This window comes from Phyllobates terribilis, unplaced genomic scaffold (genome assembly GCF_046119375.1).
Source record: "Phyllobates terribilis strain yellow unplaced genomic scaffold, ASM4611937v1 Scaffold_4__5_contigs__length_816908805, whole genome shotgun sequence".
In the NCBI taxonomy this organism is placed as follows: Eukaryota; Metazoa; Chordata; class Amphibia; order Anura; family Dendrobatidae; genus Phyllobates; species Phyllobates terribilis.
Genome location: NW_027362764.1, coordinates 620,397,501 through 620,541,679, shown reverse-complemented (window position 1 = coordinate 620,541,679; position 144,179 = coordinate 620,397,501). Strand labels below are relative to the sequence as shown.

Below are 144,179 nucleotides of genomic sequence, written 5' to 3'. Positions count from 1 at the left end.
AGTAAGACTAAGCTGAATCCCTACGATGTAGCGGGCTGCCTGTTCCTAGTGAACAGACCCGCCTTCGTCCTCGGCTAGTCTGAACGAAGACCTATAGAATTAAGGGAGGGGTCCCTAAAAGAACTAAGGACTGGGACAAAAATGGGACACCTCCTAAACAGAAGTCGTTGCAGAGCACAAAAGACAAACTGACAAAAAGTACTAGAGGTCCCAGAGGACCAAGCGAACTAGACAGAGATAGGCACCGAAGTACCTGGCTAGAGAAACAATCAAAGAACACTGAAGTCCAGCAAAGCCAGAAGGGCGGAGCTGGAATATATAGGCAGATGGTCACGTGACTGCAAAACACAAGATAGAAAAAACTAACAGGAGGGTTCTAACAATAATACTATAACATACTATGCCACAGTGTCAGCAAGTGGGGATCCACATACAGCGAGCCTGAGCCCCACTACGGGTGGGGGAGCACTGTTTTGTAAACTATAGCAGCAACATGAGCAGGATGTTGCAATTGTCCTAATTAGTCAATAAATTAATTTATTGCAATTATTTCAGGATTTATGAATGAAGAACAGGTTTAACTTATTGTTACATTCTTCATATTGGATAAATTGAGGAAGAAAATGTTAACTTCAGATGTCAAAATGTAGCTGAACAGGATATTACAACAGATACCAACCATAGTAACATGTTTCATCAAAAGAGGAACCTTTACAAAACTAAGAAAACACTGGATTTTACAATAATTTTACTTCATAGAATAAATGAAAACTGTTGTGTCAAACATTCCATCTGCACAATCAGCTGATGCTCATGGCTCCTCACATAGAGGAGGGGTCTTAGGCCACGGCCCCACTATCAGTATTAGGTCAGTATTTTTTCTCAGGAGTGGGAGCCAAAACCAGGAGTGGGTGATAAATGCAGAATTGGTGACTTGTTTCTATTATACCTTTTCTCTGATTGTTTCTCACCTGGTTTTGGCTCCCACTCCTGAGAAAAAATACTGACCGAATACTGACCAAATACTGATAGTGGGGCCGTGACCTAAGGACAAAAGATGCTCTGTTGTGGATAAAGCAGACTCTCTTCTAATACAGACAACCCCTTTATGATTTCAAAACTTTTTAAAAAATTTGAGGGTAATTACAATCTTTCCGATTGATTTCTTGCTGTAGTGATGGTGCTACCAAGCTACAGAAGTCCATAAAAAGGGGGATGTTTCACCATAGATTGATAGAGGTTCCATTACAGATACACTTCTCAACATTGAAATTTCATCACCAAGAAGAACAAGCCATAAGGTTACGCAAATCAAGGAAATATCATGCAGATGGGGAATAAAAGCCAGATTGAAAGAAATGTTTTTTTAACCATATGAAGCCTCAAAAATTTGATCGTCTTGTGTTTGTTGGCCTACCAGTTATTGAAACTTATTGCAAGCTGAAAGGGACTGAATCCTTGAACTGAGAGACCTTGGTTTATCACTTGATTTATTAGATCGCAAAGCACATCAGTCGACATGTGAGCACTGTTCATCATCGCATGTCCCATTAGTTCAGTGTTTCTCAACTCCACTCCTCAGGATTCCCCAACAGATCATGTTTTCAGGATTTACTTAGTGTTGAACAGGTGAGAGAACCTGTGGTATTTTTTGGTGCCTTGATAATAATTCCATCACCTGTGCAATACAAAGAGGATCCTGAAAACCTGATCTGTTGGTGGGTCCTGAGGACTGGAGTTGAGAAACGCTGTATTAGTGTAATGCACACGCCCGGGCTGAGCGGCGTGTGCGTGTGATTCCACTGGACCGTGCCGGAGAGTGAATGCCTGGAGGGGCGTAACTAGGTATTCACCCGATCCGACCAGGGTCGCACGACGGCATACGACGCCAGTGCACCAAGGAGGAACCGAGCAGAGGGACCAGGTGCTACTCCAGGACAGACCCCGGACACGGCTGTTGACCCACACAGGGGAATACAGGAACAGACTGGTTAGGCTGGCAGACAGACTGGTGGGTATAGGCAGGCACGACTGGTATGCAGGCAGGCGGGTATGCAGACAGGGGGGTACAGGCAAGCACGGCTAGAGTGCAGTCAGGGAGGCACTAGCAGGTAGGAACACAGGCGGGATAGGACCCAGTACACACTGGGACTCAGGAACAGAACCACAGATGTGGCGGACAAACACAGCAGAGTAAGGCCGCCCAGAGTGGTGAGCGAGAGCAGGGCAAGACGAGACCGCCTAGAGTGGTGAGCGAGAGTAGAGCAGGACGAGGCCGCCTGGAGCGGTGAGCGAGATTAGAGCAGGACGAGGCCGCCTGGAGCGGTGAGCAAGAGTAGAGCAGGATGAGGCCGCCTGGAGAGGTGAGCAAGAGTAGAGCAGGACGAGGCCGCCTGGAGCGGTGAGCAAGAGTAGAGCAGGACGAGGCCGCCTGGAGCGGTGAGCAAGAGTAGAGCAGGACGAGGCCGCCTGGAGCGGTGAGCAAGAGTAGAGCAGGACGAGGCCGCCTGAAGCGGTGAGCAAGAGTAAAGCAGGACGAGGCCGCCTGGAGCGATGAGCAAGAGTAGAGCAGGACGATGCCGCCTGGAGCGGTGAGCAAGAGTAGTCAGAGCAGAGGGAGACTGCCGGAGCAGTGAGCAAAGGGTCAGAGCGGAGCAAGACTGCCGGAGCAGTGAGCAAAGGGTCAGAGCGGAGCAAGACTGCCGGAGCAGTGAGCAAAGGGTCAGAGCGGAGCAAGACTGCCGGAGCAGTGAGCAAAGGGTCAGAGTGGAGCAAGACTGCCAGAGCAGTGAGCAAAGGGTCAGAGCGGAGCAAGACTGCCGGAGCAGTGAGCAAAGGGTCAAAGCAGAGCAAGACTGCCAGAGCAGTGAGCAAAGGCACAGCAGGCTAGAACCGCCGGAGTGGTGAGCAAGGCAGAGCAGGCTAGAACCGCCGGAGCGGTGAGCAAGGCAGAGCAGGCTAGAACCGCCGTAGCGGTGAGCAAGGCAGAGCAGGCTAGAACCGCCGGAGCGGTGAGCAAGGCAGAGCAGGCTAGTACCGCCGGAGCGGTGAGCAAGGCAGAGCAGGCTAGAACCACCGGAGCGGTGAGCAAGGCAGAGCAGGCTAGAACCGCCGGAGCGGTGAGCAAGGCAGAGCAGGGGGGACAGGGCTCTGTTCACACGGAACAGACAGGAAGGGAATGGCAGAACCAGATACCCACAGGGTACTTGCAGTGAAGTAGCGAGTGGACCACAAACTCACAAACGGAAGTACAGTGACAACGAGCAGGAGTTAGGTACGAGTTCAGACTCTGCAGAAAAAGGAAAGGTATGGACATAGAGAAACACAGGAACCAGGCTAGAAGATTACACAGACAAGAACAGACACAGTAGCAAGATACAGGAGCGGGTCTAGGTATGCAGCCCCTAGAAGGCGGGAGGAACAGGCCAGGAGCGTGTTCAGACAGGACAGACAAGATACGGGAGCGGGTCTAGGTATGCGGCCCCTAGAAGGCGGAACGAACAGGCAGGAGCGTGTTCAGACAGGACAGACAAGATACGGGAGCGGGTCTAGGTATGCGGCCCCTAGAAGGCAGAACGAACAGGCAAGGAGCGTGTTCAGACAGGACTGGAAATACAGCCTAGAAGAAAGGCAAGCAAGCAAACACAGAAAGGGACCTGGCACATTCAGAGTGAAAGAGCACACTGAATGAAACACAATGCTCAGGCAGGGATTCATTGGAGCAGCTGGTTTAAATACCAGGTGACAGACAGCAATAGGCTGAGGACTCACAAGGGGTGTGCCCGCAGCAGGTACAAGAAACAGGAAGTGATCGGGCGCCGCCCTTAAGCAGCAGACACAGAGGCAAGCAGACAGCATGGAGGGAAGCCAGGCTAGCAGACTGGACTGGAGATCAAGTGCGCACTCTTGCACAGTGGGAGATGGACCACTATGCAAGGACGCCGCCAGGTATGTTACAGTACCCCCCCTTACGCCCCCTCTTCTTCAGGCCTGCCAGAATGTTCCGCAGGGAATTGGAGGGCCAATCCTTCACTTCAAGGAGATCACTTCCACTGTCCACAGGAAAAACTGGTCTCATCTGAGTAGCTAGGATGCTACCTCCTATCCAGCCATCCTCAGCAACAGACGAAATGGGTGGAGTACCAGGAACAGCACACAAGGAAGTCTCTCTCCACTTATTATCAGGTAGCACCCCAGAGGGTTCAGGAGACAACTGGAAGTCCTCCGCCGGATTGGAGGGGTGCAGAGACTCGGGGGTAACCTCTGCTTTGGGGTACATCTTGTCAAGCTCACAGGATGAAATGGGCGAGGTATCAGGTACAAGGTGTAGAAAAGTCTCTGTCTCTTTGTTAATAGGTGGTACCCCAGAGGATTCAGGAAACAACTGGGGGTCCTCCGCCGGGTCGGAAGAGTGCAGAGACTCGGGGGTAACCTCTGCTTTGGAGTACACTAGGTCAGACTTGCTGGAAGAAGCGGGCGAGGTATCAGGTACCGAGTATAGGAGAGTCTCTGTCCATTCGCTATCAGGTAGCACCCCGAAGGGTTCAGGAGACAACTGGAGGTCCTCCGCCTGGTCAGAGGGGTGTAGAGACTCGGGGATAACCTCTGCTTCGGAGTACACTAGGTCAGCCTCACTGGAAGAAGCGTCCGAGGTATCAGGTACCGAGTATAGGAGAGTCTCTGTCCATTTGCTATCAGGTAGCACCCCGAAGGGTTCAGGAGACAACTGGAGGTCCTCCGCCTGGTCGGAGGGGTGTAGAGACTCGGGGTTAACTACCGCTTTGAGGTACCCATTGTCAGGCTCACAGGACGGAGCGGACGAAGTATCGGGTACCGGGTGTAGGGAAGTCTCTCTCCATTTGTCATCAGGTGGTATCCCGGAGGATTCTAGCTGGGCAGAAGTCTTTTCGGGCAGGAGAACTGGTGAGCTACCCACACATATTACCCTTGGGGCTGCTCCGGGATACAGGGAAATGAAGCTTCAGCAGGGACTTCAAGGTTGGGATCAGGAGGTCTTTGGAAGGACAGACCCAGGCGTGGCGGCTTGCCTCTACGCCTAGCACGTCTGGACTGCCTCTTGAGGTCGTGAGAAGTATTCCGGAGAGCGTAGTCATCCCGTGTGGATTCTGGGTGGGCAGTAGTCTCTTCGGGCAGGAGGACTAGTGCGCTACCCACACACATTACCTGTCGGGGCTGCTCTGGGATATTGGGAAGTGAAGCTTCAGCAGGGGCTTCAGGGTTAGGGTCCTCGAAGACCATACGAAAGGCCACCAGGAAGGCCTGCAGGTCAAGGACGACAGGATCCCAAGCTTCCCATAGGGGGGTGACCCATTTCAAGGCATCACCCGCTAGGTAGTCAATCATAAAGGCCACTTTAGCCCAATCGGAAGGAAAATAGAGAAGGTAGGCCTTGAAGGGTAGCATGCATTGCTCCACAAATGCACGACTTTGTTTTGGATCCCCAAAATACCGTGGCGGATCCGCAGGAACAAGTGCAGAAAGATCCATCTGGACAGGTGCGTAATTCGCCTGGAACTCAGCTAAAGGAAAAAAAAAAATATATATACTTTTTTAATTTATTTTTAATGCACGTATTCGCTGGAAAAACGTCTCAGAGAGCGAAGGCCGTGGGGCTCAACGGGAACCATGGCCTGAGCATGCTGTAATGCACACGCCCGGGCTGAGCGGCGTGTGCGTGTGATTCCACTGGACCGTGCCGGAGAGTGAATGCCTGGAGGGGCGTAACTAGGTATTCACCCGATCCGACCAGGGTCGCACGACGGCATACGACGCCAGTGCACCAAGGAGGAACCGAGCAGAGGGACCAGGTGCTACTCCAGGACAGACCCCGGACACGGCTGTTGACCCACACAGGGGAATACAGGAACAGACTGGTTAGGCTGGCAGACAGACTGGTGGGTATAGGCAGGCACGACTGGTATGCAGGCAGGCGGGTATGCAGGCAGGGGGGTACAGGCAAGCACGGCTAGAGTGCAGTCAGGGAGGCACTAGCAGGTAGGAACACAGGTGGGATAGGACCCAGTACACACTGGGACTCAGGAACAGAACCACAGATGTGGCGGACAAACACAGCAGAGTAAGGCCGCCCAGAGTGGTGAGCGAGAGCAGGGCAAGACGAGACCGCCTAGAGTGGTGAGCGAGAGTAGAGCAGGACGAGGCCGCCTGGAGCGGTGAGCAACAGTAGAGCAGGACGAGGCCGCCTGGAGCGGTGAGCAAGAGTAGAGCAGGACGAGGCCGCCTGGAGCGGTGAGCAAGAGTAGAGCAGGACGAGGCCGCCTGGAGCGGTGAGCAAGAGTAGAGCAGGACGAGGCCGCCTCGAGCGGTGAGCAAGAGTAGAGCAGGACGAGGCTGCCTGGAGCGGTGAGCAAGAGTAGAGCAGGACGAGGCCGCCTGGAGCGGTGAGCAAGAGTAGAGCAGGACGAGGCCGCCTGGAGCGGTGAGCAAGAGTAGTCAGAGCAGAGCGAGACTGCCGGAGCAGTGAGCAAAGGGTCAGAGCGGAGCAAGACTGCCGGAGCAGTGAGCAAAGGGTCAGAGCGGAGCAAGACTGCCGGAGCAGTGAGCAAAGGGTCAGAGCGGAGCAAGACTGCCGGAGCAGTGAGCAAAGGGTCAGAGCGGAGCAAGACTGCCGGAGCAGTGAGCAAAGGGTCAGAGTGGAGCAAGACTGCCGGAGCAGTGAGCGAAGGGTCAGAGCGGAGCAAGACTGCTGGAGCAGTGAGCAAAGGGTCAGAGCGGAGCAAGACTGCCGGAGCAGTGAGCAAAGGCAGAGCAGGCTAGAACCGCCGGAGCGGTGAGCAAGGCAGAGCAGCCTAGAACCGCCGGAGCGGTGAGCAAGGCAGAGCAGGCTAGAACCGCCGGAGCGGTGAGCAAGGCAGAGCAGGCTAGAACCGCCGGAGCGGTGAGCAAGGCAGAGCAGGCTATAACCGCTGGAGCGGTGAGCAAGGCAGAGCAGGCTATAACCGCCGGAGCGGTGAGCAAGGCAGAGCAGGCTAGATCCTCCGGAGCGGTGAGCAAGGCAGAGCAGGCTAGAACTGCCGGAGCGGTGAGCAAGGCAGAGCAGGCTAGAACTGCCGGAGCGGTGAGCAAGGCAGAGCAGGGTAGAACCGCCGGAGCGGTGAGCAAGGCAGAGCAGGCTAGAACCGCCAGAGCGGTGAGCAAGGCAGAGCAGGCTAGAACCGCCGGAGCGGTGAGCAAGGCAGAGCAGGGGGACAGGGCTCTGTTCACACGGAACAGACAGGAAGGGAATGGCAGAACCAGATACCCACAGGGTACTTGCAGTGAAGTAGAGAGTGGACCACAAACTCACAAACGGAAGTACAGTGACAATGAGCAGGAGTTAGGTACGAGTTCAGACTCTGCAGAAAAAGGAAAGGTACGGACATAGAGAAACACAGGAACCAGGCTAGAAGAGTATACAGACAAGAACAGACACAGTAGCAAGATACAGGAGCGGGTCTAGGTATGCAGCCCCTAGAAGGCGGGAGGAACAGGCCAGGAGCGTGTTCAGACAGGACAGACAAGATACGGGAGCAGGTCTAGGTATGCGGCCCCTAGAAGGCGGAACGAACAGGCAGGAGCGTGTTCAGACAGGACAGACAAGATACGGGAGCGGGTCTAGGTATGCGGCCCCTAGAAGGCGGAACGAACAGGCAAGGAGTGTGTTCACACAGGACTGGAAATACAGCCTACAAGAAAGGCAAGCAAGCAAACACAGAAAGGGACCTGGCACATTCAGAGTGAAAGAGCACACTGAATGAAACACAATGCTCAGGCAGGGATTCATTGGAGCAGCTGGGTTAAATACCAGGTGACAGACAGCAATAGGCTGAGGACGCACAAGGGGTGTGCCCGCAGCAGGTACAAGAAACAGGAAGTGATCGGGCGCCGCCCTTAAGCAGCAGACACAGAGGCAAGCAGACAGCATGGAGGGAAGCCAGGCTAGCAGACTGGACTGGAGATCAAGTGCGCGCTCTTGCACAGTGGGAGATGGACCACTATGCAAGGACGCCGCCAGGTATGTTACAATTAGTTAGAAGAACAACAACGAACTGATATGACAACAAGAGATGCAAAGTGGCAAAGCTCTGCATGGATGGATTGTCACAGTAGGAGAATGGCTATAGTGATTATGTGAAAATGGATGTCACTTATCACATTTAAGACATCAAACTATGTTTACACAAACCATCAAAAGGCTTTTATACAACATTGGGCAAGGAGCCAGGCATTCAACTACAAGTGCTCCATTGACCTCACTCCACCACTCTCAAAGGCTATCATGGTGCACATCAAGATCACACTGGAGGCTGGGATAGAGGTCTATGCACTTCAGCGATGAGTCCAGATTTTGTCTTTTAAGTAATGATAGACAATGATTGGTTTGGAAACCACATGGACATTGCCATGAAAAGGCCTTTGCGAGGGAAAGTCACACCAGTCAAATTCCTGGGATTACGATGTGAGCTGGAATAGTGTACAGTAGCCAGACCCCTCCAGTATGTGTATTTTCCCATCACCCATGCCAGCATAGAGCGTAGTCTCCGCTCTACAAATGGACAGAAAGACTAAGGCAAATAGGAAGGCAACACCCACTTCCACTTTCAGTGATTTCTTGTCCTTGGGCTAGAGGAACTTGCAGCATGTGGTTTGAGAAGCCATAAAGATGAAAGAATTTAGTTAGTCTGGTAAAACCAGCACCATCTCAGTCTATACTCCTAGTTGCAGTTGTATGATAGACATAGCTGTATAAAGTCTGGTAAAACAATTACAGCCTCAGTCTTTACTCCTAGTTGGAGTTATACATGGTAAAACAAATGCAGTCTCAGTCTTTACTCCTAGTCGGAGTTGTAAGATGGTAAAACAAATGTGTCTTTTTAGTCTGTACTTCTAGTTGGAGTTGTAAGATTATAAAACAAGTCCAGTCTCTGTCTTTACTCCTAGTTGGAGTTGTATGATTGACATATCTGTATAGAGCCTGATGAGACTAGTACATTCTCAATCTATACTCCTAGTTGGAGTGGTAAGATGGACAGTGCTGTGCTAATTCTGTGAAACCAGGACAGTCCTAGTTGGAGTGGTAAGAGAAATAATCAGTATGGCTTTAGTCTATACTCCTATTCAGGCCTGTGAAGTTGGTAAGCCAAACTTCCGACTCCAACTCCTCAATTCCCTGACTCCCGACTCCACAGCCCTGCCTCACTACTGAGCGTGTACATAAAGTACAGCACAGATTCATCTCACTGCCTCACTACTGAGCGTGTACATAAAGTGCAGCACAGATTCATCTCACTGCCTCACTACTGAGCATGTACATAAAGTGCAGCACAGATTCATCTCACTACTGAGCATGTACATAAAGTGCAGCACAGATTCATCTCACTGCCTCACTACTGAGCGTGTACATAAAGTGCAGCACAGATTCATCTCACTGCCTCACTACTGAGCGTGTACATAAAGTGCAGCACAGATTCATCTCACTGCCTCACTACTGAGCGTGTACATAAAGTGCAGCACAGATTCATCTCACTGCCTCACTACTGAGCGTGTACATAAAGTGCAGCACAGATTCATCTCACTGCCTCACTACTGAGCGTGTACATAAAGTGCAGCACAGATTCATCTCACTACTGAGCGTATACATAAAGTGCAGCACAGATTCATCTCACTACTGAGCATGTACATAAAGTGCAGCACAGATTCATCTCACTGCCTCACTACTGAGCGTGTACATAAAGTGCAGCACAGATTCATCTCCACTAAAATCCAAGATCCTTAGATCAGGAACAGAACAGACATTTATAGGACATTTCATAACTTTCCCAAATTCTTATGAAAATTTTTTACAGCACATCCTGCATTGTACTACTGTAGCCAAATGTATTATACATTTTAGGAGTCAGAGTCGGTCCATTTTATACGGACTCCATCAAAATGGACAGTGACTCTGACTCCACAGCCCCGCTCCTAGTGGGAGTTGAAAGCTGGACAAATCTGTCTAAATTCTTGTGAAACAATATTTATAAACCAGAGCTGGCCTAATCTCTTACGTTTCTCTAAGGTTCTTGCGTATGGTGAACTTGCTTTCCCTTCTGTGTAATTGGGGAAAAGAGGAAATCATTTTTTTTTCTCCACATATTTGGTGAGGTCTTACAAAAGGTGTGTATGTATTTTGTATGATTCTGACCTGAAAATAGAGGAAGAGGAACTCTTGTTTGCTATCCATTGCTAGGTGGATTGAGATTTTTTTCCCCTAGTTTATAATAGTAGACTGGGATCTGCTGGTGGGATTGAACATTTCTTCTACCAGAGATTTGACTCTTGATTAGAAAGCATGACTGCTTTGAGTAAACTGTAGGGATGCTTCTTAGTCCTTGGTTTCCCTGAAACAACATGGGGTGGACTTGAGCCATTTCATGAACATTTGCAGGGCACATTTACAAACAATGAGACAGAGATAATCCACAGAACTCCAATATTTAATTCCAATTCTTTATTATTTGACAAATAGCAGGTGCATGGGAGGAGTAATATTCCAAGATGATTTACGGCTGTTTCACGTGTACACAAGCTTTCTCAAGGTCTACGCACATTACATGTACAAACAATATCAGATATTATAGAGTAACACATAGCTCAATGATTCAAACAAAGGTAGTGAGGGCCCTGCTCGCAAGAGCTTACCATCTATGAGGAATAGGAGGTGACACAAAAAGTAAATAGTGCTTGTATTGTATGGGAAGCAAAAGTATTCATGTATCTGCAGGAGCCGAGCACCAGCTAGTATCTTTATATGTTCAAATTAGAGATCAGCGAATCTTTTGAAATTCAAATTTGCCAGCTTCACCAAATTTTCCCCAAGAATTTGATTTGCTCACCGGAAATCTCAGTACTGCAAAGCCTTTAATTGCTTGGAAAAGATGTTTCTAATGCCTCGCCCCCTGGGCCGTGGGGCACTCGGAACCGGGCTTCAGGGCAATGCTGGGAGTAGTAGTGGCAACCCGATCCCGTGGCTCAGGGTGGTCAGACCAGTGGCAGTCTATTTGTAAGGTTTTAAATGATTAATGTCAGACTACGCCATCCGTGGATTGCGGTCAGGATGAACCGCCGCTGCAAGGCAAACCGCTGAGGCTGGTGTTGTGGGTGCAGCAGAGTGTAGTACAACTCCCCACGGGAGGAGTATAGCCTCAGGACAGTGTAGAGTGATGATGGTGGTTGTGGTGCGGGGCGTCCCAGTACTAGTAGTGCTGACGCAGTGAGAAAGCACAGAGACAAGGTGTTGCAGTTCAGGTTCTTTACTCACAGTTCTCATCCAGGTCACTTGTGCACAGATAGGACCGCCCGATCCGTGCTGCGTCCACCAGGCAGGGGGCTCGATCAACCCCCAGGCAATTCCGGAGTGTGGCACAGGACTCCCTTCTATCCTTTCGTCAGCCGTGCCCCACCAGTGACACTACTTCTGTCCAGCTACCTCGGGTCTTCTCCTGGGAGGACTGGGTGTCCACATCCCTGACCCTATGTGGTGTGCCTTCCTAGTAGGTGTAGTGAGGGGTCACACCAGTAAATGGTCACGACCGCCGGTTCTTGGTTAAGGATTAGTCGCCTCCACCAACTTGGGATCCGGTACCCTGTTCTGCCAACCCGTCACCCGCAATCTCCTGGGTCCTTAGGGTTCCTTCTGCCTTCGTGTCTCTGGGCCCTTCTACACTTTGGGTACTTCTCTTTCTTTGCTGTTCCTTTCTGTTTCTGTTCCTTCCTTCTGGCTTCGGCCTTCACCCTAGGCCTGCCTCGTGGAGCTGGGCCCAGACTGAGCCACAGAACTCAATCCAGAACTAAGATGGTGCCCACCTCTTATACCTCCCTCTCTGTGTATGAGCCCAGGTGACTTGCAACCAATGGGCTCCTACATATGCTCAGAAACCGTCCCCTCCTGCTCCTACATCACTGGGTTTTCCTCCCCCCTCCCCACTCCAGCCAGGGACAGATGCTGTCGTGCCTGCTTTACTGTACTAATGGGAGCACCATTAAGCTGTGCCCCGGAAATGGTGTGTGTGTGATGCATGCAGCTAACTGAGTCCCTGTCCACACACCATCCTTACCCGGGAGTGGAATATCACACCTCTGGGTGAGGTGCAATACCTCTGTAGCGACCGAACCCTCGGGGCGCTACACTAACACTCTGAGGTTTTCCAGGAGTATATTGAACCCTTTGAGCTCTGTAATGCAAACACAGCAGGATTAATGTGCAAGTGACTGCAGTGGCTCCGACTGAGGGAAAGCAAATGGTAACTATTGGTAACAAACAGCCAATTTAACAACACACTCTAATAGCAGTCTTCTTTGACCGTTTAAATGATAAAAAAAATAGACCAAAAATGGTATGTTTATACATGGAGTGGTGCAGAAATTATTCCTGTTTGGGGAATATAAAGAGCTTTTTTCTTAACTAAATGAAAAAAATATTCTTTTCACACGACCATCCAAAAATTATCTCTTTATTTATGGAGAAGTTAGTGGTGTGCTGTTTTACAATAAAAAAGCAATGGCTTCTCAACCAGGAGTAAACAAAACATTCATTTTTTGGGTTCTGCTACAGGTTTTCTATTCTCAAAATGACTAAATCACAACGGCTTTTTATGAACCCTCCATTAATGATCCCTTTATTTAGATAACAGGAACAGGTTGTTTTCAAAGTGAAGAAGCAATGGTTTGTCAACAAATCATGCAAAATGTAGCCCTATTTGGGAGCGGATCCCTGTTTGTGCACCCTTCTCAGCAGCAGTACAATACAGCTATAAAACACAGTGGGCACCCAGGAGATGTGTGGCTGGTGTGGCCGAAGTTGAACAGTAGAAAAAATGATGGATCGGCCAAAAGATGTTTGGCAGTGTAGTGCCTGCAATGACAGCCCTGATAGCAGTACAGTATAGCACCATAAAACACAGTGTGCAGCCAAGAGATGTGTAGCAGGTGTGGCTGTGCAGTGACAGAAGTCACACTAAAGATGAAACATGAAAGATAGGACGGAGTAGGCAATGAGACATGGACAGGCAAGCAGATGGTAAGGCTGAAGTCATCATTGGCATGTAGGTAAATGAAAGTTGGCACTGTGTTACGGATCCGGGTGGTGGAACCTCTGTACTGCGGTGCAAGGAGGGACCAGAGGGGCGTGACTAGGTATCAACTCGAACTGACCAAGGTCACACGGCTGCTCAATCGACTCCGTGAACCAGGGAAGGACCGAGCAGAGGGACCAGGTGCTACTCTGAGCCTGTCCTTGTATGAGAGCAGGTGACTCCCACGGGTAACTGTCAGGAGCCTCCGGGTAGGCACGGCAGGTAACAAACAGGAGCCTCCAGGTAGGCAGACTGATAGGCTCGGCAGGTAACTGGTAGGAGCCTCCAGGTAGGCTGACAGATAGGCACGGCAGGTAACTGGTACGTTCTCCGGGTAGGCAGGCAAGACAGGCCCATAGACAGACTGGCGGGTTTGGATCGTAGGCAGTCCGTCAGGCTGGAGAGTACACTTGGCTGGCGGAGGCAGGTAGTCAGGCTGGCGGACTGGACTGGTAGTCAGGTGGGCGGACAGGACAGGTAGTAAGGCTGGCGGACTGGACTGGTAGTCGGGCTTGCGGACTGGACTGGAAGTCAGGCTGGCGAACTGGACTGGTAGTAAGGCTGGCGGACTGGTAGTCAGGCTGGCGGACTGGACTGGTAGTCAGGTGGGCGGACAGGACAGGTAGTAAGGCTGGCGGACTGGACTGGTAGTCAGGCTTGCGGACTGGACTGGAAGTCAGGCTGGCGAACTGGACTGGTAGTAAGGCTGGCGGACTGGTAGTCAGGCTGGCGGATTGGACTGGTAGTCAGGCTGGCGGACTGGACTGGTAGTTAGGCAGGCGAACTGGACTGGTAGTCAGGCTGGCGGACTGGTAGTCAGGCTGGCAGACTGGACTGGTAGTCAGGCTGGCGGACTGGACTGGTAGTCAGGCTGGCGGACTGGTAGACTAGCAGCGGGACCTGAGGGCTGAAGCAGAGTTTAGGACACAAAGCTACAACCTTGCACGGGCACCTCCATTTTGGAGGAGGTGCCTTTTATATGAGAGGTCCTCCGGCTATTGGCCGGGGACTCCTTAGGACGGCGCGCGCGGCCCCTTTAAGAGGGAGGGAGAGCGCGCGCGCCCTAAGCACAGTGCCCGGGAAGCTGCGTGCGCCGGCAGCAGCAGGAGAGCCGGAAGACGCCGGGCCGGGAGCGCGTCTGTAAGAGGGACGGCGTCTCTGCCTGTCAGGGGGCAGAGACGCCGATACTACAGTACTCCCCCCCTTTACGCCCCCTCTTTTTTAGGCCGGAAAGAAATTTTTTAGGGAGAAGCGAGGCGTGGATGTTCTTCCTGGGTTCCCAAGTTCTCTCCTCTGGGCCAAACCCCTTCCAATCCACCAGAAAAAAGGTTTTTCCTCTTACCTTCTTGGTGGCCAGAATGTTCTCTACCTCATAGGCGTCCTCAGCGGAGACAGGAGCTGGGGAGGTACCTGGATTGTCTGAAAAAGAATTAAGCACAACTGGTTTGAGGAGAGATACGTGGAAGAAGTTGGGAATCCGTAAGGTGGCCGGGAGTTTTAACTTGTAGGCTACCGGGTTGATTTGCTTGAGGACTTCAAATGGACCGATGAACCGTGGACCCAACTTATAGGAGGGTATTTTGAGGTGAACATGTTTGGAGGAAAGCCAAACCTTGTCTCCAGGACGGAATTGAGGCGGATCCAGACGTCTCTTATCAGCATGTTTCTTCATCCGCTTGGAGGATTGAAGAAGTGCGGACCTAGTGTCTTCCCAAATGGTGGAAAATTCGCTGATCAGAGACTCCGCAGCAGGGTTGTCCACTGAAGTGGAGATGGGAAACGGAATCCGGGGATGTTGACCGTAGACCACAAAGAACGGGGACTTGAAAGAAGATTCGCTCTCATGGTTGTTATAGGAGAACTCGGCCCATGGTAGGAGCTCCTCCCAATCGGTATGGTGAGTGTTGACGAAGTGCCGGAGGAAGCTGGTAAGGATCTGGTTGATATGTTCCACTTGGCCATTGGACTGCGGATGGTAAGCTGAGGAGAAATCCAGGTTGACATCCAGCAGCTTACACGTAGCTCTCCAGAAACGCGAAGTAAACTGGACCCCGCGATCAGACACAATGTGGAGGGGTAGGCCGTGGAGATGAAAGATGTGACAGATGAATTCCTTAGCCAGCACAGATGCAGACGGGAGACCACGCAGAGGGATGAAGTGGGCCATTTTGGAAAAGCGGTCAGCGACCACCCAAATGACCATACAACCGGCAGAAACAGGGAGATCAGTAATAAAGTCCATAGCAATGTGTTGCCACGGGGCAGCAGGTACGGGAAGAGGCAGGAGGTGGCTGGCTGGAAGATGTCTGGGAACCTTGTTGCAGGCACAGGACGAACAGGCCATGACGAAGTCTACCACATCCTTGCGCAGGGTAGGCCACCAGTAATGCCGGGTAATGAGCAGGAAGGTCTTCTGGCCGGCATGGCCGGCTAGTTTAGATGAATGACCCCAGTGAAGAACCTTCTTACGATCCGGAACCGCTACAAACGTCTTACAGGGTGGGAGACGAGACAGGTCCAAGGGGGCCACATTCATCACTTTGGAGGGATCGATGATATGCACAGGCTCCTCCTCTTGATCAGAAGACAGGAAGGATCGGGACAAGGCGTCGGCTTTAACGTTCTTGTCCGCCGGGCGGTAATGTATATTGAAGTTGAAGCGGGCGAAGAACAAAGACCACCGAGCCTGACACGGATTGAGTCTTTGGCCATTCTGTAGATATGCCAGGTTTTTGTGGTCAGTTTAGATGAACACCGGGTGCAGAGCCCCCTCAAGCAGGTAACGCCACTCCTCCAGCGCCAATTTGATGGCTAGCAATTCTCGGTCTCCTATGGAGTAGTTGCGCTCGGACAAGGAGAAGAGCTTGGAGAAGAAGCCGCAGGTTACCATTCTCCCGGACTGAGCTTTCTGGGTTAGCACCGCTCCGGCTCCGGAAGAGAAAGCATCAAACTCCAGAAAGAACTGTCTGTTGCTATCTGGACAGTGCAGCACTGGGGCAGAAGAGAAGGCTTGTTTTAAGGAGAGGAAGGCCTCCTCCGCTTCGGACGGCCTTTCCTTAGGATTTGCTCCCTTTCGGGTGAGCGCAGAGATGGGAGCAGTCCGGGAAGAGAAATGTGGGATGAAGAGATGGTAATAGTTGGCGAAGCCCAGGAATCGCTGAATCACCTTCAACCACTCCGGACGGGGCCACTTTAAGACGGCAGAGACCTTCTCAGGATCCATCCGGAGAGCAGTCTTAGAGATAATATAGCCCAGGAACGGAAGAGAGGTCTGCTCAAAGAGGCATTTCTCAAATTTTGCATATAGCTGATTCTGCCTGAGCCTAAGCAGGACCTGACGAACATCCCTCCGATGTGTGGGAAGATCCGGAGAGAAGACCAAGATGTCGTCCAGGTACACCACCATGCAAGAATATAAGAGGTCACAGAGGATGTCGTTAACTAATTCTTGGAAGACGGCTGGAGCATTACAGAAACCGAAGGGCATCACACGGTATTCATAGTGGCCGTCCCGGGTATTGAATGCCGTCTTCCACTCGTCTCCTTGGCGGATCCAGACCAAGTTATACGCCCCACGAAGATCGAGCTTGGTGAAGATCTTTGCGCCTTTAAGGTGGTCGAACAGCTCAGAGATGAGCGGCAGGGGGTATTTGTTTTTGATAATAATCTGGTTGAGTCCTCTATAATCGATAAATGGACGTAGTGAACCATCTTTATTTTTTACGAAGAAGAATCCGGCTCCAGCCGAGGAGGTAGATTTCCGGATGAGTCCCCTAGCCAGATTTTCTTCGATGTACTCCGACATGGCCCGGGTTTCAGCCAACGATAACGGGTAAATACGCCCACGGGGTGGAGTGGCACCGGGTATCAGGTCGATAGGGCAATCGTATGGCCTATGAGGTGGCAGTGTCTCTGCTTCCTTCTTGTCGAAGACATCTGCATAGGACCAGTAAGGTGCCGGTAGACCAGGTAAACTAGCCGGAGTAGACGGAGGTCGAACCGGGCGAACCGGGATCAGGCAGGTCTCATGGCAATCCTGCCCCCAACGGAGCACCTCACCGGATTGCCAATTCAGAACGGGTTCATGTCTCTGTAGCCAGGGTAGACCTAGCAAAAGGGAGTGAGAGAATCTGGAAAGCACATGGAAGGAAATCCTCTCTGAGTGCAGCATTCCCACCTGCAGGGTTACGGGCTCTGTGACAAGCAAGATGGTCACCGGAAGGAGTCTTCCATCCATGGAAGTGACTGCCAATGGTTCAGCCAGAGGTTTGGTAGGAATCTGATACTTCTCTACAAGGGACTGGGAAATGAGATTCCCAGCGGCTCCGGAATCCAGATGTGCGGTTTCATGGAAGCGGTTCTCTCCACAGGAGATAGAGACGGATAAAGTCAAGAACGGAGAGGATTTACTCTTGCCTAGGACGACCTCTCCGAGCGGTCTTAGACACTGGAGTTTCCAAGCTTCACCGGGCAGGAACGGATCAGGTGCTCCTTACTACCACAGTAGAAACAGCTCCCCTCGGCTCGGCGTGTTTCTTGGCGAGACTTGAACATCTTGGTCTGGTCGATCTGCATAGGTTCGGGCGAGTGTGCCCGGGGAGTTGCTGGCTGGGAAGCAGGTTTCTGGAAAACAGGAGCAAGACGAGGAAATCTTCTCTCCTGGGTTGTCTCCTTAGCACGTTCAAGGAGACGGATGTCAATCCGGGTAGCTAGTGACACCAGGTCATCCAGGGTGGTAGGAATGTCCCGGCCAGCTAACTCATCCTTAATCCGACCGGAAAGACCCTCCCAGAAGGTGGACACCAGGGCCTTGTTGCCCCAGGCAAGCTCGGAAGCGAGGGTATCGAACTGTATGGCATACTGGCCCACGGTGAGACTCTCTTGGCGGAGACGGAGCAATGAGGAGGCAGTAGAAATCCTTCGTACGGGCTCATGGAAGACCCTCCGGAAAGTAGTGAGGAAAGCCGGAAGATCGGACACCAGGGAATCCCCTCTCTCCCATAGAGGGTTTAGCCATGCCAATGCTTCCCCGGTGAGGTGAGACATGATGAACGCCACCTTGGCCTGGTCGGAGGGAAACTGATGTGCCAGAAGTTCAAAGTGCAGCATGCACTGGTTCAGAAAACCCCGACATAAGACGGGGTCACCTCCAAAATGAGGAGGCGCAGAAAGCCAGGGTCCTATGCTGGATGCCGTGGTATTGGTAGGCCGCGGCGCCGCTGGAGCGGTGTGTCGCTCGGCTCGAGGCGGGAACAGGTGGGACAGACAGCGAGTCCAGGCGAGAGTTGACAGACCGCAGGTAGGTCAGGATGGTTTCTTGTTGGGATCTCTGACGAGAAACCTTCTGGTATAGGTTAGCAAGTGAAGGAGCCTGGGGGCCACCGGGTTCCATGGCCCGTGCGAACTGTTACAGATCCGGGTGGTGGAACCTCTGTGCTGCGGTGCAAGGAGGGACCAGAGGGGCGTGACTAGGTATCAACTCGGACTGACCAAGGTCGCACGGCGGCTCAATCGACTCCGTGAACCAGGGAAGGACCGAGCAGAGGGACCAGGTGCTACTCTGGGCCTGTCCTTGTATGAGAGCAGGTGACTCCCACGGGTAACTGTCAGGAGCCTCCGGTTAGGCACGGCAGGTAACAAACAGGAGCCTCCAGGTAGGCAGACTGATAGGCTCGGCAGGTAACTGGTAGGAGCCTCCAGGTAGGCTGACAGATAGGCACGGCAGGTAACTGGTACGTTCTCCGGGTAGGCAGGCAAGACAGGCCCATAGACAGACTGGCGGGGTTGGATCGTAGGCAGTCCGTCGGGCTGGAGAGTACACTTGGCTGGTGGAGGCAGGTAGTCAGGCTGGCGGACTGGACTGGTAGTCAGGCGGGCGGACAGGACTGGTAGTCAGGCTGGCGGACTGGACTGGTAGTCAGGCTTGCGGACTGGACTGTAAGTCAGGCTGGCGAACTGGACGGGTAATCAGGCTGACGGACTAGACTGGTAGTCAGGCTGGCGGACTGGTAGTCCGGCTGGCGGACTGGACTGGTAGTCAGGCTGGTGGACTGGACTGGTAGTCAGGCTAGCAGCGGGACCTGAGGGCTGAAGCAGAGTTTAGGACACAAAGCTACAACCTTGCACGGGCACCTCCATTTTGGAGGAGGTGCCTTTTATATGAGAGGTCCTCCGGCCATTGGCCTGGGACTCCTTAGGATGGCGCGCGCAGCCCCTTTAAGAGGGAGGGAGCGCGTGCGCGCCCTAAGCACAGTGCCCGGGAAGCTGTGCGCGCTGGCAGCAGCAGCAGGAGAGCCGGAAGACGCCGGGCCGGGAGCGCGGCGGTAAGAGGGACGGCGTCTCTGCCTTTCAGGGGGCAGAGACGCCGATACTACACACTGATCCATGATTCATTTTGACAAATGTAAGGTTTTCCACGCTAGTAGAGGCTAAGCTGGTACAACTAAACCTGACTATTGGGGTGGTGTGACTGTTTGTTGACATGCATCAGGTTGGTGCTGCAGCAGATATGACATCTGGTCCATCATGTCAGCTGCTGCTGCCTTGGTTATAGGTTTTAGCTGTAGTTCTACAACCCCTGGCAAAAATTATGGAATCACCGGGCTCGGAGGATATTCATTCAGTTGTTTAATGTTGTTGGAAAAAAAGCAGATCACAGACATGGCACAAAACTAAAGTCATTTCAAATGGCAACTTTAGGGCTTTAAGAAACAGTAAAAGAAATCAAGATTAAAAATGTGGTACTCAGTAAGGGTAATTTTTTTCAGACCAAGCAGAGGGAAAAAATTATGGAATCACTCAATTCTGAGGAAAAAATTATGGAATCATGAAAAATAAACACACAAAAGAACACTGCAATACATCAATAGTATTTTGTTGCACAACCTCTGGCTTTAATAACAGCTTGCAGTCTCTGAGGCATGGACTTAATGAGAGACAAACAGTACTCTTCTTCAATCTGGCTCCAACTTTCTCTGATTGCTGTTGCCAGATCAGTTTTTCAGGTTGGAGCCTTGTCATGGACCATTTTCTTCAACTTCCACCAAAGATTTTCAATTGGATTGAGATCCGGACTATTTGCAGGCGATGACATTGACCTTATGTGTCTTCTTTGAAGGAATGTTTTCACAGTTTTTGCTCTATGGCAGGATCATCTTGAAAAATGATGCCATCATCCCCAAACATCCTTTCAATTGATGGGATAAGAAAACTGTCCAAAATATCAATGTAAACTTGGGCATTTATTGAAGATGTAATGACAGCCATCTCCCCAGTGCCTTTACCTGACATGCCGTCCCATATCATCAATGACTGTGGAAATTTGCATGTTCTCTTCATGCAGTCATCTTTATAAATCTCATTGGAACAGCACCAAACAAAAGTTCCAGCAGCATCACCGAATATGACTTTCATCCAGTCATCCACAGTCCACGATTGCTTTTCCTTAGCCCATTGTAATCTTGTTTTTTTCTGTTTAGGTGTTAATGATGGCTTATGTTTAGCTTTTCTGTATGTAAATCCCATTTCCTTTAGGCGATTTCTTACAGTTTGGTCACAGACATTGACTCCAGTTTCCTCCCATTCGTTCCTCATTTGTTCTGTTGTGCATTTCCTGTTTTGGAGACATATTGCTTTAAGTTACCGGTCTTGACGCTTTGATGTCTTCCTTGGTCTACCAGTATGTTTGCCTTTAATAACCTTTCCATGTTGTTTGTATTTGATCCAGATTTTAGACACAGCTGACTGTGAACAACCAATATCTTTTGCAACATTGCGTGATGATTTACCTTCTTTTAAGAGTTTGATAAGCCTCTCCTTTGTTTCAATTGACATCTCTAGTGTTGGAGCCATGATTCATGTCAGTCCACTTGGTGCAACAGCTCTCCAAGGTGTGATCACTCCTTTTTAGATGCAGACTAACGAGCAAATCGAATTTGACGCAGGTGTTAGTTTTGGAAATGAAAATTTACAGGGTGATTCCATAATTTTTTCCTCAGAATTGAGTGATTCCATAATTTTTTCCCTCTTCTTGGTCTGAAAAAAATTACCCTTACTGAGTACCACATTTTTAATCTTGATTTCTTTTAGTGTTTCTTAAAGCCCTAAAGTTATCATTTGAAATGACTTTAGTTTTGTGCCATGTCCGTGATCTGCTTTTTTTCAACAACATTATACAACTGAACGAACATCCTCCGAGCCCAGTGATTCCATATTTTTTGCCAGGGGTTGTAGGACACGCGGGGGGAGTGTTGACTCGGCAGGGAGCGCAGAGGGGTCTCCTGTTCATACATGTAGACATCAGCAACCACTCTGCGAAAGCTTCACCGAGCAGGGAACACAGCTTATCCCAGTAATACGCCAATTTTAACTCCTATTCTGAGCCAGATAAAAGTCTCCAATTTTGCTTTTTTAGAACAAGTCTAAAAGCAGGGCAATCCAATAGTCATCCCTTTGCTTTATGATAACAGCAGGCATGTCATCTCAGAATAATTCCATGCTGGCCAGCATGACCTAGGGCACAGCTGGTTCATTTTCTGCACCATGCTGCCACGTATGTCATTTTCACTCTGTTAACCTCACCCACTGCCTGTGTTATCTCAAAAACCCCTCCAGATCCATCAGCTGCTGCTCCTCCTCCAGATCCTGCTCCATGTAACATGGATGTTGAGCATATTTGTAGGGGCTCAACTCTGAACAGCGTTCTACCAGAGATCTTCACATGACCCCCAAAAATCATTAACAGGTTAGACAAAAACTTGCATTAATGTAATTCCAAGAATTTTTGCCTGTTAATTTACATGAAATACTGTAATATCGTTGTTACTTGTATGTCTCTCCAATTTGACACTTTAAATAGGTGTGGAAAAACAGGACTGCTCAGTTAAATGTCTCAATTTAGTGTGATAATTTGTTTGCAGGTTTTTACTTTAGGCCAAGCTCACACATTGAGTATTTGGTAAGCATTTTCCATCAGTATTTGTAAGTCAAAACCAGGAGTCTTTGTGCATCTTTAACATCTAAAAATCTGTAATTTCTATTCTGCATTCTATTCCGGTACATGTCACACAGTGCACGTGGATGGTACACACGGATGGCAAACAGAAAGCCACACTGATAGTAAAAATGGACCGTCTTATGCGTGTTTTTTTTAAGCGGACACGTGAAGGGGGCCTTAAACTGACTTCCTTGTTTGCAGTGTGTGGAGAATAAAAAAAATACTGTTACTAAGGTGTAGTTGATGCAGTATATCACAAATCAATCAGCCTATCATATGAATCTTTGGATTTATTCAGAGACAGATGATCACTCCCATTTTCAAAGTGCTTCAGTGCTACAGTAGTACAGCACAATCAGATTTAGGCTTTTCTCTATCCCTATATGTAATGAACTATGTGCTCTGACCTATCCCTAAACTGTAAAATTCTAAAATGGTCCTGCTTAACCAGCCCTCACCTTCTACAGCGCTAGACCATGTGATGTGACAGCTGCAAAGCATTATGGGGAAGTCTGCACGGCCATGCCTAGCATCATGAGCCCTGCTCTCTGACTTCTGCAATCTTCAGCATTTTGTGAAATGGCACTGGCCATTTTTTTTTGTGATCCTCGAGAATTGAATCAAAAAATTTTTTACTTCACAGAAACCTTCGAATTTCTAGAAATTGGACTTGAAGTCGATCCTCAATGGATCAGTCCGTTCATCTCTAGTCTAAGTACGAAGTGCTAGTGATTTAATGAAAGAGATGAAAGAAGACGTGTGAGGAGAAATGTAGGCCTGCAGAACTGAGAGAAGTTATATTATTGAGCTGAAGTGGTAGGACTGCCTAGTATGATGTGTTTTTAAATGTTTAAAACAGTAAACACTGTAAATTAAGCAGCTTGTCTCAGGTAGTGCATTCCAGAGAACTGTTGCAGCATGAGAAAAGTTATGGGAGTAGAAGGTTTGTCTTAGATCATTAGCAAAACGAAGAGTATGGGTAGGACAGTAGACACAGGTGAGGGAGGAGATATAGGGCGGTGCAGCACATAATGGGCAATTATGATAAGTTTATATTGTCTCGTGAAGCAGATGGACAAGCGCAATAACTGGCACAAGCCGGATGTATTGGTGTGGCTGCTGGAGAGAACAATGAGCCTGAGACGGATTTGAGAGGGGAGAGTTTAGGGAAAGGAAGATCTATTCAGTAAGAAAAGAACTGATTCTAGAGATGGTTTAGGAGGTGCAGGTGACATGATCATGCAACTGACTGCAGATGTGGAGTGAAGAAAAGATATGAATCAAATATAACTGCAAGACAGTGAGCATACTGCATGGGGGTTGTGGTGGTGCTGTACATAGAAATGGAAATATCAGGTTAGGTAGGTTAGTAGACAGGAAGTTTACTTTCAGATAGAAGAGGACATGACAGTAGACAGCAGATAGTCCTGTTGTTTTGTTGTAGTGGACCAAAGCTGTGTTCTTCAAACATTCACTCTGAGCTGTACTTTCTATATCTTGAGGAACATACCGTAATGCTATTCTCAACAAGGAAATAGAAAATAAGGGAAATTCCAGGTGAAATGATCAAGTGTCTCTCCTGTATTGTTCAGATATTTGTATCCATTCCAAGCATATTTCTTAAAGTGGTGATAGATGTGGCACCGCAGGCAACACGTCATTAGGTGATTTGGAAGCAAAGCTTCATACAAAGAAGACAGATTGACTATACACATAATTACCAGATAAAGACACGACTGGCGCTTTTAATCATTGCAGGTGTATTTGTGCAGGTAGCTTTCTATTACTTGGCCATTACGCACCACTTTCTGTAGAACAGCCAATGTCAACAAGCCAAGAATATTTCAGGTCAGAGTCCATTAGTAATTTATCTGAACTTACTACTGAAATGCCTATTTATCTATTTTATGAATATGTGTATAAAAATGACCGTTATCCTGTAGAATGTAGCAGTCTGCGACAAGGCAGTGTTAAGCGAATTGTTCTCAGTAGTTGTGATGTGGAGGAGGCCAGCAAAGAGCACCCAACTATCACCACACAGGGGGAATTAAAGGGAACCTGTCACCAGAAAAATGCTATTAACCTGCAGATATGGGGTTAATCTGCAGGATAATAGTGTTATTAACCTGCCCGGCGCCTGCACTTAACCGAGCGCAGCTGGGAGAAAATTAACTTTATTCTCCCCGGCTGCATTCTGGTTTCAGTCACCGGCGCAGGTTCAGTCACTGCTCTGAGTATACAGAGCGCTGCTGTAACCGCACCCCCGGTCCTAATGCAGAGCCAGTGTCATCAGGGTCTGAACCAGCGCTGGCACCGACCCGTCACTGAAACCTGAACACTGCTGGGGGAATTAAAGTTAATTTTCTCCCCGCAGCGTTCAGGTAAATGCGGGCCCGGGCAGAATAATTATGCACTTAACCTCCAGATTAACAGCCTTTTTCTGATGTCAGGTTCCCTTTAAGGTCAGTAAGACATACTATGGCCATTAGATAAAATTCGGACAAATTTGCTTATTTTGATGGAACCGATCAACGTTCCACATATATGGGGGTGGCTGGACTCTCTTGGCCTTTGTTCTTAGCGACGATAAGGCGCCGCCAGAGGCTTACTTCCTTCTTCCACAAATCCTCTACTTTATTTCTGTATGTTTCCGATTCAATTTCTTTTCAAAGGTTGAATCCCATACAAATGTAGTAGTAAAATAAATAGCATGTGCCTCTGGATTCTATACGCTTGCCTCTTAACTTTAAGAGCTTGTTCACATGACTGTATTTTCAGTCCGAGTGCTGTCCACAGGGCCGCCATCAGAGCATTACTGCCCTTACTGCTGTATGGGGCCCGATGAGCAGCAGTACAGAGGGGGGGCCCAGACCCAGTCAAGGCACCCCTCTTGTGCTTCTGCTCACCGGGCCCCATGGTGTAACAAAGTGCCGAGCGATGGGGTGCCGCCTTCGGTGGCACACACCTCAGCGCTAAGTGCTTTCCTGGAGCTCCGCAGCCACACAGCTCCCTCATACTTCTCCGGACTTCTGGTCAGGTGACAGCGCGTACACGACAACACAAACCGAGCTGCGCCTGCAGGTGATCGTAAGTGAGGTAAGTATGATCAAACTTTTTTTTTTTTCCTTTTTAAAATGAATTAAATAGGTGAGGGAGGGGGATTGTAAGTGATGGAATGAGGGGAGGGTCTGTAAGTGATGGAGGGGAGGGGGCTGCAAATTATGGAGTGAGGGTGGCTGCAAATTATGGAGTGAGGGGGGACTGCAAATGATGGAGCGAGGGGGGCTGCAAATGATGGAGTGAGGGGGAACGAGGGACTGCAAATGATGGAGTGAGGGGTCTGCAAATGATGGAGAGAGGGGGAGGGGGACTGCAAATGATGTGAGAGGGGGAAGGGGACTGAAAATGAAGTGAGAGGGGTAGGGGGGCTGTAAATAATGAAGTGAGAGGGGGAGGGTGACTTCAAATGATGGAATGAGGGGGGGCAGGGGACTGCAAATGATGAAGTGAGCGGGCGAGGGGGACTGCAAATGATGACGTGAGCGGGTTACTGCAAATTATGAAGTGAGGGAGGGACGGCAAGTGATGAAGTACAGAGTGAGGGAGTTGAGGTTGCAGGAGTGTGACTGAATTGGCGGAAAGAGTATAGGTGCTAACTAATTTATAAATTAGGTGGGGAAAGTGGCTATTTATAGTTAGTGGGGACGCAGTGGTGGATTATAATTTATATTTTTAACGGGGGGGTTGCATAATAACTAATGATATAGGTGCACATCTGTATTCAGCTAAGTAGAAGGGGAAAGAGTAGGGAATATGCTCTAGATAACTGTTATTTTATGCAGAGACGAGTCGTGGCTGGAAGAAGTGATGGCAATCTGTGCTGCATGAAAAAGAAAAGCGAAGATGAAGGACTTCATCTAGAGACGTCACGGGTGAGTCAGTGTGTTATCTGGACACTTAAACTATACACTGTATACTATGTACAGAGCTCCTGTGTATAATGTCACTAGTGATCCCTGTATTACCTGTACATTATATACTATTATCCACAGGAGCTCTGTATATATCACTGGTGTTCACTGTATTACCTGTACAGTATACACTATATACAGAGTTCCTGTGTATATCATCACTGGTGTTCACTGTATTACCTGTACAGTATACACTATATACAGAGTTCCTGTGTATAATGTCACTGGTGATCCCTGCAATACCTGTACACTGACACTAAAAACAGAGATCCTGTGTATAATGTCACTTATGGTAATATTAGTATTGTTTTATTTTATTAATGATCAATATTGTAATATTCGGTCACTATGTAGTGGTAATATATGGTCTGATGATGGTGTGGCGGTATTTGTTCCTTGTATGTGGTATTATTCAGTTACAATTTGGTGGTAATATGTGATCTGGTCATAGTGTGGTAGTAATTCTCCCTTGTATGTGGTATCATATGGTTACTATGTGGTGATAATATGTGGTCCGGCAATGGTGTGACGGTGTTTGTCTCTTGTATGTGGTATTATTCAGTCACGATGTGGTGGTAATATGTGGTCTAGTCATGGTGTGGCAGTATTTGTCCCTGTATGTGGCATTATTTGGTTACTATGTGATGGTAATATGTGGTCTGGTTATGGTGTGGTGGTATTCCTTGTATGTGGTATTATTCTTTCACTATGTGGTGGTAATATGTAGTCCAGCCATGGTGTGACCACATATTACCATGGTGTGATATTATTGGTCTTTTTAAAAAAATGTACGTGACACACTGCCTTAAAGAAAAATAAATAAAAATATACCTAAAAAGAGTATTGGATATTTTAACAAATGTTTAATAGGTTAGAGTAGAGTAGGGCCCGGCCAGAAGAGTCTCCTTGTCGTGGTGGTAGCTTAAATTTTTTTTGGCCAAAACAAAAGCTGCTGGCTATGTACAGGTGCATCTCACAAAATTAGAATATCATCAAAAAGTTAATTTCAGTTCTTCAATACAAAAAGTGAAACTTGTATGTTTTATAGAGTCATTACAGAGTGATCTATTTCAAGTGTTTATTTCTGTTAATGTTGATGACTATGGCTTACAGCCAATGAAAACACAAAAGTCAGTATCTCAGTAAATTAGAATATTTTAAAACAACAGCTTGAAAAATGTTTTTAAAATCTGAAATGTTGGCCTACTGGAATGTCTGTTCAGTAAATGCACTCAATACTTGGTCGGGGCTCCTTTTGCATCAATTACTGCATCAATGCGGCGTGGCATGGAGGCGATCAGCCTGTGGCACTGCTGAGGTGTTATGGAAGCCCAGGTTGCTTTGATAGCAGCCTTCAGCTCATCTGCATTGTTGTGTCTGGTGTCTCATCTTCCTATTGACAATACCCCATAGATTCTCTATGGGGTTGTCAGGCGAGTTTGCTGGCCAATCAAGCACAGTGATCCTGTTGTTTTTAAACCACGTATTGGTACTTTTGGCAGTGTGGACAGGTGCCAAGTCCTGCTGGAGAATGACATTTCCATCTCCAAAAAGCTTGTCAGTAGAGGGAAACATGAAGTGCTCTAAAATTTCCAGGTAGACGGCTGCGCTGAGCTTGGTCTTGATAAAACACAGTGGACCTACACCAGCAGATGACATGGCTCCCCAAACCATCACTGATTGTGGAAACTTCACACTAGACCTCAAGCAGCTTGGATTGTGGCTTCTCCACTCTTCCTCCAGACTCTGGGACCTTGATTTCCAAATGAAAATTGGAACTCTGGGACCTTGTGGAGTGTGTCAATGACTGCCTTCTGGACATCTGTCAAGTCAGCAGTCTTCCCCACAATTGTGAAGCCTACTGAAACAGACTAAAGGACCTTTTTAAACGCTTAGGAAGCCTTTGCAGGTGTTTTTTGTTAATTATTTTAATTTGCTGAGATAATGACTTTTGTGTGTTTATTGGCTGTAAGACATAATCATCAACACTAACAGAAATAAACATGAGTCTATATAATAGGAGTTTCACTTTTTGTATTGAAGAACTGAAATAAATTAACTTTTTGATGATATTCTAATTTAGTGAGATGCACTTGTGTGTGATATGATGTTCGATGGGAACTGTTAGTGTGTGATTGGTGAGGACGGGGTGCAGAAGGGGAGTTTTTCCAATAGTTTGGGGTGGGAATGTGGAAGTTTCGAGGTGTGGAGGCGGAGCCGGGGCGGAGTCTCAAGTGGGCCTGAAAATTTTGCCAATATGGGGCCCTGACATTCCTGGTGGCAGCCCTGGCTGTCCATGAAACAACAGACAGTGTGTGGGAAAAAGTTATTCAATGAGGCAGTGCAGACGAGTGATTTTTTTTTCACTAACCAAATCTGTGTGTGAAAAAAATCAGATGCCATACAAAGACACAATATAGCATCTGATTTTTACAGATACATTGCAGTTCTGTAACATAGGAAACTGTAAATGGTTTTGTAAATGAATCTGTCAGTAGGTTTTTCCTATGTAATCTGTGGACAACGTGATGTAGGGGCTGAGACACAGATTTCAGCAGTTTGTGACTTATTAAACTGTGTGCTGTTGTTTCCAAACAATGAATGTTTCATCACCAGGAGATTATCACTGCCCAGACTAGCTTCTTAGTGCCAAGTGGCCCGACCCCACCCCCTCATCTATTAGCAACTGAGGGTCAATAGACAATGTATATACAGAGCCTGGTGTGGCCGGGATTAGCTTTCTCAGCTCTGCTTCTTGCTACATCTAAAACTCTGATTGTGACACAACTGTTGCACCCAGTAAACTAAATGACATCACTGGAATCAGGGTCTCTTTTCCTACATCATGCTGGTCCCAGATAAGGTAACAAAACCTGGTGACAGATTTCTTTTAAAAGCTGCTGCTGTAAAAAATGGATTGCATAAGGACTGCACACAGATGACAAAGTGAGAAAAAAATTGTCCCTTTTCTGGATGAAACTGTGAACAATTTTTTATATGCTCGTGTGAACCTACCCTAACTGAAAGGAAAGAGGGTGAATTAGGCGCAGTGTGTTGCAGCATTTCTCTTGCTATGCCACACCTAAAAAAAGCCTAAGTAGTTCCTGACTAAAAATCTGCAAAACATCTTTAAAAAATATTTAATTCCATTTTTTTAACCTAAACATTGCTTTCAGCCCCTCCAACAGGATATTATGCCATTTACTAGTGACTTATTTCAGAATATCTTTAACCCCTTTCAAGCCGTAGCCATTCTCTGTTTTAGCACTTTCCTTTATTTGCTCCTCTTCTTTCCGGAGCCATAACTTTTTTATGCAATATGGTCATGTGAGCACTTGTTTGTTGCAGGACGAATTGTACTTTTGAACGACACCATTGGTTTTACCATATTGTGTACTCGAAAACGGGAAAAAAATTCAAAGTGCAGTGAAATTGAAAACAAAAGTGCAATTCCACAATTTTTTTTTACCACTTTCACTATATGGTAAAACTGCCATTATGATTCACTAGGTCATTATGAGTTCATACATACCAGACATGTATAGGTTATTTTTTATTTAAGTGGCGAAAAAAAATCCAAAGTTTGTATAATAAAAAAAAATAAAAAGGGTGCCATATTCTGAGACCCGTAGCATCTCCATTTTTCGGGATCTGGGGCCAGGTGAGTACTTATTCTTTGCGCGCCGAGCTGACATTTTTATTAATACCATTTTGGGGTAGATACGATGTTTTGATCGCCCGTTATTGCAAGGTTGCGGTGACCAAAAAAATGTAATTCTGGTGTTTTGATTCTTTCTTTCATTATGCTGTTTACTGATCGGATTCATTATTTTTATATATTGATAGATCGGGTGATTCTGAACCCGGTGATACCAAATATGTATATTTTTTTCAATTTTATTTTGAATGGGCCAAAAAGGTGGGTGATTGAACTTTTAAAACATTTTTTTTATATTTTTAAAACTTTTTTTTCTATATTTTGTACTTGCTTCAATAGTCTCCACGGGAGACTAGAAGCTGCGATCATCTGATCGCCTGTGTTACACATAGCAGTAACAAAAATGTTCATCTGCTATGAAAGCCGATCACTGGGTTGTCATGCCAACCCATCGGCGGCTCGCGATCATATTAAGGGGAGCGCCGATGGGCGTGGTTAGTGACGCGCTTCCGGCACGGCCATGTTAAATGCCGCTGTCGGAGATTTACAGTGGCACTTAACATGTTAACAGCTGTGGGTGGATCGCGATTCCACCTGCGGCTGTTAGGGGCACATGTCCGCTGATCAGATCAGCTGTCATGTGTCTGAAATGATGCAGGCTAAGCACCGAAGCACGCATCAAAGGGGAAGACACACGATGAGCCATATATATACGGCGCATGTCGTGAAGGGGTTAACATAGATAATACATTCATTGGTGATTTCCTAACAACACACTGTTGAATCACTTTTCCTATCAGACATCTGTATGGAGAACAACCCAGACCATGAAGGGATTCATGAGGCTACCACAGGCCGCCATAAGACTGTGATAGGGCGCTGCTTAAAGGGAATGTATCAAGTATGTTTTTTTATTAATTAAATAATATACTGATAGAGATTCTCTTTTTCTAATATTTCTGATGGCGAATGTTACAACATAAGACTAGCAGGGTTATTATGTGGGTTGTCTTTTTTTTTTTTTTTAAATTCTAGAACCGAACCAAAAAAAAAAACCATAACTCTTGAACGTCAGTGTTGATACAGGGCACTATGATTATAATCATAGTGACCTGCTTTGACATAGATGTTCAAGAGGTGTGGGACTTTGTTGTTTGTTTTTCTTTTATACTACAGTAGAACCAGACAACCTTTAATAATTATTACTAATAGTAAAGGGATATATCGGGGACCTGGTAACAAAAAAAGTGCTTAAGGACTAAGAGACCGGTAGCTGCTAATCACCTGCTTCTTGTGCTTGTCACCATTCATCACCAGCACAAAGCGGTCACTGACCACTCCTGCCTGCGATTCAGCTGCTCCCTGTCAACAGAGCAGCTCTTTTTCTTCTGGGCTGCTCTGTTGACGGGGCGTGACTGTCGAAGTCATGCTGATTGACAACCCACTCCCCCAGTTAGGCAGCGGGGAGCCATCTGTCGATCAGCATGACGTCGGCAATCCCGCCCCGTCAACAGAGCAGAGTGGAAAAAAAGACGCCGCTCTGTCAACGTGATGTCAGCAGAAGCAGGTGAATCCCCGGCAGGAGCGGTCTGTGCCGGTGAAGAAAGCAGCAGGCACAACAAGCAGGTAGTTAGCAATTACCTGCCTGTTAGTGCTTAGGCAAGTTTTTTTTTTATTTTAAAGTGCCGGATACCTCCCTTAAGGCATAGTAATCTAAAGCTGTTATTGGCCAAAATCCTTCATATGATCAAAGAGAATGAAAAACTGATCAGCTGTAAAGTCAGCTTCTGATGAGTTTGCCTTCTACTACGGCATAGCAGATTACTGTGTCAGTACGTAGCTCCATACGAGGAGTCTCAGGTGGACCTGTCTTGGTATTCCTAGAAGAGCATGGTACTGGGCATCAACTCAAATGATAAAAAAAAAACGTAATCACAGCTGTATGGTGGAAATTTTGGCAAAAAGAAAGCAATGGTTAATAAAATACTTAGCAAATGGCTTACTTCTTGTAGCACTGATGTATGTAGGAGTGCACAGACTGGATATGACAACATTCTTGCAAATGTGGCATAAAACAGCAAACATATCAGTATCTTCTTTACACAAGTGCAAAAATGACAGGGCATCAAATCTATATAATAATAGCAAAGGGTATTGTATTAGTAAAACATAACTTTTATTGTTATAAAATATGCGAAAAAACTCGATATATTCCTAAAAATACCTATATCAAATATGAATAGCAAATACAATAATAGGTGTAAAAGACAAAGATGGAAGTTAATCCTATAGTGACAGTGGCCAGTCGTATTACAGGCTGTCCTTACCAACACTGACCCACCCTACCAAAACAGATGTGTAGTTCACACCCAGCGTCATGTGGTCAAATACACCTATAAAAATATAAAAGATCAAAAGCGGACAGTGGTCAGTCCACATAATGCCAGACCTGCCACAAACAGAGATACATTGGGTCACAACCTCAATCATAAAATAATCGTGAAAATTGGGAGTACAAAAACCTGACGATCTCACCCATAGAGACTGCCAAAAATGATGACCAGGAACCTGAGTGACATGACTGGAGATCCCAGGGCCGTGTCATAACAGCTCTATGGGTGAGATCGTCCCAATTTTGTACTCCATTTTTCATGATAGTTGAACAATTGAGGTTGTGACCCAATGTCTCTCTGTTTGGGGCGGGTCTGGCGTTATGTGGACTGCCTTTATTTTGGACTGGACATTGTCAGAATAGGATTAGCTTCCATCTAGGTCTTTTATACCTATTATTGTATTTTATACATTCATACTTGATATAGGTATTTTTGGGAACTTAGAGTTATTTCATATAATAACAATAAAAGTTAGGTTTTAATAATACAGTCCCCATTGCTATTATTATATTTATCTTGGATTAGTATGGTTTATCCCCTTTAGGATACCTGTGAATGAGGAGATTGTGGGATCTCCTGTCCTTTTGTTGTGCTCCTTTTTTTTTTTTTTTTTTTTTACATCAAATCTATAGATCAATAACACACTGATCAGAAATGAACGCTGCAGCAAAAATAGCTAAAATCTGCAACAGTATTAAAATATAACATGAGCAGAAATTACTATACAATAATCATTTTATTATGCAATATAACCATTTATTTCCAAAAATGTTTACTTTTCAACATATCAAAATATTTTTACAAAATGAAAACACCATGGTTGTAAGATAAAGATTACCCATCTTAAGACACAGAGTCATATAAACCTTCTATTAAGAAAAAAAAGCTAAACAATAAAAATATACAAGAAAGCAAGCCAGATGGTACCATTTACTGGAACTGTACCAGAGAAATGCCAGTAGCAAATATGATCAAACTTCTATTAATGCATGTAAAGGAATCTGTCTCTAGGTTTTGAGAGCAGCATGATGTAGAGACCCCAATTTCAGTGATGTATAACTTACTTTACTGGTTTCTGCAGGTTTGATAAAATCAATATTTTCTCTGCTGCAGATCTAGCAGTTCTCTGAATGCTGAGCTCTGTATAACCTGACCACACCACTGATTGGCAGCTTTCTGTGTACACTGTGCATAGGCAGAAAGCTGACAATCAGGGGTGGGGGTAAGATTGGACTACATGGCTGCGGTTTAGTATAGCCTAGTGATAAAATCATTGTTTTATCAACAGGACGGTATCAAAGACTACACCAAGCATCCCAGTGATACATTGCTGGAATTAGGATTTCTGTCTCAACAACATGCTGCTCTCAATGTAAGTGGCAAAAACCTGGTGGCTGACTCCATCTAAAGTCAATCTGTCATAAATCGGTTATGAGCCCATAGTAGTCACAAGCCCAGCAATCACAGGTAGCGTCCTCTAGGCTTATGAATGCAGTTGAATGGATCTTCTATTTGGAATATCATCTAAAATCAGCCCTCATATTAATGATAGGCCATTCTCTGCAATGTAAATGTTGTTGCTTTGTAAGTTACATTCCTTAAAGGGGTTGTATGAGGTTACATAAAACAGGTTTATTTCAAGAAGCCCCACTTCTAGCTATGGGCTGTGTGAAACGTTGCAGCCCTACTCCATTTAAAGGGGTTGTCCGGTCCAAATTGATAAGTCTGCAGTCACTCTGTGTGTCTCTCTGTGTGACTGCAGACTTATGAATCCCCCCAGAGCACGCACTGTGCACGGTGAGGATTCGCAGGGAATGTATGAGTTATACATACTCCAGGTCAGAGCCCGCCCATTGGGCATGGCCTCGCTCCATACATTTGTATAGAGCGAGGCCACACCCTGACTAGTGACACTGTCGTCCAGTGGGCGTGGCCGACTAGAGAGCGTGGAAGCGCCCACTGGACAGCCTCTGCCCGGGAGCATGTATAACTCATACATATCTTCTGGTCTCTGCTTAGAAACCGGCGAATCCATGCAGCGCACAGTGCGTGCCCTGGGGGAGGGGTTGGGATTTGTAAGTCTGCAGTCACACAGTGTGAGTGCAGAGTTATCGATTTGGACTGGGCAACCCCTTTAAGTGAATGGAGACACAACCTACGGTCAAAATTGCCAAAGTTTCTCAAAGGAAGCATCCATGTTTTAGCTCTTTTAGCCAGAAGCCAGCATGTGAGCGAGCCTAGCTGGCCATGCCTCCTATTGACACATGTCCATACAGTGGATGTATATACTGAAGTCTATTCATGAGGCTCGTGCACAGAGCTACAGGAGGGATATGGATACACAGAGTGACAGCCGGAGTCTCTCGCCATATAGAAGTCATAGTTTCTAAAAGGTGAAAGATGAGACTGACTGAAAGCAGATCATATACATCATACTACAAGCTCAACTAATAATTTACTCCCAGAACAGCATCTGCGATAGTTTTGGTGAACGGCTAGTTAATGTCTCAGGATGATAACATTATTTTAAAACAGAATATTAAAAACAATTTTTCTAAACTGCTTTTAAGCAGACCTTAAAAAGACCCTCCTCTTGGTCAGAACTAGGCTTCCCAGACACGTTTGCATTCATAATTTTCGAATTAAATCTCCAAAATAGACAGTCATAGTCTTCAACTTCTTGTTTAGGAAGTTCTGCTCTATTTCAACTTGTCCGCCAGGGCCAGCGAGGGACGCCACCTAGAGCGAGGGTGATATGTTATTAGGACAACCATCCGCACAGATGATAATGATGAAAGCAGTTCAATTAGCAAAACCGTTACCCTATAATAAAAAATAATCAGTGTATCCGCCTTGCATGGTCTGTACTTGGGCCAGGGCTACACCTGATGCCCTCTGGACAAGGTAAATGTTGAAAACATTAAAGCAAATATATATGGAAATAACACAGAATATAGAAAGGCTGAGTGTGTGTTTACCTGGCAGGTGACTGAGCCCTTTATTCTGGAAACACAGGTGTATTATTGTAGACTATACCGTAGAGAAAATACAGAACGTGTGTGAATAGAACATTAGTGAATGGTGAGGCACTATTCATATGATGGCTTTGGTCTGCATCACATTATTGTATATATCCTTGTACCTTAAATATGTATGCCGAATTATGTGGCCTAAATGCCACTATGTTTGGTCCCCAATCATCCATTAACAGGCAAGCTTTTCTGTGTCTGGTAATATGTATTTTCTATATCAGAGATAAAAAAATCAAATTAAAGAAGTGTCCCATAAGCAACAGCAAAGACTGACAAATATTAAAGGGAATGTGTCATCAGGTTTTTGCTATGTAATCTTAAGACCGCATGCTGTTGGGGTTAAAACACAGATTTCAGCGCTGCCTCGCTCATCAAGATCTGAGGTTTTGTTTGCTTGTAATGACTGTTTTAGCACCAGGAGATTATCATTGATGGAACACAGCAGCGTGCATGCTAGTCTGACAAGCCCTCTCCTGTGATAGGCAGCTCACTGTCTATGGACATTGTATATACAGAGCCTGGTGTGGGCGGGGTTAGCTTCCTCAGCTCTGCTTCATTGCTAAACCTAAAAGCACTGATTGTGTGAGAATGGCTGCACCCAGCAAGACAGTGAAACATCACTGGAATCAGAGTCTCTTTGCCTATATCAGGCTGCTCTCTGATAAGGTAAAAAAAAAAAAACTGCCATATTTTGGATCACAATTTACTTTCATTATGCCATTCACATGTCAGATGATAACACTCTTTGAAATTTTATTGTAGATGGCATGAGCCATAGAAGCTAGTGATTGGCTACAGCGATTAAGAGTTCTGTAGACATAACCACTGCAAAATTCAGATGAGCCGCCGCGGAATCAGGTGAGGGTGAGTAACAGCTCCATTTGTTTTTTTAAGGAGTATGAAAACATAGGGACTAATAACATTTGAAACAGGACAACCCATTTAATGCATCAATCAACATTGCAGCATGCGGTTTTAATTTAGAAGAACAAAAAAAATAAAAACAAAGCAAGAAAACATGCATGTTTGATGCAGAGTACAAAGTTGGACATAGTCTAAGGCCTAAACAACGATCCCAATCTTTTCACTCTAAAATGTACTCAAATGATAAAAGTTGTGCGCTTTTGGCACATGTCCACCACCCACAGCGGACAGAGAAAGTTTTCTAGAAATTTTGTTTTACTCACTTGAAGGAGAAGTCAATAGAATATTGTGTCTCATGGAGACACAATAGAAAATAATAGGATCAGTTTTGTAAGAAGATATAAATGGACAGGAAATATATGAAATGGCTAAGACTGTGGAGTCAAGGTCAGCCAGGTAGAGCCAGACGTGGCTGAAATGTACTGAATTCAACTTAAAAATATTAAAAATAAATAAGAACTATAATACATGGTGTTATCCGAGCACGCTTGGGTGCTAACAGAGCGTCTTCGAAAAATATGTTTGAGTCCCCGCTGCTGAATGTCTCGCGGCTGTTAGGCAATCCATGCATGTGGTGCGGCTGTCTAAGCCACGAGACATGCAGCAGAGGGACTCAAACATATTTTTTGAGCACGCCGAAGACACTCTGATAGTACCTGAGCGGTTAACACCTTATCCGAGCACGCTCGCTCATCACTAATTACAAATTCTGAAGACTATTAAATTCATTAGCTTTTTGGATATGCACTTTATTAGAAATTTAGCAAAGTTTAGAAATATGAGCCATTTATGACATCAATGTGGAAAAATAGAGAGGGAAGTTGGGCTTACTGACTTCCACGGCCCTTCGTTGAGATGACTAACAAAAACAATGTTAACAACCAACAAGGTAGTCCTCTTCTATTTCTATATGGCCTTAGGGTGGACTCGTAATGCTTTATAGGAAAATACTAACATTGAGTAATCTGGTCATTTTTTCTTTTTATAATCTGAACGAATCCCCAAATAATAACCAGAAAAGCCTAATTTCTAAATTCACATGGCTCGTAGCATTGTATTAAAATATCATCTAAATCCCCAAATTAATTTGAACTTGAAATGTATTGCTTCACATTAATCACATTTTCTCATTGCCATTCCTTTGAAATTAAATGTTTTTTTCATTCTGCAGCCAACTGCTCTAATACATATTAGGGTTTTCTCATAAGAAAATGTGATTGCATATATCTAGGTGAAGCCATTGCTCTAGTGGGGGTTTGATATAGTGATATGTCCACACGTTAAAAGATGGGAATTTCCCTCTTGATATCATGGATCTGGTAATTTCTAAGTCCTTAGAGGCAGATCTGTTGGCGTGTAATAGTGATTATTCCAAGGAAGACATTATCCAAGATAAATATAGAAGGAGCGATTTGAAATGGACTGTGACTTCTAGAAAAGTCACACGAGTACAAAAAAAGCCATTACACAATGTAACTACACAGTTAAATCATTTGTCCAAAGGCCCATGTACATATACTTGGTTGCCGAACTTCATAATAAATGGGTTATCTGGAATTTTGAGTTTTTTTCGCTATGGAGGCCAAGAACTTACCGGCAGGTAGCTGCTAGTCTCCTGCCTATTCTGGCGTAGAGCGGTCACAGACCGATCATACCGATAATTTTTCTGCTTCTGGTGACATCAAATCATGTGCCTTCTCTCGCGCTCTGTTATCGGGCTGTCATTGCCAATGTCATCCTGACTGACAGCCAGCTCCCCTGCAAGTCTGTTGTCAATCAGCATGACGCCGGCAGTGACGCCCCATTGACAGAGCAGAGCGAAAGACCTACTTTGTTGACAAAGTCAAATGAAGCCAGAGAACCACCGCCTCAGCCAGTACAGGTTGTCGCAGGGCACAACAGGCAGGTACTTAGCCACTACTAGGTTTCTGTTTCTGCTCTGAACTAAAATATTTTATTTGCTTATGTAGTGCCATTAATTCCACAGCGCTTTACACACATTGAGTCCCAATGGGGACAGTGATGACAATCAGTAAATTCATTATTGGTATGTTTGTGAAGTGTGGAAGGAAATCGGATTACCCGGAGGAAACCCACGAAAATATGGGGAGAACATAGAAACTCCTTGCAGATGTTGTCCTTGGTGGCATTGAACCAAAGACCCAAGCGCAAATATGTGCAACATTCCTATGCTGAAAAACTTTTGTACTTTATACACCAGGCACCCTATGCCAAAACCAGTGGCCCATTCCCTCCCATCCTGCATTGTGATGTGGCGCCCATATTGTTTTCCTTATTGTCTAGGGAGTATAAAAAACAAAAACAGCAGAGTTACATTATTCTCAACCTCATTAGCACTAGGTGGCACTCACTCACATTCACAGAATATGTGCGATTTCCTGATCCAAACATCAGAAAACTTGTAGTTTTCATTCTTGTCACTAAGCCTATACTAGTCTCATACTTCAGTTTTGTTTTGTTTTTTTACAAACACTTCAGCAGTCACAGCTCACCTTTTCCCCCTCCCTTCACAATGACCTTTGCACAGATCAAAGTATGTCTAGCTCTCCTGTCAAAATCAATGAGTCAGAGCCAGTTTATTGCGGCCTATGCTCATACAGTGGGAAAAATACATATTTGATACACTGCTGTTTTTGCAAGTTTTCCCACCTACTAAGAATGAAGAATTGAGAGGTCTGTGATTCTTTATCGTAGGTACACTTCACCTGTGAGAGGCAGAATCTAAAAGTAAAAAACAGAAAACCACGTTGTATGATTTTTAAATAATTAACTTGCATTTTATTGCATAAAATAAGTATTTGATCACCTACCAACCAGCAAGAATTCTGGCTCTCACAGACCTAAGTTTATCTTTAAGAAGCCCTCCTACTCTGCACTCATTACCTGTATTAATTGCACCTGTTTGAACTCTGTACTTGATATCTGTCCACACACTCAATCACACTCCAATCACCTCTCCACCATGGCCAAGACCAAAGAGCTGTCTAAGGACATCAGGAACAAAATTGTAGACCTGAAAAAGGCAGGGATGGGCTATAGGACAAATAAGCAAGCAGCTTGGTGAGAAGGCAACTACTGTTGGCACAATTCTTAGAAATGGAAGAAACTCAAGATGCCTGTCAATCTTCCTTGGTCTGGGGCTCCATGCAAAATCTCACCTCGTGGGGTAAGGATCATTCTGAGAAAGGTCAGGAATCAGCCCAGAACTACACAGGAGGACCTGGTCAATGACCTCAAGAGAGATGGGACCAGGGTCTCAAACATTACCGTTAGTAACACACTACGCCGTCATGGATTAAAATCCTGCAGGGCACGAACGGTCCCCCTGCTCAAGCCAACACATGTCCAGACCCGTATGAAGTTCACCAATGACCATCTTGATGTTCCAGAGGAGGCATGGAAGAAGGTCATGTGATCAAATGAGACCAAAATAGAACTTTTTGGTATCAACTCCACTCGCCGTGTTTGGAGGAAGAAGAAGAAGGAGGAGTACAAACCCAACAACACCGTCCAAACCGTGAAGCATGGTGGGGGAAACATCATACTTTGGGGACTGTTTTCTGCAAAGGGGACAGGACGAATGCACTGTATTGAAGGGAGGATGGATGGGGCTATGTATTGCGAGATTTGGCCAATAACCTCCTTCCCTCAGTAAGATGGGTCGTGGCTCCGTAAGAAGCATTTCAAGGTCCTGGAGTGGGCTAGCCAGTCTCCAGACCTGAACCCAATAGAAAATCTTTGGAGGGAGCTGAAACTCAATGTTGCCCAGTGACAGTCCAAAACCTGAAAGATCTGGAGAAGATCTGTATGGAGGAGTGGGCCAAAATCCCTGCTGCAGTGTGTGCAAACTTGGTCAAAAACTACAGGAAACATCTGACCTCTGTAAGTGCAAATAAAGGTTTCTGTACCAAATATTAGATTCTATTTTCTATTGTATCAAATACTTATTCCATGCAACAAAATTCAAATTATGTAAAAATCATACAATGTGATTTTCTGCATTTTTTTTAAGATTTTGTCTCTCACAGTTGAAGTGTACCTACGATAAAAATTACAGACCTCTCCATTCTTTGTAGATGGGAAAACCAGGAAAATCGGCAGTGTATCAAATACTTATTTTCCCCACTATATAGCTAGAAAACAACAGGGAGTATGAGCCCGACATTAACCCCTTTCTGACGTGGGGCGTAATACGTATCTGTGACCTGGGCCTTAATGACCAGGTACGTATTATTACGCCTCACCGATTGCGCCTGCACAGAGGCTGTGCGGGCGCGATTGCCGCCAGGTGTCAGCTGATTCTAACAGCTGACACCCTGTACTATGTGCCAGGAGCGGTCCCGCACCGCTCCCGACACATTAACCTCCGAAATGCTGCGATCGCAGCATTGCGGGAGCAGACAGAGGTAAGAGCGCCCCTCTTACCTTGGATCGGAGACCCCGCGCTGTGTGCGCGGGCTCCCGATCATTGCCATGGTGGCGACATCCGGGTCACCAGGCATTAGGAAGTTAGATAGATTGTGCGCAGTGAGGGGTCCATTTTTTCCTGATACCCTTGCGAAAATAAAAAAATTTGGGTCTAAAATAACATTTTTGCGAAAAAAAGTTAAAATGTTCATTGTTTTCTTCCACATTCCAAAAATTCCTGTGAAGCACCTGAAGGGTTAAATAAGCTTCTTGAATGTGGTTTTGAGCACCTTGAGGGGTGCAGTTTTTAGAATGGTGTCACTTTTGGGTATTTTTTGTCATAAAGGCCCTTCAAATGTGATGTGGTCAGTAAAAAAATGGTTTTGTAAACTTTGTGGGAAAAATGAGAAATCACTGGTCAAGATTTAGCCCTTATAACTTCCTAACTAAAAAAAATGTTGGTTCCAAAATTGTGCTGATATAAAGTAGACATTGTGTTGTTATTACATTGACAATATTATTTATTAACTATTTTGTGTGACATATCTCTCTGATTTAAGGGCATAAAAATTCAAAGGTTGAAATTTCCGATTTTTTCACAAAGTAACGCAAGTCATATCGAAGAAATTTTATCACCATCATGAAATACAATATGTCACGAAAAAAACAATCTCAGCATCAGGGGGATCCGTCGAAGCGTTCCAGAGTGGTTACCTCAAAGTGACAGTGGTCAGATTTGTAAAAATTGGCCTGGTCATTAACGTGCAAAACACCTTCGGGGGTAAAGGGGATAAACCTATTTTTTGTGTTTTTTTTTTTTTATTTTTCAGCCTTCCGCTCAATCTCGATTCATGGCCACTTGATAGATGAACGATTTGTAGGGAGCTTGATCTTATGCATTGCTAGATAGTTCCACCAGGGTCTTCTCTGCCATTATTTTGATAGTATCAAGCCATCGGGTTGCTGGTTTTCTTCTTCGCCCTGTTAGCTCTATTCTTCAAACCATGATGTCATTCTCCAGTGATTTCTTTCTTCGTATGATTTGCCCAAAGTAGGGAAATCGTAAATTGGTGCTCCTTCTTTTGAGTGACATATCTGGGTTGATTAGTTCCAAAATTGATTTGTTTGTTCTTCTTGCCATGCACAGTATTGAAACATTCTTCTCTAGCAGCACATTTCAAAGGCGTCAATTCTTCTGTCTTGTTTCCTTATAGTCAAGGTTTCGCATCCGTATGTTACCACAGAAAAGACCAAACCTAAACTGTCTTCGTTGCCAGTGAAATGTTCATTGATTTGAAGACCTTGTCCAGTGACTTCATTGTTGTTTTGCCCATAGACATTCTATTGACTTCTGGTGTCGTTGCAGCATCTTGAGTGATCATCGATCAGAGTAAGCTGAAGTCCTGTACAACTTCTAGCTTTTCGCCATCCATCTCAAATGTGTGTCGGTCGTACCTGGCAGTAGTCAATATGTTTGTCTTCTTTGTGTTGAGTATCAGTCTCATTTTCGAGCCTTCCATCTTGACACTCCGTAATAAGTCCTTCATTCCATCTACGCTTGTTGCAATCAATTTTATATCATTTGCGTATTTAAAGATTGTTGATGATTCATTTTAATTTTGATTCCTTCTTTATTGGAAAGTTCAGAATTTATGAAAAGTTTCTACATATAAATTGAAGAGAAATGGTGACAGGGTGCAGTCTTGTATGACGCCGCTCTCTCCTTTGAACCATGTCGTATCAAAGTGTTCTGTTTGGACTGTTGCTTCTTGGTAAATGTAAGTTCCTAATGAGGCTGATCAGATGGTTCGGCACTCCCATATCCTTCATGGTATTACAAAATTTCTGGTGATCAACATAGTGGAAGACTTTGCTGTAGTCTATGAAGCAAAAATAGATCTCCTTGTTGTATTCTGAGCAATCATATATCTCTTATTCCTCTGCCTTTTCTTAATCCTGCTTGTTCTTCTGGCAGCTCTGTGTCAAAGTTAGGCTGTAACAGCCTTTGTAAGTTCTTCAGTATTATTTTGCTGGCATGAGGTAGGAGCGCAATAGAATGATAGTTTCCATTGTCATTAGCATCTCCCTTATTTGTAATAGGAATAAACCCCGATCTTGTTCAGTCCTTTGGCCATTTAAGAGTTGACTATATCTGTTGACAAAGGCATGTGAGGACATCAACTCCTGCTTCAGAAGACTTTCTTAGCTCTATTGAAATATTATCACATAAAGGTGCTTCCAGGTGCCTTTAAACCTAGTATTTTTATATAGTGATATAGAAAATTAACAAAAAAAAATTAAAAGCTTTTAAACAAATACCTGATATAAACAATAGGTAATTGTCTGATGATCTTTAGAATCATATATGATGACATAAGCTAGACATTTTTCAAAAGGACATCTGAAACAGCCCCAAAACTGTGTATCGTGCTGCTCTTGGAAACGACTTGTCAATGATTCTTGTCCCTATAGCCATGATTTATTAAATTACTATTTAATATAACAGATGTCAGGAAGCTGAGAAGTTGCATAGTAAGGTTATTTGTTGATTTTTCAAAGAAAAACAGTTCAAAATTTTTGCCAGTCACTTAACAAGGTGGAATTACAAGAACCTAGCAGAGTTCAATGTACTTCTGACTCGTGTACACCCCTTTTTAAGAAGGTAATTACAAGGCATTTTTGTGTCCACACTTGCCACAGACGCCCACACTGGAGTACTTTAGCGTGGTTTTACATAAACAGGTTTTATTGTCCAGATGGCCTCAGTTCTCAGTAATAAGATCTATTTCTCTAAATAAGGAAGTGATTGACACGGTGTTCAAAAATATTCACAACATATCACTTCTCTTTTTCCCCTGCGTAAAAGGCTGAGATCTTTGTTTTGGATGATCTTTCATGCAATAAACCTAAACCCAATGATGCTGTGATCTGCCGCTATAAACCTTAAAGGGGTATTCCCATCTCCAAGATCCTATTCCAATATGTAGTAAGTGTAATAATATTAGCAAATACCTCTAATTAGAAATGTAGTATAGTTCTTCTAATTCGCTATGTCTATTGTCACATGTGCAGGGCATTGCAGTAGCTTAGGTATCCGTGGTTCATAATTTTTTATGTTTAGGGAATCCATGCCTTAACATCATTTTTTTTTCTATACTTAAGTTTTATATGACACCTGTTGCAACAGAAGAAGACCTCGGTGCCGACCTTTTTTCTTATTGTATATGTTATAATTAGTGTTGAGAGAGCACTAAAATGCTCGGGAGCTCGAAGCTCGGGCCGAGCTCGCCGTGATACTCGGGTGCTCAACCCGAACAACGAGCCCAATGTTAGTCTATGGGAGACCCGAGCATTTTTGCGGTGGCACCCCCTGACAGTCTGTAGAAAGCCTAAAAAGTGCCCAAAACGATGGTGACCGTGCTCAAATGACATGGGGAGAGCATGGGGATCGCCCCAGGAAGCATTTCTGACCCCCAGGTCACTGCTGTCAACAACGTGGTCAGAGGTATTAAGCCACTTTTACGGGCTCACAATAAAACGTTCGAAAACGAAACTGAAAGTGCTTTCCTGTGAAATATGTTAAGGAACATCCTTTCCAGGGTAAAGACTTGTGTATAAGGTAAAATAAATAACTAAAAACAAAAATACTCCTCCACACCTTGGGCTATGTTCACAAGTAACATTTTTTATGCGTTTTTTGCACTTTTGTATTGCTTTCAACCGTGACAAATGCATTCACCGGGAAATGTCATTTTAACATTTTACAACCTTATCTGGCCATGTGTCCTTGTGACACATGCATACAGTGCTGAAAAGACATGGGAAAAGCATGGGGAAGGCCCCTGGAAGCATCTCTGAATCCCAGGTTACTGCCTAAAAGTGTGCCCATCAGAAGTGATCCTTACCGCATCAGAAGATGCAGACTTGCAACTATCCCCGTGCAAGTCCTTGTCCCAGGGCAGTGTTCAATTGTACCTCCCCCATTGCTTGCAATGCAAGCGCAAGTATGGAGCCTGCCACCCACCCACCCCCAGGCTGCAATACCATACTGCTTGCTTGCATTTGAAATTGGGCCTTTTAGGCATGTGGAGGCGGAATCTGGCCACCACGTCATGGCTGCGTCGGCAGCCTGGTATCCATACTCAGTCACCAGCCGCCCGGCGAAAGGGTGCCCACACACGGTCCCCAGCCGCCCCTATTTGAAGGACAGCCTAACCACAAACACGTGGACAAGTGAATGTGGCCAGGGATGGTCCATCTGACGGACACCTTCACACTGGGTTAATATTGTGGAAGCCGGGACACAGTTGGACACTGGGATGCAACACGTCCTCCAGACATAGAGGATTGTGGGTCCTGGGTCAATCAGGCTTTAACACAAAGTTCAGAAAGTAGACAGCAGCAGTGGTCGGCCTCCTACACAACGAGTAAATTATTCATGATCATGAGGCCATCCATCTCCTTAGCTTTCTGTTCCTTGGAATGCAAGCGCATGTATGTAGTAGTAGCTAGGCCTGAGGTGGTCTGCGTTTTGGCGCATATCCTACCTCCTCCGAGGATTGCTGGATGTTTTCCTGCTACTATCCCAGTTCTATGACTCCCGTTAAAACAAAGCTTCAGGTGATGAATGATTGATGAGGTGGTGGCAAAGGAGAAAGAGCAGGAGGAGCAGGGAACATTGATATCAATATCAGGCCAGTCAACCACACATCTTGTAGGATGTGTTTCTGTACCAAAAGGAGCGATCGGCTACACAGTTATAGGGCATACTGTGAGTGCAATGCCTACCAAAAATTTCAAGGCACTCCAATGCCCCTTGGAAGTGACATGGAGGTCAGAGGGCCTTAACTAAACCGTTTTTTCCCCATTTATAGCAACTGGGTCTCCTGTACACTGTTGGCCTAAGCAGTGAATGGAAGGCTTTCCAAAAATTATGAGGAACTGCAATGCCCCTTGAAACAGACGTGGATTACAGCGTACTAAAAACCTTCTACCCATTATTGGGGAGTGGGTCTCCCTTAGTGTTCGCCTATGCATTGAAAAGCAAAAGCTGACTAAAATTAGGAGGAAATGCAATGCCCGTTGGAAGTCGTGGAGGTTAGAGGTAACTAAAAACAACATTTCAATGCCCCTTGGAAGAGCTGTGGAGTTCAGAGTGGTTTAACAAGACGGTTTTAATGCCCCTTAGAAGAGACGTGGAGGTCACAGTAGCTTAACAAGACAGTTTTAATGCCCCTTGGAAGAGTGGTGGAGGTCGCAGTGGAATAAAAAGACAATATCAATGCCCCTTGGAAGAGTGGTGGAGGTCACAGTAGCTTAACAAGACGGTTTTAATGCCCCTTGGAAGAGCTGTGGAGTTCAGAGTGGTTTAACAACACGGTTTTAATGCCCCTTGGAAAAGTGGTGGAGGTCACAGTAGCTTAACAAGACTGTTTTCATGCCCCTTACAAGAGCCATGCAGTACAGCATATTAAAAACATTATTCTCATTATTGGGGAGTTGGTCTCCCATAGTCTTTGCCTATGCCTTCCAAGCAAAAGCTGCCAAAAATTAGGACGGACGTAACTTGTAATGCTGGCAACACGGACCACGGTCACCCAGGTGGTATATTGGTGGTGGAGGCGGAGGATAAGAGCAAAATACAGCCGAAATGAGGAAGCGTAAACCCATGTGTGGGTATGAAGCGGTGCATGGGAGTACACCTCCTGAAATAACACAGTGGATTTGACTTTAGGTTACTCTGCTGTCATTTGGTGGTGATGAGAAGTCTGGCCCAATCCAGCCCTTGTTCATTTTGATAAGGGTCAGCTTGTCAGCATGGTCAGTTGACAGACGAGTGCACTTATCAGTTATAATTCCCCCAGAGGCACTAAAAACACGCTCCGATAACACGCTAGCGGCAGGGCAGGCAAGGACCTCCAAGGCGTCCAGATAGAGTTCATTCCAAGTGTCCAGCTAGGATACCCAATAATTAAAAGGCACAGAGAAATCACGTAGGACGCTGGTACGGTCGGCAAGGTACTCCCTCACCATCTTTTGAAACTTTCCACTTCTTGTGAGAGTACCCCGCGCCTCAGGGCCTGTAAGCTGGGCGGGTCTCAGAAAACTGTCCCAGAACGTTGACAGTGTTCCCCTGTCTCTGCTAGATTGGAGTTGCGTCTCTCTCGCCTGTACGCCTTGGTTGGGCAACGAACTGTGACCTCTGCCGCTAGAGTGTTCAGATGGGAATTTTTTTTAACAGTTCTGCAGCAAGGGCCTTCTGGTACTGCCCCATTTTTGTAGACCTCTCCACCTCAGGAATAAGAGAGTGAAAGTTCTCCTTGTAGCGGGGGTCTAAAAGTGTCACCAACCAGTAATGACTGTCACCCAACATTTTGACAACGCGAGTGTCACGGTTAAGGCAGCGTAACATAAAGTCAGCCATGAATGCCAAACTGGTAACGGGCAAAACTTCCGTGTCCTCACCAAGATGACGACTGACCATGCTCTCCTCCTCCTCCCCCCTGTCCTCAAGCCACCCACGCTGAACCGACGATATGACAGTTGTACAGGTACTACCGTCTACAGCGCATGATACCAGATCCTGTTCTTCCTCCTCCTCCTCTCCCTCATTGTTCCCCAATGCACGTTGGGATGAGATGAGGCTGGGCTGTGTATAATCGCCCGCTACAGCTTCTTGATCCATCTCATCATACTCTGGCTGCAATGCCTCCTCTTTAATTCTCTGCAGAGAGCGTTGCAAAAGACAGACAAGTGGGATGCTGACGCTAATGATGGCGTCATCGCCACTCACCATCTTGGTGAACTCCGCAAAGTTTGTCAAGATGGTACATATGTCAGACATCCAGGTCCACTCCTGAGGTCTTATGTGTGGAGTCTGACCTGAATATCGATGGCCTTGTTGCTGCTGGTACTCCACAACTGCTCTCTTCTGCTCACAAATCCTTTACAACATGTGGAGGGTAGAGTTCCAACGTGTGGGGACATCACATACCAGTCGGTGTGCCGGAAGCTGCAAACGCTGCTGCAACACAGCAAGGGCGGCGGAAACTGTAACAGACTTGCGAAAATGAGCTGACAGGCGGCGTACTTTGACGAGCAGATCTGGCAACCACGAGGTTAAGCACATGAGCCAGGCATGGTACGCGTGTGATCTCGCCTCGCCTTAGAGCAGCCACCAGGTTACGGCCATTGTCACACACGACCATGCCTGGATGTAGGTTCAGCGGTCTCAGCCACATATCTGCCTGCTCTTTCACAGCTGTCCACAACTCACAAGCAGTGTGAGGTTTATCGCCTAAGCTTATGAGTTTCAGCACAGCCTGTTGCCGCTTGGCTGAGGCAGTACTGCAGTGCTTCCAGCTTGTAACTGATGTGGTGATATCTGAGATGGAGGCTGAACATGAGGAGGAGGAGGAGGAGGAGGAGGATGATGCGCAGGAGCTGTACACTGTGGGGGCAACTCTGACTGACATAGGGCCCGCATCCTCAGTGTGGGGAGGATGTGTTCCGTCCCAAGGTCCGACTGGGTCCCGGCTTCCACTATGTTTACCCAGTGTGCCGTCAGGGAGATGTACCGTCCCTGGCCACAAGCACTTGTCCACGTGTCCGTTGTCAGGTGGACTCTCCTAGTAACTGCGTTGTTGAGGGCACGGCAGATGTTTTGGGACACGTGCTTGTGTAGTGCGGGGATGGCACACCGGGCAAAATAGTGTCGGCTGGCGACCGAGTACCGAGGGACGGCCACCGCCATAAGGTTGGGGAAGGATTCCGTCTCCACCAGCCTAAAAGGCAGCATTTCCAACGCAAGCAGTCGTGAAATGTGCGAATTTAGGACTGTGGCCTGTGGGGCGTTGGCTGCGAATTTGCGCTTTCGTTCAAAGGTCCGGGATATGGACAATTGAACGCTGCAGTGGGACGTGGATGTTGATGCTGTTTCTTGAGAAGCTGCCATAACAAATGAAGACTGAGAGGAGGGGGCATCTTTGCATGCAGTATGGACAGGGGATTGCCTTGCACGCACAACAGTGGTGACACTGGTCGTGGACCCTGGGGTTCGCCCCACAAAGTCGGGTGCTTTGCTGACATGTGCCTGATCATGCTGGTGGTGGTCAGGCTGGTAGTTTTGTCACCCCTGCTGATGCAGGCATGACAGGTGGTACAAATGGTCTTTTTGGGGTTATCAGCAGAGTCTTTAAAAAAGTTCCAGACTCTGGAAGACCTACCGGTTGTACTGGCAACGTCCCTCGTGTTGGTTTTACGGGGGAACTGTTGCCCGCCTTCTGTGTGCAGCCACCACACCGCTTCTTCTTGCCTGTTGGGGTACTCTGCCTCCCTCCCCCTGTGTGCTGCTGGCCTCGCTCTGTGTGTCCTCCTGCCACGTTGGGTCAGTTACTAGATCATGCACCACCTCCTCCTCTTCCACTTGCGCACCACGATCCTCCTCCTCACTTTGTGGCAATTGTGTCTGGTCATCATCCACCTCTTGTGACAAATTGCCAGCGTCGACTTCCTGTGGCCATGGCTGTTCAAATATTTGGGCATCGCTACATGGGATCTCCTCTTCCACCACTTCAAGCGGAGCAGGCGAGGGGCACAAATATGGAAATGGTCCAGTGAACAGCTCTTCAGCGTGTCCAACTGTGGGATCAGTTGCTGTCTGACGAAACTCGGCATGGTGGGAGGAAGGAGCATCAGGGTGAGGAGGAGTATGCGGTCGAGACTCACGGCTACTAAAACTTGACCGTGTGGAAGACGGAATTCACTGCGGAATATGTTAGCGCTATATAAAAAAAAAATAAATAAATAAAGAAGACAGACCGGAGGTGGTGGTGCCCAGGTAACTGGAAGTATTATCTGCTATCGCAATACTGGTGTTGTAGTGTCCTTGCCTAGTAATTCGGTCAAGAAGTGGGAGCGAGAAGATGTGGCTGTTGGTTGTGGCACATTTTCACCTTGGCCACGGCCCCGTCCTCTACATGCACCATCACCAGAACGTCCAGTTCCACGTCCCTTGCCACGCGCCTTGCCCATTGTAAATGAAGTAAAATAGTTTACACTCGCACTATCAATGGAAAAAGGGTAATAAAAAGGAGATTAGAACCGTGGAAGAGGAAAACCACAGTTCTATTTCTCTGGCCTACACCAGAATCTTTTAAATAGATATATTTGTGTCTGAACAGTCAGGGAGACACTATGTCCCTGGCAGGAAAACGCATGTACAATCCGTATGCGTTTTTTTCTGCCAGGGAGATGCAGAAACGCTAAGGAAAAAATCCTGAGCATTTCTGCATTGTGGGCATATAGCCTTTTACTGTTTTTTTCTTTTTTTACGGAAAAAAGGTCAAAAAGCTAGAAAATACAGAGATTTGAACCGTGGAACTGCAAAACCACAGTTCTAGTTATCTGGCCTACACCAGAATCTTTTAAACAGATACATTGGTGTCTGAACAGTCACACTAAATTTTTTTTTTTTTTGGGAGGGGGGGGGATACCAAAAGGTTAATAAGACACGTATTTGTACAGTCTGACTGAGGGAAAAAAAAAATACAGGATTTAGATGAAAAAAAAAAAAGGATTTTTCCTGGCCCCTGAGACCGGGGGATAAGTCTAGCAATTTGACTAGCAGGAGCACACAGGACTGTAATGCACTGTTTGTTGGTATAACCACTGCGTCTCCTATACAGCCTGCCTGCCTGATATCTGGGATGGATATTAGTCCTGAGAAGGACTGTTTGTTTGATTTGGCAGGCTTTAGAGACCCTACACTACCTATTTCGCACTATATATCTCTCCCTAACTCAGCAGCACTGACCCTACACTGTCTGATCCCGGGAGACAGTGTCCAAGATGGCGGCGCCCGGTTTTAAATACTCGAGGTGACGCTGTGCGGCCAGCCAATCACTGTAATGCCCACAAACAACACGGCTGCGGCATTACAGTGACTGGCTGGCAATCCCTGCATGTTCATTGGCTCTGTAAAGAGCGCCAAACGTGCTGGGCGGAGACCCGAGCTCCCGCCCGAGTAACCCGGAAATGCTCGGTGCTCGCCGAACATCCCGAGTAGCGAGATGCTCGGGCGAGTACCGAGCAGTGTCGAGCATGCTCGCTCAACACTAGTTATGTTTCATCACTTCTATTCTAAATTTTGAGCAGTTATCTGTAATATCTGGTGAAAATATGGACAAGATGCTTTTGTGGTTCTGATATTTCGATGTGTGAAGATTCTGACACTTAGATACAAGAAGTGTAAATGCTAAAAATGTATCTTAGTTTAAAGTTGACTGAACCCTGCTGATTTCAGTGGGACTAGCATATCACGTAATGTGTATGGGGCCTAAATTAAAACCCAGATGCTAATATTCTGCCTGAAGATAATCCGCTGCTTGCCAATTGCCTTGCCCCATGGAAAACACATGAACACTTGCGTGAGCCGAGCAATCATTTATATAGAGGAGACAGGAGAGATAGCTGTCAAGTCAGGGAGTGTTTGGCTAGCCGCTCTCTCATGTGAATGGCAGCTTAATAATCTGCAGTAATAACTCGCTGACTGTTGTGGTTCTGATAGTATAGACGACTAGAACTGAACTAAGCCCATAACGAAGGCTATTATTGTACATTTTTTAGGGAAAATTATGTTTTCAGGTCATTTTTGGAATGGTGGGAGTGCTAAAAAATAAATAAAACAAAACCCTGTTATGGACAGACATTTTTCCACTGATCATCGGCCTGTAATGAAGTGTCTAATGTTAGAGATCTTCTACTTCTAAAAATAGTAGCCATGGCTCCTGCGGAGTGGGAAAGTTCACAATTGAGAAAGGCTTCAATACAAAAATAATATGGTATAGAAAATAGAGAAGTGAATGTGATGGATGAGCATTTCTACTTCCTGCTTTCCGAAGAAATCCAAAAGTGAGCTCAGACTGGTATAAAAAAAGAAAGAAAATACAGACACCATACGGACCAATATATCCCCCCCCCCCCCCCAAATCATTCTCACAGGAGAATGTACAGATTCTGCGCTCCCGTTTAGAGAACAGGCCCCACCACACAAAGATGTGAATGTAGAGGTGTCTGCACTGAGGATCCTCTCTCTATTCACTACCTGATTCACTGTCTGAGAAAAATAAAGTATGTCGCAAAGTGGAAACTGGCATCCAGCTGTGACTTACATTTTCATTGCTGGTCAGGAACTACGTAATGCTTTATTGTGTGCCAGCTTTTTAATCTTTTTTTTGTTGTTGTTTGGCTTCCAAAAGCCAAAAAGGAGATTTTTGTGTACTCACCGAAAAATCTCTTTCTCTTAGCCTCTAATTGGAGGACACAGGACCATGGGTGTTATGCTGCTGTCCACTAGGAGGCGACACTACGCTTAATCTGAAAAAGATTAACTGTGGCTCCTCCTCGGCAGTATACACCCCTGGACGGCCTCAGCCATCTTCAGTTTTGTGCAAAAGCAGTAGGAGGAATGTAATCATGGATAACATAACCATGCCTATAAGAAGGCAACTATGTACGAGCTCAAGAAAAAAAACACCAACATGAGAACACAACGTAACAACGGCCCGAAGCGGGAAACAGGGTGGGAACTGTGTCCCCCAGTTAGAGGCTAAGAGAAAGATTTTACGGTGAGTACACCAAAATCTCCTTTACTCTGTCGCCTCATTGGGGGACACAGGACCATGGGACATCCCAAAGCAGTCCCTGGGTGGGAAGCAATGGACGAATATTGTGTAGACAGGTCCCTATAATTGGGGCACTGCCGCCTGCAGGATACGTCTACCCAGGCTCGCGTCTGCTGAGGATTGGGTATGAACCCTGTAGTGTTTGGTAAACGTGTGTAGGCTAGTCCAGGTGGCTGCCTAACACACTTGTTGCGCCGAGGCCTGGTGCCGAATGGCCCAGGAGGCCCTTACCGCACGTGTCGAATGTGCCGTAATACCTGCTGGAAGAGGAGAATTTTTGAGGCGGTAGGCCTCTTGTATGGTGGATTTGATCCCCCTGGCAAGGGTAGCTTTCGAAGCTGGTACACCCTTGCGGCCGCCTTCCAGAAGAAGGAAAAGAGAATCAGACTTCCGTAAGGGCGCAGTCCTAGACACATAGATACGTAATGCCCTGACAAGGTCAAGCGTATGCAGAGCCTTCTCCACTCTATGAACCGGGACCGGACAGAGGGATGGCAGAGAAATTTCCTCATTGAGGTGGAAGTTGGACACAACCTTCGGAAGGAAGGATGGAACCGTACGGAGAACTACCTTGTCCTGGTAAAAAGCCAGGAAGGGTTGTCAGCAGGAGAGTGCTGTGAGTTCAGACACCCTGCGTAGCGAGGTGATTGGCACTAGAAAAAACACTTTCTGGGATAGAAGGTGGAGGGAGACTTCCCTAAGGGGTTCAAAGGGTGTTTCCTGCAATGCTGTCAGCACCAGGTTGAGATCCCACGTTTCTAGTGGTCGTCTGTAGGGGGGAACCAATCGGGAAAAGCCCTGAACAAATGTCCTTACTTGCGGCTTGTTAGCAATGCGCGTCTGAAAAAGCACAGAGAGCTGACACCTGGCTCTTAAGAGAGCCCAGAGACAGTTTGGCCTCCAGACCCGATTGGAGAAACCCAAGTACCCTGGGGAGGGAATAAGGGAATGGGGTCTGGCCACGAGATTCGCACCAGGTAAAGAAAGCTTTCCAGGTACGGTAATAAATCTTTGCAGAGGTTGGCTTTCGTGCTCTGATCATGGTTGCAATGACGTCAGGCGAGAACCCTGACTGGGTTAAAACCCAGGTCTCAATGGCCATGCTGTCAAATTGAGGGCCCCTGAGTTCTGGTGGTAGTACGGGCCTTGTGACAGAAGATCCGGGCGGTCGGGGAGACGCTAGGGGACGTCTGCTGTGAGCTGCACGATGTCGGCGTACCATGTACGTCTGGGCCAGTCTGGTGCAATTAGGATGGTTGGAACTCCCTCTTGCTTGATCTTCCTCACCACTCTGGATATTAGGGGGAGAGGTGGAAAAATGTACAGGAGCTGGGTCCAGTCCTGAACCAGGGCGTCAGCTCCTAGCAACAGCGGGTCGTGTGTTCTGCCCATGAAGTTGGAGACTTTGGCATTGAAGTGGGATGCCATTAGGTCCACGTCCGGAGTCCCCCAGCGATGGCAGATCTGGCGAAAAACTTCGGGATGGAGAGACCACTCTCCCGAGTCCATTCCTTGCCGGCTGAGGAAGTCTGCTTCCCAGTTGTCCACACCCGGAATGTGGACCGCAGAGAGAACCGAACCTGTGTCTTCCGCCCAGTGGAGAATGTGTGTCACTTCTCGCATCGCCTGGGCACTGCGGGTCCCCCCTTGGTGATTTACATATGCCACAGCCGTGGCATTGTCCGACTGTACTCTGATGTGAGAGGCTGCCAGTAAGTGATGGAAGGCTCTCAAAGCCAGGAGAATGGCACGAATTTCCAAGATGTTGATGGGCATGGTCGCTTCTTCTAGGGACCACTTGCCCTGTGCTCTGTGGTGTAGGTGTACCGCACCCCAACCCGTCAGGCTCGCGTCGGTGGTCAGAACTTTCCATTGACCCATGAGAAAGGATTTCCCCTTTGTTAGTGAGGTTGGCTTGAGCCACCAGTGCAGGGACCTCCTGGTTGACCACGTCAACTGAAACTCCCTGTCGAGAGAAAAAGGGTTCCTGTCCCATGACTTGAGGATGGCTAGTTGGAGAGGCCTGAGGTGAAGCTGGGCAAATGGGACCGCTTCTATTGCCGCCACCATCCTGCTAAGGACTCTCATGGCAAACCGGAGAGAACGAGGGGGTTTGCGAAGTAGGGTGCGGACTCCTAAACGGAGAGGCAGTGCCTTGTCCTTGGGAAGGAGTACTAGACCCTTGAGGGTGTTGAATAACATCCCCAGGAAGGTCAGAGACTGACTCGGCATTGGTGATGACTTTTGTAGGTTGACTAACCAGCCCAGGCGACTCAGAATGTCGATTGTGATTGAGACGCTGAGTTCGCAGTCCTTGAAGGTGGAAGCCTTGATGAGGAGATCGTCCAGATATGGAACGACTATTATGCCTCTGGAGTGCAGGACGTTCATGGTGACTGCCATGACTTTGGTAAACACTCTGGGAGCCGTGGAGAGTCCGAACGGGAGAGCCACGAACTGGTAGTGTTCCTGGTCGATTGCAAACCTGAGAAATCTTTGATGGGCGGGCAATTGGTATATGCAAGTATGCGTCTTGAATGTCTATGGAGGCGAGGAATTCTCCTTTCTCCATGGACGCAATGCGAAAATGACGTACCCGTACATATTCGTTGATAAATGTGAGTAGAACCCTTGGAAGCGCTCGGCCGTGGGGACCGGTACTATGACTCCTGCTTGAAGAAGCGAGGAGACCGCGTGGTGGAAGGCAAGAGCCTTGGCTGGCGGTTTTGGGGGAACAGACAGAAAGAATCTGTTTGGCGGGTTGGAAGTGAACTCTATCTTGTATCCTGAAGACACTAGTTCCCTGACCCACCTGTCTTCTGTAATAGGCAGCCAGACTTGGAGAAAGAGTGAAAGACGGCCGCCTACAGGTGGGGTGTCTTCCGGAGTCCGTGAGTCATGATGAGGAGGAAATGCGAGATTTTCCTCCTTTAAATTTTAACTGGCCTGCCCTTGATTGCCAGGTCTTGTCCGACTTTTGCGTCGACCGCGAGCTGTCCCTGCGTGGAGCGCGGTTGTTATTTTGTGCTGGTCGCGAGACGGACCAGCCGGAAGAGTTCTGAAAGGATCGGAATCGTGCTTGATTGCGCTTTTTGTGTGTTTGGGCTTCAGTTGGGGGAGAGAGGTACTCTTACCCCGGGTGGCGTTGGATATCATTGTGTCCAACTGTTCACTGAAAAGCCGTCCACTGAGGTATGGGAGGTGTGTGAGGGACTTCTTTGAGGCTGCATCTGCTTTCCATTCCCACAGCCAGAGGATACGCCGAATCGTGATGGCGTTTGATGCAATCCCCGCTGCACCCCTTGCAGAATCCAGAGCTGCATGGAGCATGTAATCTGCTACAACTGCTATTTGGCCGCTTGGTCCGACAGTTCAGGGGTAGATGCTTGTAGGCCAGTTTGTAAATTTTGGGCCCAGGCCAAGATAGCCTTGGCAGCCCAAACTGAGGTGAACGCGGGAGCCAGGGAGGCCCCTGCGGCCTTGAAAATTGAACGAGCCATGCGTTCCACCTGCCGGTCTGCTGTGTCCCTGAGGGTTGAGCTATCTGGCAGTGAAAGGAGTGTCTGTGCTGCTAGTCTGGAGACTGGGGGATCCACTTCAGGTGGATCTGTCCACTGTTTGGTGACCTCCTGTGGAAAGGGGTACCGCGCCTCCAGATATTTGCGATTAGTAAACTTTTTCTCAGGTTGTGAGAACTGCTTTTTAAGAATCGCTTTAAACTCTGGGTGGTCAAAGAAGACCTTAGGCAGTTTAAAATGAAATCTCATGTCCTGGTGTCTCCAGGGGTGGATCGGAGATGTCCAGCACCCGATGGATGGATGAGATTAGATCATCAACTAGCACTGTATTGCCAGGGGGGATAGGGATTAGGGACCCTTCGGTTTCCTTGTCTGAGTCGGAATCACAGATGTCTTCCGAATCCTGTGTATCACTAAGGCGTCTCCTGCTGGGAGAACCGGAGCGGAGGCCTTCTCTGGTCAGGGATGGCTGTGGGGATCTACATTGTCTGCCCCTGTCAGGGGACGGTCTACATGAGTTGGGAGTACGGTGTCTCTCACTGGAAGGGGACGACGCAGATGAACGTGACCTGTGGGTCCGCTTGCATCCTGACCTAGACGTAGATGTGCCCGTGCCATCATGTACCCGAGTGGAACTCTCCCTTTGCTGAGTAGTGTTCATAGCCGAGGCATGACTCTGCAGAGCCTGAAGCAATGTGGATGTGAGGTTATCTATAGACTGCGTCATAGATTGCGACATCTGAGTGACCCATTCCGGTGTGGTATTAGGCACCGAAGTTTTGGCAAGGGCTCCATAGGGCTCTGGCACAGCAGTCTGCATGCAGTCCAGGCAATGTGGATACGTGCTGCCACTAGGGAGAGTATTACTGCAGGCTGTACAGAGTGCATAATAGCAGTCCTGCCTGGTTCTCTTGGACCTTGAGCCCGGCATAGTATACAGGGGTGGCTATGCAGAGGGGGCCAGCAATGCAGAGAAGCTTATAGGATTCACAGCCGAGTGGGAGACTCCAGCTGTGATCTTACCCCACCAGTGTGCCTCTTAAGTCCAACGCCAGGGATCCGCAATCCTGTGCCCCGCGGAGACTGGCTGTCGACCGGTAGCTGCAGGGTTAATGTTCCTGCAGCAGATAATGGCCGTCGGAGTGTGGAGAAGAAGGTGGGCGGAGAGCTGAAAAGGGCGGCAATATTGCTGAAAAACGCGCCCTTTCAGTTAGTCTCCGCCCCTTCTATGACACTGTAGTGTCATATTCGTCATCCGGGGTAAATTTACAGCCAATGTCCAAAAGGGCTCCAGGCCGGGGGGATGCCGGATCTGAACCGGACCCCCCCGGTTTTAACGGCAGAGATGGCGGTGGGGGTATTAGCGTAAGGGGGGGCCCTTAAAGGGTCCTCCTGAGGCACCATAGCGCTGGTGCCAGCAGAGAGACAGGGCTGGGAAGGCCTGTATCTCTGTATGCCTTGTCTGCCTGCACTCTCCCCCGGCCCCAACAGGAGTCCGCATCAGGGCTGGGATTCCTGGACTCGGTGCAGAGGGTCAGCTACTGGGAGCTGCGGATGCCTGCACAGGCCCTACCTGAGGCGTCTCAACCTAATACCCCCTAGAGGGGGATTAGGGAGGGTGCTGCTGTCACCATCAGGGGGCTGTTATCCTCGCCTCGACCTCAACCCAGAGACGAAAAAGAATTGGGGAAGGAGGGGGGCCTCGACTTCAAACCAGCACCCGAGGGGTTGGGGAAGGAGCGACATGGTAAGTAGACATCTCGACTTCAACTGTGCACCCCATAAAAGGGGGCAGAGGAAGGAGCCATGCCGGGAGTCTTGCAGAAGACCCACTTATCTTCATCTGTAAATCCGTCGGAAAAAAATCGGAGTAAAAAATCTTTAGGTGTGCCTCCTATGCAACACTAAGCAAAAACTGGAGAAGGCTGACACCATCCAGGGGTGTATACTGCAGAGGAGGAGCCACAGTTAATCTTTTTCAGATTAAGCATAGTGTCGCCTCCTAGTGGACAGCAGCATAACACCCATGGTCCTGTGTCCCCCAATGAGGCGACAGAGTAAGCTTTTTTTACTTTTCTGCGGACTGATTTTTTTTTTGCAGGACAAGTTGTAATTTTTAATTTCATCACTCATTTTAACATACAATATACATGAAAATGGGAAAAAAATTCCAAGTGCAGAGAAATTGTGAATAAATTGCAATTCTGCCATGAGCATTGTTTTTACGTCATTCATTCGGTGGTAAACAATGATTGTGAAGCATGATTTATCAGGTCAGTATGATTATGGAAATACCAAACTTGCATGGATTTTTTATTTATTTAAGAGAAAAAAAAAATTCTGAAGTTTTTAAAAATTAAAAAAAAAAAATGATTTTAGTCTCCTTAAGGGACTTGAAGCAATGATTGTTCGCCTGCTTATTCTACATACTGCAAAACCAGAGTATTACAGTGTATAATGAAAATAATCTCCTGTGAGCTTTACAGGAGTACCAGGATAGCAGCAACAAGGCCCCAGCTGCCATAGTAACCCATCGGTGTCCTGCGATTGCATCACGGGGGTAGGGGGGTGAGATGGTCTCCGGTGCACACGAACACCGGTGCATGTTTAATTCAAGTGCTGCTGTGAGAATTGACAGCAGCATTTACATGGTTAACAGCAGAGATCATTAGTTAGTAAAATCACCAGTCTGTGGCTGCCCATTGTTCTCTTAAATAAAACGAGCAGCAACAGATTGGTGACAGGTTCTCGTTAAGCTGCTTTATGTCGTACTACTATGGCACTGGTACTTAAAGGGGTTTTCCCATGAACAAAAGTTAATTTTAATCAATAGTTCTTGGGATGATAACAATTGAATGTATTTAAATAAAATGCTCCTGTGCTGAGATAATCTTATAAATGTGCCCCTGCTGTGTACTGTGTAATGGCTGTGTGTGACCGTGAAGGAACATAGTCTGATCATACCACAGCTCCTGGGCAGGGGAGGAAGCAAAAGAGTATGCAGACATTACAGCAGGGGATCACAGCTGATTCTTTCTTTGAAGTAAAACATTGTTTAAAAACAGGCAGGGTAATGTTTTACCTCACAAAAAGAATCAGCTGTGATGCTGTTTAGGTCCCCTGTCATATTTATGTACATTAGTACATAAGGGTGATGTCACGGGTGTATCAGGTTTGCGCTTGACTTTGCAGGCACCTTCTTGATTCTTTCATTCCTGGAGTGTAGTGGTATGCTTCTTTCGTTAGGAGCCAGCAGTGATCTCCACCTTCTGCAAGTGTATCCCCTTGTCTGTTTTCCTTGTTTGTCTTTAGGTGCAGTGGGGGCTGACTAGTGCTCACCCCTTCCCTTCCCTTCCTAGGGCCTAGCTCTAGGGACAGTTAGGGATTAGGTATCCTGCTCGGCGATAGGTGCAGAAACTGTTAAGGGATGGTAGGGGAGTCAGGGTGTTATAAGATCTGCCTAGGGGTCTCCACTCTCACTTGTTGTTGGGCTTCCCCCCTTTTCCCATTGTAATACACTTGGTCCTTCCCTCACCTAGCGTGAGAGGTGATCATATGTGCAGAGATGCCATGCAATGTCACTTGCAGGCTTGTTCTTTGAGGGATGTGTTGTCTATTTCATTTGTATCATTTTAGTGCACAAAAGACTTTTTGATGACTTTTCATTCAATAATTGGGAGATGTGATAAACAAGAAATAGTAGTTCTAGCACTGGACTTTTATTTTTATGGCGTCCATTCTACATTTGTTAGGGTAGGTTCATACATGTTGGCGTCTTTGGTAGGAGACTTATTGGTAATTCCACTGCTTTCACTAGAAGAAAAAGAGCAGTACACAGCACATTTTTATCAGTACAGTAATGCCCATCATAGGACAGAGCTGTGTATCTTGCAGAATTTGTTTTTCTGTTCCCATAATGTAAGAGAAAAACAGAACTCCAAAAGCCCTAAATAACATGATAATTTTATAGATTGGTAATTATGAAACTGTAAAGAGCCAATTATTTATTCTGACACAATAAAGCATTTATAAGTGGGAAAATTTTAGTTTTTATTTAACTCATTCACATAAATTAGACTCACACCACTCAAAAATTAGAAGTTTGCAACACACACTTTTCAAATTTAGTGGCACGCACACCGCTCACATATCAGACACATGCGGGGCACACACAACGCTCACATATCAGATGCATGCGGGGCGCACACACACCGCTCACATATCACACACATGCATCTCACACACACCGCTCACATATCAGACACATGCGGGGCACACACAACGCTCACATATCAGACACATGTGGGGAACACACACCGCTCACATATCACACACATGCATCTCACACACACACCGCTCACATATCAGACATATGCAGCTCTACTCTCTGTGCTAACCCATAAATGTCTGATTGATGCGGTTCCTACTTCTACTGTGACCACCCTATCCATCTGATGCTGCTGAAATGTTGCGGTGGCTAAGGACTGCAATCTTTAAAGGGTTGTGCAGCCGGGATTGGCCGTTTTGGCGACCCTGGCTGATTGAGCCGGACATACACGATCACCTGGGTGTAACGGTATGTCCATTTTCTGGAACACCTTGGCAAATAGGACGTACCGGTACATCAAAGGTTGGTGAGGGGTTAATGATGCAGGAAAGCTGCTGCGACTTTTAGGAAGCTGCTTATCAGCCACACCTCATACGCAAACTGCACAGACGCCGAACACTTTGTGGGGCCCCAACCCGAACCTGGAAACTCAATCAAATTAAAAGGTCATTAGAAACAGGAAGGTCTCAGAAAAGAAAGAACGTGTGAGATGTAATACCGTAATACCAAGTGGTGACCTTTACTCCATATGTTATTTCTCAAGTGAACGGCCCTTCTAACACTCATATATATTAAGCATTGCATGATAATCGATGGAAACATACAGACGGCTACTAATGTGTAATAATTAACTCGGCCTTGTTCCTCTTTTTTGGCTCATACTTTGTACGCCGCCCCGCTACAGATACGGAGGAAATACCCAGGATCAGGCACAGGTTTAGGTCGGGAAGACGACACAGATATGTCACTTCACTGGAGTCAGCAACATGAACAGAAATTGCATTTTCCCAATGCCAGTGAACTGCACAAAATGCACCTCCCTGTTATCTACGGTCACTGCTGACTACTGCACTGGAGATATCCAAGCGTGCTCGAGCCAAATGCTTGGGTAGCCACGACCGCATGTATTGTGGCTGATACATTGCAGCTAAACATGCGGAGAATGCCCGTGTATTGCATGTTTAGTGGCAGTGTCTCAGCTATGATAAATGCGGCTGTGGCTACCCGAGCATCTGGATTGAGCACTCCGACTCCTGTATCTGAACCCGCTCGGATAACTCCATATACAAGCATATTCGCTCATCCCTGCACGTGATCTAAAAACTGCGGAAATATCCCTAGACATATTGAACTTTACAAACCCTGTGCAATATTTCCATAAATCTCAATGCAAATTATGGCAACATTGCCTCCAACAAGAGACCTCAAAAATACTGCAGGTGATGAATCCCCTGGTATTGTACCTCTATAATCCACCCAAAAAATCAATGTATACAGCAAAAATGTGGTACAGAAATACAGCAGTGCTTAGAGGATTTTCTCACGGATTCACATAGAATTAGTGAGAAAAAGAAATGATGGCACGCTCCATCCAACACTGCATTACGCAGGTACCTAGGGAAGACCATCATGCAACATGGCCACTGCCCTCTAATCTGTGGAGACTGTGCCGCTGCCCGTGGTCCGCAGTCATGAACCCATGGAATAAGCAGAGCTCTCCACGGGCACATTGCTTTATTCCATGCATGTACGCCTCCGCTTTGGCTCGGACGTTACTCTTGTATATAGGAACAAGATCATAGGAGATCTGAAGTTCATGTACACATTGTGGAAAAGAAAAGATAGAGACTGACTAGCGGGATAAGAGGAAACCCAGCTGGAGCTGAGGAGCACAATCATACAGAGAAGAAAGGCAATGTCTTACCTGCTCCACATCTGTATTGCGCGGTACAAAATAAATAATGTTCTTTGTAATCTGTTGGGAAAGCTGGAAAACTTCAAAGGTGGAAAAGCGTTAAGGAAATCAACAATAACAAACTATGGGCTTTTTGTAACCTACATATTGTCATTATATAGGTTTCTCCACCATCTATTAAGGGTTCGGAGGAAAGGGGGGGGGGGGGAATTAAGCTTGCAGGAGAATTCTTATTCTTTGCCAGCAAATCGAGAATTTGAAAAAAAGTAAAAAAGTGAAGAACTAAAATATATGTGTAATGAAAAGTTACGTAGTTTACAAGTAGTTAAAAACAGTCTTTAACTGTAATGATGGTAAGCATTGTCCTTTCTCGTACTGATATATGAAGGAATATATGTACCACATCTGCCATGCATACAGTACGTGAACTCTTATCAACAGGTTCAATGCTCGGCTAAACAAGAAGGTCAGATGCAGTCACTTCAATATGGGAGGCAAGGGTAAATCACCAGGCCTCCTTTATACCCAGGTGCAGGACAGTCTGTATTTGCAGAAGGAAATACACCATATCCCAGTATGTATGTACCGCCATCTGGACTCCTCTCCACAGAACAGATGATGATATCTACAGTAGGTGCGAGTATAAATACTAGATGGCGACAGCGGAGAGGAGTTGTACAGAGCGATGCCCGAACATGACTGATGCCAGCTCTGTACATGTCTATGAAAAACAGAAGAGAAATCTAATTTTTTCACAACAGGATTAAACTCGGATCAAATCTAGTCAAAGTTTTATATCAAAGGTATGTGTTGGCATCCTGGCATATAGCAACTTAAAATGTATACACTGCCAGTGGGTGACAGTGGCATACATTTAGGTTTCCCACTGTATAGGGAAATACCATCTTCTGTGCTTCACTACGTAGGAAAAGAAGGTATGCTGACACATGCCACCCTAAGAGACCAAAGGACACTGTTTTGGCCTTTCTTTTGGGTAAACGGCAGCCTATGACACCGAATGTACCACGTACCAGGAGCTCTCAGAAGTTTCTCATCAGACGATGCTGATGTCTGCAGAAAAATTCTGACAAGTTCTGCATTTTACATTTGCATGCAGATTCAGATGTGGATTTCCGCATTCAACAAAAATGGGCTAAACCTGAGAATTACAAACCCACAATCTGCAGCATGCCATCAATGGTGGATACTTTTTTTTTTTTCTAGATTTAACATATAACCTTAGCACAAAAGCTATGCTCCGCTCCACGGTCCAAACAATAAAAGTATTCTCATGACAACAACCACTATAGCAAAGTTGTAATAAACCAATGCAGGCAGGCTGATGTACCGAGGCGAGGTCTAATACAGCATCACTTTGGGTTAGCAGCTTGTAAAGGATATCCATCAGGGGACATCATTGTCTTGATATCAAAGGTTTCTGCGCTGACGTAGTCCGGACCGCCCCATGGAGGGCTGAGAAAAACTACATCTGCCTTCAAATCACAAGCGATGCACATGAAATCGGCACGGATCAGCTCAATGCGATCTGCAACACCGTACACCATGGCATTATTGTACGCCAAGTCCAACTTCACAGGGTCAATGTCCACAGCAATGACTGCAGAAAAGGAAAACGTGCAGAAACATTAGTGAATGGCTGAAGACAAGCAAAGAATAAGCAAGCATGGCTGAAAGATCGTCCTACAGGCTGAAACCACTGACCCGCATAGCATGTAGTCTGTGCTCTAAGCTTGTGCCGGCCCTGCCATTACTCCTAAGGGATCCGAGACCCCCAACAATCAGCTGTAATCTATGTAGGTAGGGTTTAATATCCCAGCAGCACCACCACAGGAGAAATGAAGCATTACATAGCTCCTATTGAAATCAATAGACACTCTGTGTAAGACACGCACACCTTGAGTTCTTTAGGGCAAGAGACTTTCTTTACAGCTTTCTCCAACTACGACTGATAGATAAGGGGCCGAAATGAGAGCAGCACTCCAAACTTCAGGAAAAAAAATGTGATTAATTCACCCAAGCGCCAGAGACATGCTCCATAAATCACATTGCTCTTTGAAGTTTGGAGTGCGGCACTCAGCTCTTCCTTTTATTCTGGTACTACTCATACTACAAGGTTTCATTATCGTTTTTGTGGTTTCTTTTTTTGGTGCAGAAAAACGAAAACAAACATTTCTATTAACATCAGCATTGATTGTAAAGGGATTTTTTTGGATGAACAATTCCATGGGATGGCTTCAGTTGGTCAGCCTCCATTCCCTCCATTTTTGAGGGTATAATAACAGAATGGATCCATTAAAAAAGAACATGTCATAAATGTCTAATAGGTAAGGTTCCCAGTGGTGGGACCCATCTCCAGAACCATGGTCCCCTGACCGGAGGCCGCTCTGGTGAGATGGAAAATGAGTGTAGAGGGGACTGCCATGGGCACGTCTCTGGGGCCAGTCTCATCAACCTCTCTGTGGCTTTGATTTGACTAAAGCTTACCGTGCATTCCTGCTAAGGCAAACTGAATAGCATTGCCACCGACACCACAGAAAGCATCTATGACCACCGCACCACTGATGCACTGCCTGACACGGTGCGCTATGTGCTCTGCAATCTTTTCTGGGGTAACCGAAAACCAACCTTCTGCAAAATAAAACACAGCATTCATTACGGGGGAGTCCTAGCAAGATGGTTTATCTTCTCACTGCACATGGGCCTGCAGACTGAGCCAAGGGGGACATTTATTGCGTTTGAACCACAATTTCTGCACAAATTACCATCTTCCATTGTTGTGAATGCCTAAGGAAAGTTTGTAAATGTTTCACACCATTTATTACACAATTTATAGTAAAAACATCAAAACTTTAAAATGATGAGAATAAAGATCATGGTTAAAAAAACGGTAATTTATGAAAAATTCTATATTAAACCTGTGACACCTTGGTCTCAGGCTCTTGCCTAACATTGGGCCGTGTACGAACATGTTTAATAAGCTGCGGCTGCAAAATCTATAGCAAATGTGTCTTTAAAGCGAACCTGTCAGCAGGATTTTGCTAAGTAAACTACAGGCAGTGCCATGTTGGGGTTGCTGCACTGATTAATATGATACCTGAGGTGAAGAAATCTGTCCTGTGGTTCTTGTGTAATCAGTGTTTGCAGTTTTGAGTTAATGATATGCCTGAGCTCCGGGACCGGACTGTAGGCAGGGTCTTATTCTGGTGCTCTAGGCCAGATCAGCAAGAAAAGACCTGCCTACAGGACGCCCCAAAGCACAAGTATGTTCCTGATCAAAGAGACAGATAGGGGCTGGCTGTGGGCGGGTCGTATCTTGCTGATCTGGCTTAGTGCACCAGGATAAGAGCCTGCCTACAGTCCCGCCCCGGAGCACGGGCAGATCATTCACTCAAAACTGCAAACACATTACACAGGAACCACAAGACGGATTTCTTTACCTCAGGTATCATATTAATCAGTGCAGCAGCCCCAACCTGACACTGCCTGTAGTTTACTTGGCAAAATCCTGACGACAGGTGAACTTTAAGGTGCAACTTCTGATAATTATGGAATTAGAGTGAGTAGATTTGGCACAAATTACACCATTTTTGATAAAAATTTAAGTTCTGTACAGCTATGGACTGTATCATTAAAACGTTATATTTCTCCAAAATCAACAAGTTATGCTGGGATTATCCCGGACATATTTTACGGTATCTTAACAGACTGGAATGGCCGAACTGACTGCTTCATAGACATAAAAAGAAGCTGCGAGTCGGGTCAAGAAACCTGCGGTCAGTCTTGGCATTGCAGTCCTTACACAGACCGTGAAATATGAGACATATAAAAGACGCGTATTCTTTTAAAGCACACAATTCCCTGCTTTTTATTCTTCAATGGATCATTACACAGAATCCACTCTGATCACAAAATATTCCCCAAACCATTATTATGTATTAAAGTGGTTTTACGGTTCCAAACTTTTATCGTCCATAGGTTAGGAGAGAGATAATGCAAATGAACCGAGCTGGTACTCGCCCACTGTGCTGCTGCTCTAGGACCGGCCAAGTTACCAGCACATGGCTGTAATAGGGCTACAAGCGTGAGCCATGTATTAGTGCCCCTGAAGAGACTGTGGGGTCTGGACATGGCTCACACACTGCAATCCCATCCTTAGCACTAGGAGTGTGTATGAGCCACTAGAAAACAGCACAGGACCATAAATAAAACCCCAATAAAACTGGGAGAAAGTTGCAATACTGGTTGACAATCAAAATTCACAAAAAAACAAGTGGGTAAAAAGACAGCACCCAGATCAATGTTAATTAATATGGTAGATCACATGAATCTTTTCCCACATGTACTAATGGTGAAAGACAAAAAACCTGCACCAGGTGCTAGTCTCGTCCACAGATTGCAATGTGCAAAATAATGAAGACTAAAAATTGATGATTTTTTTAGTTGTTGATGTATAAAACGTACGCCATATAAAAGTCAGAAACGGCTATACGGATAGGGTGGCATGCAGGTGAAAAATCCTCCATTTTTTTGTGAATGAAAAGCAGACAATTTGTCATACACTCAGCCTAAAAAGCACAAAACTGCACACGGCTGACCTTTCCTAAGCACTTAACACTAATTAGATAAGAGGGAATGTGATGGGACTGAACCTCATTAGCGGCATTATATCCCCATATTTTCCTATATGTCCCTGGTACAGATGCCCACCTTCATCAAGCTTAATTCCTTCATCAAAGCGAGAGAAGAGTCTGTAGCGCTGAGCCCAGTACTTGGCCAGGTGAGGATCGGCCGCGATCTCTGGGGGCAGATACTGAATCTTCCTCTTCTGCTTTTTCTTTTTTTTCTTGCACTTGACATAAGACCCCGCTCCTATAATGCAATGACACATGCAGACTTATAAATATACATATTATTAACCCCTTAAGGACCTGGACAATTATCATTTTTTTGCAATTTTTGTTTTTCCCTCCCTTGCTTCCAAAAGCCATAATTTTTTTTCTATCGACACAACTACACGAGGGCTTGTTTTATGTGGGATAATTTGTAGTTTCATCATTAATTTCCCATATATTGTATTGGAAAACAAGAAAAAAGTTCATAGTGAGGTGAAACAAAAAATGCTATTCCGCCATTGTTTTTTGGGTTTTGATTTTAGGGCATTCATTGTGCGGTAAAAACAACCAGTAACTATTAATTCTGACCATGGTGTATGGTAGTTGTGCGGTGGAGAGGTAGCCTGTGGCGATAGATCGAGCCTCTGAAATGCTGCAGTCAAAGATTGATATAACGCAGAGGCACCTGCTCAGGGTTGGGTGGGCTCAGCTCCTGAGCCCGCACTGTATACCAGCAGCACATTGTAAAACTGGTACGAGAGAGGGAAGGGGTTAAAGGCATAAAACCAAATATGAAAACAGATTTGGGCTATGTGCACACAGGTTTTTTTAGGAGTTTTTGAAGCAGAAATATTCCAAACCCTTGTCTGAATCTCAAAAATCTTAAAAGTGTCTCCTCCAAAAACACTCAATAAGCACGTAGCCATAGGTAGGGGACATGTTGCTTGGTTTCTGGGGCTTAACCCATAAGTTAAAAGAAGTTATTGTTATGTAACAATAAAATATTTCCATACAAACCATTACTACTGTCTTCCTCGTCAGCCTGCAGATAGTCTGGGATTTCCAGGGAGACGAGCTGTCGTGTAGAGGAGCTTGTCTCAGTATCTGCTGGCTGCTCCGTGGCACTTGCATGGTGTGAGCACCAGATGGCGTTAGCAGGTAGCGCAGAGCCGGTCTCTGAGCCTTCACTACAGCGATCCAGCATGTTAGACGGACATGTAACAATCTGATCCTGAAATTCACATGGCCAATTTTGATCAGGATTGTCTTTCCCTTCAGAACGGTCCTTATCCCCAGGCTGCCTGCATTGACCAGCGGGTTCACTAATACTGGAATGATCCAGACCTTCAGAGTCGGAAGTGTTAGTGGAATCTTCCATCTTTGGCGGCGAAACTTTGCCATTTAATAAATCACCATTTGGTTCAGCAATATCTTTTAGAAATTTTTGTACCTAATATTAAAATAAAAAGTGAGTAATTACACAGTGCACCCTATCATAGGACTACAAAGTGATGAATATGAGAAAATATCAAGCTTTGAAGATTCACATGCTAGAACAGAGGCAGATCCTGAGATGGACAACGTCAGCAGGAACCTTACAGGGGTTATACAGTCCTTTACAATATATCTGTACATACAAGGCTCTTTTCATCTGCTTTCTTCAGTCTGTACTACTGCTAGAATGAGCTCAGCCGGCGGCATGTCTGCCACATGATGTTATATAGGTTGATTCGCTAAGAACAAGGAGGGCCTGGATGCCATACTAATAATATAATATTCCAGGTTATGGGCACTAGATTCTGTGACGGGACGCTGAGCCAGGAAACCAGTCTGATCGTTGTATGTGGTGTCAAGAAGGAAAGCTTTCCCTAACATGGAGCCATTAGCCTCTGTCTCATGGGGTTTTGCCTTCCTCTGGATTAATATGTTAGGTTATAGGTTGAACTTGATGGACTTCCATCTACCTTCAACCTTAAATACTATGGTGTGTTCCCTGATGCGGCTAGAGAAAGCTTTGGCTCGGCAGCATCGGAGGCGCACAGGTACACTGATGCTGTTAGATCCAGCAACAGAGCAGCTATTAGAAAGAGCTTGTAAGTGCTGCGCTCCTTATCTAGGAGCTCCGCCACCGCTCATAGTCAAAGAGCAGTAAACAATCAAATTAAAAATCCCTACATTCTTAAGAACAGAGAGGATTTTTAATAAAAATTTGAAAAGTAGCTAGTTTTCCTAAGCACTTTACAATTTTTATAATTTATGATAAAGAGAATACCCTTTAATATTTTATTGGTAGTGGTCTGACACCCGGCATCCCCCCTGTTGCCCAGAAAGCTTGTAATTCTTACGGGGCATAGCTGGATACTTTTCATAGTACCCGGTTCTGCAGATCGGTTTAATTAAAAAAAGGACAAGCTGTAGTAAACTCGAAACCAGACACAGCTACTACTGAACGTACGGCCCACAGCGTCCACCGGAGCACCTACAAACACCTAATGGGTGGAGGCTCTGACATAGCGTCTGTATGGTGCGTCCTGTACTCTGGGATGTACAGCGTACACATCGGATATAGTCAGAATCCAATGCTGTCCTACAGTTAATACAAGGATCTCAGTTACAAACAGATCCCAGAAAGCAGATCTATGGGAATCATTGCAGAAAGGTGCCAACACCCCCAATGCTTCAGTATTCACAGGCAGCAAACAGCAGGACTGTACATGCAGGGTTTGGCGGATATATGGTAAGCGTGCATTATAAGCAGAGATTCATGATATCACCTTGTTCACAGTTTTACTTTTTATCGGTTTCACTTCTGGCTCTTCAGAAAAAAATATGTGTCTGTTCTTCACTGGCCGGTGCATGTCTAGGAAATGGGAGCGGTGCTTGATGCCTTTCTGCAGGTAGCGCAGCGTCCGATGCTTGAAATGCAAAATCCCCCCGTATCTGTAGAAACACCAGACATTATATTCTACATCCATTACAATTATCACAATTCTAAAAGAAGTTTCTTAGGTTTTCCTACTTTACTTCTGCAAAAAAAAAACCTCTATTTCTGAGACTGAGCTGTGTTGGGCTTGTGGTTGGCAGCACTCTTATTTTACATTTTTTCCCCAGACAAAAGGGTGTTTTTTTATTGATTTTTTTTTTTTTTTACTTGAAATCTCTAATTTTTCAAACAATTATTATTATTATTATTATTATTTTTTTTTAAAATCCAGTAGGAGACTTGGACATGCCATCCTGATTGCAATCATTATGTATTCTAGAATAATTTGTCTGATACTGTAAATTAGGAAGTGTACTAGGCCCGAACAGGAATCTGTAGAAGGACTTGGGGCAATTGTGAAGCCCCTGGATTCTATGGTAACCTATTGGCACCGCACCACTTCAATGCAATTGATGCCCGATCTAAGCAGTGAAATAGCCAAGAATGAAGTTCTCTCGTATGGTAGCCATTACATCGGGGTTTCAGCTGATATAATACAATTGGCACAACTCTTGCGGGCCACCATCACTGTGGCGTATTTGTTTGGCTACACAGTTCCCACAGTATATGGCATAGGGAAGAAAAGGTTTCACGTTTTCTGAAAAACGTAAGTAAAATCAATTAAGCTCACACAGGAATAGGACAATTTGCACTAAACTCAATAAATATAAGGGTCAGTCTGCAGAAGAGAAGCCTCATTTATGGCAGCCAATGTTCTCAAAGAGCAGGAGTTCAGAGCGATGCCGATCAATCAGCAGGGTTAGCCTCATCCCATGTCGGTAGTAAAAGGGTAAGTTCACACACTAAGTATTTGCTGTAGATATTTCTGCATCAAAAATGTGTCTCCTGGCTGGAGTTCATTAAAATGGGTGAAAAACTCTGCAAAAACACAGACAGGATTGTTGTGCTGCAGATTTAAAACGGCTTCAAATTTGCAAGGAAAAAATAACGTGTCCACAAGACTTCAGGAATCTCATTCGCTTTGCTGGGACACTAAAATGCTGCATTTTTCAAGGCAAAAAATGTGCAGCAAAAACACTACATGTGAACATACCCAAAGTATGCCACTCCTTGTGCTGGGATCTGGTCATTAAACTATCTGGACACAGCTTACTGATCTTGAAGTACAGGGGATAAATCACTTCTTCTCTGCCTGTAGCATGCAGCTCGGATAAAGGTCAGGATCTCATAACACTTAGTTACTGAGCTTTGCTTTATATGAAGAGGACATATACGCTTTTGGGACAAATTTCAGGATGATCCTAGAATGCGCTCTAACTTAATGTGACGTCTCCAAACTTTTGATTGCACACGTCCAACTGTTCAATGTTTCAGCACTTTTAGCACAACTTGCTGTTCTCTAACAAGGAGCTTAAAGGCAAAATTCACAACAGGTGTTTGATCCATGAATCGCCCAATCAATTTCGAGGTTCACTTATAATTGGTATTAATCAATCCTCCTCATCATGCTGTTCACATTTTGACACACGGCTGAGCTTTCCTAAGCATGTATCACTAATTGGGTAAAAGGGAATGTGACAGGACTGAACCTCATTAGTGGCATGATATCCCCATATTTTCCTATATTTCCATGTTTCCTGCCCACCTTCATCAAGCTTAATTCCTTCATCAAAGCGAGAGAAGAGTCTGTAGCGCTGAGCCCAGTACTTGGCCAGGTGAGGATCGGCCGCTCCGACTCCAAAATGGGCTCCGACACCACGACTCCGACTCCACAGCACTGCCAGAATCTCAATGACCTGAGGGCCGCCCTTCAAGAACAGCGGGATGCCACGCCTCAGCAGACAATAACTCCACTTGTGAACAGCAGGAGACGTCGTTGTCAAGCTGTAATTGATGCTCAAGGCCACATGACAAGCTACTGAGACACTGATGTTTTTGTTGGGGTATACCCACCACTGTTGTTGGCTTTTGTTTCAATTAATTTTTTAGATAAGGAAATCACCATTGCATGCTTCTACTTAAATGTCCTACTTTCATGATAAAATATCACTGTAGCGTGAACTTTTTACGGTTTCCCTAGCTTTTTGTGAGTAGTGTATCTGACAACACCAGGAGCAGAAGGTTTCCTTCCCCTGAACTGTACAGATCAAGAAGAAAGAAGACAAATCCCAGCAGGAAATGTTTGTTGTTCCTCTAGTCACTTCTCTGCACATTTACAACAGATTTTTCTCAATCACATCAAAAATCAAGATTTCTTCTCTTACTTCTGTCCTGTGCCATGTTTTAGCCCCAAGGCAGTGGAGAGTTCAGCGGCCACATCACACGGGTTCTCTTCAGCATCCAGTTCATGGCTAAGGAAAGAAAAAAAAAACGTGAGAGTTTTCACTTCACTTTTTGATACAATGTTTATGTGACGTCTGACATCCAGTCAGATGATTACATCAGTATTGCCAGCCGTATGCCGCACACTGAAGCCTGTGATGTGCGGCAATGTTTAGCCACACAGAGGTAAAGTGGGCAAAATTAACTCATTGTAAAAATCGTATAACACAATACACATGTTGTTACGGATAAGCAAAATCGAAAGAAATTAACTGGAGTACAAGTTGGTATACATGCACCAGCATGTTCACATTGGAAAATACACAGACAACACCTAAGATAGAAATAAATGAACATATACCCTGCTGTAAGCATGTAAAAAGCAATAGTGCATATAGGGTACTTAGTAAATACTGTTTTTTATTAAAAAAAAACTTAAAAGCCATCCCACCGGCGACAAGGTGTACCCAATCAGGATGGTCCTAACCTCTAGTCTTAAAGCCTTACCATGTGTCAAAGTGACGTCAATGTGATTAAGGGCAGAGCAGGACTGGGTCCAAAATATGGATACACAGCAAATGAGACACTATATAAACGTAATGTCCAGCTCAAAGAAAGGGAGGCCATGCCCTTGTGTGCACTCAGTGTCCTGTTTGGACCTTATTGAAGTCATTTTTGACACACAGTAAGGTTTTAATACTAAAGGTTAGGACCGTCCCGAGTGGGTACACCTTGTCGCTAGTGGGATGGCTTTAACACACTTTTTTTTTTTTTTTTTTTTTTTTTTACAAAGTTTCATTTGAAGTGCTTCTGAGCCATTTTGGAGGGATGAAACTTGTCCAAATGTTATTTAAGTGTAATTAAAATCCACAAGTATGAAAAAAATCTGTAAGTGCATGTAAGGATCCTAAGTCCATCTATCAGAGGAGAGGGTGAGCTGGTGTCTGCTCTCCTTTCTCACACAAGCTTCTCTACTGGACTTTAGAAACACCAGGGAAATGCTGGAAGTTAGTCCAGCCTATACAAGCCAGCTTCTGAAACGGCAAAAATGAAAGGGTTAAAACAGCAGCTGACCTCCTCTTGATTTTAGCTTGTTTGCACTCTGGAGGTTCATCATCATCATCGTCATCATCTCGTCCATTTTTTGGCGTTTGTCCTCCTGGCGATGGATTCCTTAAAACCTGTGAAACTTTAAGGAAGAAAATGAATATATGTAATAATATCATACATTTTAATATTGTCTTTTCTAATATGTATAGTAGATGTACACAGAAAAGCTTCTTGGATGAGGCTTTAAAGGGAATCTGTCACCAAGATCAAGTTTCCAGCCTCCTCCATACTGAATACATGCACATCTCAGGGGGTCGGGCAGCATGAATCTAATGACAGGTTCCTTTTAATCACATAAGCTCTGAGACAAGCCATGCACTTTATATGGCTATCCATATAATTACTGACTGTGAGACCACTAGTGGCTAAACAGCAATGGGGATCTATTGGTAGCCCTCACGTGGGGCCAAAAAATGTCAATGTTTAGTCCTTTTGTCATATCTCTTCCCACCATACAATCCATGACAGATAACACATACTGTAAGGGAAAGTGGGCAGCCATGTATAGAATAGTCACTAAAGGCAGAGATGTAGCAATATAGTAACGGCAATCATGACATTGGAATTTCTGAAAAAAAAAGCAAAAAAAACAGCAGTAGCTCCACATATAACGTGCCCGTCTCTGGTGATCATTTCATTAAGGCTCTATATATAGTGGAAGCCATACAGTACAGGAAGGTTTGGCTTTTCTGGTCTTCAACTACATATTTCTAATTAGCAGTAAAATCCCCATTGTAATTAACTAAACATATCAGAACCTTAAGCCATGAAAGTGTGCGCTCAAACAAATCGCCAGAATGCGAGAAAGAAGGAAGGAAAGAACGGCCAGCAGTTAATCACAGGACACTTTCCTCCCAATTATAAATGGCTTTAATGAAAACTCAGCTAGGGCCATTTCCTGCTTTATATCGGCAATAAATTAGGCATTAGTACAATCGATAGGTGCTAATTTTACAGACCTGGCCGGCTGGTATCAGTGTGTCCAGATGATGCATGCCTATCCGCAGAGCCAGCATCAGCAGGCGCACTGTGATCCGGATCACAAGGGCATTGAGCTTCCAGGCTCTCCGGCTTCTGCATCTGAGGACTGTCGTAAATAACACTTAAAGGTTTACTGTCTCCCTCCATTTCCTTTATATCAAGATTTATGTTCTTCAGTCCATTTACGCAGTCACTGAGACAATCAATACTTTCTGCAGAAGTGGGGGGTATGTGCGGAGTCTGGTCTGGGAGCTGAACATCAGCAGCGGCTTGTGCCTCCGGGGTGTCGTTACCTTCACAGTCCCCGGACTCCTCAAACGTCCAGCCCTGCTGTGCCCAGTACTGAAACTGCTCAGAATAGCGCCAGTATGCTTCGGTATAGTGCTCAGCCCACTCCTCCTTGGTTGTAGAGCAATTCCACGGCTCATTGCTGCCATCGTCACCTGATATGGCCATATCTGGGTGCTTAGTGACCCAATCCTGCCACAGCAAACCCTGCCCATACTGATCCCAGTACCGTTCCCATCTCTCCTGTGCGCTGGGAGCTGCGGAGAGAACTTTCACATCAGCGGCCTCCTCACCAGGACATCCTTCATCAGGCTGCTCAACACTGGGAGAACCATCCTCATCTTCACACACCTCATCAATGTCATTTATACATTCCTTTATGCTTTGCTTTAGGTCACTGGAAGATTTTGTCTTTTTCTTCTTTTTCTTATGGATTTTATGTTGCTTCACACGAGTTTCCAGAGGCTGAAAACAATCAACAAAAGAAAATCACTAATAAAGTGAAAATAATCACAATCCAGACATAACTTGTATCGATATATAATGCCAAAACCTGTAGCAAAGAACTAACATGGAGGTCAAGAACAGGTTTAGGAGATGCCAGAATCCTGAGGCGGATCCCTCTGGATGGATATTGTATTGAAAGACATCTCTTAATTTTCTAGTCTGAACATATACAGTTGAGCTCAAAAGTTTACATACCCCGGCAGAATTTTTACTTTCTTGGCCTTGTTTCAGAGAATATGAATGATAACAAAAAACTTTTTCTCCTCTCATGGTTATTGGTTGGGTGAAGCCATTTATTGTCAAACTACTGTGTTTTCTCTTTTTAAATCTTAATGACAACCAAAAACATCCAAATGACCCTGATCAAAAGTTTATATACCCTGGTGATTTTGGTCTGATAACATGAACAGAATTTGACACAAATGGGTTTGAATGGCTACTAAAGGCAACATGCTCACCTGTGATCTGTTTGCTTGTAATCAGTGTATGTGCATAAAAGCTGAGTGAGTTTCTGGGATCCAGACAGACTCTTGCATCTTTCATCCAGCCACTGACGTTTCTGGATTGTGAGTCATGGGGAAAGCAAATAGAATTGTCAACGGATCTACGGGAAAAGGTAGTTGAACTGTATAACACAGGAAAGGGATATAAAAAAATATCCAAGGAATTGATAATGCCAGTCAGCAGCATTCAAATTGTGATTAACAAATGGAAAATCAGGGGCTCTGTAAAAACCAAACCACGGTCAGGTAGACCACCAAAATTTCGGCCACAACTGCCAGGAAGATTGTTCGGGATGCAAAGAAAAACCCACAAATAACATCAGCTGAAATTCAGGACTCTCTGAAAACTAGCGGTGTGGCTATTTCAAGATGCACAATAAGGAGGCACTTGAAGAAAAATGGGCGGCATGGTCGAGTCACCAGAAGTAAGCCATTACATGAGGCAAATTTGCACTGATCAGCCCGGAAGCTGCGCATGGGATGTACTTTTACGCTCCAACATGACAACGATCCAAAACACAAGGCCAAGTAGACCTGTCATGGGCTACAGCAGAATAAAGTGAAGGTTCTCGAGTGGCCATCTCAGTCTCCTGACCTCAATATCATTGAGCCACGCTGGGGAGATCTGAAGCGCGCAGTTCATGCTAGACAGCCCAGGAACTTACAGGAACTGGAGGCTTTTTGCCAAGAAGAATGAGCAGCTTTACAATCTGAGAAAATAAAGAACCTAATCCACAACTACCACAAAAGACTACAAGTAGTTATTGATGTTAGAGGGGGCAACACACGGTATTAAGAACTGGGGTATGTGAACTTTTGATCAGGGTCACTTGGATGATTTTGGTTGTCATTAAGATTTAAAAAGAGAAAAAACAGTAGTTTGACAATAAATGGCTTCACTCAACCAATAACCATAAACAAGGCCAAGAAAGGAAAAATTCTACCGGGGTATGTAAACTTTTGAGCACAACTGTATACAACCCCTGGCAAAAATTATGGAATCACGGGGCTCGGAGGATGTTCATTCAGTTGTTTAATGTTGTTGAAAAAAAGCAGATCACAGACATGGCACAAAACTAAAGTCATTTCAAATGACAAATTTAGAGCTTTAAGAAACACTAAAAGAAATCAAGATTAAAAATGTGGTACTCGGTAAGGGTAATTTTTTTCAGACCAAGCAGAGGGAAAAAATTATGGAATCACCCTGTAAATTTTCAATTCCAAAACTAACACGTGCATCAAATTAGATCTGCTCGTTAGTCTGCATCTAAAAAGGAGTGATCACACATTGGAGAGCTGTTGCACCAAGAGGACTGACATGAATCATGGCTCCAACACGAGAGATGTCAATTGAAACAAAGGAGAGGCTTATCAAACTCTTAAAAGAAGGTAAATCATCACACAATGTTGCAAAAGATGTTGGTTGTTCACAGTCAGCTGTGTCTAAAATCTGGACCAAATACAAACAACATGGGAAGGTTGTTAAAGGCAAACATACTGGTAGACCAGAGAAGACATCAGAGCGTCAAAACAGGAAACTTAAAACAATTTGTCTCCAAAAAAGGAAATGCACAACAAAACAAATGAGGAACGAATGGGAGGAAACTGGAGTCAATGTCTGTGACCGAACTGTAAGAAACCACCTAAAGGAAATGGGATTTACATACAGAAAAGCTAAACATAAGCCATCATTAACACCTAAACAGAAAAAAACAAGATTACAATGGGCTAAGGAAAAGCAATCGTGGACTGTGGATGACTGGATAAAAGTCATATTCAGTGATGAATCGCGAATCTGCATTGGGCAAGGTGATGATGCTGGAACTTTTGTTTGGTGCCGTTCCAATGAGATTTATAAAGATGACTGCATGAAGAGAACATGTAAATTTCCACAGTCATTGATGATATGAGGCTGCATGTCAGGTAAAGGCACTGGGGAGATGGCTGTCATTAAATCTTCAATAAATGCCCAAGTTTACATTGATATTTTGGACAGTTTTCTTATACCATCAATTGACAGGAAGTCTCTTCTGCTTGTTGCCTGTCCATAGCAGTGGTTTCCTAGCAGTTATTTTACCATGAAGGTCTGCTGCACAAAGTCTCCTCTTAACAGTTGTTGTAGAGATGTGTCTGCTGCTAGAACTCTGTGTGGCATTGACCTGGTCTCTAATCTGAGCTGCTGTTAACCTGCGATTTCTGAGGCTGGTGACTTGGATAAACTTATCCTCAGAAGCAGAGGTGACTCATGGTCTTCCTTTTCTGGGGCGGTCCTCATGTGAGCCAGTTTCTTTGTAGCGCTTGATGGTTTTTGCAACTGCACTTGGGGACACGTTCAAAGTTTTCCCAATTTTTCAGACTGACTGACCTTCATTTCTTAAAGTAATGATGGCCACTCGTTTTTCTTTACTTAGAATTTGTATTATGGCAAGAAAAAAGCAGCTAACAGTCTATTCAGTAGGACTATCAGCTGTGTATCCACCAGACTTCTGCACAACACAACTGATGGTCCCAACCCGATTTATAAGGCAAGAAATCCCACTTATTAAACCCGACAGGGCACATCTGTGAAGTGAAAACCATTTCCGGTGACTACCTCTTGAAGCTCAAGAGAATGCCAAGAGTGTGCAAATCAGTCATCAAAGCAAAAGGTGGCTACTTTGAAGAACCTAGAATATAAGACACATTTTCACTTGTTTCACACTTTTTGGTTGCGTATATAATTCCACATGTGTTAATTCATAGTTTTGATGCCTTCAGTGTGAATGTACAATTTCCATAGTCATGAAAATACAGAAAAATGTTTAAATGAGGTGTGTCCAAACTTTTGGTCATTACTGTATGTATGTATGTATGTATGTATGTATATATATTTTTTTTTGTTCGATTTACGAGCAGCTGACACTGAACATACCCTAAACTGACATCAGCACCAAACAAAGCCTTACCACAAACTTTTTCTCAAGCGATGATCCACCAAACTGTACCGGGAGTCCCATCTGTAGCATCAGCTCCGACTCTGAGTCTAGTTCTCCTTTCTCAACAGGAAGATCAGAGACATTGGACACCTCCAACTCTTCTTCCTCCTGTTCATCATCATCTTCACAATCTGCAGAAAAGAATACAAAACTTTACGTGGACTAGAGACAGTCTAATTCCAGCTGATTACTACCATGAGTTTACCAAAGTATAATAAAGGTAACAAAAGGCATCGTAAAAAGTTAAATCTCCATCAAAACCATGTAACAAATCAGTGAAATATGAGACAAGGTGGGTATTTAAAAAATGTAAGGCAATAACATCTTCTGCCATGCAAGGACTATCTTCTATTTTCTCCCCTAATAAAAATACATTTTTTTTTAATCTTTTACATTTCAAAAACTACAAAAAAGAAAGTGGGCCGATGCAAACGTTTGGGCACCCTGTATGGTTAGTACCTAGTAGCACCCCCTTTTGAAAGTATCACAGCTTGTAAATGCTTTTTGCAGCCAGCCAAGAGTTTTTCCAGTTCTTGTTTGAGGGATTTTCATCCATTCTTCCTTGGAAAATTCTTCCAGTTCTGTGAGATTCCTGGGTCATCTTGCATGAACTGCTATTTTCATAGAAAACATTCTTCCTTCTACCTATGAAATGTTCCCCATGCCATTGGCTACAACACAACCCCAAAGCATGATTGATCCACCCGCATGCTTAATGGTTGGCAAGATGTTGTTTTCCTGAAATTCTGTGCCCTTTTTTCTCCACACATACCTTTCATCATTGTGGCCAAAGAGTTCTATTTTAATCTCATAGGTCCACAGGACTTGTTTCCAAAAGGCATCAGGCTTGTTTAGATGTTCTTTTGCATACTTCTGATGCTGAATTTTATGGTGAGAACGTAGGAGAGATTTTCTTCTGATGCCTCTTCCATGAAGGCCATATTTTTGCAGGCGTCTCTGAACAGTAGAACAATGTACCACAATGCCAGGGTCTGCTAAATCTTTCTGAAGGTCTTTTGCAGTCAAGCAGGGTTTCTGTTTTGCCTCTCTACCAATCCTATGAGCAGCTCTCACTGAAATTTTGCTTGGTCTTCCAGACCTTATCTTGACCTCCATTGTTCCTGGTAACTGCCATTTCCTAATTACATTTTGAACTGAGGAGAGGGCAACTTTAAAACCCTTTGCTACCTTCTTATAGCCTTCTCCTGCTTTGCGTGCCTCCACCATATTCATCATCAGAGTGCTAGGCAGCTACTTAGAAAAACCCATACCTCCTGTTTTTTGGGCCAAGGTTAGAGGAGGCTGGGTTTTTATAAAGTTGGGAAATTTGCAGCACTTGGCCTTTCCGAATGATGATCGTGAACAAGCCATAACCCTAACAGGATAATTATTTAATGAAGGTCTGAAACTTTGGTCAAAGTTATCTGAGCAGACAAATCTCCAAAGGTGCCCAAACTTTTGCATCGGCCCAATTTGTTTTTTGTATTTTTTAAAATGTAAAAGATGAAAAATATATATATATTTTTTTGCCTAAAATACAAACGAAATGTGTCATCTTTAGCTTCAGGCCTTTTAGAGATCATTTCATCTTCAACTTGATAAACTGTTCACAATAATTTTGACCAGGGGTGCCAAAACGTTTACATGCCACTACATGTAGATATGTATATACACACACACACGTATGTGGTGTCATCAGCACGTCTATATAATAATAAACCTCCACTACCTGACTTACTACCTGGATTACCTGCTTAGGCTTCATCTCGTGGAGAGTGCACATACGAGGGGCGTTCATTAAAGATTTCCCCTAACCCACTTCTATTTATCACAGGAAGCTGAAACTTCACATGTGTAATGATATAAGTCTCTATAGGTTACGTGCCAATTTGCAACTCAGAACTGATAACGGTCTTCATTTTACAGGTGCTGAAGTGGTGTGAGCTTTAATAATGGACCCAGTGGAATACAGAGCAGTCATCAAGTTCCTTTACTTGAAAGGCCGCACAGGAGACGTTCGATGAGAAGAAAGAGGTTTATGGCGATGCTTCCCCATGATATGATGTAGTCAAGAACTGGCATTGTCAATTGAAATGTGGTCGGACCTCGGTGCAAACAGCTCCAATTCCAGGGCAACCCAACTCTGCTATTGATGAACACACCATCCAGCAAGTGGAGGTCGCCAATTTGGAAAATCGCAGCTTAACCATTTGCCACCTAGCCCAAAATGTCAAGATTATTGTGGGGTCCATGGAAAAAATCATCTAAGACCATCTTCACATGCATAAGGTATCCACTCTCTGGTTTCACACCTTTCCAGAAGCAGGAACGAGTCGAATGCTCTCAGGCTCTATTGATGATGTATCATGGTAACCAGAAGGACTTTTTCAACAGACTGATCACACAGGATGAAGCTGGGTCCAGCAAGGTCATGCTCACAGTATTTTGGGACCAGCACGGAGTAGCATTGATGGATTTCCTAGCAAAGGGTACCATGATCACTGGAGAATACTATGCTTCAATGTTGCGGAAGGCCATTAAAACCAATAGATATGGCATGCGCACCAAAGATGTCCGCCTTCTGCAAGACAATGCACCAGTTCACAACTCACATGTTGCCCAAATGGAAGCATGCTCCTGTGGCTTTGAAATAATGCCGCATCCCCCTTATTCACCCGACCTCGCACCATCGAACTTCCACCACTTTCCAAAAATTAAGTTATTTTTGAAGGGCAAGCATTTTCCAGATGATGAGACTCTGATTTCCAAAGTCACAACGTGGCTTTTGGAGCAACCTGTCGATTTCTACAAGCGAGGTGTTTACAGTTGCTTAAAGAGATGGGAGAAGTGTGTGTCCCTAGGTGGCACCTATGTAGAGAAGGACTAATAACTGTGCCAAGTTTCATTGCTCTCAGTCCACAGGAAGTGGGTCAGGGAAATCTTTAATGAAAGCCCCTCGTACATCTTACTGACCTCATATTAGCAGACTAAAGTATTCCCTTCTGAGACATCCAAGCCATATCGACAAGATGTGTCATATACGGCAAATAAATGTGATCCTAGCTGGATATTTGCCTTGACATCAGAGCTCAGTCATGTGCTGTCAGACATCGAAAGGTAATTGGCCAAGCGCAGATCTCGCAATTTATTTTTATCAGAGTTCTGAAAATCGTAGAGAGAACTCGACCATTTCCAGACTTCCTTAGGCTCTGCTCTCGAGATGGCATCTAATGGACGTTTACAACATATCCTGGTGCTAAGCCATAAATGTCCCAGAAGGGACAACCCCTATAAAGGGGAGTTCCTAAAATCCCAATTTATCTATCCACAGGACAGTTTATGGTGGTCTGTTTGCTGGAGATCCCATCACTTGTCACAAACTCAAGGTTCCCATGTTCTCACGGAACTGCATGAAAAAACAAGAGTGCTGTTTATGTGGCTTTGTATACAGTTTTGTTGCATTTGTTTTTTGGAGAAAGCTGCCCATCAGTGCTGGGTGCTGGGCTAGATAGAGTGCAAGAATATGGAGTATGGAGGACTACATGGCAGCAGGTTTACTAGTCCTCTAGTGATAAAATCCCTGTTTTATCAGCAGGAAATTATCAAAACTACAGCAAGCAGCCCAGCAAGTGATACATCGCTGGAACCAGAGTCTCTGTCTCTACATTATGCTCCTCTCAGATTATTGTGGTAAAACCTGGTGATATAATGCAAACTAAATGACATAAATGTGCAGGCGTGCAGTGCCAGGGCCACAATGAAGAGCAAACCACTACAAAAATGTAACAGCAATGTGCAGGTGCCAAGACCAGCATGGTCATAGGCAGATGAGCGTCACAGATGTGTGATAAGAACGTCACCTGAATATACAGAGTAAACATTGTACATTATAGTCAGGCGTCAAACACCATGTCACCGACAGCTCGCTGTGTGCTGCGCCCTCTTTTGCGCTGGTTTGTCTTTTCACTGTGTCCCCAGAATCTCGCGCCTGGACATTTTTTCCTCTTTGGATTGTGCTGGATAACGTTGTCTTTTTCTCTGTGATTGGCTGAACGTCTCACAAACATCTACGATCAGTTTGCTATCCATACTAAAAGTAACAGCATGTACTGCGGCCATCTTTGGTAAACCTTTAATTAGAACTGAAAGTCCCGGCTTTCATTATTAGGCTATGTTCACACTAGACGTTTTTTTTTTCTGCAGCAAAACCTGATCTCTTGGCAGGAAAGAAGAAGAGTCAAAAACACAGGTTTTGGTGCATTTTTGGCGCGTTTTCTTGCTGCATTTTTCACGATCACAAAGTTCAGTTTGGTTCAACCACAGAAGTAAGAACACAGGTCACCAATGCAAGCCATATGTTCATGTAAAAGTACACATTACAAATGGAAATGGGGGAAGGTGAATTAGCTAGGTGAATAGTTTACCTAACACACTGGAAGTGCCATTGAGTTGCTCAGGCATTGTTCAATTTCACACCTTGGTCAGCCAATGTTTACTTTTTTACACATCACTAATTGATTAACTGTACTAATCCAAACTGGCATCTCATGTGACCAGGACAAGATGGTAAACTTGGGGGGGGGGGGGGGGAATCACAAAAATAATGCAGTGAAACACTTGACGTTTTTTCAGCGATTTTTGCACCACCCATTGCTTTTAATGGGTGAAAAACGCTGAAAAAGCGCTGAAAGAAGTGACATGCTCAATTGTGCAAAAAAACATGCAAAGCACAAAATACTGAGGACAAAAAACACACTGTGCGCATGACATTTCTGAAATCTCAGACTTTGCTGGTACTGTAAAACGCAGTTGAACATTTGCATGAAAGAAAAGCCTAGTGTGAAAATAGCCTTACAGCAGCATTTTGTGACCCACAGGAACACAGGTCAGCAAAAGCAACAATCTGAAATGAACAGGAAGCTTCAATAAGAAAAGCTGATGGGTAAACAATACCTGGGAGAGTCTTCTTACCACTGTCAATTCCCTTCAATCCTAAATAGTACAGGTTACGATCACTAGAAGAAAAAGGTGATAGTGTATGAAGGCTGAGCATATCTGGAGGATTGCAGATACCATGTGAACCCATTTATCCTGGCATTACATTACCTGTGTAAATGGGTTTATAGAAAGTGCTAGCACACATATAAGACAGTCTCTGCATCACTGAGCTAAAACAATCAGCGTCCCAGAAAACAATGGGGCCCATTCATCAAAGCTTTTATGCCAAAAGCTTTGAAAAGTTGCAGATCTTTTGTGCCACAATTTTGCGACTTTGTGTTATCACACCACTTTGGATCAGTTCTGTAAAAATGAATGGAGCTGGTGAAGAGAGGGCGTGGGATAAGGCATGGCCATGTCTGCCCGTCCCAATCATTAAAAAGTTCCAGCATTTTTTATCCCAGAAATGCTACTCCAGTCTATGCCTGGAGTAGCATTTCTGGCACAGTGGACATAACTCAGAAGAGGCTCCGAATTCATTAAATGGTGTGCTGATCTTAATGAGTTTGGCGCCTTCTACTCCATCAAGATTGGAATAGCACGTGCGTACGCTATGCCAGTCTTGATGAATTGCCCAAATGAGTTGAACAATACGCCAATAGTAAGTGGAGAAACCCATCTCAATTATCTGACATGGATTTTAAGATTCATTTTTGAATAAAGAGGTTGGCCGACACTATTTTATTTTCTCTTATGGGCCTAAGAAATTGCTCATTGCCTGTTCAGCCCGGCGCCATCCTCTGCCGGCTCAGAGTGGTTACAGGCCGCTCCTGCTCGCGATTCTGCGGCTTACAATGTCGTCACGCGACAGAGCAGCGGCTTCTCTTCCACTCTGCTCTGTTAATGGGGCGTGACTGCCAAGATCATACTGATTTGACAGCCAGATCCCAGCTGCCTAATTGCGGGGAGCCGACTGTCGACCAGCATGATGTTGACAATCACGCCCCACTGACAGAGCAGCCCGGGAGAGGAAGAGCTGCTCTGTTCACATGAGGTCATTGTAAGCCACAGAATCGCCAGCAGGAGCAGTCTATGACCGCATCAAGAAGAACAGGCAGGTAGGTAGCAACTATCTGCCTGTCAGTTCTTAGCCCCATTAGAAAAAGTAAAATAGTCCCAGAGAACTCCTTAAAATTATCCTCCATTTTTTAGGCTGGGATCTTGGCGTAAGGATGATTTACTAATCAGTCAAGATGCCGGCCCCGATTCATTACGGCTAGTGTTTTGTACAACAGTCTGAATGGACGGAAAGCTGGAGTAAGATGCTTCAGACTTGTACTGCTTTAATGAATGTAGTGTGTCTTGTACCTGCCGTGCCCCACTTCCAAGATTGTAAACCAGACAGGGGCTGGGGTACATTTCTGTCGTACTTGATGATGAATTTGTCAGGCGCGCTTGGCCAAGCTTCATCCTGCTCCAGATCAACCCATTTTTCAAACATTTGGCAAAGCTTTGCCAAAAGATGCAATTTCGAGTTAAGCAAAAATATTGCTCTCAGTGGGGAAAACAAAAGAATAATCTTGCAGTTATGATACCTTTTAATAGCTAAAAAAAAAAATAAAATAAGTGATGTTACAAAGCAAGCTTTAGGGACTTCTTAGGCCTCTTCATCAGGTATGGTATAAATATTGTGACCTTTCATGCAGTTTCAGTAAGAATTCTGGGGAAAACTGCTTGGTGAATTGGTCTCATCATGTATTGAACAAGAAACATGGTTTCCCACTCAGACTGCAAAATAGGTATAAAAAAAAATTAAGTGTCGAAAAATACATCAGGGAATCCCAAAATAAAGAAGAAAAACTTGTCCTCTCTTTTCTCGGAGTGTACAATTCCTAAGATAACCCAGCTCCAGGATTGCCATGTTGTACCACAAAAAGCATGCAGCCCAATAATGTCACAGACCGAAACAAAGCGTGCACAGACTTCACCGACATCGGGCCGCAGCGCCTTCCTCTGGACGGCAGAGAAGCTTGAGAAAATCTTCATACCTAAAATTCGGATGTAAGAAAGTGCAAAAGCCCCCCATAGAAAAGTCACCACTACAGAAATAGCGGACACCGGCTTTCCACAGCCACACGGCACAGAGCCAAATAAAATGGTGTTCATTCAACATCAGAACATTTATCAGGAACATACTTTTTTTTTTTTTAGGAGCGTTTTGCAGTGGATTCTGATAAAGTCCTGTAACCAAAAGCTAACATTTAGTAGACTCTCTGAAAGGCAGTGAGTGAACACAGAGGAAATAAATAAGTCTGATCATTCTGGGGGAGAAATAACCTCTGGGTATGAAGCCTGATGGATGCCGCTTTGTACGTGACGCAACGTTCAGGACTTACTTGAAAAACGCTCTTGAGCAGAGACAAGTTATCCTCCTGTCCTCTGTTAGATCATCCAGGTAAAGACACATCTCTGCCACCTGACTCCACTCCACACACAGCATGGTCCTGCGAGAAGAAGAAAAAGCACGTCATGAAGCCAATTACAGACAGATCTGTCACCACAATGTGCTGCCTACACAAAATCTGCAGCATATATTAGTAGCAAAGTGGGAGAGGTTAAGGAATCCCATCCACACACCACTGTTTTTCGAGGTGTTCTCCTCCAAAACTATAACACTCATAACCTATAATTAGGAGAGGCCAGTAGAGTTTAGCAAAAATATTTGCAGGACCCTGGTCCAGCGACCACGGACTACGGATGTGGCCACTGGACCAGAGCCTTGTGAACTGCCTCCTACCTGCTGGCATCCCAGGAACCTCTTCTCATTATTATTGGGGCCTATTCTTATGTTATTTACACAAGTGACAAATTTGCCGCAGATTTTCAGGAGCGTTACATGTATGCATTAGGCTGGGGTCACATGACCGTAAAATCTCTCATCCTAGAGAATTGGATCAATTATGCTAATGATACTGATCAAACTCTGATAAGACTTTGCTCAGAGTGTCAGCATAGCGTGATACCTTTCTCTTAAATGAGAGAATCGTATCACAAGTGAGAAGATGGGGAACAAGATTTCTCCATCTTCTCCATTGTTTGAGTCCACAGAAAGCAGGCTGCACTCAGATGTCATCCGAGTGCATGAATCAATGTACGGCTGTGGCATTGCAGACAGTCTTTACTCTGAAACACTGCAGCATTTCAGAGAAAACATACTTGAAGAAGCCGGCTGTGGACTATGATCTCGGATTACTATTACGAAGCAGCTTCTCCTTGACCAGCTCCCATAGACTGACAGGTCTCTCCCTGTACACACACATAGGCAGAGCAGAGTGGGGCAGGTAGAAGCCGCCGGGGACTAAACTGGCCACATCATGATAAAGTGGGTGAAGATCAGAATAAAAACCTAGGTTTTATTTTTTTCCTTATCTCTGTTGTGGAGATTTTAGCTTGTAAAGTTTATATGTTAATTTCTCTGTTAACAAAGAAAAGGTTAGCCGAGATTCTTCTCTGGGGGTGTTAACTTTTTCACCTGTAAGACATAGAAAACGCCATGGGAGAAGCTTAGACCCGTGATGTCACTGATCTCTGCCCGCCGGGTATTCTGACACCGCTCTGTTGACGGCTCATGACAGCTGATCGGAGCCGACAACAGAGCGCGCGCTGTCATTGTGCATATCGCACAGTGACACAGCAGGGACTAGCCCAGACACTGAAATGAGCATAACCAATGATGCTTCGTTTCAGGGGAGGGTCTGTGCAGTGACTGCAGCCTCTGCCCCCTGATGACGCCTGGTTTGAGTATCCCAGCATGCACTGGGGATTCTAAAAAAAAAAAAAGCGTCATCAAAAAGGAAGTGAAAAAATAAAAGTAGTTTGTGTAGTGAGGGAAGGATGGGGGATTCTTAATACAATCATATTAGAAAATAGATTACATTATGACTTCAAATACATAGGGAGTTAAGAGGAAAATTACTTGGACCTCAGACCACCCGTTTAACTATTTAATTGGAGCAGACGTCTGTGCTGACTGACTATTGCTGAGCGGCGGCAGCGGTCACGTGACACAACAACGGTAACAGCAGTGCCGACATCAGAGGAATGGTGCTGGTGCAGGGGGCACCGAGTATACATTGTTTTTATCTTCTACGGGGCCCTGAACTGACCCAGCAGAGGTGTCCTGTAGTGGACAACCCCTTTAACGACCAGGTCTTTAGAAGACTACAGGCTGTCACCGGTCCTACAGGCCGTGTCCACACCGCACTGATTGGATTTTCGGCTGCAGACAAAGGTGGCAAAAAAAAAAAAAACCTGCACAAAATGTTCATTTTACAGAAGTCGCCGGTCGCAGTAATTTCCGCATCCTACACAGAGGAGAAATCCACAGTGACGGAAGATCCACCATGCCAGCACAACTTCTCCACAGATACCTGCACCGGCCGCTCCTCACCCATGTCAGTGGCAGGGAATGGGGTCGACATGTAGGAAAAGACTTAGGCTGTGTTCACACATTGCGTTGCTCTCTTGGCAGTAAAGAAGCAGCGTCAACGAAGCAGGTTTTACTGAGTTTTTGCATTTTTTTGTCAGGGTACAGTTGTCTCTTGTCCATGCTGATAAAGTTTAGTGCATAAAAAAAAAATCCAACTTCCTCAGGTTTTTGCACCAAAACCTGATACCTGAGTATTTTGCTGCATTTTTGCACTTACCTATAGCTTTCTATGGGTGAAAAATGCAGCAAAAATGCTGAAAGTGACACGCTGCAGCTTGCCAAATCAGTCAGGAAAAACACCATTGTGTGTGCGCAAGAGATTTCTGAAATCTCATAGCCTTTGCTGGTACTGGAAAACGCAGCAAAAAACGCAATGTGTGAACATAACCTAAGTGGCATCAGGAGATAGGACAGACAAGCTAAGGTAAGGAAAACCGCGGGGAGCTCAACATGTCCACGCCTCCTCTCCTCAGGAGATATCCACACAGGCCGCAGCTCTCCCGCTCTCAGATCTGCCCCTCACCTCACACCGCGGACTCAGCATGGGCAGCTGTAGGTGTAGTCCTAAAAACATGAGAAAACTACCAGTCCCAGCATGCACCGCGACGCTTCCTGCTTCCTCCGCTCAGAGAGGACGTGACTCGGTGACATCGATCATTACCAGGCTGAGGAGGTTTCCCTCGGCTGGGTCACGGGCCACAGTTATGTCAGACGCCAACAAACGGCATGCATCTCTATGTTGTCATCATGACGACCAGTAAATCACATGACTGAAGACAGGAAGACAACGCACGGGCACGGAATGCTGGGATTTGTAGTTTTGCTGCTGCTTTAGTGGACAGGAGGCATTGACGGGTTGGAAGGGCTGACGCTGGCAGTTCGGCTGGCATCAGGGTGGGTATTGTGTGTGCGAGGCTGCTGAGGCTTAGTGGGAACACGTTTTGTGTGTATACAGTATGTGTGTATATGTATCTATTTAATGTTAGTGTATGAGGTCATCTGTGTGAGCAGCAGTCCCAGCACAGACGTGCTCTCCCTGTGGGTGATGTGTGCGGACATCTCTGATCACTATGAGAGGACTCCAGTGACCACATTGGGGTCTCGGTGCTGTACACCGCCCCCACTTATGTGCATGTCTGAGGAGGACTCGCCCTGCTGGGACGGGGCCAGACGGGGGGCTGTGGTGACACCTTCTGTCCAGGTTTCTGTTGGAATCACTAAAAAACGTAATTCTGATGGCGACTGCCGTGGAGAGCTCAGGATATGGCTAAGGCGTCCAGATACATTTAAAGGGATTGTCCATTACTGGAAAAGCCCCAGCTGAATCCATTCCGGACGCCATATAACAACACAGTGTATACTCGCCTCCCGCCGCCGTGTCATTCCTGTGATATTGGCGCGTTCCTGTGATATTGGCGCGTTTCTGTGATGTGCCTTGTGTCGTGCAGGCTGCAGCCGCCTACCCTGATGTAACTGATTAGCTGCAGCCATTCAGCGGCACTGTAATATTTAGACTTTTCTCCCTGTAAAGTGAAGGGCCCGTTCTTACGTCCATTTTATGGCAGTATAGGTGTTTTGTCTCCCAATAGCAAATGCCTTTTTGTAGAGATCTGATGCCAGTCCTGGGAAATCTAGGGTGGAAGCTATATCCAAATCAGGCTGGAAGTGCTCTGGGGGTGTGTCAGTGCACTTAGCAGAAGCAGCCCCGGTGCACAGATACACCCCTAGTGCACTTCCAGCCTGATTTTTAAATTTCACCTACCTGGCACATTGAATCGCTACTGAAAAGCTATCATTTGTATTAGCTGATAAGTCGTATCATTACTTCCATATGTAAAAAAAAAACCTGAAGAGTGGTTCCCTTTTAATGGTTCGTCTCCTCTTGGCTTTTGCTGTGTGAGATGGGAATGCTCTGTGCTGCCCCGAGCTCCGCAGACGGCTGAGGTGCTCCGACTCCTATATAGATGATCAGGCCTCTGCCCGGCTTGAGGGTCCATTCCGCTGTCACAGGTATTATGTGATCTTTTTCCACCATTCTGGTCCCACAAGCGCACGGAGTTCTGGGAATGCTTTACAGATGAATGTGACAGATAACTCTTCTTTATCAGATTTAATCAATTGAAATGTTTTACATCATTGGAAAAACGTATTGGCCGTGGTTCACACTGTGACGTGATTTTGCAGTGTTCTGCACTGACGGATCATTCTCTGTGTGAGCTGTGCTGGTAGACAATGGAGGATGCACAGAATTGTTTCAATCATTCACTGATTTATGTGTATGAGACTCCATCGACCCCATCCTAATGCAGCACAGTGTCCTGATAATCCTGCTCCGGAGTCTCCACGTGTCATAACGTAGAAAATGAGGTGTAATGCCACTTATGTTGTATGTGATAAGAGCCGGCATTAAACCTAACTTTTTGCAAATTGATAAATTGTCTGAGGCTAAAAAGGGCCTTTAGGGCCTGGAGAATGAAACGCTTTGATCTTGATGGCACCCTTCTCACTGTTTCCCTTTACTTTCCACACTTATCAGATTGTTACTGCACATTATTGGAGGGATTCTGATGCTCGTCTAGGATATCCGTGTAGATTAATTTTTGGCTCCTGATCTTATTTTGCCCTTTTAATCACAATTCCGTTCAGTAGATATATCTATATATCTATATGTTTATAACTACACCTTAAAAAAATTGTGATTAAAAGGGCAAAATATATATGGTGTATAGATATATCATATATGCCTGTGTGATATTGGGGTCATAAATATCTGAGGACAAGAAGCACAGCAGAGATGGCAGTGTAGATATAGCGCTGGTATTTAGGTCAATCCTTTCTATTTAGCACATAGTTACGTAGTTTGCTCAGATTATAGCCTTGCTGCACTGCATTAGGTAATCAGATAATTACTGCACATATCTAGTTATTTACCACGTGGACTGATCTAGGATTTATTGTGCAATAACATATCATTTTAAAGGGCTATTTCCAAATAGCTGGGGATCTGTCCGCTGGTACCAGCAGTAATCTGGGGCTGAGGAACTCTGAATACAGAGGTCTGCATCCCTGTCCTGTATGGGGAAGAGGTGTGTACACTTGGCTTCATTCATTGCCTATGGGACTGTTGGAGTGCTGCGCTGTCCCATTGACCAGCAGGGAACAGGGACTCCGCACGCACATCACTCCACTAGTGCAGTGTTCCCCAACTCCAGTCCTCAAGGCCCACCAGCAGGCCATGTTTTCAGGATTTTCTTAGTATGAGGTGATAATTACATCACACACAGGTAATTCCATCACCTGGGCAATACTAAGGAAATCCTGAAAACAAGGCTTGTTGGTGGGCCTTGAGGACTGGAGTTGGGGAACCCTACACTACAACCCCTGGCAAAAATTATGGAATCACCGGGCTCGGAGGATGTTCATTCAGTTGTTTAATGTTGTTGAAAAAAAGCAGATCACAGACATGGCACAAAACTAAAGTCATTTCAAATGGCAACTTTATGGCTCTAAGAAACACTAAAAGATATCAAGATAAAAAATGTGGTACTCAGTAAGGGTAATTTTTTTCAGACCAAGCAGAGGGAAAAAATTATGGAATCACTCAATTCTGAGGAAAAAAATTATGGAATCATGAAAAACAAACACACAAAAGAACACTCCAATACATCACTAGTATTTTGTTGCACCACCTCTGGCTTTAATAACAGCTTGCAGTCTCTGAGGCATGGACTTAATGAGTGACAAACAGTACTCTTCATCAATCTGGCTCCAACTTTCTCTGATTGCTGTTGCCAGATCAGCTTTGCAGGTTGGAGCCTTGTCATGGACCATTTTCTTCAACTTCCACCAAAGATTTTCAATTGGATTGAGATCCGGACTATTTGCAGGCCATTACATTGACCTTATGTGTCCTCTTTCAAGGAATGTTTTCACAGTTTTTGCTCTATGGCAGGATGCATTATCATCTTGAAAAATGATGTCATCATCCCCAAACATCCTTTCAATTGATGGGATAAGAAAACTGTCCAAAATATCAATGTAAACTTGGGCATTTATTGAAGATGTAATGACAGCCATCTCCCCAGTGCCTTTACCTGACATGCAGTCCCATATCATCAATGACTGTGGAAATTTACATGTTCTCTTCATGCAGTCATCTTTATAAATCTCATTGGAACGGCACCAAACAAAAGTTCCAGCATCATCACCTTGCCCAATACAGATTCGCGATTCAGCACTGAATATGACTTTCATCCAGTCAACCACAGTCCACGATTGCTTTTCCTTAGCCCATTGTAACCTTGTTTTTTTCTGTTTAGTTGTTAATGATGGCTTATGTTTAGCTTTTCTGTATGTAAATCCCATTTCCTTTAGGCGGTTTCTTACAGTTCGGTCACAGACATTGACTCCAGTTTCCTCACATTCTTTCCTCATTTGTTCTGTTGTGCATTTCCTGTTTTGGAGACATATTGCTTTAAGTTTCCGGTCTTGACACTTTGATGTCTTCCTTGGTCTACCAGTATGTTTGCCTTTAACAACCTTCCCATGTTGTTTGTATTTTAGATTAGACACAGATTTTAGGCACAGCTGACTGTGAACAACCAACATCTTTTGCAACATTGTGTGATGATTTACCTTCTTTTAAGAGTTTGATAAGCCTCTCCTTTGTTTCAATTGACATCTCTCGTGTTGGAGCCATGATTCATGTCAGTCCACTTGGTGCAACAGCTCTCCAAGGTGTGATCACTCCTTTTTAGATGCAGACTAACGAGCAGGTAGAATTTGACGCAGGTGTTAGTTTTGGAAATGAAAATTTCCAGGGTGATTCCATAATTTTTTCCCCCTGCTTGATCTGAAAAAAATTACCCTTACTGAGTACCACATTTTTAATCTTGATTTCTTTTAGTGTTTCTTAAAGCCCTAAATTTGCCATTTGAAATGACTTTAGTATTGTGCCAGGTCTGTGATCTGCTTTTTTTTCCACAACATTAAACAAGTGAATGAACATCCTCCGAGCCCGGTGATTCCATAATTTTTGCCAGGGGTAGTAGTCCATTCTTTGGATTCTGGAGTCCTGATGTCAGGATCATTGAGGATCCCAGCAATCAGACCCCGGTTATGACGGATTTTCACTAGACAGCAATCTACTTCTGCACAAATCTATCACGTGTGAATATACCCTTAAACGTATTGTCTCTTAGGCTATGTGTCCACGATGCAGAAATGCTGCATATTTTTTCCGCTTCTACCTGGCAAGAAAAACGCATGCGTTTTTTACATGCTTTTTTCCCGCCAGGTAGAATCGTTTGTCAAGCGTTCTTCACTTGCATTTCTGCATGCAGGTTATCAAGCGCTTTTCCAAGCGATTTTAGCATCACTTGGAAAGTGCTTGACAACTTGGTCACACTATATAAATCCATGCAACCGGCATGGATTTATAGTAGTGTGGCCAAGTTAGTTAAAAAAAAGAATAAGAATGGTAAAAAATAAAAATTATACTCACCTTCCGATGTCCTCCCGGTGTTTTCTCCGCTGCGTCCGGTATTTTGTGAGGCTCGCGGTGGTGTGAAGAACCTGAGGTGACGTCATTGAGTCATGTGACAGGTCACATGACTCAATGATGTCATGGCAGGTCCTTCACAACACCGCGACCCATACAGCAGACCAGACGGAGGGTAGAAAACACTGGGAGGACATCGGAAGGTGAGTATAATTTTTATTTTTTTGTATTTTAAATTCTTTTTTTTTTTACAGTTTCTATGGTACCCAGGTCTGGATGAGAGTGTCCTCTCCTCCAGACCTGGGTACCATCCGCACATTGAACAGTGTGATATCCGCTTGTGCACATGTAGTGATGCGGATGTCACACTGTCCAATGCAAGTCAATGGCGGCGATTACGCTGCGTTCCCTACAAAATTAATGGACATGCTGCAGATTTTTGAGCGCAGCATAAGCGCTGCGGAAAAATCTGTAGCATGGGCATTGACATTGCGGCTTGTCATTGGGAACCATGGGGGACGGATTACCAAGCGTTTCCCAAGCATTTACGCTGCGGAAATTCCGCAGCATAAACGCTTGGAAAATGCTTTGTGGGCACGCAGCCTAAGGCTATGTGCCCACGATGCAGAAATGCTGCATCTAGTGGCTCACACCTAACCTCTCTGATGAAGCTGTGTTACACAGCGATACGCGTGGGGCTTATCAATCGATCCACACATGATCCATAAGTGGTGATATGGCTATGTATATGCAATGATTGGTTTTACCAATCGACCTTTATCTGGTTATGGGGCAGTGATATAATTATTTATATGCATTTGATTTGATTGTGGTATTGTTTATTTGGATTATGCTTAAGGGACACAAATTCATACAATTGCTATATGCAAGATGGGCCACGGCTTGGGCTGATATATAATGAGGGCTTGCAAAAACAATTTTTTTACAGTTTATATTGAGTATTATGGGAGTACTGTGATATGAAATGTGAAGCTCTGAACTGAATACTGGCATTGAGGATAGAGGATATTTATTATTATTGTGAATTTTTATATATTTTCCTCGCAATCAATTGTATATGATTATTATACAGATTTAAATTATTTACTACATCTATATCCTGTATATGGCCAATCATGCATTGTGGTATTTGGGTGTTGATAATCATGTGTGTTATGTTTTAGTGTTTTTAAAAGTGTATAATAAAGCTTGTATTTTTTTACTTAATATGTATTGAGGTGTGCGCATTTTTACATATGTACCCTCCTGTTTCTCTTGTCTTTGGTTATGCTGCATATTTTTTACGCTTCTCCCTGGCAGGAAAAATGCATACACACACACAAACCACAGTTATAAACCTGGTTTAATGAAGATATACAACAAAATCTAATAAAATCATTCTTTTATTTCACCAATTTAAGAATATAATTCATGAAAATACAATAAAAGAAAAGTAAAAGCAGAAACCTAAAAACATTAAAGGAGACCCCTCCAAATCAATTCAGTCACATATAGTGTTATCCCTAATTAATAAGAATTTTGATGTGACTCCAGGCCCATATAAACTAGGACATCAGAAAAAATTGCACTATTCCCACAAAAAATGCTCTTAATTAATATTATGCACAGTATATAGAATACAAAGCCAAGTATCATAGATAAATATCAAGTACCAAAATAATTCGAGAATATATTCATATTATAAAGTGCCAAAGTAGTTCAAGTAAATATAGTGTAATTGGGACCTAAGTATTAGATGCCTATAGTAGTATCTAAATTGAGCCGGCCATTATACTTACAAAGGGATTATTGATAGCACTGTGTATCTGGAGGTCTCCTTAGAAGAACCTGCCCCGACGACGCCGTTTCGCTAATGTGCTTCTTCAATAGGGGCGTGTACTATGTGCGCAGCCTTCCGTTTTTATAAGTCCCCCACCAGCTGATTTCAATAATCATCAATGTCGGAGTGATTTCGGCGCATGACCGCATTACTGGGAATCCCGTGTATGTAACAGGACTTCCGGAATATGGCGCCTGACACGCATGCGTTGGAACGCACGCTGTGTATAGTGCGCAAGACCGGAAGTCCCACAGGTCCGCTCGTGCTCATGCGCACTCTCCGTGATGGATTCCCCATATAGGAGTAGCGAAGATTGGATTGCGCCTGTGAGTGAATAAACGTTGCATTTCCCATCGTGTATGATTTGAACCCTACCAAACATGGTGCGATAACAGCTTTACCAGTGATTAAATCCAAATGTGACAATGTGATCATGATAGCTATAGAGTAATGATATGAATATATTAAATAACAGTAGAAATATCAAAGTAGCAAAAATGCACTATATAAAAGTGCAATTATGTAAAAAGTGCACTGTATACTAAATGACATCAATTATACAATATAAATATATAAATGAATCAATTGCAACAGATGCCATTTATGACACACATAATATAAATATAAAATACTCTATATGAATTATAAAGTGATATAAACCAATTAATATCCATTATTGTGTAAAATATAAAAGTGATTATAAATTATTGAATGTAATTTTGTGATGTGAATGATGAAAAAACAGAATATAATGAAGTAAAGATACAGTGACATGTGCAGATAGTGCTATAAGAGTCATAGTAAAAAAAAAATAAAAAAAAAAAAACACCAAGTGAAGTGCAAAATAATAACATGTGTAAAATGTGTATAATAAGGTAGTGGAAAAATAATTAAAACTATGTAAATGATGGGCTGTATGGTGACATGTAAAACATAAGTGTGAAAGAATAAAAATGGTGTGTGATATACAAAAATGATATATATGATATAATAATATGCTGGAACGTGTATAAAGTGACATGTGTGAAATATAATGTGGTGAAAGTAATGAAAATAATTAAATTCATATACATAATATGTTTTACAGTGACATGTAAAAGTGATACAAAATATAAATAGTTGGTGTAGTACATAATAATAATGTAATAAGACACATATAGTTACTCCAAATATAACTAGTTATATCATTACTACACACATATTTTTTTTCCCTTTTTTTTTTTTTTTTTTTTTTTTTTTTTTTTGGAAAGTCCAAAAAGAAGAAAGAAAAAAAATATGTGTGTAGTAATGATATAACTAGTTATATTTGGAGTAACTATATGTGTCTTATTACATTATTATTATGTACTACACCAACTATTTATATTTTGTATCACTTTTACATGTCACTGTAAAACATATTATGTATATGAATTTAATTATTTTCATTACTTTCACCACATTATATTTCACACATGTCACTTTATACACGTTCCAGCATATTATTAGATCATATATATCATTTTTGTATATCACACACCATTTTTATTCTTTCACACTTATGTTTTACATGTCACCATACAGCCCATCATTTACATAGTTTTAATTATTTTTCCACTACCTTATTATACACATTTTACACATGTTATTATTTTGCACTTCACTTGTAGTGTTTTTTTTTTTAATTTTTTTTTTTACTATGACTCTTATAGCACTATCTGCACATGTCACTGTATCTTTACTTCATTATATTCTGTTTTTTCATCATTCACATCACAAAATTACATTCAATAATTTATAATCACTTTTATATTTTACACAATAATGGATATTAATTGGTTTATATCACTTTATAATTCATATAGAGTATTTTATATTTATATTATGTGTGTCATAAATGGCATCTGTTGCAATTGATTCATTTATATATTTATATTGTATAATTGATGTCATTTAGTATACAGTGCACTTTTTACATAATTGCACTTTTATATAGTGCATTTTTGCTACTTTGATATTTCTACTGTTATTTAATATATTCATATCATTACTCTATAGCTATCATGATCACATTGTCACATTTGGATTTAATCACTGGTAAAGCTGTTATCGCACCATGTTTGGTAGGGTTCAAATCATACACGATGGGAAATGCAACGTTTATTCACTCACAGGCGCAATCCAATCTTCGCTACTCCTATATGGGGAATCCATCACGGAGAGTGCGCATGAGCACGAGCGGACCTGTGGGACTTCCGGTCTTGCGCACTATACACAGCGTGCATTCCAACGCATGCGTGTCAGGCGCCATATTCCGGAAGTCCTGTTACATACACGGGATTCCCAGTAATGCGGTCATGCGCCGAAATCACTCCGACATTGATGATTATTGAAATCAGCTGGTGGGGGACTTATAAAAACGGAAGGCTGCGCACATAGTACACGCCCCTATTGAAGAAGCACATTAGCGAAACGGCGTCGTCGGGGCAGGTTCTTCTAAGGAGACCTCCAGATACACAGTGCTATCAATAATCCCTTTGTAAGTATAATGGCCGGCTCAATTTGGATACTACTATAGGCATCTAATACTTAGGTCCCAATTACACTATATTTACTTGAACTACTTTGGCACTTTATAATATGAATATATTCTCTAATTATTTTGGTACTTGATATTTATCTATGATACTTGGCTTTGTATTCTATATACTGTGCATAATATTAATTAAGAGCATTTTTTGTGGGAATAGTGCAATTTTTTCTGATGTCCTAGTTTATATGGGCCTGGAGTCACATCAAAATTCTTATTAATTAGGGATAACACTATATGTGACTGAATTGATTTGGAGGGGTCTCCTTTAATGTTTTTAGGTTTCTGCTTTTACTTTTCTTTTATTGTATTTTCATGAATTATATTCTTAAATTGGTGAAATAAAAGAATGATTTTATTAGATTTTGTTGTATATCTTCCTTAAACCAGGTTTATAACTGTGGTTTGTGTGTGTAAAGATTCTATGGCGGAGGAATATTTATTGACCTTTTTTGATATAAAGGAAAAATGCATGCGGATTGTACATGCGGATTGTACATGCGGATTGTACATGTGTTTTTCCTGCCAGGGACATGCGGATGTGAAGCGTTCTTCACTTGCATTTCCGCATGCGGGTTATCAAGCGCTTTTCAAGCGATTTTAGCATCACTTGGAAAGTACTTGACAACTTGGTCACACTATATAAATCCATGCAACCGGCATATATAGTGTGACCAAGTAATAGTTTACAAAAAAAAGAATAAGAATGGTAAAAAATAAAGCTTATACTTACCTTCCGATGGCCCACGGTCTCCTTCTCCGCTCCGTCCTGTCTCCCTGGTGTCTCGCGGTGGTGTGAAGAACCTGCGATGACATAATTGAGTCATGTGACAGGTCACGCGACCGCCGACGTCAGCGGTCGCGTGACCTGTCACATGACTCAATGACGTCATGTCAGGTCCTCACACCACCGCAAGCCACCCAACACATCGCACGCATCGCTGAGGAGACCAGGGGACATCGGAAGGTAAGTATAATCTTTTATTTTTTATTTTAAATTCTTTTTTTTACAGGTACTATGGTACCCAGGTCTGGATGAGAGTCTCCTCTCCTCCAGACCTGGGTACCATCCGCACATTGAACCGTGTGATATCCGCATGTACAGATGCTGTGATGCGGATGTCACGCGGTCCAATGCAAGTCAGTGGCTGCAATTACGCTGCGTGTCCGCAAGATTAATGGACATGCTGCGGATTGTTCCGCAATGATAATCCGCAGCGGAAATTTCCGCAGCATGTGCACTGCACATATGGATTATCATTGGGGACCATGGGGTACGTATTACCAAGCGTTTTTTAAGCGTTTTCGCTGTGTAAATTCCGCGGCAAAAACGCTTGAAAAGCGCATAGTGGGCACGCAGTCTTAAAGGCAAACCTTGTGTAATACACTATTAGCACACACACGTTTTCCTCGTACCTGCTATGGCACACCCTTCTATTACATGGCGGTCGTGCTGCGTGCACCCAGCAGTATTGGCTGTATAAGCAGACATTTATAGCCAGCTCTAGCTATATATAGTCAGGCTCATCCAGTGATGATGAGGGTGGTGTAGGTCAGGATAGTAGAGGAAAGTAGTTCTGCTCATAAAATAACATTATTGTAGAGATGTATTTTCCCCCTGACGAATCCACTAGTGCTACACCCAATACTAGTGTACTAATGACTGTGTGATCCTCGGTGACCAAATCTCATTTTACCTCTTGTATATGTGTCTCATTTTAGGTTGGAGATGCCATTTTCTGGCTTGTGACGTTCTTTCCATCCTGAAATATCTATCTGCAATGTATGCAAATAGTCCATGAATACTCTGCTATAAGGGGCACAGATGACTGGCGCAGTGGTCATTTGGTGAGTACGTCTGTGCACTCCTCTGGTGTACTATGGAGAGCGCCCCCACTGAGCTGTAAGACATACAGTATCTCCATTTTGTTTGTGTTCCTAATGGACTGAAGAATTAGAGTTTTTTTCAGCCTTTGGTGAGCGCTGTTTTCTCTTTGCCTTTTTGAAGTGTTACTATATAAACAGTAAAGTTTCTACCACTTTAATAACCAGTGTCCTGATGGGGGAAAATTGATAACTTAGCAGTAAAGTTTGGATTGTAACTGTAAGAGCACAAGCTGTATGTTTTCTCTAATGTGTCCTTGCTTTTTGCATTAGGATGGAGAGCAGACGCCTCTGAGATTACCTGTCTGTGCCTTAGGTCCAGCATTGGAGATGCTCGCTCAGAACGGCTCGTGTGACATGGGCCCATCGCTCACCTATCTGTCCTGCCTCATGGAGATCATCCTGGACTGGCTAGAGTTGGACAATTTGGAGGATTATCTAAATTACCTAGACTACCTCATGTGGGTCTTCACACCACTAATAATAGTATTCGTTCTGCCCTTCATTATTGTCATTTTTCTCTACCTTTCCATCCTTTTCCTCCACGTGTACAAGCGCAAAAACGAACTGAAAGAAGCATATTCCAACAGTATATGGGATGGCGCTCGGAAAACATTGGCAACACTTTGGGATGGGCATGCTGCAATATGGCATGGTAAAAATGAATGCTTCTTAGCATTAGTAGATATTGAATCTGGGTTTACTGTAAAGTCTGGGAAAAATGCTGTTAATCAAGGCGTTCTGGGGGACGACCCACTCTTCGGGAGAACATCATTGTATATTAAAGAGCCTATAAGACTATTAAAGGGAATCTGTCAGCAGGTTTTTGCTATGTAATTTAAGAACTGCATGAGATGGAGGTTAAAACACTGAATTCAGGGATGTGTCACTTATCAGGCTGTGTTCTGTTGTTTACTTACAATGAAGGTTTTATTACTAGGACATTATCATTGCTCAGACTAGCTGCCTCCTGTCAAGTCGTTCGACTCCGCCCCCTCCTGTGATGAGCAGCTCACTGTCAATAGAGAGCCTGGTGTGGGCAGGGTTAGCTTACTCAGCTCTGCTTCATGCTGCATCTAAGAACAGTTGTATCACAACTGCTGCACCCAGTAAACTGAGTGACACATCACTGGAATCAGGGTCTCATTCTTTACATTATGCTGATCTCAGATGAGGTAGCAAAAACCTGGTGACAGATTCCCTTTAACTGGCCTTGACTACACTCGTACACATAATGGTGATCAAAAAATAAATTTAAAAAAAAATTGCGCTCACACAATCAGCTTTTCTTAAGTGTTTGCCAGAGTTCAGCGAGTGCCACATCTCCATCATCTACTTTTATTTGCAGCGGAGATTGGCATTGCACCGAAGTCCCTTTTTTATTAAAAAGAAACTGTGTTACCTGGGACAGCCGCTTGTAAAAGTTCAGAGCTGTGTATCAGGGGGACATGACACTTGTTGGTGCTCTAATAGTCCCTATAAACAGCTAATTGGTAGTGGCATTGAGAGTCTGACTCCCAACAATCCAGTATTAAGTAGATTCTAAGGAAATCCAGTCAATTGGAAAACCCCTTTAAAAGGGAGTATTAGGCACGGAAACTTCATATGGTTATTTTTTTTGTACTATTTCATACTGTGAAAAAGCAAAAAAGTTGCTAGAAAGTAAAGGTCCCTTTAGGCTAATCAGCTGGTGACACTTAAAGGGAATCTCAGCAGGTTGTTTCTATGTAATCTGACAGCAGCATGGTCTAGGGGCAGAGACCCTGATTGCATCGATGTATCAGTTACTTATATACATGCTGTCATTTTAATACAATCACTGTTTTATCTGCTTCAGATCTAACAGTGCTCAGAATGCTGAGCTGTGTACAACCCCGCCCACACCACTGATTGGCAGCTTTCTATGTACACTGTACATTGACAGAAAACAGCCAATCAGTGAAGGGGGCGGGGTTATACAGAGCAGTTGACTAGGAGGCACAAGACACCTAGTCCTCTAGTGATAATCTGCTGAAAAAGGGAGAACTACACAGATTTTATTGACACAACCACACACAGTCCAGTAAGTGACACATCACTGGAGTCAGTCTCAGCCCCTACATCATGCTGCTCTCAGGTTACATAGCAAAACCTGATAACAGATTCCCAATAATGACCTCCGACTGTCAACTTGGATACCAGTCAGCACAGGCTGACCCAGTTCTGTGCGCTTTTGAAGTGATCAGCAGTAGATCATTCAGTGCACATAGGCTACAGTTTTTCTCGGCAGCACAGGTCCTGTTTACACTGAGCGATGCGCTGCTGAAAACTGATATCTTCCGTGCAATATAACAAGATCGCTTCCCTCTTCACCCAATGATTGAGTGTATGCCAGTTCATCGGGTGATCGGCAGCTGGTTTAGACAGCACAATTATTGGGAAGTGAGCATTTCTAGGATTCCAGTGTAAATGGACCTTGGGCCATGTTCACACGTCCAGTATTTGGTCAGTATTTTACATCAGTATTTGTAAGCCAAAACCAGGAGTGGAACAATCAGAAGGAAAGTATAATAGAAACACGTCACCACTTCTGTATTTATCACCCACTCCTGGTTTTGTCTCCCACTCCTGAGAAAAAATACTGACCAAATACTGATAGTGGGCCTTATATAGACTACGGGATACCTGCTCGTATACATATAAAAAACATTGTTCTCTATTAGCAAAATGGCCATATATACTGTCAGACTATTAATAAGCAGTTATAGGACATATTCGTAGAACTTGTTTGGAAACACTCGTTTTTACTAGAGGGTGTTTGATTACTTTCTCAAACAGAGACTGACCTAGCTGAAACCATGCCACAGTGTGGACTTGGTCTCGGGGTCTCAGGTTACACTAACAATCGCCATTTTGTTTTTCTATTCTATTATAGGAAAAAAAACATTAATTCTGGAAAAAAACTAACACCCATCCTATGATGGGGTCCATTTGTTTTCCATTCGATGGGCAGTTATTTTTAATTAAAAAAAGGGCAACATGCGGCACTAGTGGCAAAACTTGTACCGAACCCTCGTATGGGCCACGCTTTAGCTACTAGAGTATTTTAACAACACCTACAAACATGACACATAGTCAACATTGCATCAAAGATAATTTTCAATTCCTCGATAAAATGTTAACAACTAAAAAAGGAGAGAAATGCCCAAATTATCAGCCACGAAGTGATCAGCTTGTACTAAACCATAACCAGAATAAACATAATGGAGCACATAGTCAAAAACAAATCAGAGGGCATGAAAACAATTAAAGAGGGCAAGCATAAGCCTGTGTATATTAGTATTCAGAACAGATCTGTGTCTCCTAATGTGAGAGATAGTAGTAAGGTAAAGTACCTGTCAATCACACAGTGTCCACAGGGATCCAACGCGCTTTTCGCCGAAAGGCTTTCAAGAGGATGTCCTCAACCAGATCCTCGTGAAAGCCTTTCGGTGAAACACGTGGCGGATCCCTGCGGACACTGTGGGATTGACAGGTACTTTACCTTACTACTATCTCTCACATTAGGAGACACAGATCTGTTCTGAATACTAATATACACAGGCTTATGCTTGTCCTCTTTAATTGTTTTCATGCCCTCTGATTTGTTTTTGACTATGTGCTCCATTATGTTTATTATAAGCACTCGGACACTCAGCACTTTTATAATATATTAATGTTATATATTTGAGGTTGCTTTTCTAAATACCCAGTTGGGAGTATATTTATTGCACTAAGCACTTTATATGATATTATCCTTTCCGACTTGAGCATTATTGTACTTTGTACGATATGGGCAGTGTTGGATCTATGAGTTCTGTGATACACTGTGTATGTTGTGATCTGTTCTTTTTATTCTGGTTATGGTTTAGTACAAGCTGAACCCTTGGTGTCTGATAATTTGGGCATTTCTCTCCTTTTTTAGTTGATATCATTTTATTGAGGAACTGAAAATGATCTGTGATGCTATGTTGACTATGTGTCATGTTTGTAGGTGTTGTTAGCTTGGTGGACACAGAGTTATAAACTATTTCTTTAATTTTTTTGTGCTGACCTAGTAGTGTATTTTGTGCAATGGTAACATACTTTACATTTTAGGTATTTTTTTAAATGCACAATATAAACAATCACTTGTTGCAAGAACTGATCCCCCACACCTATTCCCTCTGGCTTCTGTACCACTTTGCACAGGGATGTATATAGACTTGCAGAAGACAAGCTCCACCGCTCCTCACTGGGACCCGGGTCCTCCATTCTAGCGCTGGACCACCACTCATCTAATATTAACATTTATTAGATATCCAAAGAGCGAGTGGTTATCAATATATAAACCTATTTCTATGTTATTGGTGAAGAAAATTTGTGTAGTAGTAAGACTTCCTTCATGTGATTGTATTTCCTGATTTTTGTATTTGGAAGTTTTTAAACATGTAATTAATGTTAGAGAGAATCCATGAACAGATTTTACACTACAAATTGCATACATTATTACACAGATCTTTTACAACTGATGATACTGGTGTATTTACTTTGAAAATCCATGTCCCTCCCAGCCTGACTGACAGCTGCGGCTTGTACTAAGCAATGTGAGATCTCTGCAGCAGCAGGGAGGAGGGACACTGAGACGCTGTTAATCAGGCTAAAGGAGCTGAGAATGTGTTAAACTTTCATAAAACTCTATACTTCTATTCTGACATGGATTATCAAAGTCAGTACAGCACCCTGATTAGATCTATTTAGTAATGTGAGAAGTTTGTATTGTGAAATCTGACCACGGATCGAAAGCCTTGTTCAGATGGTACCACGGCAATACGGTACCAGAACTTACCTTGATGCATGGACCGACTATGGGTCCCCTGACCTGAACTTGACAGCGTCCTGTATTTACATGGGCTGTCAGGTTTGGCTCAGGAGATAGTGTGGCATGGATATCTTACTGAGGTTTAGGTCGTTGGTCTTACTTTTTATTTTATACAGAGGCATGTAAAATTACTGCCTGGTACCAGTGTGTGAAACGTGAAAATATCCAATTTGTTACTTGTATCCATATATTATCGTGTACTTGTGCCCAGGGATAAAAAAGACTAAACACGCTGACACATGGAACTTAAGAATTCAATAAATAGATTGAACACTGATGCAAATATGGACGAAGCTATCTGGATTCTGTGTCCATATTTGTCACTTTTAGGGCACAGTCAGTCGGCCATATAAATCAGACCAGCCTTGGAACGCAGTGCACGGACTGACTGGCGGCTCTCCCTACCTGAGCGTGACAGCTGCATAGAAATACACGAATCTATCATGCTCTGATCGGGAGAGCCGCCGGCCAGTCCATGCACTGCGTTCTGATCATGGTCCAATTCATACGGCCGTCTGACTGCTCCCTTAGGGCTCGTTCACATGGCTACATTTTCCGTCCCAGTGCTGTCTGCTAAAAAAAAAAAAAGGACGTCAATCAGATCCACGTTATTCAGTGCGGCAGTGCAGAAGAGCAATTTATTTTTTCACTGACCGAATCTGCATGTGAAAACATGCCAGCATGCACTAGTTTCTTCTGTAAATTGGATGAGACCCCCATCCAAGTTTGTGGGTGCATTAAAAATAAAAATTGGATGCCATACAGAGCCACAGTACAGCATCCGATTTTTATGGATACATTGCAATTCTGTAACATAGGAAACTGTAAATAGTCCTGTAAATGATTAATGTCTGCTAATGATTGCACACGCATAAGTGACCATAAAAAAAACGGAGTTTTCTGGATGAAACTGAACGTTTTTTATATGCTCATGTGAACCTACCCTTAGCTTTATTTCAGTGCACTGTGCGGATGAGGGCTACATTTTTTATTTTATATGTTTTATAAAGTAAGACTAGCTTTCACTGCTTGGTAAACTAGCACAGAAGGCAGGATGGTGATGACCGTAAGGTCTGTGTCCTCGCGGTGGTTCTCGTGCGTCCTCGCGGTGGTTCTCGCGCGTCCTCGCGGTGGTTCCCTCGCGTCCTTTGTAGGACGAGGCCATGGTGTTTTTTGACAATGACTTGTTTCTACATATTCCTGACTGCATGGATTACTGGTGAGACCTGTCTCTGGTAATATTTATTCTTCTCAATGATAGAACGTATTTTATTCTCTCTACCCAGGCTATGAAATCTGCGGCTTGGAAAAAATCCCCGAGAACGGGCCTGCGCTAATTGTGTACTATCATGGAGCGCTCCCTGTGGACTATTATTATTTTGTAGCGAAGGTCATTCTCCTGAAAGGAAGGACTTGTCACTCGGTGGGGGACCACTTTCTTTTTAAAGTACCAGGTAAGTAGTCACGCTGTGGTATTTATAAGCGATCTGCTGCATGAGTGACTATTATATCTATGGCCAGTCATGGAAAACTATAATTTATTCCCGATAAGAAACATCTGACCGGCTCATTCTGTCTCTGTTTCACTAAAATTACTCTAAAAGCCAGTAATGTGCGTTTTACATGGTGATTCATTACTGCTTTCACGGAGGTCAGCGATAACCTAATAATACAGCTTTCTCATGGTGTTTTCTTCTTCACTCATCTTTCTGTTTAATTGCGTTCTTGTATTGTCAAGCACCCCAAATAATTAGGCCTCGTTATAATATGTCCATCCTGGAAGTCGGAGGGGCAGGATATAGTCTCTGGAGACTTTGTCCCTGTATACATCTCATGTCTAGGGGTATGTGTCCTGTATCTAGGCGGATCTCATGGCGCGGATCACTAATATAAACTGGGAATGGGGCACATTAAGTTTATCTTTTATATTATTTTTCCTCCCACCCCCACTTTTTTTCATTCTGGGATGTGGGAGGAAAACCTTGAGTATATACAAGGGTGTTATCTTTTGGGAACCCTGCACTACAAGACGGCCGTGCTAACCACTGAGCCACCATACTGCCCTATGGTACTTGGAAGAATTGCCCAGTGGTTAGTAATGCCTCTTCTTCCCATCTTCGGACATCACGCTACAACACCTACGCCTCTTATTAATGTGCTAACAAGGAGTCCCTCCTCTTTCTGTTACACACCACCATAGACCTGAAAATATGAAGTTTAGACATTTTGTTCAAACTCTTGACTTCTGCAACTAAACCTTGTTAAAGCCTCACTCCAGTGATTGCTTTATTTCTGTATTTACTTATTTTTGCCAATTTTGTTGAGGGCCTTGAAGTCCACTCATGTCCACCGTCTTCTCCCGGTATCAGTGGCGCTCCAGCTGCCGATACACACAGTGGTCGCTGTATGGAGCGGAGGTCACTTTATGCATTTTCTCAATTCAAGTCCAGAAGACTCAGAATGAGTCTCACAGACTTACATTAAGGGCAGGGACACACGGCCATATAACTCGTGTGATGATCGCATCGCACTGCACGGGCTGGCCAGCACCTCTCCTGACCTGAGCGTGACAGCTTGATGGATTTCTATGCAGCTGTCAAGGTCCGGTCAGGACAGGTGCCAGCCAGTACAAGGTTTACCATGCAATCCTTGGATGAGAAATACGGCAGTGTGCCCCTGCCCTAAGAGCGTTACCGCTGCTCCACATCATGATTTGGCAGATTACAGATATGGTTATGTGGATTTGGAGCGCCACTGAAAACCGGAGAAGACAGCCACCGGTGAGTATGTTACTGCCTTCATAACGCTAACTCACATGACACCTAACAAAGCGGCAAATAAGGCCCCACTCCAGTGGTATTACTTTTTTTTTTAAGAGCTTGTCCATTACTTTTAACATTGCATTGATGACCTACAATAGGTCATCATTTTCTGGTTGGTGGGGGTGCGACACCCAGCACCCCCGCCGATCAGCTGTTCTCGTTGCCAGCGCTGGATGGAAGTGCTCAGTTACGGAGCTACTCCGTCTACTGTATAGTGGCTGCGGCAGGGTACTGCACGTCCGCCTTCTATTGATTTAAATAGGGGGTGGATGTGCAGTACCTGGCTGCGGCCACTATACAATAGACGACTCAGATCTGTAACTGAGCCCTTCTGTCCAACACCGACAACAGCTGATCGGCGGGGGTGCCAGGTGTCGCACCGCCACCAAACACAATGATGGCCTCTCATTAGGATAGTCAACAATGTTAAAGTAATGGACAACCTCTTTAAGTACTGTTGATAAGTGGGGGTCTGGGTTCTGAGAAATTGTGTCTTAAAGAGCACTGATCACCCATCTCCTGCTGCCCTGTTTATCTAATATAACAGCGGACAGCCTCAGACTTGTAATTTATATTTAGGAAAAAAAACTAAAGAGAACACCCCTTAGTACCCCCGTAACATCCTGGGGGACCCCACAGCAGCCCAGGGCTGCCGTGTACTTTAGTAATCCGTAACGGCTTAGTAACGTACGTGGTAGCACTGGGTCAGTGCAAAGGGCGAGATTTAACTCTCTTACTGCCACAGCGGCTGCGGAGAGTTGTGGGATCCCACAATTCGCAAGCTCTGGTCACAGAATAGTCGTGCTATAAGGGCTGATCTAGTAGTAGTTGTCAGAGCAATATTTCCTGTCTAGCAAAGAAAAAGCTGAACACATTTCCTGCAAATTAGGAATCATTATAGGGAAATCCAGGAAATACTATAATGAAAGTGATAAATCTGCCCCTTTGTCTTTCAGCCAGAGCTTCTGTCAATCTTCTAATGTTTTTACATTTCTATTACAGGATTCAAACCATTGCTGGAAGTGTTCAGTGTAATCCATGGACCAAAGGAAGAGTGTGTGAAGGCTCTGAAGGACGGCCATCTCTTGGCAATCTCTCCAGGAGGGGTGCGGGAAGCATTGTTTAGTGATGAATCCTATATCCTCATGTGGGGAAATCGCACAGGTTTTGCACAAGTAGCAATCGATGCTCAGGTGGTAAGTTCACCTAATAACTGCACTATCAAACAATCAAAATTATACGATAGCAGCACCAAACTTTACAAAGCGATGGGGTACAATTTTCCACTACATAAAAGGTTTGTCCAGTCTTAAGCTACAAGTCTGCAGTCGCTCTATGTGACTGCCGACTTGTGAATTTTAACATCACGCGCAGTGCTCGCTGTCAGGTTTCTCCGGTACCAGTGGCGGGCATGTGACCCCAAGTATGAGATCACATGCCAACTAGATGGATGCAGCCTCGCTCAATGCTAGTGTATTGAGCAAGGCCAGATACAGTCTAGTCGGAATGTGGCCGGAAGTATATAAATCGCATATATGTGGTCACATGCCTACCCGGCACCAGCACTGGAAAATTCTCGCAGCGCGCAATGCACATGATGTGAGGATTCACAAATCTGCAGTCACATAGAGTAACTGCAGACTTGTAGCTTAAGACTGGACAACCCCATTAAAAAGGACCTGCCACCACTTCTCACATGTACGTTCTAGTACATACTTGCATCACCTATAAAATAACAATTCTGGAGCATGTTTTCTTAGAACTCGGCAATTTGCTGTTCCTCTTTTACTCCTCATTGAGTGCCCCCTTGGTAAAAGACCATAAACATTTGCATTAAATAAAAAAAAAAAACACAGCAAAAAAGGGCAGCAGTATTTACCTGCCCAGATCTTCAAAACCAAATGCACTACCAGGATGCAGCAAACCCACATAAAGATGGCGGCTATACAGGTGCAAAATACTGATGAGACAACCACTCGCAACCTACCATTTCATGGAGGGGGTGACTGCTTAGTATTTGAATTGCATACAAAAAGACTTGTATAGGGTGCTATTCACACTATGGTAGTGCACAGTATCCGGCTTACAGCCTATTAGTTACCCCACTACTATTAGACTAGGCGGGCTGCCCGATACCATCCAAGTGCACCCCATGGGAACAGACACCCCAGTTTACAATGCCAGCACTGATGTGCCTGGCTGCACCCTGGAATAAAAAAGTGCAAAAATACATATATATAATATATGAGGTATTAGTTGATATTTTGGCCAAAATACGTAAGCTCGTAACCCATGACAAGGGTCTTAATAGTATGGGCTTTATAAGCTGTAAGCCGGATACTGTGCACTACCATAGTGTGAACAGCACCCTATACAAATCTTGTTGTATGCAATTCAAATACTAAGCAGTCACCCCCTCCATGAAATGGTAAGTTGTGAGTGGTTGTCTCATCAGTATTTTGCACCAGTGTAGCCGCCATCTTTATGTGGGTCTGCTGCATCCTGGTAGTGCGTTTTGGTTTTGAAGATCTGAACAGGTGAACACTGCTGCCCTTTTTTGCGGTGTTTTTTTTTCTTGAATTTTTGGGGGAATTTTAATTCTTCTTAGTGTGGCTTTGCTGTTTGTGACTAAGTAAAAAGGCCCATATCTCTGGAACCATATAGCTGATTTTTAAAAAAATTTTAAGGTCATCAGTGTCTGATCGGCCAGGGTCCAACACTCTGCACCCCCGCCGATCAGCTGTTATCGGTGTCGGTAGCGGGTGGCTGGAAGTACTTGCATAGCTATCCATCTACGTGTGGCTGCCGCAGGGTCCTGCACACCTGCCTCCTATTGATTTTTGAATGGGAGGCGGAAGTGCCGTTCCAAACCCCGGCCACTACAAGCCCCGGCTGCTGCCGCCAATATTGGTAGCGGCTGATCGGTGGGGGTGCCGGTTGTCGGACCCCGGCCAATCAGACATTGATGCCCTATTCTATGGTCATCAATGTAAAAGTAGTGGACAATCTCTTTAACTTGTAATTATTATATGGAAGCTGAGGTGAATTTGTGAATAAGTAAAGTATAATACTGGCATGCAACTGAGCAGTATACCCCAAAATCAATGTTGCTGATGGGCTCTTGGCACCCCAGTCTGACACTGACTAAACTTCAGAAAAGACTTCTAACTTTTTTTTTCTGTAGCAGCACGAACATCAGCAGCAATGCATTGACTTTTTGTTCATGAAGCAGCTGTATGCTTCTGTAGCAGTCTGTGTTTGGCCAAAGGTTATTGTGAATGTAGGCGGAGGAGGTGAGCTGTGACATCAGCTATTGTGGATGGTGAATCTTTTGTTATCTACTGTATTTAGAAGCATTACCTTTCATTGTAAGGCTATGTGCCCGCGTAGCAGATTTGATGCAGAGCGTTTTTGCCTCTCTCTGGCAGAAAAAAAACGCACGCAGATTTACATGCGTTTTTTCTGCCAGAGAGAAGCGTTTTTTCAGCGTTTTTACATGCGTTTTCGTATGCGTTTTTTCAAGCAGTTTTCCAAGCGATTTTGAGCATCACTTGGAAAAGTGCTTGACAACTTGGTCACACAATATAAATCTATGCAACCGGCATGGATTTATAATGTGTGAACAACTGATGCTTTAAATGCAGCATCTATAGTAAAAAAAAAAAAAAAAAAAGAGAATTAAAACGTTAAAAATAAAAAAAAAACTGTATATTCACCTCTCCGGTCTCCTCCCGTCGGCGATCCTGCGATCCTCTCTCTTCAGCGTCCCGCAGTGTACTGTCAGGACCTGCGGTGACGTCATTTAGTCAGCTGATGGTCACGCGACCATCACCTGACCGCCGACGGTCGCGTGACCATCAGTTGACTAAATGATGTCACCGCAGGTCCTGACAGTACACCACAGGACGCCAAGGAAAGAGGACGTGGCCGGGAGCAGACTGGAGAAGACCGGAGAGCAGATCGGGGGCCGCCGGAGAGGTGACTATACAGGTTTTGTTTATTTTTAACTTTTTTATTTCTTTTGTTCACCGCGTGGTAGCCGGGATGAAGAGGAGTTGTAGTCTCCTCTTCATCCCGGGTACCACACGCACCGCGATTATGCTGCAAATTTGCGGCCATTGAATTTAATTGAAACGCAGCAAATCCACATATACCTGCGGGTTTGCTGCGTTTCAATGTTCCTCAATGGCCGCGAATTTGCAGCGTAATCGCGGTAGAAATGGTCATGCTGCATTTTGCAACGCAATGCGAATTTGGCGCGCAAATTAGCGCATCATGTGCACAGCACATCCAAATTCACATTGCTTTGCATGGCAGACTGTTTTACCAGCGTTTTCGGGGTGTTTTCGCAGCCCCAAAAACGCTACAAAAACGCTACGTGGGCACATGGCATAATTCTGTCTGTAACGATAATGAGACAACTAAAAAGTCTTCTGTAAAGAATAGAAAGTGTGAGTCCAGTTATAGGTCTGAAAATTGCAAGATTTTGTTTTTAATATAAATAGTGACTTGGAAAATGAGTAAATGAAAGAAATATATACAGTGCATTGTGAAAGTATTTGGCCCCCTTGAACTTTTCTACCTTTTGCCACATTTCTGGCTTCAAACATAAAGATATAAAATTCTATTTTTTTTGGGAAGAATCAACAACAAGTGGGACACAACCGTGAAGTGGAATGAAATTTATTGGATATTTTAAACTTTTTTAACAAATTAAAAACTGAAAAGTGGTGCGTGCAATATTATTCGGCCCCTTTACTTTCAGTGCAGCAAACTTACTCCAGAAGTTCAGTGAGGATCTCTGAATGATCCAATGTTGTCCTAAATGACTGGTAATGATAAATAGAATCCACCTGTGTGAATCAAGTCTCTGTATAAATGCACCTGCTCTGTGATAGTCTCAGGGTTCGGTTTCATGTGCAGAGAGCATCATGAAGACCAAGGAACACACCAGGCAGGTCCGAGATACTGTTGTGGGGAAGTTTAAAGCCGGATTTGGATACAAAAAGATTTCCCAAGTTTTAAACATCTCAAGGAGCACTGTGCAAGCGATCATATTGAAATGGAAGGAGTATCAGACCACTGCAAATCTACCAAGACCCGGCCGTCCCTCTAAACTTTCATCTTGAACAAAGAGAAGACTGATCAGAGATGCAGCCAAAGGGCCCATGATCACTCTGGATGAACTGCAGAGATCTACAGCTGAGGTGGGAGAGTCTGTCCATAGGACAACAATCAGTCGTACACTGCACAAATCTGGCCTTTATGGAAGAGTGGCAAGAAGAAAGCCATTTCTCAAAGATATCCATAAAAATTCTCGTTTGAAGTTTGCCACAAGCCACCTGGGAGACACACCAAACATGTGGAATAAGGTGCTCTGGTCAGATGAAACCAAAATCTAACTTTTTGGCCACAATGCAAAGCGATATGTTTGGCGTAAAAGCAACACAGTTCATCACCCTCAAAACACCATCCCCAGTGTCAAACATGGTGGTGGCAGCATCATGGTTTGGGCCTGCTTTTTTTCAGCAGGGACAGGGAAGATGGTTAAAATTGATGGGAAGATGGACGGAGCCAAATACAGGACCATTTTTGAAGAAAACCTGTTGGAGTCTGCAAAAGACCTGAGACTGGGACGGAGATTTATCTTCCAACAAGACAATGATCCCAAACATAAAGCAAAATCTACAATGGAATGGTTCAAAAATAAACGTATCCAGGTGTTAGAATGGCCAAGTCAAAGTCCAGACCTGAATCCAATAGAGAATCTGTGGAAAGAGCTGAAAACTGCTGTTCACAAACGCCCTCCATCCAACCTCACTGAGCTCGAGCTGTTTTGCATGGAAGAATGGGCAAGAATTTCAGCCTCGATGTGCAAAACTGATAGAGACATACCCCAAGAGACTTGCAGCTGTAATCGCAGCAATAGGTGGCGCTACAAAGTATTAACTCAAGGGGGCCGAATAATATTGCACACCCCACTTTTCAGTTTTTAATTTGTTAAAAAAGTTTAAAATATCCAATAAATTTCGTTCCACTTCACCATTGTGTCCCACTTGTTGTTGATTCTTCCCAAAAAAATTTTAATTTTATATTTCTATGTTTGAAGCCGGAAATGTGGCAAAAGGTAGAAAAGTTCAAGGGGGCCAAATCCTTTCACAATGCACTATATATAATGGAGGTGCTGTGGACTCGCCATTGTGTGACATGGTTGTGCTTTCTTTTCCTAGTGCATCATCCCAATGTTCACACAGAACGTCCGGGAAGGATTCCGCTCTCTCGGCTGCTTGCGTAAGATATGTCTCTTGCTTTTGTGTAACCTTAGATTATTACCTTCATGCAGGTCAGCGTATGGTCACATAAATTGTTAGATGTTAATTGATGTTAAATCTGTAACTCATGAATTTGACTTGTTGTACAAAGTCACTCCTCTTGTCCTAAAAATTAGAGCTTATTGCAATATCCGAGCTCCTGTATGTAGTAAGTCTTGTATCTTTGCCAGCTACAGGCAGTCAGAATATTTTTCTAGTACTTGACTAAGTGTGTTATATAGTTGCAGAATGTGCTATGCAATGAGCGGGCTTTATATGTAATTCTATCTTGTTCACAGTTTACTCTTACTACTTGTAATTTTAATTTATACAGTATATAGCTTTTGACAATATCCACAATTGTTCTAAGGCTGTAAGTTTAAAGGGTTTTCCAAGGGAAGAGCATTGGTTTGTTATCCTTAGGTAGGCCAGCCACGTTTGGTCAGTAGGGGGCGATCCCTAGCCAGCACCGATCACCAGAATGCCGCAGACACAGCAGCGCCTCTACCTATGTACATGTGACTGGTCCTATTTCTCATTCATCTGTTATGAAATGTGTTCATCTCTCTTTCTCAGGGATCTTTAGGTGGTTGTATGAGACGTATAAGATACCATTCGTTCCTGTGTATGGGGGATTCCCAGTGAAATTTCGCACGTATCTTGGTGACCCTATCCAGTACGATCCAAATATTACAGCAAATGAATTGGCAGAGAAGGTGAGATTAGTCTGAATGGTAGGAAACATTGGGCCAGATTCATTATTGTATTTGCACCTGTTTTTATTGTTTTTCTCTTGTTTTTTCCCCTCTTTGCTTGTACCTAATTCATCTCTCCATTTTCGCTTTTTTTTTTTTTTTAAAGGGGTTGTCCAGTTCAAACTGCAGCCACTCTGTGTATCACTCTGTATGACTGCAGACTTATGAACCACCCCCAGGCCACGCACTGTGTGCTGCGGGGAGTCACCGGTTTGTGAGCCGGGACCGGAGGATATATGTGAGTTATACATACCCCTGGGCAGTGCGCGACCATCTGGCGTGACCTCGCTGCATACACTTGTGTAGAGCGAGGCTGCACCCTGACTAGTGACATGACTGTCCAGTTGGCATGGTCAACCAGATGGTGTGGCCTCTCTCCATACAAGTGTATGCAACGAGGCCATGCCCACTCAACGGGCTATGGCCGGGACTATGTATAACTCATACATACCCTCTGATCCCGGCTCAGAAACCGGTGAATCCCCAAAGTGTGTGTGCTGGGGGGATTCATAAGTCTGCAGTCACACAGAGAGACACACAGTGACTGCAGACTTATCGGTTTGGACCGGACAACCCCTTTTAAATTTATTTTATATGTTCACAAAATATGTCGCCAATATACTCCGGAGAAAACTAATAAACCAGATATGTGCCAGGCCAAAGTTAATGAAAATTACTTAAAGGTAGTAAACTTTATTGGGTACTAGTCATAAAAACAATGAATATAGATAATCTCAGCAATAAAGACAGACTGAAATTGGTGGGTGAGCAGCTGTGGGAACCCCAGTAGTAAAGTTATAGATCACTTGTTTTATGTTGTATTTCACCTGAATGCCAATACAGATGTACATAGATAAGTATTCAATAGTATAGATACATGTAGAATTGTCTATTTTATTTATTTATTTTACTCACTTATATAGCGCCATTAATTCCACAGCGCTTCACAGACAATATCATCACTATCTCCATTGGGGCTTGCAATCTAAAAAGTCTATACAACAATGCTAATAAATGTCTACGCCACAGGTCAGAAGTCACAGGTAATAAATATAAATAATAAAATAATAGATGGCAGAAAAGATCACCAATCAAACCCCCGCCACGCGTTTCACAAATGCCTTAATCCACCCCAATGGGAGCCACTACCTGCTCTCTATTGCAGCACACTGTCTCCGTCTTCCCTTTTTATATAAACTTCTCTATCACTAATCTCTATCATTCTCCTCCATACCAGAGGTGCCCCATGTCTGTGGGTGCTCAGTGCTGCAGCCATGCGGTCAGTAGGGGGGATGCCCAGCTCGGGGGGTCCTCTATTCCTGCCCTTCACATCATGCCGCTCACAGTGATCGGCTGAGTGTCTGCCTTGCCCCCTGATTCCTGCTCTCATGCTGCCATGTTCTCATGCTATTAATTTTTTAACATTTTTAATGTATAATTAAGGCATTTTAAAAGGAAAAACACAGAAATAAATGATTAGATTCTCCATGTAATTGCCCTATTAATCAAGAGATATTATTGTGTGTTTGGACAAGAATTTTTTTTGAATGAATCGTTAATAATCTTCAGTATCTGAAGTTCTTCAGCTAATATTCCTTCATATTACCATTGATTATAAAATATTAGACTCGCTCCTAGATGGGGGTCGGCAGCAGGGAGAAAAGTATATGCCATGACAGATGTCACTCAGCACCCATCAACTACCATATTTATGGCAAACGCACATCATCAGACAGAAGTGCAGAGCAAATATCTGAGATAAATCACATGTTTATTAATACATAGGAAATGCATGCATGGGGTTACTATTGGCAAGGAGTTTATATGTTCACCCTGGGGTTGTGAGCCCCAATGGGAATAGTGATGATATCTGTAAAGCGCTGTGGTACATGATGGTGCTGTGTAAGCAGACATAATATATAATCAAGACAACACGAAAATACAGACAAATTGGGAAAACACCTGGCTAAAAATGTACATCCAGTAATTTCAATGTCTACCACAAGATCGCAAGTGCAAAAAAAAAAACAACAGGTTTTTTTAATTTTTTCAAATGTTTTCAGCTGCACTTTGTTACAATTTTGATATGTTTTTTGTTTTTTAAATCAAGGGCAGGGCTGGAAAAGGGGGATCATACCTTCAGCTCGCATACTTCACCCCCTTTTTTAATTTTTTTCAATATCGGAGGAGTGCAGGGAAGGGATAAAGAAAAATGAATTAAACTTAAAGCACAAAAGTAGAATTTGTTTGTCTGGGGGAAAAAAAACGCCAAAAACTACTTGAATAACCAAACAAGAAAATTGTTTAGAGCTCTTTATATCCACATGTATGAAAGTAAAAAAGAAAAGTAAAATGTGCCAGAAGAATATGCTCCGGCCTTTAACTGGTTAAGTGCTTTTGAAAACTTAGATTTAATTAGTAGCCATGAGACTTGTCTCCAGGTTTTCTGCAGGCGTTTCCCCCACATGTCACCCCAGTGTCCGCACAACGTCCCACACTCAGTATTTGTCCTGTCTGAAGCTCCTGCCCAATGTCTCACCGTGTCTTGTTTGTTTTCTTCTCTTCTAGACAAAATGTGCCCTTCAGTCATTGATAGATCGGCACCAGAAAATTCCTGGAAATATTTTCCAAGCACTATTGGAGAGATTTCACCGGAGAGCTAAAGAAGAATAAAGTGCAGTGGTGTGCAGCATGCCGCGGGGTTATTTGTACAGTGTACATAGTACAGAATTTAGTTTGATAAATCATTTTATTGACGTGTTAGATGAACACCAAGGAACACGATTCTCTATTGTGCAATATGTCTATTTCTGACGGCTTCCTCTAAATCAGCTCTGATGATAGGAGTATAAGCAAATTAATATAACTTGTGCCAGTGTCTGTAAAGCTGTGCGGTCAGGCTGAGTCTACATTGCAGAAGTTTGCCCTCAGTACCTGGTATTTTCTCCCCTGGCATTAGCAGCTCAGGGCCAGTCATCTTCATGCCTGGTGGTCTTCCCCGCAGAGGTGCATAGGGTGCAGCAACCTGCCTCCATCATTGAGGGTGATCAGTGAGTGGAACAGGCGGCCACGAGAGGTGGTGAGTTCTCCTTCAATGGAAGTCTTCAAACAGAGGCTGGACAGACATCTGTCTGAGATGGTTTAGTGAATCCTGCATTGAGCAGGGGGTTGGACACGATGACCCTGGAGGTCCCTTCCAACTTTACCTTTCTATGGCGTCTTTTCATGCCATTTTCAATTTTTTAGTAAAACATTGAGGTGTCAGTGTCGCATGCGGTGCACAAACGTTACCATGTAATGCTACAATGCCCAAAGCACATGAAGTAATGGGACCTGGACTACCTCTTTTTGTAGACAAATGCCAACCATGATTATACTTCACATCTCATTCAATTCTTAGGGACCGTGACTTCTATTAATTTTAGTGAAAAATAACTACATTTGCTTCATCATCTCTCCTTAAAGAAAATGTGTCATCAGAGAATGAATTATTGTTTAAATCAGGCTTTAGTGTCTCAAGTATGTTTTTTCTATTACTATTTATTTGTTTCTTTTTGCGTTTTTTTTTTTTAATATATATATATATATATCTATCAAGATATGTATTAAACAAAATTAGTCTTGCATTTTTCACACAGGCACAGGGGGTTTTAAGATACATACCTCATGTCCTTTCAGGAGGAGTTTTCAGCGGGCTCCTTATCAGCAGTGGCAGGAGTACAATGAGAAGTAACTCCTCTATACACAGCTGATAACACAGGATCCACCAATCAAAACAGGTGATATCACAGCTCACCCTGCTCCTCCTCCCTTCACAATGACCTTGCAGCCTTTGCACAGACTCATTAGACCAGGTTTTGTTTCCAGAAACAGGAAGCTAGTCTTGAAAAGCCCCAGTGGCCACTGTGAAAACTGCAAGACATTTTTATTTTTAATGCACCTTATGATATGACAAAGAATTGGCCAAAATAATAAAAATTTAAATTTAACACACAAACCTGATTTAAACTGTAGGTCACTTCCTGATGATGCATTCCCTTCAAATTTGGAAACATGCCCCCCCCCCCCTCCCAAATATAGAGAATTGTTAGGGTGCCTGCCGGTGAACCCTCTCTGCTGACAGTTGGTTACAAAGATTATCCCAAAGGCATTCGTAAAGTGTTTTCCCACCTGATTAGAAATTTGTGAAAGGCCAGTAGGCTATTTACATTCAGATCAGGAGTGCTGTGTTGATTGGGAGCATGCAGTACTTTTTCCTGGTTAAAAAAAAAAAAGTTTTTTTATTGTCTGAATACAGCATTAGGGTAGGTTCTCACTTAAAGGGGACCTATCACACAGAAAGTACTATATACCTGCAGATATAGGGTTAATCTGCAGGGATATAGCGTTACAATGCTTTGCGGTAATACTAAAAGTGTGGGTACAGGGAGAAAACTAACTTGTTTCCTACCAGAAGCTGCTGCTTTCAGTCTTGGGGATGTGCACAGGGAGGCTACCGTCACTGCTCACTAAACTGTGAGCGTCAGCTGTAAGCATGCCCTGACACTTTGACAGCTACCTCTGCACAAATGCGCTGCAGTCTGCTGTCAGTGCCAGGCCGTGCTTACAGCTGCCGCACAGTATAGTGAGCAGTGACGGTAGCCACCCTGTGCACGCCGCCATGACTGAAAGCTGGCACTTCCCAGGAGGAAATGTTTATTTTCTCCCAGTAGCTGCACTTTCAGCAAGGTGGCAAGGCAGCATTGTTATTAGTCACTTTCTGATTAACCCTATAGCTGCTGGTATAGAGCATTTTCCGAGGTGAAAAGTTCTCTTTACTAAATTTGCTGCTGCAAATGTCTGTCGAGAATTGCACACTAAATCATGAAAACCACTGAGTCCTGGCAGAAAATCACAGGCGGCAGAACTAAAAATCCAAATCACAGGTCAGTTTCCCTGCAGAAATTTTGTATTACTTTTGAATGATTTCTTAAATGCGCTGTGGATTTTCTGTGCGCTAATCTACACGACAAATTCACAACACATCCAGCAGATGCGGACCGGCCTTATTCTATCGTTGTTTGATGGAGGTTGGCCGAACATGGCTACTGCTCCGCTCTCCCCATCTCTGCTGTCAGAACTATACAAGACCTCTTTAAACTAAAAAGCTGAATCGTGTGACTGATTACTCCCCGTATAGAACGGTTGCAGTTTTGCAAATTCCTAAAAATCCTTCTGATGCTGGTCATGAGATGAAGCTAGAATAGCCACTGAGGAGGAGTAAGGTGGCTTGGCAAGTCTCAGAAGGAGTTGTCCGGTCACTTGGTACTGATGTCCTATCCGTAGGAGAGGTCATCGATCTAAGACCGGTGTGAGCGCTACCTGCCACCCGCACCGAAGCTCTGCTCAATGTGTGGCGGCTGATCGCTGGGGGTGCCACACCTCGGACCACCACTGATCTGATATTGATGATCTAGCTAAAAGTCATCAATATCATATCATATCATATGTCTGGACAACTCATTAAACTCAGCATTTCTCCAACAAGATATTGAGGCGGAGAACATTTTAAAGATGATTAGTTACAGAGTCAGCTCTAATAGGGTTAAGCTAGTGGCTGTTATGTTGGCAATCAGAGGGCTGGTAGTAATGTAGTATTGTATCACGGGGGTTAAGTATCACTGCAGACTCTGACACCTTTACAAGACACAAATTCTCTCAGCTGATAAACCTAGAGACTTCAGATTGGGATACAAAGACGGCTCTCAGTGTGTAATGTCCACCACTATCCTCAGTAAAGGGGTTCTCTGGGACTACACACTTTGTGGCCCTTAATAAACCATTAACATCAGATGAATAGGAATCTGACTGCATCACCAGCGATCATCTACCTGACGGGACCAGCGCACTGCAGTAAACACTGCCCCTTCACTTGTTTTATTAGGTAGGACATCAGTGTCTAAGTGCTGGAAAACTCTTTTTTTAAGGAACAAAATACACAGAAAATGCTCAAACAAAATGCAAAAATCCCAGTTTTCTGTGCCATTATGTGTTGTTTATATTATTCTCATTACAATCAAAAACTGAGAAATGATGTAAAGACATCTGTGTCACACCAGCAGCATCATGGCCGCGTGGCCTCCTCACTGCCCTGTTTTCTGCTGCAGCCAGTTGTCTTACAGCCAGAACCTCCCTGTGTGCAGTAGGACAAGGCATCTCTAAGCCATCCTCCCTGGCTCGGGGCAGGGCTTCTGCCGGCTGCCAATCCAAGCCGGAACTGATCAGCAGGACATTAACCCCTTTGTTCTACAAGACTGGACTGCTCCAGGATCATACAGGAAATGCTGCAGACTACTAAACATTGAAGGCAACTTTCATTTCTAGGTTTAGTTCCTTTAAGTAATCAACCTTGTTAAAATACTGCTTGTACCAAAAATGCTGTATTTTCTACTGCCATTAGTTGTTCCAGCTTTCTCAATCTTGTGTCCACTCCCGACTAAGCACAACACTTGTGTTACTATAGCTATAGATGTCACATTGGGAAGGAAGCATCTATGGAAGGTGTCATGTATATGCATTATTAGCAGTTATGACGCTGTACTGTTGGAGTGTTTGTATTTTTAGAGTTGTATTTTTGTGCTGATTTTATAACTTATTTACTGATTTCTATTGTTCGGCATTCTTTTTTATATGAAATATACAACGTTGCAATCTAAAGCTGTGAATATTACTTGTCTACATCTACAGTAGCCGTGTTCTTTCTGCTATTGTTCTCCTTTTTTTGTTTTGGTCTTTTGATGTGTTTTTCAAAGGGTTTGTTCAGACCTGATCTTGCTGTGGATCTGTCGCCCACTGTCCCCACCAGGGCTGTGGAGTCGCAGTTGGTGTCCATTTTGGTGGAGTCGGTATAAAATGGACCGACTCCTAAAATATATAATACATTGGGTACAGTAGTACAATGCAAGATGTGCTGTAAATGTTTTTATAAGAATTTGGGAAAGTTATGAAATGTCCTATAAATGTCTGTTCTGTTCCTGATCTAAGGATCTGGGCTTTTAGTTGAGATGAATCTGTGCTGCACTTTATGTACACGCTCAGTAGTGAGGCAGTGAGATGAATCTGTGCTGCACTTTATGTACACACTCAGTAGTGAGGCAGTGAGATGAATCTGTGCTGCACTTAATGTACATGCCCAGTAGTGAGGCAGTGAGATGAATCTGTGCTGCACTTTATGTACACGCTCAGTAGTGAGGCCGTGAGATGAATCTGTGCTGCACTTTATGTACATGCTCAGTAGTGAGGCAGTGAGATGAATCTGTGCTGCACTTTATGAACACGCTCAGTAGTGAGGCAGTGAGATGAATCTGTGCTGCACTTTATGTACACGCTCAGTAGTGAGGCAGTGAGATGAATCTGTGCTGCACTTTATGTACACGCTCAGTAGTGAGGCAGTGAGATGAATCTGTGCTGCACTTTATATACATGCTCAGTAGTGAGGCCGTGAGATGAATCTGTGCTGCACTTTATGTACACGCTCAGTAGTGAGATGAATCTGTACTGCACTTTATGTACACGGTCAGTAGTGAGATGAATCTGTGCTGCACTTTATGTTCACGCTCAGTAGTGAGGCAGTGAGATGAATCTGTGCTGCACTTTATGTACATGCTCAGTAGTGAGGCAGTGAGATGAATCTGTGCTGCACTTTATGTACACGCTCAGTAGTGAGGCAGTGAGATGAATCTGTGCTGCACTTTATGTACGCGCTCAGTAGTGAGGCAGTGAGATGAATCTGCTGCACTTTATATACATGCTCAGTAGTGAGGCAGTGAGATGAATCTGTGCTGCACTTTATGTACACGCTCAGTAGTGAGATGAATCTGTACTGCACTTTATGTACACGCTCAGTAGTGAGATGAATCTGTGCTGCACTTTATGTTCACGCTCAGTAGTGAGGCAGTGAGATGAATCTGTGCTGCACTTTATGTACATGCTCAGTAGTGAGGCAGTGAGATGAATCTGTGCTGCACTTTATGTACACGCTCAGTAGTGAGGCAGTGAGATGAATCTGTGCTGCACTTTATGTACGCGCTCAGTAGTGAGGCAGTGAGATGAATCTGCTGCACTTTATATACATGCTCAGTAGTGAGGCAGTGAGATGAATCTGTGCTGCACTTTATGTACACGCTCAGTAGTGAGGCAGTGAGATGAATCTGTGCTGCACTTTATGTACACGCTCAGTAGTGAGATGAATCTGTGCTGCACTTTATATACATGCTCAGTAGTGAGGCCGTGAGATGAATCTGTGCTGCACTTTATATACATGCTCAGTAGTGAGGCCGTGAGATGAATCTGTGCTGCACTTTATGTACACGCTCAGTAGTGAGATGAATCTGTGCTGCACTTTATGTACACGCTCAGTAGTGAGGCAGTGAGATGAATCTGTGCTGCACTTTATGTACACGCTCAGTAGTGAGGCAGTGAGATGAATCTGTGCTGCACTTTATGTACACGCTCAGTAGTGAGGCAGTGAGATGAATCTGTGCTGCACTTTATGTACACGCTCAGTAGTGAGACAGTGAGATGAATCTGTGATGCACTTTATGTACACGCTCAGTAGTGAGATGAATCTGCTGCACTTTATGTACACGCTCAGTAGTGAGGCAGTGAGATGAATCTGTGCTACACTTTATATACATGCTCAGTAGTGAGGCCGTGAGATGAATCTGTGATGCACTTTATGTACACGCTCAGTAGTGAGATGAATCTGTGCTGCACTTTATGTACACGCTCAGTAGTGAGGCAGTGAGATGAGTCTGTGCTGCACTTTATGTACACGCTCAGTAGTGAGGCAGTGAGATGAATCTGTGCTGCACTTTATGTACACGCTCAGTATTGAGATGAATCTGCTGCACTTTATGTACACGCTCAGTAGTGAGATGAATCTGTGCTGCACTTTATGTACACGCTCAGTAGTGAGATGAATCTGTGCTGCACTTTATGTACACGCTCAGTAGTGAGGCAGTGAGATGAATCTGTGCTGCACTTTATGTACACGCTCAGTAGTGAGGCAGTGAGATGAATCTGTGCTGCACTTTATGTACACGCTCAGTATTGAGATGAATCTACTGCACTTTATGTACACGCTCAGTAGTGAGGCAGTGAGATGAATCTGTGCTACACTTTATATACATGCTCAGTAGTGAGGCCGTGAGATGAATCTGTGCTGCACTTTATGTACACGCTCAGTAGTGAGATGAATCTGTGCTGCACTTTATGTACACGCTCAGTAGTGAGGCAGTGAGATGAATCTGTGCTGCACTTTATGTACACGCTCAGTAGTGAGATGAATCTGTGCTGCACTTTATGTACACGCTCAGTAGTGAGGCAGTGAGATGAATCTGTGCTGCACTTTATATACATGCTCAGTAGTGAGGCCGTGAGATGAATCTGTGCTGCACTTTATGTACACGCTCAGTAGTGAGATGAATCTGTGCTGCACTTTATGTACACGCTCAGTAGTGAGATGAATCTGTGCTGCACTTTATGTTCACGCTCAGTAGTGAGGCAGTGAGATGAATCTGTGCTGCACTTTATGTACACGCTCAGTAGTGAGATGAATCTGTACTGCACTTTATGTACACGCTCAGTAGTGAGATGAATCTGTGCTGCACTTTGTTCACGCTCAGTAGTGAGGCAGTGAGATGAATCTGTGCTGCACTTTATGTACATGCTCAGTAGTGAGGCAGTGAGATGAATCTGTGCTGCACTTTATGTACACGCTCAGTAGTGAGGCAGTGAGATGAATCTGTGCTGCACTTTATATACATGCTCAGTAGTGAGGCCGTGAGATGAATCTGTGCTGCACTTTATGTACACGCTCAGTAGTGAGATGAATCTGTGCTGCACTTTATGTACACGCTCAGTAGTGAGGCAGTGAGATGAATCTGTGCTGCACTTTATGTACACGCTCAGTAGTGAGGCAGTGAGATGAATCTGTGCTGCACTTTATGTACACGCTCAGTATTGAGATGAATCTACTGCACTTTATGTACACGCTCAGTAGTGAGGCAGTGAGATGAATCTGTGCTACACTTTATATACATGCTCAGTAGTGAGGCCGTGAGATGAATCTGTGCTGCACTTTATGTACACGCTCAGTAGTGAGATGAATCTGTGCTGCACTTTATGTACACGCTCAGTAGTGAGGCAGTGAGATGAATCTGTGCTGCACTTTATGTACACGCTCAGTAGTGAGATGAATCTGTGCTGCACTTTATGTACACGCTCAGTAGTGAGATGAATCTGTGCTGCACTTTATGTACACGCTCAGTAGTGAGATGAATCTGTGCTGCACTTTGTTCACGCTCAGTAGTGAGGCAGTGAGATGAATCTGTGCTACACTTTATATACATGCTCAGTAGTGAGGCCGTGAGATGAATCTGTGCTGCACTTTATGTACACGCTCAGTAGTGAGATGAATCTGTGCTGCACTTTATGTACACGCTCAGTAGTGAGGCAGTGAGATGAATCTGTGCTGCACTTTATATACATGCTCAGTAGTGAGGCCGTGAGATGAATCTGTGCTGCACTTTATGTACACGCTCAGTAGTGAGATGAATCTGTGCTGCACTTTATGTACACGCTCAGTAGTGAGATGAATCTGTGCTGCACTTTATGTACACGCTCAGTAGTGAGGCAGTGAGATGAATCTGTGCTGCACTTTATGTACACGCTCAGTAGTGAGATGAATCTGTACTGCACTTTATGTACACGCTCAGTAGTGAGATGAATCTGTGCTGCACTTTGTTCACGCTCAGTAGTGAGGCAGTGAGATGAATCTGTGCTGCACTTTATGTACATGCTCAGTAGTGAGGCAGTGAGATGAATCTGTGCTGCACTTTATGTACACGCTCAGTAGTGAGGCAGTGAGATGAATCTGTGCTGCACTTTATGTACGCGCTCAGTAGTGAGGCAGTGAGATGAATCTGTGCTGCACTTTATGTACACGCTCAGTAGTGAGGCCGTGAGATGAATCTGTGCTGCACTTTATGTACACGCTCAGTAGTGAGGCAGTGAGATGAATCTGTGCTGCACTTTATGTACACGCTCAGTAGTGAGATGAATCTGTGCTGCACTTTATATACATGCTCAGTAGTGAGGCCGTGAGATGAATCTGTGCTGCACTTTCTGTACACGCTCAGTAGTGAGATGAATCTGTGCTGCACTTTATGTACACGCTCAGTAGTGAGGCAGTGAGATGAATCTGTGCTGCACTTTATGTACACGCTCAGTAGTGAGGCAGTGAGATGAATCTGTGCTGGACTTTATGTACACGCTCCGTAGTGAGATGAATCTGCTGCACTTTATGTACACGCTCAGTAGTGAGGCAGAGAGATGAATCTGTGCTACACTTTATATACATGCTCAGTAGTGAGGCCGTGAGATGAATCTGTGCTGCACTTTATGTACACGCTCAGTAGTGAGATGAATCTGTGCTGCACTTTATGTACACGCTCAGTAGTGAGGCAGTGAGATGAATCTGTGCTGCACTTTATGTACACGCTCCGTAGTGAGATGAATCTGCTGCACTTTATGTACACGCTCAGTAGTGAGGCAGTGAGATGAATTTGTGCTGCACTTTATGTACACGCTCAGTAGTGAGGCAGTGAGATGAATCTGTGCTGCACTTTATGTACACGCTCAGTAGTGAGGCAGTGAGATGAATCTGTGCTGCACTTTATGTACACGCTCAGTAGTGCGGCAGTGAGATGAATCTGTGCTGCACTTTATGTACATGCTCAGTAGTGAGGCAGTGAGATGAATCTGTGCTGCACTTTATGTACACGCTCAGTAGTGAGGCAATGAGATGAATCTGTGCTGCACTTTATGTACACGCTCAGTAGTGAGGCAGTGAGATGAATCTGTGCTGCACTTTATGTACATGCTCAGTAGTGAGATGAATCTGTGCTGCACTTTATGTACACGCTCAGTAGTGAGGCAGTGAGATGAATCTGTGCTGCACTTTATGTACATGCCCACTAGTGAGGCAGTGAGATGAATCTGTGCTGCACTTTGTGTACATGCCCAGTAGTGAGGCAGTGAAATGAATCTGTGCTGCACTTTATGTACACGGTAAGTAGTGAGGCAATGAGATGAATCTGTGCTGCACTTTATGTACACGCTCAGTAGTGAGGCAGTGAGATGAATCTGTGCTGCACTTTATATACATGCTCAGTAGTGAGGCAGTGAGATGAATCTGTGCTGCACTTTATGTACACGCTCAGTAGTGAGATGAATCTGTGCTGCACTTTATGTACACGCTCAGTAGTGAGATGAATCTGTGCTGCACTTTATGTTCACGCTCAGTAGTGAGGCAGTGAGATGAATCTGTGCTGCACTTTATGTACACGCTCAGTAGTGAGATGAATCTGTACTGCACTTTATGTACACGCTCAGTAGTGAGATGAATCTGTGCTGCACTTTGTTCACGCTCAGTAGTGAGGCAGTGAGATGAATCTGTGCTGCACTTTATGTACATGCTCAGTAGTGAGGCAGTGAGATGAATCTGTGCTGCACTTTATGTACACGCTCAGTAGTGAGGCAGTGAGATGAATCTGTGTTGCACTTTATGTACGCGCTCAGTAGTGAGGCAGTGAGATGAATCTGTGCTGCACTTTATGTACACGCTCAGTAGTGAGGCCGTGAGATGAATCTGTGCTGCACTTTATGTACACGCTCAGTAGTGAGGCAGTGAGATGAATCTGTGCTGCACTTTATGTGCACGCTCAGTAGTGAGATGAATCTGTGCTGCACTTTATATACATGCTCAGTAGTGAGGCCGTGAGATGAATCTGTGCTGCACTTTATGTACACGCTCAGTAGTGAGATGAATCTGTGCTGCACTTTATGTACACGCTCAGTAGTGAGGCAGTGAGATGAATCTGTGCTGCACTTTATGTACACGCTCAGTATTGAGATGAATCTGCTGAACTTTATGTACACGCTCAGTAGTGAGGCAGTGAGATGAATCTGTGCTGCACTTTATGTACACGCTCAGTAGTGAGGCAGTGAGATGAATCTGTGCTGCACTTTATGTACACGCTCCGTAGTGAGATGAATCTGCTGCACTTTATGTACACGCTCAGTAGTGAGGCAGAGAGATGAATCTGTGCTACACTTTATATACATGCTCAGTAGTGAGGCCGTGAGATGAATCTGTGCTGCACTTTATGTACACGCTCAGTAGTGAGATGAATCTGTGCTGCACTTTATGTACACGCTCAGTAGTGAGGCAGTGAGATGAATCTGTGCTGCACTTTATGTACACGCTCAGTATTGAGATGAATCTGCTGAACTTTATGTACACGCTCAGTAGTGAGGCAGTGAGATGAATCTGTGCTACACTTTATATACATGCTCAGTAGTGAGGCCGTGAGATGAATCTGTGCTGCACTTTATGTACACGCTCAGTAGTGAGATGAATCTGTGCTGCACTTTACGTACACGCTCAGTAGTGAGGCAGTGAGATGAATCTGTGCTTCACTTTATGTACACGCTCAGTAGTGAGATGAATCTGTGCTGCACTTTATGTACACGCTCAGTAGTGAGGCAGTGAGATGAATCTGTGCTGCACTTTATATACATGCTCAGTAGTGAGGCCGTGAGATGAATCTGTGCTGCACTTTATGTACACGCTCAGTAGTGAGATGAATCTGTGCTGCACTTTATGTACACGCTCAGTAGTGAGGCAGTGAGATGAATCTGTGCTGCACTTTATGTACACGCTCAGTAGTGAGGCAGTGAGATGAATCTGTGCTGCACTTTATGTACACGCTCAGTAGTGCGGCAGTGAGATGAATCTGTGCTGCACTTTATGTACATGCTCAGTAGTGAGGCAGTGAGATGAATCTGTGCTGCACTTTATGTACACGCTCAGTAGTGAGGCAATGAGATGAATCTGTGCTGCACTTTATGTACACGCTCAGTAGTGAGGCAGTGAGATGAATCTGTGCTGCACTTTATGTACATGCTCAGTAGTGAGATGAATCTGTGCTGCACTTTATGTACACGCTCAGTAGTGAGGCAGTGAGATGAATCTGTGCTGCACTTTATGTACATGCCCACTAGTGAGGCAGTGAGATGAATCTGTGCTGCACTTTGTGTACATGCCCAGTAGTGAGGCAGTGAGATGAATCTGTGCTGCACTTTATGTACACGGTAAGTAGTGAGGCAATGAGATGAATCTGTGCTGCACTTTATGTACACGCTCAGTAGTGAGGCAGTGAGATGAATCTGTGCTGCACTTTATATACATGCTCAGTAGTGAGGCAGTGAGATGAATCTGTGCTGCACTTTATGTACACGCTCAGTAGTGAGACAGTGAGATGAATCTGTGCTGCACTTTATGTACACGCTCAGTAGTGAGGCAGTGAGATGAATCTGTGCTGCACTTTATATACATGCTCAGTAGTGAGGCCGTGAGATGAATCTGTGCTGCACTTTATGTACACACTCAGTAGTGAGATGAATCTGTGCTGCACTTTATGTACACGCTCAGTAGTGAGGCAGTGAGATGAATCTGTGCTGCACTTTATGTACACGCTCAGTAGTGAGGCAGTGAGATGAATCTGTGCTGCACTTTATGTACACGCTCAGTAGTGAGGCAGTGAGATGAATCTGTGCTGCACTTTATGTACACGCTCAGTAGTGAGATGAATCTGCTGCACTTTATGTACACGCTCAGTAGTGAGGCAGTGAGATGAATCTATGCTACACTTTATATACATGCTCAGTAGTGAGGCTGTGAGATGAATCTGTGCTGCACTTTATGTACACGCTCAGTAGTGAGATGAATCTGTGCTGCACTTTATGTACACGCTCAGTAGTGAGGCAGTGAGATGAATCTGTGCTGCACTTTATATACATGCTCAGTAGTGAGGCCGTGAGATGAATCTGTGCTGCACTTTATGTACACGCTCAGTAGTGAGCTGAATCTGCTGCACTTTATGTACACGCTCAGTAGTGAGGCAGTGAGATGAATCTGTGCTACACTTTATGTACACGCTCAGTAGTGAGATGAATCTGTGCTGCACTTTATGTACACGCTCAGTAGTGAGGCAGTGAGATGAATCTGTGCTGCACTTTATGTACACTAGAGATGAGCGGTGTTCGACTAGAACTGTTCGCCAATCTCAAATTCGAGCTGTTTTGGGCGGTGTTCGAGTTGTTCGACGAACCCGAACGATTTGCAAAAAATTCGGCTGTTCGAGGTTATGTTCGATAACTGTTCGTGCACCAAAAGCGTGTCCTGCATGTCTGGCGCTATTTAGAGCACCAATCATGCAGGGATTGTCTGCCACTCACTGTAATGCCACAGCCATGGTGGTTGTGGCATTACAGTGATTGCCCAAATCGATGGGAACAGTGCCAACAGTGAAACATGAAAAGCCGGTAATTCAGCAGCGGCATACACCGGTACCCGACAATTTAGAACCGAAAGAATAGAGCTTCACACATAGATTAGATAGATATAAACATGTCAGCCACATATATACGAAGTACAGTGAAAGTGCTGCTTACTGTACTTGTCATTTAGCGTAAAGGATTTATCAAAAAAAATAAGTGTTTTCATGCACCGTCTCTTTAAAAAAGCCGGCCGGCAATTCAGCAGCGGTACCCGACAATTTAGAATAGAAGGAATAGAGAATCACACATAGATTAGATAGATAGAAACATGTCAGTCACATATATAAGAAGTGCAGTGACAGTGTTGATTACTGTACTTGTCATTTAGTGTAAAGGATTTATTTAAAAAAATAATAGTGTTTTCATGCACTGTCTCTTTAAAAAAGCCGGCCGGCAATTCAGCAGCGGTACCCGACAATTTATAACAGACAGAATAGAGCATCATACATAGATTAGATAGATAGAAACATGTCAGCCACATATATACGAAGTACAGGGACAGTGTTGGTTACTGTACTTGTCATTTAGCGTAAAGGATTTATCAAAAAAAATAATAGTGTTTTCATGCACTGTCTCTTTAAAAAAGCCGGCCGGCAATTCAGCATCTGTACCCGACAATTTATAACAGACAGAATAGAGCTTCACACATAGATTAGATAGATAGAAACATGTCAGCCACATATATAAGAAGTACAGTGACAGTGTTGGTTACTGTACTTGTCATTTAGTATTAAAATAAAGGATTTATTATTAAAAAAATTGGCGTGGGGTTCCCCTTAATTTTAGGCTCTAGCGGAGGTTAAGCAGACGGCTGGGGCAGATGTTTGAAGCCTGGGAAGGGGGTAATACCCACGGAGCTTCCCAGGCTACTAGTATCAGCCCCCAGCTGAATACATAGCCTTTACTAGCTATTAAAATGGGGGACCCCCCCAAAAAAATGACGTGGGGTCCCCCCTAATTTAATAGCTAGCAAAGGCTAGGCAGACAGCTGGGTGCTGATATTAATAGCCCAGGAAGGGAGCCATGAATATTGGCCCCCTCCCAGGCTAGAAACACCAGCCGTCAGCCGCCCCAGAAATGGCGCATTCATAGGATGCGCCAATTCTGGCACTTAGCCTCGCTCTTCCACGCTGCCCTGGTGCGGTGGCAGGGGGTAATAGGGTTGGGGTTGATGTCAGCTTATAATGCCAGCTGACATCAAGCCCAGGTTAGTAATGGAGAGGCGTCTATAAGACACCCCCATTACTAACCCCATAGTCAAAGTTAAAAAAAACACAAACACCCAGAATAAAGTCCTTTAATTGAAATAAAGACACAATCCTTTATTGTTCTAAATTAAACCATACTTACCGTCACGCCCATTCCAGCTGAAGCCAACGATCTCCTGCAATAAAAGAAAAATAATAAAGCAACCTCATCCTTACCTTTCCATGGTTCCCACGACAGCTTCAGCTCTGCTACATCGAGATGACAGGCTGGACCGCAGCAGAACGCTGCCATCCAGCCTCTCATCCCGCAGACACTGAGAAGCGCAGGCATGCTTGCACTCCTCAGTGTCTGGCTGTGACGGCATCCAGATGAGCCGAGGTCATGTCCAATGAACTCGGCTCACCTCATGCACGTCACTGACAGCGTGGGAAAATTCTCAAGCTGAAGCGGTGAGTGCAGGAGAATTCTCCCACGCTGTCAGTGACGTGCATAAGGTGAGCTCATGTCCAATGAACTCAGCTCACCTCCTGCACGTCACTGACAGCGTGGGAGAATTCTCCTGCACTCAGCGCTTCAGTGTGAGAATTCTCCCGCTGAAGCGCTGAGTGCAGGAGAATTCTCCCACGCTGTCAGTGATGTGCATAAGGTGAGCTCATGTCCAATGAACTCAGCTCACCTCCTGCACGTCACTGACAGCGTGGGAGAATTCTCCTGCACTCAGCGCTTCAGTGTGAGAATTCTCCCACGCTGAAGCGCTGAGTGCAGGAGAATTTTCCCACGCTGTCAGTGGCGTGCATGAGGTGAGCCGAGTTCATTGGACATTAACTCGGCTCATCTGGATGCCCTAACAGAGAGACACTGTGGAGCGCAAGCAAGCCTGCGCTTCTCAGTGTCTGCGGGATGACAGGCTGGATGGCAGCGTTCTGCTGCGGTCCAGCCTGTCATCTCGATGTAGCAGAGCTGAAGCTGTCATGGGAACCATGGAAAGGTAAGGATGATGTTGCTTTATTATTTTTCTTTTATTTCAGTTGATCGTTGGCTTCAGCTGGAATGGGCGTGATGGTAAGTATGGTTTAATTTAGAACAATAAAGAATTGTGTGTTTATTTCAATTAAAGGACTTTTTTCTGGGTGTTGTGTTTTTTTTAAATACTTTACTAGAAATTCATGGTGGTCATGTCTAATATTGGCGTGACCCCATGAATTTCGGGCTTAGGGCCAGCTGATAATGCCAAGCTGGCCCTAACCCCTTTATTACCCAGTGAGCCACCGCACCAGGGCCCTGGATGAGTTGGGTACAGCGCCAGAAGATGGCGCTTCTATGAACGCGCCATTTTCCGGGGTGGCTGCGGACTGCAATTTGCAGCGGGGGTGGCCCAGAAAGCTTGGGCCTCCCTGCGCTGCGGATTCCAGCCCCCAGCTGCCTAGTTGTACCTGGCTGGACACAAAAACAGGGCGAAGCCCCACGTCAATTTTCTTTAAATTATTTCATGAAATAATTAAGAAAAAAAGGGCTTCCCTATATTGTTGTGTCCGGCCAGGTACAAATAGGCAGCTGGTGGTTGGGGGCAGCCCGTTCCTGCCTGCTGTACCTGGCTGGACACAAATATAGGGCGCAGCCCCACGTCAATTTTTTTTAAATTATTTCATGAATTTCCTGAAATAATTTAAAAAAATTGAAGTGGGGCTTCGCACTATATTTGTGTCCAGCCAGGTACAGCAGGCAGAAACGGGCTGCCCCCATCCACCAGCTGCCTATTTGTACCTGGCCGGACACAACAATATAGGGAAGCCCTTTTTTTCTTAATTATTTCATGAATTTCATGAAATAATTAAAAAAAATTGAAGTGGGGCTTCGCACTATATTTGTGTCCAGCCAGGTACAGCAGGCAGGAACGGGCTGCCCCCAACCACCAGCTGCCTATTTGTACCTGGCCGGACACAACAATATAGGGAAGGCCTTTTTTTCTTAATTATTTCATGAAATAATTAAAAAAAAAGTACGTGGGGCTTCGCCCTATTTTTGTGTCCAGCCAGGTACAACTAGGCAGCTGGGGGCTGGAATCTGCAGCGCAGGGAGGCCCAAGCTTTCTGGGCCCCCCCCCGCTACAAATTGCAGTCCGCAGCCACCCCGGAAAATGGCGCGTTCATAGAAGCGCCATCTTCTGGCGCTGTACCCAACTCATCCAGGGCCCTGGTGCGGTGGCTCACTGGGTAATAAAGGGGTTAGGGCCAGCTTGGTATTATCAGCTGGCCCCAAGCCCAAAATTCATGGGGTCACGCCAGTATTAGACATGACCGCCATGAATTTCTAGTAAAGTATTTAAAAAAAACACAACACCCAGAATAAAGTCCTTTAATTGAAATAAAGACACAATTCTTTATTGTTCTAAATTAAACCATACTTACCATCACACCCATTCCAGCTGAAGCCAACGATCTCCTGCAATAAAAGAAAAATAATAAACCAACCTCATCCTTACCTTTCCATGGTTCCCACGACAGCTTCAGCTCTGCTACATCGAGATGACTGGCTGGACCGCAGCAGAACGCTGCCATCCAGTCTGTCATCCCGCAGACACTGAGAAGCGCAGGCATGCTTGCGCTCCTCACTGTCTCGCTGTGACGGCATCCAGATGAGCCGAGGTAATGTCCAATGAACTCGGCTCACCTCATGCACGTCACTGACAGCGTGGGAAAATTCTCACGCTGAAGTGCTGAGTGCAGGAGAATTCTCCCACGCTGTCAGTGATGTGCATGAGGTGAGCTCATGTCCAATGAACTCAGCTCACCTCCTGCACGTCACTGACAGCGTGGGAAAATTCTCCTGCAATCAGCGCTTCAGCGTGAGAATTTTCCCACGCTGTCAGTGACGTGCATGAGGTGAGCCGAGTTCATTGGACATGAACTCGGCTCATCTGGATGTCGTCACAGAGAGACGCTGAGCAGCGCAAGCAAGCCTGCGCTTCTCAGTGTCTGCGGGATGACAGGCTGGATGGCAGCGTTCTGCTGCGGTCCAGCCTGTCATCTCGATGTAGCAGAGCTGAAGCTGTCGTGGGAACCATGGAAAGGTAAGGATGAGGTTGCTTTATTATTTTTCTTTTATTGCAGGAGATCGTTGGCTTCAGCTGGAATGGGCGTGATGGTAAGTATGGTTTAATTTAGAACAATAAAGGATTGTGTCTTTATTTCAATTAAAGGACTTTATTCTGGGTGTTTGTGTTTTTTTTAACTTTGACTATGGGGTTAGTAATGGGGGTGTCTTATAGACGCCTCTCCATTACTAACCTGGGCTTGATGTCAGCTGGCATTATAAGCTGACATCAACCCCAACCCTATTACCCCCTGCCACCGCACCAGGGCAGCGTGGAAGAGCGAGGCTAAGTGCCAGAATTGGCGCATCCTATGAATGCGCCATTTCTGGGGCGGCTGACGGCTGGTGTTTCTAGCCTGGGAGGGGGCCAATATTCATGGCTCCCTTCCTGGGCTATTAATATCAGCCCCCAGCTGTCTGCCTAGCCTTTGCTAGCTATTAAATTAGGGGGGACCCCACGTCATTTTTTTTGGGGGGTCCCCCATTTTAATAGCTAGTAAAGGCTATGTATTCAGCTGGGGGCTGATATTAGTAGCCTGGGAAGCTCCGTGGGTATTACCCCCTTCCCAGGCTTCAAACATCTGCCCCAGCCGTCTGCTTAACCTCCGCTAGAGCCTAAAATTAAGGGGAACCCCACGCCAATTTTTTTAATAATAAATCCTTTATTTTAATACTAAATGACAAGTACAGTAACCAACACTATCACTGTACTTCATATATATGTGACTGACATGTTTCTATCTATCTAATCTATGTGTGATGCTCTATCTTTCTGTTCTAAATTGTCGGGTACCGCTGCTGAATTGCCGGCCGGCTTTTTTAAAGAGACAGTGCATGAAAACACTATTATTTTTTTAAATAAATCCTTTACACTAAATGACAAGTACAGTAAGCAACACTATCACTGTACTTATTATATATGTGACTGACATGTTTCTATCTATCTAATCTATGTGTGAAGCTCTATTCTGTCTGTTATAAATTGTCGGGTACAGATGCTGAATTGCCGGCCGGCTTTTTTAAAGAGACGGTGCATGAAAACACTAATATTTTTTTTAATAAATCCTTTACACTAAATGACAAGTGCAGTAACCAACACTGTCACTGTGCTTCTTATATGTGTGACTGACATGTTTCTATCTATCTAATCTATGTGTGATGCTCTATTCCTTCTTGTCTAAATTGTCGGGTACCGGTGTATGCCGCTGCTGAATTTGCCGGCCGGCTTTTTTAAAGAGAGTGTCTTCTGAGCAGTTTGTCAGCTTTTGGACACCTTTGCAGGTGTTTTCTATGTGTTTCTATGTGTTTTTGTTTGCCTGCCATTGGTTTTAACGGTGTTCGACGGTGTTCTAAGGTGTTCGACGAACAGTTCGACGAACAGTTCCTCGAACATCCCGGTGTTCGACGAACCGAACCGAACCCGAACACTACGGGGGTGGCTCAACACTAATGTACACGCTCAGTAGTGAGATGAATCTGTGCTGCACTTTATGTACACGCTCAGTAGTGAGATGAATCTGTGCTGCACTTTATGTACACGCTCAGTAGTGAGGCAGTGAGATGAATCTGTGCTGCACTTTATATACATGCTCAGTAGTGAGGCCGTGAGATGAATCTGTGCTGCACTTTATGTACACGCTCAGTAGTGAGATGAATCTGTGCTGCACTTTATGTACACGCTCAGTAGTGAGGCAGTGAGATGAATCTGTGCTGCACTTTATGTACAAGCTCAGTAGTGAGGCAGTGAGATGAATCTGTGCTGCACTTTATGTACACGCTCAGTAGTGAGGCAGTGAGATGAATCTGTGCTGCACTTTATATACACGCTCAGTAGTGAAGCAGTGAGATGAATCTGTGCAGCACTTTATGTACATGCTCAGTAGTGAGGCAGTGAGATGAATCTGTGCTGCACTTTATGTACACGCTCAGAAGTGAGGCAATGAGATGAATCTGTGCTGCACTTTATGTACACGCTCAGCAGTGAGGCAGTGAGATGAATCTGTGCTGCACTTTATGTACACGCTCAGTAGTGAGGCAGTGAGATGAATCTGTGCTGCACTTTATGTACACGCTCAGTAGTGAGGCAGTGAGATGAATCTGTGCTGCACTTTATGTACACGCTCAGTAGTGAGGCAGTGAGATGAATCTGTGCTGCACTTTATGTACATGCTCAGTAGTGAGGCAGTGAGATGAATCTGTGCTGCACTTTATGTACACGCTCAGTAGTGAGGCAATGAGATGAATCTGTGCTGCACTTTATGTACACGCTCAGTAGTGAGGCAGTGAGATGAATCTGTGCTGCACTTTATGTACATGCTCAGTAGTGAGATGAATCTGTGCTGCACTTTATGTACACACTCAGTAGTGAGGCAGTGAGATGAATCTGTGCTGCACTTTATGTACATGCTCAGTAGTGAGGCAGTGAGATGAATCTGTGCTGCACTTTATGTACATGCCCAGTAGTGAGGCAGTGAGATGAATCTGTGCTGCACTTTATGTACATGCTCAGTAGTGAGATGAATCTGTGCTGCACTTTATGTACACACTCAGTAGTGAGGCAGTGAGATGAATCTATGCTGCACTTTATGTACATGCTCAGTAGTGAGGCAGTGAGATGAATCTGTGCTGCACTTTATGTACATGCTCAGTAGTGAGGCAATGAGATGAATCTGTGCTGCACTTTATGTACACGCTCAGTAGTGAGGCAGTGAGATGAATCTGTGCTGCACTTTATGTACATGCTCAGTAGTGAGATGAATCTGTGCTGCACTTTATGTACACACTCAGTAGTGAGGCCGTGAGATGAATCTGTGCTGCACTTTATGTACATGCCCAGTAGTGAGGCAGTGAGATGAATCTGTGCTGCACTTTATGTACATGCCCAGTAGTGAGGCAGGGCTGTGGAGTTGGGAGTCAGGGAATTGAGGAGTCAGAGTCAGTGGTTTGGCTTACCAACTCCACAGCCCTGGTCCCCATCGATGAGTGGCAAAGTACTGCTTTATTTCCAGTTCAATTCACTTTTGAAAATTGCTCCTTCACTCTTGGGAGATGAAGTGCAGTATTGTCAGCGGCTGCTAAGCAAGATACAAGTTGCTGTGTTCCATTCCTCTGCCTGAGCAGTTTTCAGCTGTTCAGTGGTTGTCGGTCATTAGTGTCCCGTTATACCAAGTTCTGGTAATTTACCATTTTTCTGTGTGTTAAGCTTCACCCTCCGACTTTTGTCTCATTCAGAATTTTTTTGGTGTGTGAAAAAATAGACCGTTTTTAATTAGTGTGCAAGATCCGAGTTTTAACCACCTTTGGTCTGTATGTTTGTTTATACCATTTAGTGTGAAATGTTTTTTCTAAACAAAAATAAAAAAAGTCTACCTCCAGAGCTTAAATTAAATGAATGGAGGTGTTACCAGTGTGAGACATGTAATGACTGACAGTCTGCTCTCCTGATCTACATGTCTCACACTGGTAACTCCTCCTTTCATTTAAAATATTAAGATTCTCAGGGAGATCTATGTCCGGCCAATAGATCTTAACAGCTCATTTACATATTAAGAAAAATGTGGATTTCTCTGTAATAAGACATCAGATCACGGATATCAAGGTATCATTTTATTCAGCTTTTTATGACCTACATGTCCATATAGACAGCTTAAGAGGGACGATCCTGCTGACAGATTCCCTTTAAAAAGGACACTATCCTTTATGATATAGCTGCAGAACTCTATTTTTCTATGCAAGTAGCTACTTTGTACTAGGGAACAGCTGATCCTAGTTTTCTCTAAGGGGATAATTGTTTTAGTATTTTTTCATTTGTCTAGCAGAAGTACAAAAATTGAAATTAAAAGGAGAATTGCACTTAAAAATGAAGAGGTTTTTTTTCAGGCTATAACACCCTGCCCTGAATTCAAGTGTACCTCTAGACTTCATCCACTTCATCTGAGGGAGACAATGGCAGGTGTCAGGCAGGGAAAGTGGGCATTTGGGTAGTCTAGGCAACACATAGATGAAATTGAGAGCTCCTTCTGTCTCATAGTTGTTTTTTACCTTGTGATGACCAAGTTAACTTCCATTTTTATATATACAGAATATACAGATCCTACACAAACCAAAAGTATGTTGATGTGGATGCTACTAAACTTCCATCCACAACCACGCCCATTTTTTTATTTTTTTTTATTTGCAATGCCCAATGTATCCACCAAGTGGAGATAGAGTACTTTTTAAATATTTAAATTGGTATGAAGATTAGAACGTCCCGAGACTTTGAATATTGAATTTCACATTTAATAGTAAAAAAATGAATATATTACAATAACTACATACTGAAAATTAGTAATTCTCACAATTTACTGCAGTAAATCACTTGGAAAAATGATCAACTTCCCTATATAAGGATTTTTATATTATATTGGATAATTCCAGTTAATGCTTTATATAATCCTGTTCATCATTTTTTGTTTTACGATAAATTGTATTCTTTTGCAATTTCAATTGAATAATGCATGTCATTGTCCAAAGAGCTTATATCTGAGTGTTTGGCTTGAAATTATTTATATAGTAACCAGTAGTGATTAAAGAGAATGTGTCACCCCCCCAGGCGATATCAGACCTCTACTATGGCCATACAGGGTATAGAAAAGTAAATCTATACATACCTGTATGGCCCATAGCAGAGGTCTGATTGCAGAGAAAAGCGCTTTAATCAATTATTTTTTCCACAGGCTTGGTGTCCGGGGGAGGCCAAGCAATCTCCACCTATCTGCTTATTATTCCCCTAAATCACCACCTCTCTGCTTAATTATCATATCCCCCCCTGCACCACACAGGGCCCTGTGAAGTGCACTGTGCTCCCTGACTTCCAGGCTTGCGCAAAGTGCCGCTCACATATAGAGCACTTTGCTTCATCCAGGCCCCATCTGCCTGTGCACTGCGCCGCAGGTTTCTATTGCGCAGGTGCCCGGAAGTGACAGTGATCCCCTGGCGCCTGCACAATAGAACCCTGCAGCGCAGTGCACGGAGAGACGGGGCGTGGAGGAAGCAAAGCACGCTCTGTGAGCGGCGCTTTGCGCATGCCTGTAAGTCAGGGAGCACAGTGCACGTCACAGGGCCTGTCACAGGGCCCTGTGATGTGCAGGGGAGGAGGGAATATGATAATTAAGCATATAGGCGGGGATTTCGGGGAATAATAAGCATATAGGCGGGGATTGCTTGGCGTCCCCCCGGATGCCAAGCCTGTGGAAAAAAGAGTTGATTAAAGTGCTTTTCTCTGCAATCAGACCTCTGCTATAATATAATATAATTTAATAATATTCTAAAAAAAATAAAAATAAAGAATTAAACATTCTTAAAGTGACTAAGAAAAATACCATAGAGGCAGCCCCTGCTTTCCTTCTAAATGGTAAGCGTCAGCTCTGAGCGACTCTACACACAAAGTAACATTAGGAAATAAGGTAGGGTTATTCCACTTTATTCTGCAAATTTTCCCTTTAGAGAGGAAGAGAGCTAGAACTCTAGTGCCACCTATAGGAAGTAGAAATCCTAAAAGTCAATATCGACCCTTTAACGAGCCTTGTCACATGACTTGGGTAAAAGCCAGACCCAGAATCTCAATTTGCAGACAGGGTGTTTCGGTGTACTGCCCCTCGTCAGTGCCAAGTGTGAGATCTGGTTTGGCTGGGTGAGAGGTGTCAGACTGGTATCCAAGGGGTAATGTTTCTCCTTGCAGAGAGTGACATGTTAAGCATGTCAAGGTTCTGGCTTTTTTCCTAAGTCATGCGACAAGGCTTAGTTAAAGGGTCGATACTGACTTTTAGGATTGCTACTTCCTATAGGTGGCACTAGAGTTCTAGTTCTCTTCCTCTCTGAAGAAACAATTTGCATATTTTCCAGAGGAGCATTACGGCTTTAAAGTCTCCTCACCTTGACATGCTTAACATGTCACTCTTCGCAAGGAGAAACGTTACCCTTTGGATTCCACTTTATTCTATATGATGAGGGTCCATTTTAATTTTTTGGCGAAAAGTGACCTGTGCGCAGCTCCAATGTTTCATGGAGTGCCCCCAAGGTCACTTTTCAATACAAATCTATGAGAGCCTTGTTCTGGCTCTCAGACTTGTATTGAGTGCGTGTGACACAGCTTCTAACTTCCAGCCATTTAGAAGTTACGGGCACAAGATGACGCCGCGGTACCGAGCAGCATCAATAAAAGGTGAAGCCGCCAGAAGGTGAGTATAAGAATGGGGGGGCAGGGGGCTTACATTAAAAGCACCACTCCAGCGCTGGAAAAAAAATAACGCTGGAGAGGTACTTTAACATGTCTATCCATTGTGTGATTTACATTGTTCCATGACTTTTCCTTCTTATTGTTGCAATTTCAATGTTGAAGGGTGTGTGTGTGTGTGTGTGTGTGTGTGTATGTATATATACACTGCGTGCGTGTGTATATATACACCGTGCACAATTTTTAGGCAATTTGTATTTTTGATGATTTACTTTTATTAATGAGCAACTGTAGTGTTATAAGTCAGTCCAAAAGGTTAATAAACATGAATATTTCAGAAAGTAAACGTGAGGTTGAGTCTTTCTTATGAGAATATCTCTGTTTGAGTATTATTGGGCAACTATTAGGCCACGTTCACATGTTGACTATTTGGTGAGGAAAAGTATAAAGGTATGTGCACACTATCCATACTGGCAGCGCTTTGAACTCAGTATACTTTATCTGCGTCCAAAGCGCTGAACGCAGGTGAATCCGCATGTGTTCATTGAACCATGCGGATTCACTGCATTCAATACATTGTAGTGATCTATTTTCTCTTGCGGAGACTAGAGACTCCACAAGAGAAATTGATATGCTGCGGTCTAGAAAGACGTGCCGCATGTCAGTGTCTGCGGGTGATCCGCATCTGCACGTAGACTCATATTGGGCATGGGATTTCAACAAATCCCATCCACTGTGCTGTAACAGCTGGCCGCTGCGGCTTTAATGCGGCATAACACACAGCGTCAAACCCGCAGCGTCTCCTGACCATCTGCACATAACCTAATAGAAACACGTCACAACTTCTACATTTTTTTAACCACTCCTGGTTTTGGCTTACAAATACTGATGTAAAATACTGACCAAATGTTGAACATGTGGACATGGTCTTAGTGGGCAGAATTATTATGCAACTAAATTAAAAACGGAAACAGCCAGCCTTCTTTTCAATAACAGTCATAAGCTCCATCCAAGGAGTCTGTCGGTTTCTTTATCTGTTGACCGTCAACTTTTTGGGCAGCGCTAACCACAGTTTCCCAGACATTGCTCAGAGAGGTGACTGTTTTTCTTCACACTAAAGCTCCCGTTAAAGAAGGGCCTATAAGTTCTCAATGAGCTTTAGGTCAGGTGAGGAAGGGGCCATGTCATTATTCTTTCATCTTTAAGCCCTTGACTAGGCAAGCAGTGGAGACTTCATTGCATGTGATGGAGCATTGTCCTGCATAAAAATCATGGTTTCCTGATAGACGAAATTTCAAAAGACTACATAGGGCATGTAAAAAAGCCCAAACACAGGAGACCAAGGGTGTAACGTGCATTGGGGTGGCAGGAACACTCATATAACCGGCTATTATGTAAGTTAGCATGTATAGCTCTGTTTGATGTTTGTGACACTTGGTACAGTAATGCCACGTTTTCCCTCTGTCATACTTCTGGATTCGAACCCTTGATTCTGCGTTCTGTGATCTGCATCTCTTTCTGCTGAGCCACAACAAATACACCTTTTCTTTGGGTGTTTTAGTTCTGTTATCTTTGTTTCTGTCGGTTTTGGGTACAGATGTTTTTCATTTATTCTGTTTGTCCTATCACCTTTCGGTTGCAGCTTTAAATATCTTCTACTATTGGTATTTTCCTGCTTGTGATAGACTTTGTTGGATTCACTCACTTTGCTGTAGTTTGTGTTGGTTGCAGTTGCTTTATGTGTGATTCCTTTTTTCCTTAGGGAACTGCTACCTTAGTGATCCTAGGAGTTGCTAAGGACATTCAGGATAAGCCGCAGTTGAGTGCTTTTATTTATTTACTGTCTATCAACGTGTACAAATTTATATCTTGATGTTTAATATATAATAAAGCATTTTGGGGGGTATAGTGTACTCCTGTGTTTGGGCTCTTTACATGCCCTATGTGGTCTGTTGAAGTTTCATGTATTTCTGGAGTTATTTTGCCCTGATTTCCTGTATTTTGTATAGGTATTGGGAAATTTTTAGATTTTTTATGAAAGATGCAGACTTTTTCTTGTACCACTGCTTAAAAAAAGTGTCTTCTAAGAACTGTCAGTAAGTATGGGAGTTGATTTTGAGTCCTTCTTCTACGCAAAAAGGTCTTGCTAACTCATCTCTAATAATACCAGCCTATAGCAGTATCCCAAAATAGAAGTGTTAATAGTTTATTTTTAAAACTTAGGAAAATACAAAGTGAATGAACAAAAGAAAAATCTGAATCAAATCAATATTAGGTATGACCATTCTTTGCCTTTAAAAAAGCATCAATTATTCTAGGTAAAATTACACACCGTTTTGTGAAAGAACTCTGCAGGGAGGTTGTTAAAACATCTTGAAGAAGATCTATGGTTAGTTCCCCAAGATGTTTGGGACGACCCTCATGCTGAGTTCCTTCAACAACTGTATAAAAGTGTACCTAGAAGAATTGATGATGTTTTTAAGGCAAAGGATGGTCATACCAAATGTTGATATGATTCAGATCTCTCCTTTGTTCATTCCCTTTGTATTTCCTCAACTGATAAAAACAAACTACAGTAATAACTTCTATTTTTCAAGCATTCTTACTTTGCATTATTTTTCCACATCTGTCTAAAACAATTGCACACTACTGTATCTTCCCTAAATTTTTCACTTCTTTTATTTATTAATGAGATTCTCAACTTTGGACACTTCAATTGTTCCACCTCAAGAACAGAAAAAGGTTTTCCTTATTGAACACCCTGCAGATATTCCTTAAATGGGGTGAAGTGATATCATAAACTTAGGGCTAGCAAAACCTCCACATTTCCTAGGTGAAGTGAAATAAAGAATTTTCATTGTAGGTCGATTAACTGTTCTAAGAAGGCAATTGAAGGATTGATCGACTTTGTGAAAATGGAGAATTAAAAAAAAAACAAGGGAATCTATGAAAATCAAATAATTTTAAACAGAATAATTTCATTTCCCTAACTATGCCCCATCTCTTGGATCGTGCCAATGCTGAGAAGGAGTTTCTCCACTTCTATGGGAGTTACAGAAATGGCCAAGCTTTCTCCTCACACCTATAGGATCTTAAGAAAATGCTAAAAAATAAAAAATGTGAGTTCAATCCCCATTCATGCAGAACAAAACCATCTCTTTCCCAGCAAGACATTTGCTCTCCTGACACGATAATACTGAAAAAGATCATCAGAAAAATGATGATTGTTGGCATGGTAACCAAAACAATGGCAATATAATCAATTTTATGATTGATGATAGAACAGTGAAATAGCCTAGATGACAATCCTGTAATTTGGATGAAGATAGTGATGATAGATGATGTGAATCCGTAATTAAGCAAACCATTACATAGCCTTCCCTTCTACACATAAGCATGACAGACTCCTATTGTTATTTAGGTCTGGATATCAAATCATACAAGTGGAAAACAAAACTGAATTTTCCCATTTTTTCATGATCAGTGTGTTTAGGATTGATATCCCTTGAATGTAGGCTTTTAATAATTTTTTTGTATTCAATTTGTTTAATATTTCATGTCACTATAGAAAAAAATATTCAAGAGTAACTTTTTAACATTTTCCTCCATGCATTGCTGAGGTATGCATTGTTGCAATATGATGTCCCAGATGTGCTCAATCGGTTTCAGGTCTGGGGAACGGGCGGGCCAGTCCATAGCTTCAATGCCTTCATCTTGCAGGAAATGCTGACACACTCCAGCCACATGAGGTCTGGCATTGTCCTGCATTAGGAGGAACCCAGGGCCAACCGCACCAGCATATGGTCTCACAAGGGGTCTGAGGATCTCATCTCGGTACCTAATTGCAGTCAGGTTACCTCTGGCAAGCACATGGAGGGCTGTGCAGCTCTCCAAAGAAATGCCACCCCACACCATTATTGACCCACTGCCAAACCGGTCATGCTGAGGGATGTTGCAGGCAGCAGATCGCTCTCCGCGGCGTCTCCAGACTCTGTCACGTCTGTCACGTGCTCAGTGTGAACCTGCTTTTATCTGTGAAGAGCACAGGGCACCAGTGGCGACTTTACCAATCCTGGTGTTCTGTGGCAAATGCCAAGCGTCCTGCACGGTGTTGAGCTGTGAGCATAACCCCCATCTGTGGACGTCGGGCCCTCATGCCACCCTCATGGCGTCGGTTTCTAACCGCTGGAGGTCATTTTGCAGGGCTCT

The 144,179-nt window shown here is 44.3% G+C and overlaps 2 protein-coding genes across 7 annotated transcripts; one reads left to right on the top strand and one right to left on the bottom strand.

Moving 5' to 3' along the window:
* Positions 1 to 32,948: 32,948 nt before the first annotated feature.
* TGS1 (trimethylguanosine synthase 1) lies at positions 32,949 to 88,223 on the bottom strand. Of its 6 annotated transcripts, XM_073679308.1 has the most exons (16): positions 87,971 to 88,213; positions 85,355 to 85,462; positions 82,974 to 83,035; positions 77,991 to 78,151; positions 73,726 to 74,500; positions 72,731 to 72,845; positions 71,599 to 71,685; positions 69,165 to 69,330; positions 67,408 to 67,840; positions 66,485 to 66,646; positions 64,262 to 64,405; positions 63,158 to 63,374; positions 61,766 to 61,844; positions 35,290 to 35,391; positions 35,126 to 35,177; positions 32,950 to 34,886 (listed from the first exon to the last, which is right to left on the bottom strand). In XM_073679308.1, the coding sequence occupies exons 2-16, from the start codon at positions 85,456 to 85,458 to the stop codon at positions 34,852 to 34,854; spliced, it is 2,694 nt and encodes an 897-aa protein (XP_073535409.1). In that variant the 5' UTR covers positions 85,459 to 85,462; positions 87,971 to 88,213; the 3' UTR covers positions 32,950 to 34,851. The 6 variants fall into 6 exon arrangements, with proteins under 6 accessions (XP_073535408.1, XP_073535412.1, XP_073535409.1 ...); XM_073679307.1 differs by lacking the exon at positions 35,126 to 35,177 and having other exon boundaries at positions 32,949 to 34,886; positions 88,109 to 88,223; XM_073679306.1 differs by lacking the exon at positions 35,126 to 35,177.
* Positions 88,056 to 120,703, top strand: TMEM68 (transmembrane protein 68). Its single transcript, XM_073679312.1, has 8 exons — positions 88,056 to 88,341; positions 99,079 to 99,204; positions 99,514 to 99,895; positions 105,406 to 105,573; positions 107,944 to 108,137; positions 113,172 to 113,232; positions 113,829 to 113,968; positions 116,576 to 120,703. Exons 2-8 carry the CDS (start codon positions 99,142 to 99,144, stop codon positions 116,678 to 116,680), a joined length of 1,113 nt encoding a protein of 370 aa, XP_073535413.1. The 5' UTR covers positions 88,056 to 88,341; positions 99,079 to 99,141; the 3' UTR covers positions 116,681 to 120,703.
* Positions 120,704 to 144,179: the final 23,476 nt, after the last annotated feature.

Excerpts from the sequence above, each read along its gene's own strand:
- TGS1 (XM_073679307.1), bottom strand. The coding sequence starts at position 85,458 with ATGCTGTGTGTGGAGTGGAGTCAGGTGGCAGAGATGTGTCTTTACCTG. Across the intron at positions 72,846-73,725 it reads CACTGATACCAGCCGGCCAG|TTTCACAGGTTTTAAGGAAT; the intron begins GTCTGTAAAATT and ends TCTTCCTTAAAG. Across the intron at positions 69,331-71,598 it reads AAACATGGCACAGGACAGAA|ATACGGGGGGATTTTGCATT; the intron begins GTAAGAGAAGAA and ends GTGTTTCTACAG.
- TMEM68 (XM_073679312.1), top strand. The coding sequence starts at position 99,142 with ATGCAAATAGTCCATGAATACTCTGCTATAAGGGGCACAGATGACTGG. Across the intron at positions 105,574-107,943 it reads CTTTCTTTTTAAAGTACCAG|GATTCAAACCATTGCTGGAA; the intron begins GTAAGTAGTCAC and ends TTTCTATTACAG. Across the intron at positions 108,138-113,171 it reads TAGCAATCGATGCTCAGGTG|TGCATCATCCCAATGTTCAC; the intron begins GTAAGTTCACCT and ends TTCTTTTCCTAG.